Consider the following 139,468-nt stretch of genomic DNA (forward strand, 5'->3'; position numbering starts at 1 on the left):
GGAAGGCCAGCCCTTCTCTCTCGGCTTAGAGAAGTGTATCATTCTTATTCAAAGCCTCTCAACAGATCAACTCAGTGCCATGCTAGCTCGTTTCCATATTCTAAATCTACGTAAGAAAGTAAGCAAGGATTTTTGCCGACAAACTCCAGCGAAAATCCAACTCCTCCTCCCTACACGTCAGTTGACTTCACTAGTCCCACATCGGTAAAATAAGTACTATCCCACAGAACAATGTTAGGATAATAACTTAGGAATAAAAAATAATTGGAATGTTATAGAGAAGATTAACATAATTTCTTTGTCTTTACATTAATATTCTCGTATTCATTCCAATTTTTTAATTTTTTTTTTTTGTCTAGTTTCGATTTGGACAGTAGATAATTAACGTAGTTCCTGTGCACGTATGCTAATGTTTTGATATTATAACAATCGGATACAGCTGGGTAAACACTACAACTCATAAAATCTATATGCCGAGATAAACCAACACATAAATTTGAATAATCTAGAAATATCTATTAAAATATTAATTAAATGATTAAATTTACATATTTCTATCAGCTTAAGCTTTTGCGGATAAATTGTGATTTAACATGATATCAGAGCCAAATGTCATGAGTTTGAACCTTGACTCCGTCATTAACCTCTTATTTCAATTAAATATTTCACTTGTTGGGCATCACCTATTAAAAGAGAGTTTGAGCCCACACGTGAGGGGGCGTATTAAAGTATTAATTAAATGATTAAATTTACCTATTTCTATCGAGTTAAAACTTTTGGGACAAGTAATAATTCAAAAATATCGTCTTAAACAAATTTTTCTCTGCCTATTATCTCATCCCTTACCCACGTCCTGGTTCTCCCAAATGAGAATCTCTGCCACCTAGGTTCTATCCCTCTCTCTCTCTCTCTCTCTCTCAAGTGCACAATTTTCTTTCTTAGGTCCCTGGTGTTTTGTTGCCGAAAATATGAAATACTGCATTTTTTAATGGCTGAACAGGAAAAAAAAAAAAAAAAAATCAAATGGCCGATTGATGGAGGTTGAAGAAAATATTGTTAAGAGGATATTTCTATGCTCATGATTTTCTTAACTCTAATAGCTTAATTTAATTGTTAATTATAATTTTAGCTCCAATTTAAATATTGGGAAGTTTTTGTTGGGATGTACTATTGTGAGTGGCAGCCAATTGAATAAGCCACTGGCGAACAATTATGATTCTATTTAGGGGTATAAAAGCGGGCAATTATTAATGGCCCGGCAACCGCTACCCGCCTATAACTGCTTTTGCAGTCGGTTGGAGAAAAACGCTAACCGCCTAAGGCAATGAGGTTAGCAATTTTAGGATTAGGCGGAGACAGTTAATAATCACTAACCGCCACCCTTCTATATATATATATATCAAAATGACGTCGTTTTGGATTTTGGGTTTATAAGCCTCGTCTTTATTTATCTTCTCATTTCATTTTATACCTTTCATTCTCTCACGTCGCACCGCACACACTCAACCTCTCAGCTTTCATCTCCCAACCACGAACATTTTGTAGCATCTCAATCTCAATAACACGTATTATTGAGTAAAACTTCAAAAACACAAATAATTAATGCAAGTAAGTATAGATTTTTCCCTATTTAGTCATAATATCAACTGAAGTAGTTCTTTGATTATTAACTTGAGTCGCGACAAGCATTATTAAGAACTTCTGCAAGTGATACTTATAACAATTCGGAGAAAACGCTAGCCACACTTGCATTATTATTTCAAAATTAAGTGTCAATTTAAGGCTTCTTTAGAATCACTTATAAAGTCGATTCTCACCTACTAAGTAACCAATGTGAGACTTCGCATCCATAAATACTTTTATAATCCACTCAATATATGTTAGCTACTCAACTTGTCAAATATGTCTTGAACCCTACGTATTTGACAAGAACCATGCCTCTCGAGAAGGAGAAGAAATTGGCTCTTTTTGTGTCAAGACAATTATTCAATGGATTCACGGTGTAAGTAAAACTAGCCTCTTCCCCTTGAAATAATAACACTAAGAAGAGATGAACTAAAAGAGAGCTAGGAGTTGGCTAAAAGGGGATTAAATGTTTCGGTCTTGTGTATAAACATACAAAATATTAAATTTGGCATATAATGGTCCTAGGGCCTTGGCTCATGTGATAAGATCTCAAGAGAAAGGGTGGGACTAGATTAGAATAACTATATAATGGTAGATCTTATGCAATCGACATAAAATTAAAATCTTTGTGGGAAGGGTTGTGTTATTTGTTATATTCCAATTCCAATGGATTGACGTCACAGTGCCCATAAATGTATATTGTCTGCTTGGAACAGTGCAAAGAGGATTATTAATAGATGACTTCTCTGTTGGAAACTGGCTTTGGGCTTGAATGGGAGCTCGGTTGAGGCTGCTCAGATGAATTAAGTGGAGCCAATCTGAGCAAAGAATCCATCATTATTGTATAACTGACAGTAACGATTATATTGGCCACAACATAATTCCATACCTTACAGAATGCATAGTAAAGTGAAATAACATATTTCTCAGATTATATGCACCCATGCATACTCGTCTAAAATATACAGATATAAAAGTAATTGATTCAGATTACACTATACCCGTCTAAAATATGCATTTCAACTCTACTACATCACAATCGCTCACACCCAATTCAACTTCCCCAACACATTAAACCACCCTGATTTCAATTTCCTAACCGTAGTAGACGGCTTCTCTGATCGCAACGTCTCCTCTGAGAACTTTATAGATGTGAGATTGGGTTTCGACAGCAACTGCAAAGCTCCACTCCAGGAATCACCGGCCCTGATGATGGAAACAAAGGAGCGTCATTATGAGATTGCCTGCATCACATATGATGAATACATGTATTTTGCCGAGGCAGTGGCAAAGCATCTGAAGCTTCCAAGCATCATCTTGCGCACTAGCAGTGCTTACATATCCTATAGTTCCTAACTTGTTCCTCTCTTACAACGCATGACATACTATTTTCTACAACGGCATTTAGATGTTGCGATCTACAACAATCAGTTAGATGCAGTTCACTGATAAGAAGTCAACTTTTGTCTGAATCTCCTCCTTCACGACCCATCCAATTGCTCCGCTCTGCAAGAGTGTTTTTACAGGGATGCAGTTGTGGGGCAGCAGATAAACCCTTCTGATTCTCGCTAGAAGGTGGTAGTGAATTCACCGAGTGTCTGGTATCACCCTCAGATGACAGAGGAGATGTCACTGCCGTCACTGGAGCAGCCTCCACATCACTGCCTCCACCATGGCGTGCTCCATCTTTCCCAGCACCTGCAACAAGCAGTGAAATTTTTTCAACTATTTTGGTGTAAAAACTGACAAAAAAAAGTTCAGAGACGATATCCTCCAAGACACGAAAAAAAAAAAAAAAAAAAAAAAAAAAAAAAAAAAAAAAAAAAAAAGAACTATGGATGTAGTAGCATTGCTGTTTTCTCTGGATAAGCACTTGCCTCGATTCACACATCCAGTCCAATTAAAAAGAAAAACTGAAAAATAAGGAAGAAGAATAGCAACCTGTATGAGTAGTGGCGGTACTAGGCATATTTATGGGTGAGGATGAGGTTCCAGCTCCTTTTTTCATCTTTGACTGCAAGACAACCACAATCCCAAAAATAAATTAGTCAACCTGAATTCCTCAACTACCCCAAATCTCAGATTATCCCTTGTATTTTTCTGTGATGAGAATAACATATACTCTTGCAAGTTTTAACAAAAAACCTATAGTATAAAATAGCATTAGATAGAAGAAAATGCATGTTTTACAACAATCAGATCCATGCTTCAACACTAAAGGACTCATGCTCCTCTCAACTTTTTACAAGGAGGAAAACCATGGTCAACTAAATTTTTGGAAGCGGAGTCACTTCATCTTCAAAAACGCTACTATTTACTTGTTTTGGTATGCCAACAAAAAACATCATCAGAACATGTTAGTATTATTATCCATACCTTTGCATTTTCTTCACAATGCTTTACAACAACTGAAATGCTTGCATAACGACCATGCGATAGTGTGTAGGCCCACAAGAGAAGCTTCCTTGGCATGCTCAGATCAAGTATTTCAACCCCATCCATGCTTGGCTGAAATTGTGTTCCTGCTGCTAACCGAGACAAGACCAAATAAAGATTGACGCCAGATGGGAGCATTACACAGGAGCTCTCCCGATAGAAATTGTAAGAAGATCTCAGCAATGCGTTGGCAGTCTCCAAATTTTCATCTGAAGCTTTCTTAATCATTATATTCTTGATTTTAGACAAAATAGGCTGACATTTTGTTTCAAGATTTTTTAATTTAGTTGAGTCTTCAAATGCTGAATTCCATAAATCATTCATTTGCAGATCAACACAAAGTAGATGGCTGTTTTCCAACCATGCATCTGATGGATTGATAATGGATGGAATATCACTTGAAAATTCAGATGGTAATGGAGTGATCAACGCCAAACTTATTATAAGGGATCGACACCAAGCAACAGAAGCATGCCGACAAACTTTTGCACAGCTACTAGTTGATAACTTCGGATTCTTAAAACGCTTTCGAATCTTCTCATTTATTACTTCAAGAGTTTCCAGCTTGCCATTTCTCTCCAATGACATGATATGTTCATGGAGATATCTGCAATAATGGGAGCAAAAAAAAAAAAAAAAAAAGAAAGAAAGAAAGAAAGAAAGGTTCAGTCAGATCCAGAAATCAGAATTGAGAATTTTGATATGATGAACAAATTGTGAAGTGATATACACAGTAAAGCTTCAAGAGAAACTTAACAAAATTCAGCCATTCTTCGTAAAGAAAATCAGAAAATTTGTTCAATAAAAATTACCCATATAAGCTGCTCTCTGATATTTCTTTGCTCTTAATCTCAGGTAAACCACATATTTCTGGCCATAAGTTCCCCTGTTCCATGAATAAAGCAAACAATTTCTCCAGAACATGCTCTGAACTTCTTGCAGCACCAAAGCCAACAGTCTCAGCTTGATGCATGGATAAAATTAAGGCTTTAATGTGCCTCCCAAGTGCAACTGGAACAAGATCTTCGATGCACAATGAAAACTGGGTTTACAATGGAGGTTAGATACCACTAGAATTGCTAGAAAACAAAATCAAGTAACAAACAGTATCAGACAGGTTAGATAAGGGCAACATCGCAACAAGTGATGCCAGGCCACTATTTAAAAAGCAATGCATAAACGAGGCACAAGTGGACTGTTTACAAAAGAAAACAAAAATACAAACATGTCAAATTCTATCAAAAACAGCGCACCTCAACCCCACTCCCCCCAACCCCAAAATAAAAGAAAGAAAAAACCACTCAATGAAATGGATTTTATAATTGGTAAAGCAGCCATTATCTACTTGGTTTTCTGGCAGTCAACTGAAGCATCAATTTTCTTTTGAGTTGCATGAAAGCAGCAGCTCAAGCATAAAGAAATTCATACTGAAAATTCAACTTATAATTGATGTATTTTTTCAGCTGATGCAGTTAGTAAGCTCTTCTTGAAATGTTATGGACTAAGTGAATGCTCTAGGTCAAATTGTACCCTCTTATCTGCCCGAAGAGATATATAAGCTCGATCAAGGGTACATATGTCTCCAGTCTCTTCCAACAATTTCAAATAGAACAGCATGTACTTCCGGATGCAAGTAATAAATTTTCGAGAACTCTCTGGTAAGTTGACTTCAAGGACCTTTTTGCTCCCAGCAAAACCTTGAGTTTTTCGCCTGATAAAAAAGAGAACAATATATGGTTAATTGCTATTTACTCCAGAATTTAGTTCAAAAGCTACTTAACAGCATGGACTCTAAACAAACTAGAAAATGTTTAAAAGGAACTACTAGACACCACATAAAAATGGAATAGTTTCTTTTCTACACAGCAGTTGTGCTTTTTTACCTTTCTTTCACCCATAACATTTGACATGAGATGCCATAAGGATTTCAATAGATCATGTCGTTTCATATTCTTTTTTATTAATCTAGTAAATTTACATCGAATAACAGAATTATAAAATTTTCCATGTACTACAACTCAACTTAGAAAGCCATAGACAAGAACTGTATGAAATCAGCAATAAACACTCTCCACCTAGGATGAAAATACTGTTAAGTAATTTGTGAAAATATTTACCATTAAGTAATTTGTGAAAATATTTATGATGGTTTCATTTCCTCGTATTAAACACCCCATATATATGATTCAAACAATACAAAATGGCAATAAAGGACACAGTTATACCTTCCTTTTTTTACCATGCTATCAATCTCCCACATATTTATTGTAAAGGATGAGCGAGATGATTTGAAGCAGAAAGAGAGTTCATCCTTTGCCCTCTCCAAATCGCCACTCTCACCCCTTTTATACAGCCCTTGAGCTAGCATATATCTGGCCTTGTGAAAATGTTTAAGATCCCCTTCAACACAAGTTTCAAGGGCTGAAAGGCAATCATTGTAAAGCATGCACCATGCCTCCTCCAATTTAAGTGATTTTTCATGCTTAACCTCATCTGCATAGGCTTGTGTGCTGTCCTTCATATGTACCGGCGAGTGTGCTGTTTCAGAACCCATTTTACCAAAGATATTCATGACAGCATCCCTTACCGACTGATTAAAGGAATATTCTGAAAGAACCTGGAATGGGCCAAAAAATTAAGATGTGTATGTAGATGTCTAGTAAGATAGACATGTTATGCGAATCCAAAAGTGAAAGATGGTCAATCATTGAAATAAAAATGGCTTCTAACAAACAATGAACACAAGTCGCATGCACACTCACATGTTGCTAAATAATGCAAAATATCCACTAATGCTAATTATGAAGTTAGAATAAAGATGCAAAGAATTACTGCTTCTAGAGAAGGAAAAGAAGTATGGTTAGTGATAAGAAAGAGTGGTATTTAAATAAAAATAAAAAAAACCTTTAAAGCCTCCAGATTCTGTTTTCCACATGTATAAAGTAACTTCAAGCGCGATGCATGCATCCTGTAGACAGGGTCCACTGCTGATGGATTCAAAGCAATAGCCTTATCATAATATGACAATGATATCTCATGTGAGTATCCAAGCTTTTCACAGAGTTTCCCGATATAGAATGCATGGGACCAATCTTGCCTGTAGCAAAAGAAAGCAAAAAGGAACTTGATCAAGTTTATCCATCATAACTAGAGAGATAAAACAAGAGTACTCTTGCGATGAGAATAAGATACTTGTGTTCAAAGGCTTTCTTAAAATGTGTCATAGAGTTCTCACAGAACATCATCCATGCTGCATCCTTCAAAGGTACAACGGAGCGCTGATCATAAAATGGGACCACATTCTGAAGGCTGTCGTAGTATACCAACGCTAATAATTCATGCATCTCACACTGGAAATAGTTCATCAGAAAGATTAACAACATGCCTAAAAAAATTTAATCAAAGAGAAATGACTTGCATAAATGCCACAGACTGAGATCTTATGTTTTCAAGCAACGATACTGTAGATAGTGGATAAAGGTGAAAACCTGCTGATCTGACGTCTTTGCCAAAGCCAAACTCATTAATAAGCATCGCCTACTCCTCCTTCGGCATGTCTCAACTCTCTGAGGTAAAGTGGCATTCTTCCTCCATCCTACTACATTAATGTGCTTACTGCCATCATTTAGCAACAAGTCTACCTCCTGTATGAATTTAACCAAACAGAATTTCCTAAAGAATTAAACTGTAGCCAGAAAAGATGTTGAAAACCAGACCAAAATAGTTTATAACTTCACAGCATTCACCATTGGAAATGAGAAAATAGCAACATATTTTACCTCATCATAAAAATTTGCAAGACGTTGCCAACTTTCGAAGCGTAGAGGGTTATATAATAAATCATATTTGAAGAGATTTGCATTTTGCTGTACAAATTCCTCCCCTTCCCTTGTTAGTACAAAGCCAGGCCATTTATCAGTTGCACTCATTTCCTCAGACTGAGCCAGGAGATAATACAAATTGCAATAGACTTCCAAATATGGCTCAGAGCTGCAATCAATTAATTAGTCATGGAGATAGCTCATACAAAGAATTAAATAAGAATTCATGGAGACAGAATAATAAATGCATCTATACCTCCCAACTGATGATGCCTTATACTGTTTGAGACTACTTGCATCGGGTAATATTATCTTCTTCATGATTTCAAGAAATCCATCAGATCCCGCCTCCTTTGAGAGTTTATCTTCACATAAATCAGGATCATCCAAGAATTTATCTATAGCATTGCTAGCCAAAACATCTTCTGGTGGATGTGGAAAGTGTTTCCGTATAGCTCTTAGTACCCTACGAAGTTTGACCAATCCAGTTCTCTAACACACACATATATCAAAAGAATAAAGAGAGGTTGGGAAAATTGAAATCGCTCAAATATATTCTCTAAGGAAACAGAACTTATACAAAATCCCAGGGGGGAGAGAGAGAGAGTATGGGTACTCACGGAAGAAGCCTTTGCACACGGTAGAATATACTGAAAAACATCAGCACACTGATCCTTGGTCTGGTAATCTCCACGGCTAGTATTTTTGTGGGTAACTAGATCATCTTCATAGCAAGAATCAGATCTAAGATTTAGACCATATAAGCAGAAGAAACACTGATCCAATGCATTATCAATTTTTAACTCAAGTTCCTCCCTTTCATCTTCAGCAAGTTCATTTCCACATTCAATCAATTCATTGCTTGCATTTTTGCCTTTGTTTAACGGGCCATCAGATCCATCACTGCCTTGATTTCCATATTCTACCCCTGCACTCTCCTTATCTAGGGCATTATGAGATGAAATGTCCTTGGAAGTTATCCCTTCAGATGTATACATGATACTGGTTTCACCACTTCGGGTCTGACCCACTCCCACATCCACCATAGCTGATCTTGATTCATTTAGATAAGTTTTAGCAAGACTACTAGGGGAGACCTGCTCATGACATTGAGTTGCTTCCCTGTTTAAAGTATTGAAGCTGGATTTAAGCTTCACATCTAAGGCCAAGAGATGCTTTATTGCAAATTTAAGAAATGTTCCTTCGTCCCCATCACTTCCTTCACTTGCACAGCAGAGCCCATACTCAGCAAGCAAGTCATGTGTTCTAACAATTAGTTCCACCTAAAATGAGAAGACAAAAAGGCAGGAGAAATGAACAATAAAAATGATGAGGGGTGAAACAGAGGAAAAAACTGTTTCACTGATTTCACCAACTAATATAAGATCAGTTCTTGACTCACTTGAGTTTTAACAGTTAAAGTAGGGTTTAGGTGTTGAAGTTTGCAGAATGCAATTGCTGCATTAACAAAGCAGCATCTTTCAGCTTCTTCGGCAATTACCAGTCCAGAAGAATTTTTACATATTAGCAAGTTTGCAACATTGCCCATGGCTGCCAACAGCAAAGATTGAATATCCCCAATGCAGCTCATTGGGACACTAATGTCATTCTGCAAACATAATCACAAATAGTACTAATAAATGACATTTCAGAATTATGAAAAGCGTGTGAAAGGACAAAAACTGCGTTCACCAAATATCACAACATCTCCTCAGAGAATATGAATTCACTAGCTTGCTTTAAAGTTGAATTTATCTCAGCCATAAACCAAGAATTATCAAACCAATCTGAATGCAGAAGATCCTATCAAATCATAGTTGGGGAAAGACAAAACAAAGACAGAAGCTACACCAGATGCATACAACGGCAAACAAGTAGGTTTCAAGTGCTCCAAAACAGTCAAAGTGCAAATATATACACCTCTCAGAGAGCCCTATTGATTGTAAATGAGAAGAAGAGGAAAAAGGAAAACTCGATATTTGATGTGTCAGTAAAGTTTCAATTACCCCTGATATTTGTCTTATCACAAGAGATTCAACAAGGCATTGATGCTCCAAGAAAGGGAAAAACATGAAGTATTTACCGCTTAATTCTAGAATCTCATAAAATACAAACTTACTAGCAACATTCCCTGCACACACAACCCCCCCCCCCAAAAAAAAAAAAATGACGTTTTCCTTTTGAATTTTAGCATTCAATGAGAGATCCAAAAATAATAAATGTTCTACAAATACAAGCTTCTTAATAATCCAAACTCTTCAAATCTGGTCCATGAGAGTTATTAGTTTCAATTACTGCCCTTCCATACAAGGTCGAAGCTAATAATCTTACCAAAGCATTGTGTGGATTCTGAAATGACAAACTTTGATGTAAACAACTATGTCCATGGAACAAAGTATTCCTAAAACAATCAATGATGACTTACAGAATTTTCAGACTGATCAATGATGCTCTTCACATGTGACACACATTCAGAGATTGCCCTCACTTCCTCTGCAACCACGCAATTCCAGTGCTTGCTTGAACTTTCTTTTAATTCTATATCAGAACCAGAAAGTTCTTTTGACCCTGACTTGTGGAAGCGCTTACATGAAGCCAGGCCTTCACCCATTCCAGTTGCTACCATGAGTATCTGCAGCTTTCGCCTGTGACAACTCAAATACAACTCAACGTCCATTGAGTTTATCTTCTCACAAGCTTTGATTAAAATGTCTAGTGCTGATAGTTCAAGAGAAGTAATACCTTCACCTTTTGTATCCGCAATGGCTGAAGGCAATGCATCAAGGTGAACATCTTTTGTCGAGAACATAAGTGGAGCAAGCAAGGTAGCACATTCCATATACATCTCTTTCTCAATCATGTCACCCAATGTCTTCTCCATTAAGAAATCAACTTTTAAAATATTAATTTCATGAAGAAGCCTATCAACGGTTAACTCTTTAATAACCTTGCAGTGCGGGAGCTTGACTACACATGGACAATCAGTCACATTTTCCGCCTTTGCCAAAAGTGACAAGGAAATGCAAAATTCTTCCTGAGCTTTTTCCTTGTTACCATCTAAAATAGACAATCGGCCGCTTAACCAGAAAAATCGTACCCAGAAGGAACTGTTATTGGTTATGAGTGAACTATCTATAACTGAATCCCTGTTCATGGAGTTATTGGTTGACACTCCAATAATATCTTGAACACTATGAATTGATGAATGATTTTCATTTTCCAAGGCGCAACTCAAGTGAAAAGGATAGTCCAAAGCTACAGATTCAATGATCTTACAAAGATGATAAGATGACTCTGGCATGAATTCCAACAGTTTGGAATCACTGGAAAAGGATGAGCCAAGGTCATAATAAAGCTCAGCAAGAAAAAGACTGCATTCAGGAGTCCTATCCTTACCCCAATGTCTGGTCAACTTCTCCAACTCCAGCAATTTGACAAATGCATCCTGATAGACAAGAGCCCTTTTTGCTGCCTCTTCTAAAAACAAGTGGCCCATATGGTAAGCACCATAATTTTTTGAAGTTTCTGTCACAAATCTAGAAACATCACTATATTCAGTATCCAATGGATTAGAACAAGTAGCAGCACAAACAGTACTTTTAATTCCTGTTCCACCAATAATAAAACATTCTAGATATTGATTTACAACCTTGGCTAAATCCTTACCAGTACCAGGATCTAATTCTTCTTTCCTTGGTTTACGACTCCTAAGCCTTTCAAGACGAGAACTCCGTCTCTCATGTGGTTGTTCTTCTAGAATATTTGCTTCTTTTTCTTTAACTATACTAGCTCTTTCAGAGTCACAATCACCAAGAGACACATTTTCACTCACCGAGTTTAAATCAATCACTTTCCTCTCCACAGTCCTCATAACATTTTCAGAACTAGAAGATAAGTGTATACTTAATCTGAGATCCCCAGATTTATATCCTTTCCCAGCCCCCATCTCAGAACCACTTCCATGCAATGGAAGTAAGATTTCCAAAAGTGCATCAGCAAGAGCCACCCAGGAAGCTTCTGCCAAGTTCAGTTCTATGTTCTGGTTCAACTTTTTCAATGCAACACTTTCATCTAAATTCTCATCGGCTGCTTTTCTCTTGTCAAGGAATTTGAGCCGCACATGTTTAGGTTCCAGCTTATCTATACCTCTCGGAGCAAATGGAACCGGCTCTGACTCTTCAATGGTATTTTTGACATGCAAAGCACGAGAGTGTGATGGCCAATGCCTCAAAATCAATTCTGCCACAGAAAGACATGCCACTTCATCACCAATAGCAATAAGAACTTCCAATAGTTTCTCCATGCAGTTCCCTGTACAAAATTGTCAAAAAAGAAGGCGTAATTTGTCGCATATTCATGAAAGCAGAGAAAGTCACTATAGAGACAATAAAGGAGACAGATGTAGAAAAAAATATATTCTAAACACAAAGCAATTATGCAAAGAGTAGATAATAAAGGGCTAGAATCAGAATAATAAATATGAAGTATTTAAAAGAACTAAACGAATGCTTACAATTATTAGGGCTGCACACAAGCCCTTGCTCAAAACCCCAGCGTGATATACTCAGTAAGCCCATCGAGCATGACAATGTTCCCAGCTGGTTCCATACAACAGAATCTTTGGTATCAATCTCCACAGCTTGAAGATAACATTGTAAAGCACTCTCATAATGTGCAGAACCTTGTTGTAGAAAAACAGTGGCAAGGTTCTTCAGTGACAAAAATCTGCAAAAGACCTGGTAAGTAACTTAGTTGAAGATACTAATACCAATATACCTACATTAGAACGCACTGGAATCATCACAAAAAAAAAAAAAAGAGAGAGAGAACCCAAAACTGATTATTTACTCCACATGAATTAAAATAAATAAATAAATAAATAAGCATTGCAAGAAGAAATTGATGATTTATGGATATTGGCATAGAGCAACACCTCTGAAACTGCCATACAGATGGTTTATATTATGCATATCCAACTTTAAATGTCAGTATTCCTCTAAAATTAAAGATTCAAAATTTCACCAATGATGATAACAGTGGTAATAGTGGACTGAAAAATTAAACATCTGGAAGCTCCTAAAGAACCCCTTGCCACAAGAGGATTTAACTGAACAAAGTATAACATAGAAATAAGCCCGCTCATAGATGCACACCTGAGTTGCAATAGATGACCATCGCTGGCACTGCTATCCACCTGAGCAACAAGGAAAATCATCACTGGCCACCGATTCATACGCAATGAACGCACTAAAATCTAAAATATTAGTTTGCAAAGAAACTGGAAAGTAAATACCTGAGCGCTCGCAATAAGAGGATCTCTTAGGACAGATTCTAAGAGCTCGCGTGCCTTTTCATACTCTTTAGCTTGTAACTTGAGAAGCCCTTCATGATACGTTTGTGAAACATGAAATTCCTGGATGAAGATGACGACAGAAAGAGGATTACACCGACTCTTTGAAAGAATTATCGAAATTAAATTAGGAATTATTACTATTTCTCTCTCAGAAGAACCACAAAACAATAGTAAACGAATCAGTCCAAGAATTGTATAGCTTCAGACTGAAGAGAGAGAGAGAGAGAGAGAGAGAGAGAGAGAGAGAGGGACATGCCTGGGCTTCTTTGGTAGGAGCTAAGGGTTCCCACTGGCCTCTAGAGTCCGTATCATTGATAGCAGCAATTGCGAACTGGGGAAACAAAGAAGAGTGAGAATTAGTTCAGCGAAAGCCATGAATGAATTAAACTGAAGAAAAAAACCTAGAATCAATGTACCATGTTTGAATGTTCTTCTGAACTTCTTCTTCTGTCGACTCCGCTATTATTCAGAGAAAATTGTACAGACCGGTTGGATTTTGGCAAATAATCGTATTACTGATGAGTGGTTTAGGTCGGGGGTAAAACGAAGTCGTTCCAGTCGGAGGGCGGGAAGAGAACGGAGAAAGAGTGAGCCGAACAATACGGCGTCGTTGCAAGGGAAGAAGTAGTACATAAATAACACCTCAAAGCGCCTCGTTTAGACCCGTATAGGATAGGCAACCTCTAATTTAGGTTGGCAATTTGGGTTGTCCGGTCAGATTTGGCTCGACCCGATTGATCCATCAAACCGTTATGGGTCAACTCATTTAATTAATCTAGTCATAAACGTGTTATTAACTGGTCAACCCGTTTATGACCCGAACACATTTAGCCTAAACTCAAATCCTATAATTTTGTATTGTGTTTGTATCGGATTTATGGGTCGTGTCAAAAATTACCAACCCTACCTGTAAACACCCAAGAGCTGCAAAAAACAATTTCGCAATGCTTCTTCAACGGGCAAACCATACGGCGTCGTTAAGAAGGCAAGCACCGGCTATTTTCTATAATTTGGTTTCTTTTCCTTAATCGGCTACCTCTTAGACTGAACTCACAACAACATATAAGCAATGCTTTACCATATTATGCAGCAAATTCGTTACATATTAATTAGCAAGCTTGCCAACAGCAAAGATTGAATATACCCAATAATGCCATTCTGCAAGCATAAACACAAAATAGTACCAATTATCGCAACATCTCCTTGCTTTAAAGTTGAGTTTATGCCAGCCATAAACCAAGAATTATCAAACCAATCTGAATGCTGAAGATCCTATCAAATTCTAGTCGGGGAAAGAAGGAGAAATTAGCCAGATGCATACGACGGCAAACAAGCAGGTGTCAAGTGCTTCAAAACAGTCATTCGGGCACCATATTCTTACTACTAGAATCTCAAAAAAACGTTGGATTTTAATATTCAACAATAGATCCGAAAATAATGAATGTCCTAGTATGCTTGGAAGAAAAGACTGCCCACTAGAACCAACCGTAAAGACTCCCTATGTTCATAAAACAAGTCTATTTGATCACTTCACTTGAAAGCAACCTACGAAACCACAACTATATATATAGCTGCTCCATCTCCACCCTCTCACATTCACTCACTCTATTCTTCTTCCTCTTCTGGACTTGAATTCTTACACAAATGGCTTTCTCTTCATATTCTAAGGTCTCCCTTCTTGCCACCTTTTCTCTGTCTCTCTTCGTCTGCTCCGCTCTTGCTCATGATTTTTCGATTGTCGGCTATTCGCCGGAGCACTTGACTTGCATTGACAAGATCATACAACTGTTCGAATCGTGGATTTCGAAACATGGTAAGACTTACACGAGCATGGAAGAGAAGCTGCATAGGTTTGAAATATTCAAAGAGAACTTGAAGCACATTGATCAGAGAAATAAGGAGATCACTAGCTACTGGCTTGGGTTGAACGAGTTTGCAGACTTGAGCCATGAGGAGTTCAAGAACAAGTACTTGGGATTGAAATCTGAGTTTCCCAGAAGAAGAGAGTCCTCTAGAGACTTCAGTTATGGAGATGTCGTGGACCTGCCCAAGTCTGTGGATTGGAGAAAGAAAGGCGCTGTTACTCCGGTCAAGAACCAAGGCTCATGCGGTATGTATCTCTCACTCTCTATATAATTGCCATACAACTGGATGACAAGAATTTGCTAAATAGAATTACTAACATGTGAAGTAGTGTAGAGTAAAGATTATGACATGATGAGCATATATGCAGGAAGTTGTTGGGCATTTTCAACCGTTGCAGCTGTGGAGGGTATAAACCACATAGTCACTGGAAATTTAACCTCATTGTCCGAGCAAGAGCTGATTGACTGTGACAGAAGTTTCAATAATGGCTGCAATGGAGGTCTCATGGATTATGCATTCGAGTTCATTATCTCCAGCGGTGGACTGCATAAGGAGGAAGACTACCCATATCTAATGGAGGAAGGCACTTGTGAGGAGAAGAGGGTAAAAATTACACTCCAATGGAAACTGTTCAAATCAAATTCAACTGTAAACTAACTTTCATAACAGAAGTTGATTATACATGTTCGTTTGTCTTCAGGAAGAAATGGATCTAGTCACTATAAGTGGTTACCAAGATGTGCCAGAGAATGATGAAGAAAGTCTTTTGAAGGCACTGGCTCAACAACCTCTTAGCGTAGCTATCGAAGCTTCTAGTAAAGACTTCCAATTCTATAGCGGGGTAAGCTGGATGATACCCATTTATCACATCTATTTCACACCAGCTGATATGACGTGTTTTAAGTAACTTCTCATATATATCTGTCATTTTAAACACGCTACGTTAGTTTATGTGAAATAGGTGTGAAGATCAGTAGCATTACTCACGCTGGATATAGCCTCTCTTCAACACAAAAAGTATCCACATGTTTCAACGCCTTCTGCTTGTTTACCCTAATTTTGCATTTGTTTTGATGGGTTTGCAGGGGGTATTCGATGGGCATTGTGGAACTGAGCTAGATCATGGAGTAACAGCCGTTGGATACGGTTCATCAAAGGGGTCAGATTACATCATTGTGAAGAATTCATGGGGACCAAAGTGGGGAGAGAAAGGGTACATAAGGATGAAGAGAAAAACTGGTAAACCTGAAGGGCTTTGCGGAATCAACAAATTGGCATCATATCCTACCAAAAAGAATTGATCTACTTATCTCCTATAATGTCAACCTTTTTTTCTTTCTATATTTTCTCTTTCCAAGATTGATGATTCAATATGTATGAGCTTCTTATATTCTTCCCTCAATAAAAAGGCTGAAAAATTCTCCAGAAAAATAAAATACAAAATCAAAACTAAAACAATCCTCGACCAACTCTGGAGGACGATTGATAGAATATTTTGTGGCAACTGGCAAACACCAATACTAATGGCAAAACATACGAAAGAAAGAAGCGCATGCATGCAAAAGGAAAGTAGTTTGCGCTGCTTGTAAGGAATTCCCCTAGTTATTTATAAAAGTGACAAAACTTTATTCATCCAAAAAAAAAAAAAAATTAAGACTTAAAAAGTTCAAAGAAATCATTCTTCTTTGAATGACACCGAACGCTAGTGTATTGCATGGCTAATTCTGAACAATCAGAAATAGAAGTACAAGAATGGCATTATAATTTATAAACTTAAAACTTCATTGTATTTGAAGACACAATCATAAAGCCGTCCTCCAAGAAACTGGGCGACCTCTGGATGTTTAACCTGTATATGAAGATAAAAGGAAGAAACACAAAAATGACATTAACTACCATCCCACCAAAGGAAGCGAATAACCAGATATACTGGAAAAAGCAGCAATAACATAGGTGAAACCATTAATTACCATCCCAATCTTGAGGGAATCACACTTAAATTGTGCATAAAGATTTGTCTCTATTCCACGACCCTGCCAAAAGCACTCTCAGTTATATTTCGAGAACTAAAGCAATCTCAGATACTTTTAAAGAACTAAAACAAATTCATCGCTTATACAGCTTATCCACAAATGTGTGTGTGTAGCAGTACATTCAATCATGGATTGTTCTCCCAAGCTCTAAATGATTGACCGAATATGTTTTCTGAAGGAAAGGTTGGTAAAATGTATGATGTGACAAACTTCTCTCAAAGCCAATTTTCAGACACTGAAAGTCTGAAACTTGTGCAAGCTACAAAGACAAATAAATAACAGTACTTTGTTTGTTAAAACCTAGCCTCATGCGGCAAAACAAAAGAAAAGAACAAAGAAATGGGTTTGCCATTGACAGGAACACTGGTAGTTTGTGTTTTCCTTTTTCTTGATCAGAACAACTTGAATCCCAAACCTACCACATCATTTCTATCTCTCATATGCTTCCATAAATTTGAACAATACCCTCCCACAATTTCAATGCAGAGAATGAAAAAATGAAAATGAATTCTGCAGCAAGATGTAGTTAGTGATACATGACTAGGCATTTGGATGGTCCAGTTTGGTTATAAATTGTCAAAGGTCATTTGAATAAGAGAAACAGGACTTGTACAAAGAAGCGTCAACCAAAAAAGAGTTCATAACTCCACTAACTTCCTGAATTGGTAAGAACTTACCATCCCTTCCATGATAACCAGGTCTGCATCACTTGCTAGATAGGCAAGTTCTTGTGAAACTCTCGCTAGATCAATAACCTGCAAGCAATTAAAAGGCAGAAGAACTTCATACATCGATAGTGGTGTTCTATTTATCAAAAAGAAAATAAAAATAATATTCTATAGTGGTATCAATCATCCATTAAGTTAAAAAACATTTAATGCAAAACAAAATTGCACTTTCTTACCGGCAAATCATTACCAGAATTGGCAATTAATAGATTTGAAGTATCAACACCCATGAGCTGCCCGTGTTCATCCTTCAGCTGGCAAATTGCCACTTACAAAGTCAGAGTCAACCAAGATTATAAAATCAATACAGATCAGAGAGTTTCTTTCTATCACCTTTGATATAATCTCAACCAGTTCAGGGTAAGTTACATCATTTATAGAAGGCAAGTCATTGGCTGCCAAAACAACCTGCAGAGAGAGTCATCATGTCAAGCAATGCCGACATCCATATGAAGAGTAGGTGATACATGATATATCAAAAATGGTTAAAATTTATTTCACGCAGCAAAACTTTCAAATATAGAATCCCAAATGCAAAAATTGGAATTAAACAAGAGATAATGAGGGAAAAAAAAAAAGGAGTGGGAGGTAATTTTGCTTTTGAAGGAACACAAGATGATAACCTCCATTCAAAACCAGCTAGCTAACCCAAATTAAAAGGAAACTGACTTATCCAAAGGACCATGTGATGTATGCAAACATGGAAAAGAAGCATACTAATTCATGGCAAGTATCTACTGCAAGGTTTATATCCAGGAGAGACACAAATATCAGGAAATACTGTTATGGACTATCCTTACTGACTTTTTTCTTAACAACTTGAGAAGTAAACAAGGGAGCTTCAAAATTTAGATACAACATGCATAATTTTTTTCTTTAATAAAGAAATTCCACACTGGGAAACTCTAGGCCTGTAGATTCAGATGCATAGCTTAGAATTGAAAACTGAAAACAAACCTGCGTGCCACGTCGTAGTAATTCTCTTGCAAATGGCAAAATACCCAAAATGATATCTGCACCGGAATTATCAACAAAAATGATAACCTGTCATGACAACCAAAGGAGCTAGTTAGTAAATAAGCACACATAATAGTATCAACATAGAGATATATGTCAAAGATGTTGGGTAAATTAAATTGCACATAAAACTTGCCTTCTTCGAAGATTTCTTGCTCCATTTCAATTTGAAAGTGTCCAAGTCATCAATAACCCAAGGTCGAGGGACAAGATTTTGACAACTAGCTAAAAAGGACATTCCATCCTTTGAGAAAACCTCTGCAAGCTTCAGGAATTGAGAAAGAAAAATAAATGTTTAGTACTATTGAAAACCATTCAAACATCGACATGTTACAGCATTTTTTAAGTAGTCTCCAAGTTGCAAAAGCCATGAGAAAGGATCTATATCTTGATACCAAACACGACATATTCTTTTATAACTAAAACATGATACAGTTTCAAATTCCTAATTCCATACTATTTTCAAATTTCAGAAATGCAAGACCTGCATTTGTGAGACTTCGCCATTGATTGACCACACCTAAGTAACTTCATAAGAACATCGCATGGTGAAAAACAAAATTATGTCTAATAGGGAGAGGGGTTGATTCTACTTAAAGGTGTTGATCTAATGAGAACATATGATAGGCTATGGTTAAAAGCAGTATGTAGCCCTAAAGATATATTTGTAGCAAATCAAAGTTTTCATGTCACAATAAAAGAAGACCAACCTGTGCAGAACCGAGATCGAATATGTTTCCCGCCAATACTCCTCTCACCAGATTCTCCAGACGCTTGCCTCCATCTTCAATGGCATCATTAAGACGAACTACATCCGCAAATAGGGATATAGCCTTTGCATTCTCTTCATCCTATCAAATTTTCCACGAAAACAAACAGCTTTATGAGTACAAATGGAGAAGAACATGGCATCAGCCAACATACATGGTTAACGTATCACGAACCAAGAAAACCTTAGCTACATCTGTGATATACCCAAAACCAACGTGGGACTTTAACTTTCACAATCAGGGTATCTCGTTAACACTTACCTTCACTCTCTTGAATATATCCTTGAATCCTAATTCTCTAAGGACTTGCTCACGAAGTCTGCACAGAAGCTAAGATGTCCCCCCCAGAAAAAAGAGAAAAAAGAAAAAATTTAGTCATTCCATAGGAAAATGAGAATCAAAAGTTATAGACTCGTACATAATATTTTTTAAGATTGGCTTACAATGCAATCAGGTGGCCCTCCATGAGCCTCAGGATCTTTCTTGAAGTCCTCAAGTAGTTCAGAATACCTTCCATCACAAACCCAAAGTCAGAAAATGAAATCAGAATCCTCATAACGTCAAGATAAGCGAGAGCTTAGAGAAAACCACACCTCCGAGCGAAAATTTCAGCTTTAGTATTAGCATCACGAACTGTAGGATCACTTTCTGCTCGTTTCCTGCAACAGATTAACGTATCAAACAAATACAATTGGTTTTGATTTCGCTCAAAAATTCATTTCAGAGATGAGAAAAATCGAAAGGCGTACTTGAAGGAGGAAATAGAATTGAGGAAAAGGTCGATCCAAGCGAGCTCCGTAGGGGTGGGCTTGCGAGGGTTATCGGAGGGGAACCGGTAGGGAATGGTGCACGCTCTGTAATTCGACTCAATCGGCGTCGTCAGCAGCGGGAACGCCACCAATTCCGACGCGCTCTCCATGCCGATTCTCTCCGACCTTCTTCTTCTTTCTAGAATATGGCAAAGAATCAAGAGAAATGTACACACTTCGAAGTGCAATTCTTTGACGTGGCAGCAAAATCCTCCTCGAATCTAAAATTTAACGATGAATTTAACTGCCACATAATATGAATTATGAATGCGTGTGTATTTCCCACCGACGTGGACACTCTTTCATTAGTTCCTTTTCTTCTTTATTTCTTGTTGTTTATTTATTGATTATGTTGTTAATGTTCTTATACAATGCATTTGATACAAACTTTATATCAAATTAGTGGGTTAAGATTGAGAAATCTAATTCGTTTAATTAAATAGGTTAAGTCTTATACAATTTTCTTGATATGACTAGAATCCAACATGTGATATTCAGAGCTGATAATTATTAACACGACATGTAAATTTGACACAAAATTATTGAGTTAGGGTTGAATTTAATATGCATGATTGTGGTTTATCTATATAATCTTATACTCATGTCTCGATATGACCAAAGCCCTACACACTAACACGAATTAGAACCCTAGCTCATACAACTGTTTTACAATTATTTTATAACTTTTAATGGTATAATAAGAGTAAAAAATTGTAACCTTAAACCTTTTAACACACTCCAATCACATACCCACACATGTTAAAAGTGTCAAAAAGTAGTAGAAAAATAATAAAAAAATAAAAAAGAATAAGAAGAAAAGAAAAAGATAATCAGGAAGCTTTTGAGGAGCAGTGTTATCCGGCCCCCTCCCATCAGACTTTCATTCAACCCATGCATAATTTATTGTCTAAAAAGTTGAAATGTTGCACTTGTACTCATATATATATATATATATTCAAAAGAAATGCCACGTGGGTCGGATTATGGTGTGAGGGGAGGGGGACGGATAGCACTGCTCGTTTAGTAAAGGAAAAACTAGCTAGCTAGAATATCATGCGCAAATGGAAAGCTAGTATTAGGCGGGATTTTTATTTTGGCAAAAAATTCCTGGCATATGCCTAAATGTCACGAATTTTAATTTATAGTCATTACATTATAATATTTTGCCACATATTTAAACGCCAATTTTTTTTTTCAATTTTCCTGACCAATAAAATTAAATGACTACTATTCTGTAAACGCAATTACGACTGGACTACGACTAGGCTGACGTGGCACTACTAAGTCAGCCTGCCACGTCAACTCAATTAAAAAAAAAATTTTAATTTAAATTTAAAATGAAATTTGCCGTATACCCCTTCCCCCTTTCATTTTTTAGAAATGCTATAGGTACTTACAAACTTTTACAAAGGGAAGCTTATAAACTGAGGTTGAATCTGATGTGGCATTTTATTAATTGAAAAACTCATTTAAACCACCATTTGTAAACTGACATCATTCTTCTTCTTTCTAGAAATCTTCCTCAGCCGCACTGTGCGCCTCCAGATCCTCTTCCCCGTCGCCGAATGGCCGGTTCTCCAACTACGTCACTTCGGCGACCAGACCCTGACCACTGGGGAGCTCCTGACACCGTTGAAAACCGACAAGAGAAAGATACGGCGACAAAGAAAGAGAGATCCAACGAGAGAAAGATTCGGCGACAGAGGAAGAGAGATCCGTCCAGCGACAAAGAGTGCCATCTCTCGGATCTCGCTTTGTCTGGAAACCCACTCACACTGGCATGGGTTGGGTGGAAGCCGAAAACTTTCAACCCCGACCACGGGCCGCCTGCACGCACCACACATTCCAGAGCCCCGAGCATCTTCCTCTCCTGGGAGCTCTCCCCTCTCGCCGGTGTGCTGGGTTTCCGACGTGCGTGGGTCTCCAATGCTTCAAGTCAGGCTTCTACCTAAGCTGGTCGTGGTCAGGCGGTGTGCTGGGTTCAATCAAACTCCACCTACGTGCAATCCTACGTGTTTAAGTTTTTTAATTGATAAAACACCAATCCTATGTGGAATCCTACGTGTCTAAGTTTTTAATTGATAAAACGCCACATAGACTCCACCTTCGTTTGTAAGCCTCATTTGTATAAGTTTGTAAGTACTCGTAGCATTTCTCTTCTCATAAAATTATGTGTTAAGAAAGTTGAACATTCCTGATCCATTGCAAAACGCCAAGAATGATTTTTTTTTTTTCCTGACATTTTTCAACGATGTGCCACGGTAAAAAATATGAACCTATTAACCTGACATTTATATAAATGTCAAGAAGGATTTTTTTTTTTTTTTTTTTTTTTTTTTTTTTTAAGTGTGGACATACTTACCGTACTTTTTTGAAGGGTTAAAGACATATTTGGTTACTGTGGTTTAAAAACTTTATTTTTTTTGTACCTTAGTTTCAATTCGCATCACAAATGGTACCTGAATTTTTGAAAAAAGACGAACTTGGTACCTCCGTCTATTCTTTCGTCTAATATTTAACGGTATGCCACGTGTCAACTCCTAAGGGTTGACACATGGCACAATGTAAAAAAAAATAAAAAATAAAAAATAAAATAAAATAAAATCTTTAAAAATTAATTAAAAAAACTTAAACAAAAAAAATAAAAATATTAAAAACTTTAATTTTTTTTGTTTTTATTTTTAAAAGGGGATGGGTTTAGCCACCCCTATGGCTAAAGAGAAAAAATTAAAAAATAAAAATTGGGAGGGTTTTGGCCCTTGGGGGTGGTCGAACTGCCCCCAATGGCCAAAACCCTCCGCCTTTTTCCAAAACTCAGGTACCATATGTGATGTAAATTGAAACTAATGTACTAAAAAATAAAGGTTTTAAACGACAGGTACCAAATATGTTATCAGCCATTTTTTTTAAAAACGACATAAACCTAAAATTTCGAAACTCGCACATAGTTTTCAATTCCCACGATTTCTATATGAGTAATGCTGTATATCACCTTTGTGTCCCTCCAAAATTGATGTGGTTATTAAAATCACCATTAGATCAAAATTCAATAGTAATTTATCCCAAATTCAATGATAATTTTAAGAGCCACATCAACTTTAGGAAGACACAATAAAGATATGGATAAAAACTAGCGCACATAACAGAGGTTTCTTTCTTCATTTATTTCCTCTGGCGATTTTGCGATTTTTCGGCCTCTGAGGGAATCCTCCTTTTGTTGAGCGTGTTTCGGAGGAGGGAAGCCCTACGCTTCCCTCCTCCCCCGTTTGTTTGTTTAGGTTTTGTTTCTCAATAAAACTTTTCTCTCTCTTTGGGTGTCGTCGGCACCCTAGAGGAGAAATGATTTGTTTTTCTTGGCCTTTTCTGGTTTGAGAAGGTTGTTGGGGTTAACGGCGGTCATGGGGGACTTGTTCCGTGGCCACCTGTGCTGATTTTGGGTCTGAGTTTTGAAGCTTTTCTACATTGTCGGCACTAACTGAAGATGACCTGTTGGTCTAATTGGACTCGCCGGTGACGGATTGGTGGTTCGGGGGATGGTTTTCCTTATATGATTTACCGTTTTCTTGCTAAAGGGGCATTTTTTTTTGGGTACAAGGCATTTTCTTCGAGCGTGCTTTGGGGGCTTTGTTAACGAGAAAGGCTTTACATCTTGGATTTCCGGTTTGATTGGTGGACACCGGTGCCGGACCTGGCATTTTTTCCACTCCGGCGATTTTGCCTATTGATGCCCCTGTTTGTTTTTTCGATGGTCTTGCAAGCTTCGAACCGTTGGTTCGGGTGACGGTTATCTTCTTGAGGGAACCGTTCCCCTGCAAGAGGGGCATTTCTTTGGGTACAGGGGTTTCTTTCGGGCGTGCTCGTAGGGGCGAGTTTGCTGGGTGTTGGTTCCAGTTTCTTTTGGTTGGTTTGATGGCGTGGCCCAATTTTGTTCCGGATTTGTCGTTGTTCCCATGTTGTGTTTTTTGTTTTGTCTTGTTGTAATATTGTAAAGTAGTTGCTCTGTATTTTTAGATCAAACCTAGTCTATAAAAGCTAGTGTATAGCACAGAATGCGTGACCTCTCCTCGATCTTGTAGAGGCTTATGCATACTTAGATGCATTTTCTGTTGTCTAGGTTATTTTGTAGCAGCTGTGGTTTGTTATAGTAGTTTAAGTCTAATATTGCCTGGGTGGAGGATCCTTTAACCCTATGCCTCTGACCTAGTTTATTAGGGATACTTTATAACCCTGGACATTAGATTGATTTGGTCTCGTTTTAATTTATTGAAAGTGATCTTTAACTTAAAAAAAAAAAAAAAAAAAAAAAAAAAAAAAAAAAAAAAAGAAAAGAAAAGAAAGATATGGGTGACATGTAACATTAATCTTTCCGCCTAAAAACAATTTGTCGAGGGTCTTTATTCTGAAATTTTCGAAACTCTCACGTACGGCACAAGGGTCCCTCTCTCCCTCTCTTTCTCTCACGGCACAAGGATCTCTCTCCCTCTCTCTCTCTCTCTCTCAGCACAAGGAACGTCTCTCTCTCAGCTTTAGTATAAAACCATCACTCTAAAGGATATATTTTACAGGTAAGATTTTTAGCTGTGGGTTTCTTTGAATGTGTGGGTTTGGGTGGAAACTTCTTTGTCCATAAATTTCATTGGTTTTTGTTTGAATTTGTGTAATGCCCATGTGAAAAAGTTGCTCTATTGTATTCTTAGAACGTGGATATGTACAAAAAATTGGATTAATTTATCAAATTGTCTTGAGAAAACCCCATAGAAAAATTTGCCTATCATATGTTTGATGAAATGTCTAACCGAGAACTCTTTTTTGTTTCATACGAGAGACACAATAAACCGTTTACTCTAGGAACGATTAGGCCATTATGTACAGGATGTGCTCTGTTTTAGGGTGTTTGATTTCTTGTTTTCGTTTCCTTCTCTTTTGGTACTTGTGTTTTTGTTTCTTATAGTTACTGGCCGGATTATTTTGTATTAGAAAACTTGCCGTGAATGAAAAGCAATAGCATATATATATATATGCTTGGTACGGTGTGCTGAAAGTGCTGGTAGTATTAGTATTAGTATTGTTTGCTGATTTGGTGTGAACCTCAAAATATTACTTAATTACAGCAATATAGTTATGTCATTTAGCTACGAGGCTATTGGCGAATGCAGGGGAAATTTCATACAATTTCATGATCATTTCTATTATATTTTCAACCTTCTAAAGCAAGTTCTTTCATGTTTCCTTCAAACTTTTTCAAGACAATGAGCATGAGCTTCTCTGCTTTTTCATGCAAACAAAGCAATGAAGCCCCAAGTTGTCTCAACAAAGTCTAGTTCTTTGAATAATTATTTGGTAATGATTAATAGATCAAGAACAAATTATCCATTTCAAATAGATTAGCACAAAATTGTGTAGTTGATTTTTAAGTGAGCCTTTGACAGATTTTAGATTTTATTGATTGGGCAATTGCTGTTTATGTAGTAAGTGCATCATCACAAGGGATTGGGAAGTAAGCCAGTTTCAAGGACTGGATCTTCTGTTCAACATTTGCAATCCAAATCAGCTAATTAATTTCCATTGTTCTGTTTAATTCTGTTTGTGGTATGCAAGGTTTTAGATTTCGGTTACCTTGTTTTTCTAAACACCCCCCCTTTTTTTAGGAGAAAAAAAAAAGAAGAAAAAAAATTGCTAGGATTTAAGTATTTATTAGAATTTAACGAAATTTACAAAACGACTCTTTGAAAGAATTATCAAAGTTAAATTAGGAATTATTACCATTTCTCTCTCAGAAGAACCACAAAACAATAGTAGATGAATCAATCCAAGAATTGTATAGATTCAGACTGAAGAGAGAGAGAGAGAGAGAGAGAGAGAGAGAGAGAGAGAGAGAGAGAGAGAGAGAGAGAGACATGCCCGGGCTTTTTTGGTAGGAGCTAAGGGTTCCCACTAGCCTCTAGAGTCCGATCATTGATAGTAGTAATTGCGAACTGGGGAAACAAAGAAGAGAGAGAATTAGTTCCGTGAAAGCCATGAATGAATTAAACTGAAGAAAGAAACCTAGAAGCAATGCTTGAAGCAATGCTTTCCAGCTCTTTTTAGTATAGCAAGGAATAAAGACGCGACGGTAGAAGATAATTTGGTGGTACATAAGGGTGCTATTCAGTGGAATGTTCTCTTCACGCGACAAATCCAGGATTGGGAGTTGGATATGGTCCTTTCTTTCTTCGATCGTCTATACTCCAGTTCGGCTTGACATGGGGAGGGTGACAGGTTAGTGTGGAATCCCTCTAAAAACGGTTTATTTGTGGTGAGATCCTTCTACAAAGAACTTATTAGGACAGATGGCCCATTTGTCCCGTATTTCCCTTGGAAGAATATTTGGCGTGTTAAGGCTCCAACAAGGGTGGCCTTCTTCGTTTGGTCAGCTGCTTTGGGCAAAATATTGACGCACAATAACTTGCGTAAGAGGAAGGTGATAGTAATTGAGTGGTGTTGTTTATGTAAGAAGAGTGGGGAGTCTATTGATCACTTGTTGCTTCACTATGAGGTCGCCCAGGCTCTTTGGAGCTACGTCTTTATTTTATTTGGGGTTGAGTGGGTTATGCCACGTACGGTGTTGGAGTTGCTGAATAGTTGGGGGGCGGCGCTTGGGGGTGGTCATGCTATAAAGGCTTGGCGGTTAGCTCCTTTATGCTTGCTGTGATGTATTTGGAGGGAGCAGAATGCTCGACTGTTTGAAGATGTAGAGACATCCATGGTGGAGCTACGGAAGCAGTTGCTCAATACTTTATATTTTTGGATAGCGCCCCATCATAGTTTGAGTGCTTTTACTTATGTAGAATTTTTAAATTTATTCTCTGTTCGTCCCTGTTAGGGGTTCTCTTGTATACTTCCCGTGTATAAGGGTTGCGCCCCTTTGCGCTTTTTCTATATAATTGCAATTACTTATAAAAAAAAAAATATTTGAATGTTCTTCTGAACTTCTTCTTCCGTCGACTATGCTATGATTCAGAGAAAATTGTACAGACTGGTTGGATTTTGGCAAATAATCGTATTACTGATGAGTGGTTCAGGTCCGGGGTAAAACGAAGTCGTTCCAGTCGCAGAGTGGGAAGAGAACAGAGAAAGAGTGAGCCGGACAATAAGGCGTTGTTGCGAGGGAAGAAGTAGTAGATAAATAAAGGGGAAAACTGCAATTTACCCCTCCTGATGTTTACACGAATTTTCAATTTTGGCACCAATGTTTAGATTGCTTCAATTGCACCCAAGAAAGTTGAAAAAAATTTCAATCCACCCCCTTCCGTCCAATTGCTCCGTCTGATGAGACGGAAATGGACCCACATGCGCGACATGTGACTTATATGCAGATAACCGGACGAAAATACCCTCAAAAAATTGAGCCGTTGTTTTCTAAATTAAAAAAGACCGGTCCTGTGTCCGCTTAAAAGATTAAAAACTCATAAACCACTTTCAAATGCAAAGTAAAAACCCGAAAAACATCTCCGGAATCAACAACAAATTTTTGATTTAGGATTCCTTTGCGGATTATCATCACCAATGAATTTCAGCCGAAATCGACTTTGGGCTAAGGGTTGTCGTCATTAAACCGACCGAAGAGGGTGTTCGATCAAGGTATGTTCAAATAAAAAAACCCCTCTTTTAAATTTAGGGTTTTGTGCAAAAGTAGGTTACGTCGTTTTTGTGTTATGATATCTTTTAAATTCATTCGATAATTCCTTTATTTTGTCTTGAATGAAGCGAAAGAACCGAACTAAAATGTGCTTAGGGATCCGTCGTTTTTGGGTTATGAAATCTTTGTTTTATTCAGAAGATGCTTTCAATGATTGGCTTTGTATATTTTTTATTGAAAAGTTGCTTTCTTACTGGGTCCGTGTGTTTTGTTGAATTTCAATTACCTTTGTGGCTTTGTATGATGATGGGACCATGTGCTTTGCTTTTACATGTGCATGATGTGCTGCTTTGTGTTGATTTGGTGTTTAAAAAACTGTAATTTACCCCATCAGGAGAAAATGGTACATGATTATGTCTGTGTGTGTAGTTAGTTGGTGTATTGTCTGTTTAAAAAACAACAGTGGTCAGATGAGAAAAATGGTGCCAGTGTGTGAAGTTAGTTGTTGTATTGTGTGTTCAAAAAAGAGTAGTGGTCCCCAGATGAGAAGTTGTGGTTGTGTATATTGGTTGCTGTGTTGTGGTCCCCATATGTCACTTAATGTGTTGTTGGCCTTTATTTAATTTTACAACATGTCACTTACTATGTTTTATTAAATTTACCTCGTAGGATGGCACACAATAAACTAGTGGTTGAGGTCCATTTTGGGGGTAGGTTTGACCGGAGTTTTGGGTGTGAGTATACGGGTGGTGAAGTTGAACTGCACAAAGATAGTGTTGACCTTGATAAACTATCTTTCTTTGAAATTGAAGATATATGTAAGGAATATGGATATAAGTTAGAAGATTTAATGTATTTTAAAGACCCCGTGAAGAGTCTTGCTGATGGGTTGCATTTAATTACTTCAGACCATGATGTGCTGAACCTGTCTGCTTGCCATAATGGGCATGCCATTTTGCAATTATATATTGTGTCTTTTGGGGATGGAGGAGGTGATGAAGAGGATAGTCAATATGATAATGAATATGGAGGTAGGGCTGATTTGGATGATCCTTGGTGGGATGATAAGCTTAGTGATACTGAAGACGTATTTGATGTTGGTGTTGATGTTGATAGTTCTGGACCCTCTAATGTACAACATGATAATCCTATGGTTGAACAAGGTAATGTAGAGGATAATGAAGGGGGTAATGATGAGAATAGTGAAGAGGGTGGTAATGATGAGAATAGTGAAGAGGGTGAAGAGGGTGATGAGAAGTGTGAAGAGGGTGGTGATGATGAGAATAGTGAAGAGGGTGGTAATGGTGATAATGAAGATGAAGTTGGGCATGATGACGATGACAATAACTCTGATATAGCTAGAAGTGACATACTTGTCTCACCAGTAGCTAGTGATGAAGAAGTTGAAAATTCTGAGTCAAGAGGGTCTGAGTTCCATGCAGTTGACCGAGAGGATCCAAGTTTGGAAGTTAAGATGAGATTCCCAGATATACAGACATTTAGGGAGGTTGTTAGGGTGTTCAATCTGGAGAGGGGCAAGGACATTACCTTTAAAAAAAATGAGAGAAAAAAGTGTATTGTTGTATGTAAAGAACCAAAGTGTAATTATAGAGTGTATGCTAGACAGGTAGATGATGAAGCTACATTCCAGATAATCAGCCTTCAAGGTAGACATGTGTGTGGCAGGCAATTTAGGAACTCAATTGTAAACTCTACATGGATAGCCGATAAACTGATTGATAAGTTTAGAGTTCAGCCCGACATGCCATTACATGTGATACAGAATGAAGTGAAAGAAAGATGGAGGATAGATGTGAATCCGAGCATGATGTATAGGGCAAGAATCAAGGCTAATAAAAAAATATATGGCAACCATGGGGGTCAGTATGCGGCCTTGTGGGACTATTGTGAGACCTTGAGAGCAACCAACCCAGGAAGTTGTGTTGTGATGAAAGTGGATAGGACAGTACCCGAGGTGAATCCAAGGTTTCAAAGACTGTATTGTTCTTTGGCAGCCATGAAGAAGGGCTTTTTGGAAGGTTGCAGGCCTGTGATAGGGGTGGATGGGTGTTTCCTTAAAGGGCCATTTAAGGGGCAACTTCTAGCTGCAGTTGGACGCGATGGCAATGATAACATGAATCCGATTGCATATGCCGTAGTTGAAGCTGAGACTAAGGACAGCTGGATCTGGTTTTTGGAAACCCTAGTGTCTGATCTTGGGAACCATGAGCGGCATGGCAGGCCAACATTTATTTCGAATCGACAGAAGGTAAGTCATGGTTAGTGCCCCGTGTGATCTCATTTTATTTTAAAATGTCTAACATTCTTAATCTAATGTTGTGGTTTTTTGATCGTAGGGTCTAATGCCAGCCTTTGATTATGTCATGCCAATCGTCGATCACAGGATTTGTGTAAGGCATCTTTATGCGAACTATAGGGACATTGGGGGGCATAGAGGAATTGCCCTAAAGGAGAAGTTATGGGCTGCAGCTTCTGCATACACTGAAGGGGATTTTCTAAGGGTAATGGGTGAGCTGAAGAGAATGAAGAGTGATGCCCATGAGTACTTGGCCAAAATTGATCCTAGTACATGGTCAAGAGCATGGTTTGCTACGGATTCAAAGTGTGACCTTCTGCAGAATAATATATGTGAGTGTTTTAACTCATACATTCTAAAGGCTCGCAATAAGCCTATCTTGACCATGCTGGAGCAGATACGAAAAAAGTTGATGAGGAGATACCAGGCTAAAAGGGATGGCATTCAAAGTTTGACAGGGAAGTTAACTCCTAAAATCTAAAATAAGTTGGATGCAATACGGAATGAATCAATGGACTGTGTTGCCCTATATGCTGGTGATGACATGTTTGAAGTGACTGGTCCAGATGGTAGACAATTTGTAGTCAACATGAGGAGAAAAAGTTGTGGTTGTAGAGTGTGGGAAATGTCTGGAATCCCCTGTGTGCATGCATGTGCTGCTATTCGACATAGTTGTAAGAATGCAGAGGATCATGTTGATGAGTACTTCACTGTGGAGATGTACAAGAAAGCATATGAGCCAGTTATATACCCAATGCCTAGTCAAGAGCAGTGGATACCAACCCAGCATGACAAGTTGGAACCCCCAGTATCAAGAGTAGCCCCGGGTAGACCAAAGAAGGTAAGAAAAAGGCAAGTTGATGAACGTAGAGATCCGAAAAATCCAAACAGAATGAGAAAATTTGGTGCTAGGATGAAATGCTCCATGTGTAAGGGCAGAGGGCACAATAAAAGGGCATGTCCAATGAGAAGTACCCAAGCAAGTGTTGTGCTGCCTACCCCACCTCCAGACAGTGTGAGTTTATTAATCTTTATTATCCTTTATTTTTTATTATGTTCTATATGCATACTGATAGTCCCACACCTTATTTGACTCATTTGGAACAGACACAAAGTACCACCTCAAGAACTCCTACACAGGCTACAAGAACAAATCTGGTCTCACCGCCTCCACCAGCATGAACAAATTCAGTCCCACCGCCTCCACTAGCAACAACAAATCCAGTCCCACCACCTCCACTAGCAACAACAAATCCGGTCCCACCTCCTCCAAGGAGACGGAAGACACAAAGGGTCGCGGCTATTTTTGGGAAGTCCAAACCGGGTCCCACCACACCTATTGATCTAACTGAGGGTGATAGTGATGAACGAGGTGGCCCTGCAATTCGAGGTGGCAGTGCGGGAACCAGTGGGACAGCAACTAATCCGGCATCCAAAAGCAAGGGCAAACGTGTGGTGGCCACTGTTGAAAAGGCAATTGAGATTGCTGAAGCGAAGAGGAAGAGAATGAGGCCAGAATGGAAGCGTTAATTAAATATGTGCTTGTATTTAATGCACATGTGCATAATCTGTGTTTGACAATTGGTAGTTATGTGTTTGACAATTGGTAGTTGTGCGTTTGACAGTTGGTAGTTGTATGTTTGACAGTTGGTGGTTGTGTGTTTGATACAGTACTAAAAATGCAGGATTGGTGGTTGTGTTTGATAGACGGTACTAGCAATGCAGAATTGCTTATTTTTTGTGTAATGATTACAATGTGTTTTATGATGTTGGAATGCATTGCAGGTTTTGACATTTGTGTAGTTTTGGAATGCATTGCAGGTTTTGATATTTGTGTGGTTTTGGAATGCATTAACAATATGAACAGGTCAACACTGATTTTGGAGAAATAAATTTTGGGTGTGTCATGCGGTTGATATGGGACAGGGAGAATTATGTAATTACGCTACTTTGAAGAGAATGCTTTAAATTTATCTTTTGGACCCAATTGACAATTGTGTGCTTATATACTTCTGATTATTATATCTAATGTTAATTATGTGTATTGGGATCGGCTTAATTTGCTGACCAAATTGTAGCCAATTTATGAAACTAATGAGAAAGTGTTTCGAATGGGTTGTTTGGACAATGAGACTCCATTGAAATTAATCCTTCTTCATTAGCTGCCCAAATCGATTGCAATTCGGTTAGCTAAATTGCAATCATTAGCATTGAATATAATTTTACCTTTTGGGTCCAAATTGTGTGCTTATATACTTGTATTGTTATATCTAATCTGAATTATACGTATCCGGATTGATTACAATTAGTTAAAAATTGAAGACAGTTTAGGCAACTAACAAGAAAGGGACTCGGGGTTCATCGGCCCAAACAAATCAACCCCGTATTTTAAGATGCTCAAGCACATGAACTCCATCAATGATAGTGTGAAAAATATAATGGGATAAATTTCTGTTACTTTATAAATACAAGCAGCTCCAACTACAAACAATCTCACTTAAATACATGCAATAAGGCAACCAAAATACCACAACACAACTTAGTGCACAAAAAATGGTTCACTTCTAGCTTCTATGGCCCCATAGAAGTGCACAAAAAATGTCTAACAATACAACTCAAGGCAACCTCAAATAACCAACCCTATTGTCCTCCTGGTTTTTGGCTGCATGTCCGAAGAAGAAACACAATGCAAATAAAATCCACGAACACACAAGCATTGTGTGGTAATTCTTCTTCACTGCTTCAAATTTGATCCCCCAAATCTCAATTTCTTTACGGTATTGTGCAATTTCTGCGTTCCTCTCATTGTCAACTTCGGCCTTCACCTTCTCAATCTCTTTCTCCATTTCGGCCTTCACTTTCCCAACTTCTACTTCAACCATGGTTTCACATCGTTTAGTTTCTGCCACCAAACTTTCGTGCCACTCAACCAATCGACCAACAACCCTCTGACCATGTGCACACATTTTGGGATCAACCCACTCAAAGAAACCACAATCTCTGTGGATCTGCAAAATACAACAAATAATGAAAAAATTGCAACTTGTCCAACTTGTCTGGAATGCATTCCAGATTTTGCCACTTTTTAGCACCAACAATCCAACATTGAATGGTATATATGCAGAAAAGCCAGATTTCAAAAGCCGACTATAAAATTGCAAATTTGAACTCCCAAATACAAAATGAAACCCTAAAATCGATCAGAATAAGTACTACTTGCCTTCCAATTTTCACACCCCATAAACCTTCTTCCGAAATTTTTGCTCGTGTGCGCCGTTTTCACATTCATCGGCCGCTCGCAGTAGCATACTCGTTGCCATGAAAAAGTAGCAACACTCTGTGGGGACTCCGACCTTGCTTCCATCCTCTCCTTTGAGTGCCCAATCGATTGCCCAGAACAGACGGGTATCTGGTCAGGGGTCGAGTCCTATGTCGAGGCGTCCATCGTCTCCGTTAGCCTTCAAATTCGAAACCCTTGTTTTTCCTGAAACAATATTTGAAACAATACGGGTGACTTAGAAAACAACGGCTCAATTTTTTGAGGGTATTTTCGTCCGGTTATCTGCATATAAGTCACATGCCGCGCACGTGGGTCCATTTCCGTCTCATCAGACGGAGCAATTGGACGGAAGGGGGTGGATTGAAATTTTTTTCAACTTTCTTGGGTGCAATTGAAGCAATCTAAACATTGGTGCCAAAATTGAAAATTCGTGTAAACATTAGGGGGTAAATTGCAGTTTTCCCTAAATAAAGAAATGACACCTCAAAACGCAACGTTTAGACCCGTATAGTATAGGCAACCTGTAAACGCCCAAGAGTTGAAAAAAGAATTTCGCGGTGCCTCTTCAATGGGCGAACCATACGGCGTCGTTACAAAGGCAAGCACCCACTATTTTCTGTTGTTTGGTTTCTTTTCCTTAATCGGCTACCTCTTGACTGAACTCACAGCAACGCCTTTGCAATCAGCGGCTTCAAGAAGTGCAAGCTCACAAGATTTAAGGAACAAGCTCTTCTAGTTTCAGCTAGCCTAGGACTAAGGTAAAGACTCTAACCTTCAATTTCCAGCTTTGTTCCAAATTAATGTTGCTTGAAGTGGAGTTTATTCTTGATTTTATTCGAATAATTTGGAGTTTATGGAGTTTTTCTCTTCAGATTCGTCATGCGGGATGGGTTATGTTCTTGGGAATAGTTCATGTTTTGAAGGTTTTGTTCCAGTTTGATTGGGTGTTGTTTCAAGTAGCCATTTTGATGTCTAGAGATCCTTTACATATTGTTTGAACAGAATTTGGTTATGGTTATGTATGTATATGGGTTGAGGTATTGAGTGAGTTGAGTTTCTTTGTATATATGTGTCTCCCTCATTGCTTGGGCGTTCGAAAATATGGGTGGAGAAAGGAATTAAAATCAGCTTAGATTTTCTGATATGTGGGTTTTAGTAAGCCGAATTTCATTCGCAAGAGCTTGATACAGTTCTTGTATTTAAATTATTATTTTTTTCAATCGCTTAGTGAGAGAAAATGGATGAGTGGCATGGAAATTTATGTTGTGAGCAGAAATTTCCATGGCCAAAATGTTCTTTGTGGAAATTACTGGTTATGATTTTTGGAATTAGGTATAAGCGAGAAAGAACCCATAATGCATTGGAGTAATCAAAGCCTCCTCAAGGTTGTTTGTGTTGAGACTCTAAGGTTCTTAAAAAGATCCGTTCCACACTAGTTCAAGTTGTTTATAACTAAATGTGGCTGCTGAGTTTAAGCACGAAACTTGGTGGGCTGGAAGCCATGTGACAGGACTTATTTCCTTTAAACATTTATAATTGTTGGTCACCACTAAGGGTACAAAAGGACTAAGTTAATCCGGGCTGACCTGCTGCAGAATTTACTGCACACTGTACTGAATTGAGCTTTTATAAATTGACATAGGAGTCAAGTTTCGACACAAAAGTTGAGATACTTTCAGGCTAATACTTTGCCTTTAAATCTGGAGAAAATAAGACTCATTGTGTTGGTTTATGTTGTTTAAATTTAGTTTATTTGAATAAATATTAGTTTGCAGGAGTTGATGAAATGTTATGAATTGTTAAGGAGCTGAATGAGTGGTTGTTGCAACTTTCGGGGGAGAACTTTGGTTTGTTAGCGAGCAAGTAGCTTAGTTTATGGATGTTTTGGAAAATTATTTATACTTTCATTACATATCATTTTGAGAACCTTGTGCATGAATTTAATTTCTTTTTGAATTGTCGGATAATGTGAAGATAATGTGAGTAGGAGAATTATCTAATAGTTACCCAATGTTTAGTTTTTCATTATTAGAGCTGCAGTTCTTTCTTTATTGTGTTGGCTTTAGTTGATTAACTAATTTAACATCTATTTAAAAGCCATTTTTTATGAATTTCTTTTGTAAATTCATCTCGTGCTATGGGTTTATCATTTTTTATTTCAATTTCCATGCCTCTCTTGATCTGCATTTTACTTTAGAGCTAGCACAATATAACATGGACTTCGTTTACTGGATAAACAGGGTCCGGTTTGTTGAAATGCACAATCGTGGTATGATAGTCTCAACAAGTTGAAGCAAATTGGACATTCCATTAATTAACCATGTGTTTCATATATGTGCGTAATATGCTCATTCTGCTCTACGTTCTTTGTATTATTATCAACAGCCCTACTTCCAGCCAGAGTGATATGTGAGTATATCCAGAAACAGAAGCAGAAACACTGACTTAATCATCTCATAGCTTTTAGCTTAATCCTGTTGGTTCAGTCATTTTTACTTTTGCAAGTGAAATAAGTCTACTGCTCTGTAATATCTCTCAGGTTCCATAGCAAACCTCTAAATGCCGGGGAAGAACTGCATAAGGAAACTCTTCCACTACAATTGGGTTCGCGGCTGTACAAGCTACAAGGACTCAAACCTTATACGTGGTATGAAGTGAAGATATCATATCCAACGTCTGTATGTATTTCATGATATCTTTTAGTTGTTGCTTTCTCAGCACTCGCTTCATGGAAATTTTCTCATTAATCTTGTTCTATTACAGATACCAGCTAGCTTTTCCATACAACTCAAGAGAGGCAATTCCAACTTGGCACTGACACTGAATCACAACAGAAGATTACTCAATACTGAAAAGCTTATTTTCAAGACTCAAAGTCTTTACTCACATAGCGATCAGGTCACATAATTTTACTGTGCTGTTGAATGCCTTTTTTCCATATGTTATGAGATATATAGTTGAAAAGTTTGCACTTGTGCTCAGGGTGGTATCTATGTGTTGGTGACTGTGGAGCCTGAGGGGACTGTTGCCATACCACATGTTCAGGAGAGGCAGTTCATCATCTTTAACATAGGTAACTTAGGTTTATGCATTTACAATTAACTGCAAGGGTCACTGATGTTATTGCGTCAGTTTGTAATATAAATAAATATCAAGGCATGCTGTCTTTATTTAGGTAGTTGCCGTTTCACTCTTCTCTCCCATGGTGATACAGTGGCCTGGCCTATCTTGAACGTAAACTGACATATATAACAGAAGAGAAATGCTGTTTCTCCAATTCATGTCTAACTCCAATAACTTTTTTTAAAAATCAACCATTAGATATGTAGGACCCACGTATAAGAAAACAAATTCAATGGTTGATTTGAAAAAAATGTTGGATGAGAGTTGGAGAAGTAGCCGGTCTCGTGATAGAATAGGCAAATTAAAGAGCAATTGGACTTTCATAATTCATTGTGTCCAAAGCGTGTGCTATTTCTTTTATCAGCAGGGCAAGATGAGCTATCATATGTGATCTGACAGCATTTGGTATTTCATTGAAATTTGTTCAATTTTTTACTACCAGATGAATATTTCTTTTCCAGAGTGTCATATTGTGTCCAAAATAGGATAGGACATGAATATGTCATAACATTATCTTTTACGTTGTAATAAATTCCATCTTCATTGCAGTTTGTGATGAACTACTCTTGGGCATCCCGCACAAAGCTTGGTGGGTTGGACTCTTGGTGTTACTTTGCCTTGGATTCGCATTCATCATCCCGTCATTTCTTCCATCATATCTGCTACAGAAGAGCCAAAGCCCAAATTCAGTTCGTCAGAATGTTTCCAAGGCTTTCTGAAAATCGGCTCAAGAAAACTTTTTGCTGGAATTCTTGTCTTAAATGTTGTTGATGTCCAAATTGGTATTACCGTCTTTTTTAACTTTTCCCCTTTATCTGATGTTTTATGGCTTCTAATGTCAATGGATTGTCTGAATTATGCAATTCCCATTCTTTTTACTTCTCCTGAGAGGATGCTAGAGCAGGTAGAGTATAAAATGCAGTGCTTTACCATATCATGCAGCAAATTCGTTACACATTAGCAAGCTTGCCAACAGCACAGATTGAATATTACCCAATAATGCCATTCTGCAAGCATAATCACAAAATAGTACCAATTATCGCAACATCTCCTTGCTTTAAAGATGAATTTATGCCAACCATAAACTAAGAATTATCAGACCAATCTGAATGCAGAAGATCCTATCAAATCCTAGTCGGGGAAAGAAAGAGAGAAATTAGCCAGAAGCTACACCATATGCATACAACAGCAAACCAGTAGATGTCAAGTGCTCCAAAACAGTCAAAGTGCACCATATATATACACTACTCTCAGAGAGCTCTATTGATTCTAAATGAGGAGTGTCGATATTTGATGTGTCAGTGAAGTTTCAATTACCCCTGATATTGGTCTTATCACAAGATATTCAACAAGGCATTGATGCCCCATGAAAGGAAAAAAAAAAAAAAAAAAAAATGAAGTATTTAACTCTTACTTCTAGAACCTCAGAAAATACAAACTTATTCAACGACAGATCCAAAAATAACGAATGTTCTACAAATCCAATGCTCCAAACTCTTCAAATCTGGTCCACGAGAATTCCTAGTTTCAATCACTGTCCTGCCATACAAGGTCGTAGCTAATAAATGTCACTCCTTGTTCAAGACTTTGGGAACTCTAATGTATGGTTCCTCAAAGCTTGGAACAGCAGCAATCATGGCCTCCCTGCATTGAAAAAAAATTTAAATATTAAATCGCATCACAAATTCACCCATGAAATTCTCAATTGAAGGATAGAGAAGAAACAATCTCACCTATTCTCAAATGTTTCAGGGATATCATCACGTAAATTGTTGCCTTCAGTATCTGTAGATAGTTTGAATAAATTAAAATCATATTGTATGGTATACAGCTTCTGCTCATACCTCACCCCACTTCTCCACACCCTAAAATTTTGGATAAAAATTTGTCAGCAAGATATTATTAGGTGATAATCTTATATGGGTTTTCGGGATATCATGTACAACATAACCAGGAAGATGAATTAGCAGGATCACCATAAAAGAGAGCAGGAATTGGGCTAATCTGCTATGAAAAAGTAGAGAGGAAAGTCCTAGGCTACTACAGCCACCATCACTGTAGGCCAGACATCATCTTCTTCACCATCTTACCAGTGTAATCTTATATATGGAAATGGCTCAACCTTAGACAAAGAACGGGATAGACGTGTACCAACTGCGTGATTGAGTGAGCAGAAATGCTTAGCTTTTGGGCTTTCTTGAATAAGTAATTAATGATAGACGGTTACTTGCTCATCATATGCAATGGAGATTCTTTTTATTGCACTACCTTATCAACAGCAACTTTCCATTGCTCGAACAAGCTAATTGAGCAAGAAATGGCAGTAAAGAAATCAAGGGTATTTTGTGATATGGACTCACTGACAAACTCCTAATGTCGATCCTAAATTTAGAAAGCTCATAGAAAGAATTATATATATCACAAGGCTAATTAAAAATTGACTGACTGTAAAGGCTGTCTGCTGATTACATTGGGAAGCAAACAAAATGTGCAAAGGGTTCAATCCCATTATCCCATGACCAATGTAACCATGCTCTACTTTTGCTACCAAGATATATGAGTTTTAAATGAAAGGGTTTCATGCACCTGCTCTGATGGCAGGCTCAATGCTATCAAGATCAACATCTTGAAGTTGTCCAAACCTGCCACGTCCAACAATTAGAAATGAGGTAAACCAAAAGGACAGTAGAACCAGAAAAAAGAAATGAAAACAGCAATAATAAACTGCTTTGCAGTATAGAAGGTAGGGGTGAGTCACAATACCAAAGTTGTTGCATAAGTATGGTTTTCAATTAAGCAAAATTAAAATTTAGGAAAACCTCATTTTAACCTCCCTGAACTTTCATCACATTTGTAATTCTCAATTTAGTGTATTAATCTTTCAATTTCACCCCTCCACTAGGATTTTCCATTAATTCCTAACAGAGGGATGTCAAAGTTTTCAACATGCCCCCATTTTTTTAGGAAAAAAAAGAAAAAAAAATTGCAAAGATTTTAGTGTTGGTCAGAATTTAACGAAATTTGTAAAAAATACCCACGCTTGAATCTTTGATATATATATATATATATATATATATATATATATATATATATATATATATATATATATTTTTTTTTTTAAAAAAAAGATAAGGATATTTTGAGAATTTTGACAGGATTAATGAAAAATTCTAGCGGAACAGTGAAATTGAAAAAACATTGAAAGATGAATACACTAAATTAAGAGTTTTTTAAGTTTAGGGAATAATTGCAAAAGCGGCGCGGGTTAAGTGAAGTTCCCTCTAAAATTTATTAAAATGAGGATGCTTTGAAGTTGAACTCATCATTCCTTAAAGACAAGTCATGAACAATTATATTAGTGATTCTGCTTAAAAGGAAGAACCAAATGCTTAACCCTTCCAGATGCTGCGGTACCTTCACCCAATCTTTTTCACTGAATCACACACATTTTATTCATATACGACCATCAACAAATGCTATGCACAGATGACAAGCAGTGAAAACATATATATTTCTACACACACACACACCCATATCAAAATTTGATAATTTTGATGATATTAGTGAGAAACTAGTCGAAATTTACAAGAAAACTTAAGAAAATGTGTGTGTAGCAAGAGAAAGAGAATGAGAGAGCAAAGCAAGCATACCAATCTATGACTCGTCCGATTTTGGGAGCAAATTCTTCAACCTGCAATAAAACCAACAAATAAAAATATCGAAATTATCTGTAACATAGAAAAATAAACAATTGTATGTTATACCTCAGTTGGCGTGAGAGAGATTCGAGCAGTTTCAGCCAAACGGTGCACATCTGGAGGTCCAAGGGAGGAGCGTGTTGTGGTCGTCGAGCAGCTTCGGAGCTCACTCTTGTTGTTGCCAACAACAACTACTTTTGAGAAGCCGAAGCTGATGCCTTTTCTGTTCCATACACATACACATGATGATAAACTTGTAAACAGTGCTCTGCTTCCCATCCTTTCAAACTCTTAAGAATTTCTTCGCTGGGTTGCCTTTTGAGTTTCGATTGCCCCTGCTCGTCTTTTCCTTTAAGGATTTACGAGTACAGAGATGATTACCGTGGCCCTGCACAAGTATGACACATGTACGTCGATGATTGGCCCATTTTATTTTCTACTTTTCTAGTAAAATGAAATAAAAAAATAAAAATAAAAAACAAAACCTCTACTCCCTGAGTACAAAAATTTCAAAAGGTACGTGTTTTTTTAACGGCACTTGCTTCTTAAAATGCTTTTTTAACGTAAATTTTTTACAAATCAATTTTTAGAAAAATTTTGACGACCTCTGTATAAGAGTGAAATGTATCCATTAAGCATGTGACAAGCAGACCGGCTCTTCCACTAAGCGTGTGAAATGTATCTATTAAGCATGTGAGAAGCAGGTCCCGCTCTTCCACTAAACGGCTCAAGCAACCACCTAAGACCCCCCATAAGATAGGTTTATAAGAAAATATATATATATATATGCCTTTGCAATTATCTTCACAAAAAGAAAGAATAAGGCCGATAAATAAGTTTGTAGAAAGAAAAAATTAAGGCCTCTACAACAATTTTAACAAAAGAAATGTAGATTGTCTCCACTTTTTCTTTTTGAAATGATTCATTATCTCTACTTGGAGACACTTAAAATTCTATAAAAAAATCAATAGTTAAGGGCTCAAGAACACAACATTAATACCCAAAAAAAAAAAAAAAAAAAACCATTCATTATCTCTCTCTCACAAAAAATCAATTGCCTAGGAACACAACAATTCCCCCAAAAAAAAAAAGAAAAAAAAGTCCATTATCACACCGGGAAGCAGTGGTGAAGCCAGGATTTTAGTTGAAGGGGGCAAGATTTTTTTTTTTTGATAAATGAAAAAAAAAAATCTAAAGTTCATAAAAAATTAATTAAAATTATTAAAAAAAAATATAGCTAATTTTTAAACCCTAACAAATGAGTCTCTTTTTGCTTGATGTTCAATGTTTGGTCTGAAAAGATAACAAATTAACAATATAGGCATTACACGACATCTTCTAAAATGTTGTATTCCAATCAATCAGCATATTCTGCGAATCCATATTATGTTTTTGGAAAATTATGATCAATTGGTTGACAATGTCTTTTTTGTAGATATGTTTTTCGGATTTGATCTCTATCACTAAAATGATAATCAAATTTTTTTATCGTAAGTAAGGAATTTACTAGATCTACCTCAGCAAGAGTTCGTTTAGAATTTAATTGAAGACTTGGAGTTCAATAGAATCATTGTTGTTCTCTATAATCGCAGGCAACTATAATTATATATTTCATTCAATTAAAATATGAAACAAAATTAGATATATTTATAAATAATTAATTTTTAAAAAGTAGGTGTACCTGCGTGGACTAACCTGGATGTTCAAAAAAAAAAAAAAATACTTGACGTTCAGTTTTTTTTTTTTTTTTCAAAAAAATTGTCATCCCACAAACAAGGAGACTCACCCTTCAATAATCAATTTATTTTTTTAGTCCGACCCTTCACTACAAACCCTTCCACACACTTAAACACTGCGTTTTACAATTAAATGCATTGTTTATCTTCAACCTTGAGATATTCTGATTTCTGAACGTATACCTGAGCGACCTAATTTAATAAAATGCTATAAATCGTTGGCTAAGCTTCAATGGCTTGAGTTATAAACCTAAGTACTTTTGAAAATAATTTGCCCCTTAATGAGTGGTTGAGGGGGGGGGGGGGGGGGGGGAGGGGGGCAAAAGGATATTCAAAAAAAAAAAAAAATTACAGGGAGTAAGAAAAACATGGGAGGTGAGGGGGGGGCACTTGCCCCCTCTCGACCCCCCCGGCTTCGCCCTTGCCGGTAAGCATATAAAAAAAATAAACAACACATACACAAATCTTATTTTCTAAATAATCTCTCTGCAGAAAATACCAAAATCACTTACCGAAATGCCTTACAATCCTCCGGCAGTCAAGAGGTAAGAGGCCGAAGACCATTGCTAGACCTCACAACTTAACCATCAGCCTACCAGATCGTGACCGGCTTCTTCCTCTCCCTCCGCTAAATCTCTCACAGCCTACCAAAATTTCCGGATAATTTTGCTACGCTCAAGTATTACCCAAATGTTTTTTTTTTTTTGTTTTTTGTTTTTTATTTTTTATTTTTATTTAAGTACTGTAGACTGTACGCTTTCTTTAAAGGCAGCACCGCACCAAGACCCAAGAAATAAGACAAGATGTACGTGAGACAAAATAATAATAATAATAATTATTATTATTATTATTTTGTCTTTGCTTTTATAAGTCTAAGAAATTAGATGATCTTAACATAAAATGAAGTTAAAAAATATCTTTGATAAATCAGGTTTTAGTCCTTTTTTATTTTAATTTTATATCACAGATAATGTTTCTTTTATTCACAAATAATTTTTTAATATAAATGTTTGCTAAAAATATGCATTTGAATATATAAAAAACTGTAAAAAAAAAAAAAAGAATAAACAAATTAACTAAAACTCAAAATAAATTATATAGATTTGATACTAACAATATAATATTAAATTTCAAAAGCTATAAAAATATAATATAATTATATTTATATTTATATAAAAAATGTCTCATTTAAAATTATTGTCTTAGGCCCCAAAATATATAGAGTTGGCCCTGGTGAGAAGCACATATTTTATTATTAATGCTATTAAAAAAAAAAAGAGAAACAAATGTTATTAAAACATGTGTTTCTCACATGCCAAGGTACACATGTCAATATTAGATATAGTTTATATTAAATTTTTGTCCTTTTTTTCTAATAACATTAATAAAAAAGAAAAAGAAAAGTGATTCTCATTTGCTCAAGAGACACATGACACTTTTAAATATTAGGTTGAAGAATGCATACAATCTAGTTCGTAGAAAATTCATATATTGACTTCGTTTGTTTCGGCGTAAAAATATTTTCGGGAAAATCATTTTTCAAGAATGTTTTTCCGCTGAAAATATTTTTTAATGTTTGGCGTATACAGAAAATAACAAGTATTTTTTATATTTTTATTTAATCATGTTAACCTATCCTTCGCTAGTGGTCCAAGGTGGCTTGGTGGTAGTTTGGTATGGCTAGTGGTAGTTTGACAGTGGCTTGATGGTTGTCCAGGGGTGGTCCGAGGTGGCTCGATGGTAGTTTGGTGATAACCTGGTGCCGGCTTGGTGGTGGTTCAGCGATTTGAGAATGAGAAACTCAAACTCAAAAAAATAATTTACGAAATTTAAAACAACAATCATTTTCTGAAACTAAAAAAGCTTTTTTTGGTTAAACTGAAAATATTTTCAGTTTAACTATTATTTTTAGCTGCACCGAACACCAAAAAAATACCGAAAACATTTTCCATAATAAGGCCGTCAGTAACCACGTTTAATTTTCTTATAAAGTAAGGGTTCGTTTGGGTTTGCGATTTCAAAAAGTGCGATTTAAAAAAGTGATTTTTAAAAACGCAGTTAAACGTTTTGGCAAAATAGCAGTTTGGTCTTCAAAATCGTAGGTTAGCATTTTAAAATACTGCGTTTTCAAAAAAGTACCCCATTGCCTACGATTTGAATAAGCACTTTTCTACGTTTTCAAATCGCAATTTTTTAAAAACGCAGTTTCCAACCGGTTCATTTTCTGCGATTTGATTTAAAATCGTACTTAGTCTCTACAAAATCGCAATCTCGAACGCACCCTAAAGGAAATTCTTTCTCGGCCTTATTTTAACAATTCACGAAATAAAAAGGCCATTGGTCCATCTTGTTTAATTGGTCTCAAATGGATGGACAAACTGAGCTGAAGAAGATGAACAGAGTCAGTATATTGAAGCATATATATTACAAGAGCTCTGTGAAAAAATATTAAATATCAATTTGCTTTCCGGCCATGATGCGTTTTATCGAATGCATTCATAATCGATGTGAGCCCGATCAGGATGCTTAGTTTGAAAACGAGAGGATTGCTTCGTTCAGACAAGCACGCGAGAAAACATCTTGCCTTTCACCTGTCGTCGTGAATATTTCAAGGTTCCTGTCTCTGCTTAAGCAATTAATTAAGCAAATGATCGAGTATGCTTAGAAGAAAAGCCTGCCCGCTAGCTAGAACCAACCGTAAAGACTCCATATGATTATAAAACAAGTCTATTTGATCACTTCACTTGAAAGCAACCTACGAAACCCACAACTATATATATAGCTGCTCCATCTCCACCCTCTCACATTCACTCAGTCTATTCTTCTTCCTCTTCTGGACTTGGATTCTTACACATATGGCTTCCTCTTCATATTCTAAGATCTCCCTTCTTGCCGCCTTTTTTCTGTCTCTCTTCGTCTGCTCCACTCTTGCCCATGATTTTTCGATTGTCGGCTATTCGCCGGAGCACCTGACTTGCATTGACAAAATCATACAACTGTTCGAATCGTGGATTTCAAAACACGACAAGATTTACAGGAGCATGGAAGAGAAGCTGCATAGGTTTGAGATATTCAAAGAGAACTTGAAGCACATTGATCAGAGAAATAAGGAGATCACTGGCTACTGGCTTAGGTTGAACGAGTTTGCAGACTTGAGCCACGAGGAGTTCAAGAACAAGTACTTGGGATTGAAATCTGAGTTTCCCAGAAGAAGAGAGTCCTCTAGAGACTTCAGTTATGGAGATATCGTGGATCTGCCCAAGTCCGTGGATTGGAGAAAGAAAGGTGCCGTTACTCCGGTCAAGAACCAAGGCTCATGTGGTATGTATTTCTCACTCTCCTTATAACTGCTATACAACTGGATGAAGTAAAAGTAGACGTGACAATAGTATTGTCATGTGATCCAGTTGTATGGCAGTTGAACAGGAATCTGCTAAATAGAATTACTAACATGTGAAGTAGTGTAGAGTAAAGATTATGACATGATGAGCATGCAGGAAGTTGTTGGGCATTTTCAACCGTTGCAGCTGTGGAGGGTATAAACCACATAGTCACTGGAAATTTAACCTCATTGTCCGAGCAAGAGCTGATTGACTGTGACAGAAGTTTCAATAATGGCTGCAATGGAGGTCTTATGGATTATGCATTTGAGTTCATTATCTCCAGCGGTGGACTGCATAAGGAGGAAGACTACCCATATCTAATGGAGGAAGGCACTTGTGAGGAGAAGAGGGTAAAAATTACGCTCCAATGGAAACTGTTCAAATCATATTCAACTGTAAACTAACTTTCATAACAGAAGTTGATTATTCATGTTTGTTTGTCTTCAGGAAGAAAAGGAGCTAGTAACTATAAGTGGTTACCAAGATGTGCCGGAGAATGATGAAGAAAGTCTTTTGAAGGCACTGGCTCAACAACCTCTTAGCGTAGCTATCGAGGCTTCTAATAAAGACTTCCAATTCTATAGCGGGGTAAGCTAGATGACACCTATTTATCACATTCATTTCACACCTGCTGATATGATGTGTTTTAAGTGACTTCTCATATCAGCTACTCTAAACACGTTACGTCAGCCGAAGTAAAATGGGCGTGAACATCATTAGCATTATTCAAGCTGTATATAGCCTCTCTTCAACACAAGTATCCACACATTTCAACGCCTTTACCCTAATTTTACATTTGTTTTGATGGGCTTGCAGGGGGTATTCGATGGCCATTGTGGAACTGAGCTAGATCATGGAGTAACAGCCGTTGGATACGGTTCATCAAGGGGGTCAGATTACATCATTGTGAAGAATTCATGGGGACCAAAGTGGGGAGAGAAAGGGTACATAAGGATGAAGAGAAAAACTGGAAAACCTGAAGGGCTATGCGGAATCAACAAATTGGCATCATATCCTACCAAAAAGAATTGATCTACTTGTCTCATCTAATGTCAACCTTTTTTTTCCTTTCCCTGTTTTCCCTTTCCAAGATTGATGAATCAATATGTATGAGCTGAGCTTCTTATGTTCCTACCTCAATAAAATGGTTGAAAAATTCTTCAGAAAAAAATACAAAATCGAAACTGATACAATCCGAACCAACTCTGGAAGACGCTTGATAAATATTTTAAGGCCTACACACGTTTCCTGGTACATCAGAAACGTGCGTGACAACTCCTTTCAATACAATGAATCCATCATCCAAAACGCACCGTTTAGATTAGCCTAACGGCCTAACCGCTGTCTTGCATTATTTCTCCTGGAATGCCACGTGACCTTCGAGAGTCTTCCACGCTTCTCACTTCTATGCTTTGTTTATTCTTCTCTTCCTTTCTTTTCATTTCTTCTCAAGCATAACACATTCACAGAAATCATGTCCAGGAAAGAAGTTTGTGCTGCTTGAAAAGAATTCCCCTAGTTATTTATAAAAATGACAGACTTTATTCATCCAAAATAAAATATGACAGACTTTAAAAGTTCAAAGAAATCATTCTTCTAGGCAGTGACAACGAACGCTAGTGTACTGCAAGGCTAATTCTGAGCAATCAGAAATAGCAGTACAAGAATGACATTATAATTTATAAACTTATAAAACTTCATTGTATTTGAAGACACAATCATAAAGTCGTCCTCCAAGAAACTCGGCGACCTCTGGATGTTTCACCTGTATATGAAGATAAGAAGAAGAAACATAACAATGACATTAACTAATGTATCCACCAAAGGAAGCGAATAACCAGATATATTGGAAAAAGCAGCAATAACATAGGTGAAACCATTACCATCCCAATCTTGAGGGAATCACACTTAAATTGAGCATAAAGATTTGTCTCTATTCCACGACCCTGCCAGAAGCACTCTCAGTTATATTTCAAGAACTAAAACAAATTCGTCACTGATACAGCTTATCTAAAAATGTGTGTGTGTAGCAGTACATTCAATAATGGATTGTTCTCCCAAGCTCTAAACGATTGACCGAATATGTTTTCTAAAGGAAAGGTAGGTAAAATGTATGATTTGACAAACTTCTCTCAAAGCCAATTTTCAGACAATGAAACTTGTGCAAGCCACAAAGACAAATAACAGTACTTCAATTGGTAAAACCTAACCTCATGCGGCCAAACAAAAGAAAAGAAATAGGTTTGTAATTGATAGGAGATTATACTTTCCATGTATTTGTCTCATCAATTCTTTTTCCTTCTAATTCATTTTTATTTAGGAAAAACTTCACTTATAACCCCTAATCTTTCAACACTTTGCAAAAAGGTACCTAAACTTTAAAAAGTGTCAATTTAGGGTATTCATCTTTTAATTTTTTCAATTTCAACCCTTCGTTAAAATTTTCCTTCAAATCTTGTCTAAATTTCCAAAATAACCATGTTTTTTTTTTTAAAAAAAAAAAGATTTAAAATTTTTTCAAAGATTCAGACATGGTTGTTTTTGTAAATTTTGTTAAATTATGACCAAAACTTAATCCTAGCAATTTTTTTTTTTCCTAAAAAAAAGAAGGGGTGTTTTGGGAATTTAGACAATATTTAAAGAAAAATTTTAACAGATGATTGAAATTAAAAAAAAAAATAAAAAAATAAAAAAATTGAAAGATTGATACCTTTAATTGACACTTTTTAAATTTGAGTACCTTTTTGCAAAAGTGATAAACAATTAGAAGTTATAAGTAAAGTTCTCCCTCTTATCTATTTTCACTTCAACAATTTTTTCTTTTTCAAAAGATAATAATAAAATAGGACAAACCATTAAGCTTGAATGGAGCTATGGTAATCTAAATGGGGTACCATACTTTCATATATTAAATTATGCAAGAAGTCTTTACTGCCTTTTTTGGTTTTTTTTTTTTTGGAAAATTCTAATGTTAAGTTTTCTCTCAAGAAACACTTTAATAATGAAAGCGAACACTAGTAGTTTGTGTTTTTCCTTTTTCTTGATCAGAACAACTTGAATCCCAAACCTACCACACCATTTCTATCTCTCATATGTTTCTATAAATTTGAACAATACCCTCCCACAATTTCAATGCAGAGAATGAAAAAATTAAAATGAAATCTACAGTTAGATGAAGTTAGTGATGCATGAATAGGCATTTGGATGGTCCAGTTTGGTTATAAATGGTCAAAGATCATTTGAATAAGAGAAACAGAAATTGTACAAAGAAGCGTCAACCAAAAAAGAGTTTATAACTCTACTAACTTCCTAATTTTGGTAAGAACCTACCATCCCTTCCATGATAACCAGGTCTGCATCACTTGCTAGATGGGCGAACTTTGGTGAAACTCTTGTAAGATCAATAACCTGCAAAGAATTAAAAGGCAGAAGAAGAACTTCAAACATTTATAGTGGTGTTCTATTTATAAAAAAGAAAATAAAAATTATATCTATAGTGGTATCAATCATCCATTAACTTAAAGAACATTTAATGCAAAACAAAATTGCACTTTCTTACCGGCAAATCATTACCAGAATTGGCAATTAACAGATTTGAAGTATCAACACCCATGAGCTGCCCATGTTCATCCTTCAGCTGGCAAATTGCCACTTACAAAGTCAGAGTCAACCAAGATTCTAAAATTAATACAGATCAGAGAGTTTCTTTCTATCACCTTTGATATAATCTCAACCAGTTCAGGGTAAGTTACATCATTTACAGAAGGCAAGTCATTGGCTGCCAAAACAACCTGCAGAGAGAGACGTCATCTCCAGCAATGCTGACAACCATATGAAGAGTAGGTGATGCATGACATATTAAAAATGGTAAAAAATTATATCACCCAGCAAAACTTTCAGATATAGAATTCCAAATGCAAAAATTGGAATTAAACAACAAGAGTTAATGAGGAAAAAAAAGAAAGTAGTGGGAGGTAATTTTGCTTTTGAAGAAAGACAAGATGATAACCTCCATTCAAAACCAGCTAGCTAACCCAAATTAAAAGGAAACTGACTTATCCAATGTATGCAAAAATCGAAAAGAAGCATACTAATTCATGTCAAGTATCTACTATCGGGGTTCATATCGAGGAGGGACACGAATATCAGGAAATACTGTTATGGACTATCCTTATTGACTTCTTTCTTAACAAATTGAGAAGTAAACAATGGAGGTTCAAAATTTTAGATACAACATCCATAATTTGTTCTTTAATAAAGAAACTCCACACTGGGAAACTCTAGGCTTGTAGATTCAGATGCATAGTTTAGAAGAATTGAAAACTGAAAACAAACCTGCATGCCAAGTCGTAGTAATTCTCTTGCAAATGGCAAAATACCCAAAATGATATCTGCACCGGAATTATCAACAAAAATGATAACCTGTCATGACAACCAAAGGAGCTAGTTAGTAAATAAGCACACATAATAGTATCAACATGGAGATATATGTCAAAGATGATGGGTAAATTAAATTGCACATAAAACTTGCCTTCTTCGAAGATTTCTTGTTCCATTTCAATTTGAAAGTGTCCAAGTCATCAATAACCCAAGGTCGAGGGACAAGATTTTGACAAGTAGCTAAAAAGGACATTCCGTCATTTGAGAAAACCTCTTCAAGCTTCAGGAATTGAGAAAGAAAAATAAATGTTTAGTACTATTGAAAACCATTCAAACATCGACATGTTACAACATTTTTTAAGTAGTTTCCATGTTGCAAAAGCCATGAGAACGGATCTATATCTTGATACCAAACATGACATATTCGTTTATAAATAAAACATGATGCAGTTTAAAATTGCTAAATTGTTCCATACTATTTTCAAATTTCAGAGATGCAAGAGCTGAATTTGTGAGACTTTGCCATTGATTGACCACACCTAAGTAACTTCATAAGAACATCGCATGGTGAAAAACAAAATGATGTCTAATAGGGGCAGAGTGGTTGATTCTACTTAAAGGTGTTGATTTAAGGAGAACATATATAATATGCTATGGTTAAAAGTAGTATGTGGCCCTAAAGAGATCGATATTTGTAGCAAATCAAAGTTTTCATGTCACAATAAAAGAAGACCAACCTGTGCAGAACCGAGATCGAATATGTTTCCCGCCAATACTCCTCTCAACAGATTCTCCAGACGCTTACCTCCATCTTCAATGGCATCATTAAGACGAACTACATCCGCAAATAGGGATATAGCCTTTGCATTCTCTTCATCCTATCAAATTTTCCACGAAGACAAACAGCTTTGTGAGTACAAATGGAGAAAAACATGGCATCAGCCAACATACATGATTAACGTATCACGAATCAAGAAAACCTTAGCTACATCTGGGACTTTAACTTTCACAATCAGGGTATCTCGTTAACACTTACCTTCACTCTCTTAAATATATCCTTGAATCCTAATTCTCTAAGGACTTGCTCACGAAGTCTGCACAGAAGCTAAGATGTCCCCCCCAGAAAAAAGAGAAAAAGTAAAAATTTCAGTCATTCCATAGGAAAATGAGAATCAAAAGTGACAGAAACTTGTAGATAATATTCTTTAAGATTGGATTACAGTGCAATCAGGTGGCCCTCCATGAGCCTCAGGATCTTTCTTGAAGTCCTCAAGTATTTCAGAATACCTTCCATCACAAACCCAAAATCAGAAAATGAAACCAGAATCCTCATAACGTCAAGATAAGCGAGAGCTTAGAGAAAACCACACCTTCGAGCGAACATTTCAGCTTTAGTATTAGCATCGCGAACTGTAGGATCACTCTCTGCTCGTTTCCTGCAACAGATTAACGTATCAAACAAATACAATTGGCTTTGATTTCGCTCAAAAATTCATTTCAGAGATGAGAAAAATCGAAAGGCGTACTTGAAGGAAGAAATGGAATTGCGGAAAAGGTCGATCCAAGCGAGCTCCGCAGGGGTGGGCTTGCGAGGGTTATCGGAGGGGAACCGGTAGGGAATGGTGCACGCTCTATAGTTCGACTCAATCGGCGTCGTCAGGAGCGGGAATGCCACCAATTCTGACGCGCCCTCCATGCCGACTCTCTCTGACCGCCTTTTTTCTTTCTAGAATATGGCCAAAAATTAAGAGAAATGTTACCATCAGTTCTTTGACGTGGCAGCACAATCCTCGTTGATCTAAAATATATTGTTATTCATCTAAAATTTAACGATGAATTTAACTGCCACATAATATGAATTATCATATATAATCTTATGCTTGAGCTTCGACCGAGAATCAAATTCGACATGTAATATTTAGAGTTGTTAATAAAAGATGTAATTCGATATGAAATTAGCGAGTTTAAATTGAAGGGTTTGATCAGTTTAATTAAATGGATCGGATTATGATTAATCTATATAATCTTTTACTCATGCATCGATATGACTCAAACTCTATCCTCTAACATGAATTACATCTCTAACTCAAACAATTATTTTACAATTATTTTGGTGTTTACGGGGGGTATTTTCATAAATGGAGGGTTGGGTTTAAAATATATATATATAAATATATAAAATAGCGAGGCTAGAAGGAGGAATGAAAAATATATTAAAATTGATTTTTTTTTTTTTTAAAAAAAAAAAATTGGTGTGGGGCTTCCTCTTCTTAATAAGTAAATATATATAATTTTGTTAGGGCACATAGTATAATATATAGTTCATTCTACAAATAATTAAATATAATTTTCATAATATTGATACTATAAATTGAGCGACGAAAAATATTTGGGATACTACAACTTTTATTAACTCACATGTTAGTTCACATTTTATGAAAATAATTGTCACGTAAATTAACACATAACAAACTACATTTTAGTGACTTACATAATAAGTGCTACATAGATTGGTACGTCAGTTTGTAATGAATTTGTAATTAAAGTTATTATGTCATTTTTCGTTTATACTAAAAGTTGTAATATCGTTAATTAACAACGCTCTAAATTGACGCCGAATAATGTTATATGTAGTTAAAATAAATGGAAAAAATATTAAATATTTATAATATTATATATATAATAGAAACTTTAATAGTTTTAGGAACGATTCCATTGCTGTATCTAAATAAACAAATAAAAGTAAAAAAATATATTATAAGAATACTGATTTTAGAAATAGCAATTCTTATTCATGTTGTATAAGACATGGGCCTCCAAAATGAATGTTATGGGCTTATGGGCTTCGCTCTGCCGCTTTATGATCAATGGTTTGTGTGTGCTCTGCTTATTTCTCTTTGCCAAGAAGAGAGAGAAAAACCAAATCTTGCAAATAAAATTTCCAAGAGAAGGGGGAATGGGCCGAACAGCCACAGCCTATACCGGCCCTCTCCTTCCTATATATATAAATAAAAATAAAAATAAAAAACTTTACTTACCATTCATAATTTTTAATCACTTTTATAATCATATTTTCAAACTTTAAAAAGTATCAATTTAATATTTTTTTTTTCATTTTTTTTTTCAATTTCACCAAACCGTTAGGATTTTCAGTAAAATATTGTCAAAATTTTCAAAATACATTTTTTTTTTAAATATATATATATATATTAGTTAAATCTTGACCAACGCCTAAAACCTTGCAATTTTTTTCTTTTTTTTTCCTAAAAAAAAAGAAATGGTATTTTATGAATTTTAACACCTCTCTGTTAGGATTTAACGAAAAATTCTTAACAAATGAGTGAAATTAAAAAAAAATATATATATATTAAAAGATGGACACATTGAATTGACATTTTTTAAAGTTTTTGGGTATGATTGCAAAAGTAATGAAAGATCAGGAATAGTAACTGATAAGTGAAGTTTTTCCAAGTAATTATTTTTAAAAAAATAATAGTTTAGAATTATGACAAGTGGTAATTTAAAATAATGACATGCGTCAAAACTTGAGTTTTGCTTCAAAAAAACTAAAGTGCACATTTAAAGAGTCGTGGAGTTTAAGAGAGGATAAAATGGAATAGGAATCTAGGATCCTCTACATTTCACTTGAAATGGAAAGGATCCATTTCCGGATAAAACAAAGCGTATACGTCCTTTCATTAACTCTCTCTTTAACGGAAAAGTATTCTCTTTATTTCATTTGAAATGGAAAACGGCTGGTTCTTTATAAAATAAGGGACAAAGTTATCAAACATAATAATAATAATAATTTTATCCCTTATTTTATAAGTAATCGGCTCCTCTCCGTTTCATATTTCATTCTTAGCCTTCTGTTCGCCCTTTCCTCAAATCTCTCTTCTCATACTCTGTGCTTGTTGTTATAGTTTAACAAATTAAAAAGATAAAATTTTGGAAGGTTTTGACAAATAGTTGCTTGAGTTTTAAAAAATGATTAATCACTTTCTAAAGTAAGCCAAAAAAATGAATTAATACATAAAAACTAATGGAATTCATTAACCTGGCAATATCAATACCAATTAAATAGCGACATGTGTTCGATTTGCTTAGTCACTGGAAAAATAAAGATCAACGATAAAAAAAAATGTGTTGGAGTTCACGTTAGTTTCCTCTCTCCACGTCAGTAAAAAAAATTAAAAGAACAAAAAAGTAAAGTAAAAATCGTAGCCGTCACCCAAGTCGTTGCTTTTGGTCAGCATATGTGTTTTTTATGGGTGACAACTTCTCTTGTCTACCATGTTATTTTTGAAGTGAGTACTAAACAAACTAGATATGTGTCGATATTTAATTGGTGCTGACATGTCATATTAATCACTTCTTAAAACTCAATGAGTTATTTGTTAAAACCTTAAACCACATGATCAGTATATAGATATGAATTAAATGAAGGTTTTGTAGTGCTTTGATAAGAATATCACAAACTTGTGCAAAAATACTTACAACGAGATAGACGCTTCGACACACGAAACTTGCATTTTGACCTAAAGCCTCACAATATTCTTTTGGACGAGAAGTTCTGCCAAAAAATTTCTGATTTTGACCTTTTGGAACATCTATAAATGTTGGAATTGGTTTCTTTGCAAAAGAGTTGGCATTTGTATAACCAGGCAAGCGAATAGCCATTGTGGCCAGAAAGCTTGAGAAGATCACAGAAGAAAAGGGTGAAGAAAGTAAAGGATTTGAGTCTGGAAACAACTTGCCTTAATATTGACTACTATGTGTATATGTCTATATATAGATGATTAATTGATTATATTAGTGTGTCAAATCCTGTGAAATGGCAAGTGAGTGGTGCAGAGACATTCACATGAAGGATCACATGGAGGGATGACAGGTGTCCTCCAACTCATAGTTAAGAAATACTAGTGGTCACTAGTGATTGAGACTTCCCACATGAGGGAAGGGTCATCTGGGGATCTTCCCACATTATTGGATATCAATGATACTTAAATGATGGAGACTTTTTCTTTTTTTCTTTTTTTCTTTTTTTTTTTTTGTTTTTTCACTTCTTTTCTCTTCCCTTCTTTTCTCTTAAAGAGAGACAATAAAAATTAGTTGTAACTATTCCATCTCGGTATGATTATAGTAATAGCTGTCCGTTAGCAATTGCATAAGAGGTGCTTAGACGATGAGAACTGCAAACCCTTTCTCAAATTCGATTGAGTCATAATTTGATCTAATCTCATCAAAACATCAGTGAAACTTAAGACGGCTAATACTAATAAGATTAAGGATTAAGAATTCCCATTTAAAAAGTCGAATTCTCACTTTGGTACATACCTAATCACTGATGACAAATGATTAAGACTTCATTAGTTGGGCCGCCAGGATAATTGACTCGATCATTATTAAAGTATCCCATTGGCCTAATTAATGAAGCTCTCAAGCAAGCAGGATCAAACAAAACACCCAAGAGTGTTCGAGATCAACTTGTTTAATAAAAAAGGAAAATGATTCTCCTACTACAAATATAATTAAATGACACCCATTAAAAAATAAATAAATGTCATCATTTGAAATTTGAATCTGATGGAATTGGCTCATTATTGTCAAAAGAATTGTTAAAATGTCTTTTTCCTAGTTGTCAAGGCCTTTTAATTGTGTTTTCTTTTCTTTTTTTTTTGGGGGGGGGGGGGGGGGGGGGGGCAATGATAGACCTCAAAACGTGGGCAAGATTAGAAATCTGGGAGTAACATGTTCTTCAATCTTCACTACACTTCTGTACACATATATTGTCCACAAAATCGACATCTTCTGGTCGAAGATTTCTGTAATTAATTTTAATTTTTTATTTTTGGAAGGTGGCGGCTTGACAATTAATCAATTGCCACGAAGCCACCAATCAGAAAGCTATCAACATCACCAACAGGATTTCGTACGTCATGAAAACGACATCAATCGGGTGGGCCATTCATTATTGGGGTGGTGATACAATGAAACCTAACACCTTTTGTTTTGGGTTATGATTCTCTTTATTTTATTGTTTAAGATCTTGTTTTTGTTATATTTAATTCAATTTAAAAATTTTAAATAACATGTGCATTAAAAATTTAAAAATTTTACATGTATATTAAGTGTCTATAAAAAAAAATAAGGTGACTTTTAAAATTACTGTTGAGCGTGTGATTGATCAAATAATGATTTTAATCAAATGATAATTTTAAAAGTTATCTCATTTTTTTTATGGATACTTAATGTACTTGTAGAATTACCCAATAACCGATGGCGGAGCCAACAAATCAGTATGAACACAAATTTCCTACAAACTAGTTCGTAGAAAACTCATACAAACCAGCCTTAAAAAATGGTGTGTGTCATTTAAGCTATAAAAAAGCATGTGAGAAGTAGAAAATATAATAACCATATTTTAAAACATAAATAGAGTAATTTATCATACAATATTGTATCACAAAAAATATATATAAGTTTATAAATATTTGCCAAAATTGATATACTTGCAACTTTGCATCTCGGTATTAGTACGAAAAGACAAAAATACAAAAAAAACATGTAAAGCTGTAAGTTTTTTTTTTTTTTTTTTAGAGAAATAAAAGCAGTAAGTATCAAATCTGAATTAAAGTGGTCAATAATTTCATTTTTAATATAAACAGCTAAACTCTTTGTGGGTGTAAATGTTGGCACCGATATCTCCATGGGCGGAACCAGAATTTTTGGTGTGGGTGACGGTTTATTTTTTTGGGGGGGGGAAATAGACTTACATAAATACAAAAGCATGGAGATGCATAAAATCTCTCTCTCTCTCTCTCTCTATCTCTATATATGTATATATGTGTGTGTGTGTTTGTGCATGTTTATATGAAATAAAAACATAGAAGTCTTACATTTAATCTAAGGCATCACAAACACACAATAGTATAAACAACTAGAAAAAAAGCTTAGAAAAAAAAAAAAAACACGATCTATAGGGTCCAATAAAAACAATATCTTTAAGCGTGGATTATTTCTCCTAACAATTTCCTGAAACCCCAAACAACAACAATGCTAAGAGTTGAGCTAAACAATGGTGTAATCATAAATGATTAAACCATTTAACTTGTGATGCCAAAACAAATATTGTGAACCCAAATGACTGCAGAGTAAACAACTAAAAAAACCAAACTATTTAACTTTTCCTTTCACATCTTCGATCAGAGTTCCAAACCAAATTGAGTTTCTGAAACTACATGAATGTGGTATTTTAGGTTTTTTGTGATCGAACAGAGAGAAAAACTAAAAAAAATAAATTAAAAGAGAATACAAATATTACTTTGGGGTACAAAAGTATCACTTTGGAGAGACATTTATAAAATAAGTATACTTTAAGAAATAAGGATATTTTTAATTTGTAAACATTTTGTCCCACCACCCCAAGGCGTGGGTCCGCCCCTGGACTTGTCTCCAACTTAAAAATGGTGAGTCCGTGAGATTCTCTCTTGAAATCCAAAAGTGAAAGCAAGAGGTGTTTAGGGCCGTACATCAATTAGTTTAAATTTTTTCTCAAGTAAAAATTTTTTAAAACAAATTGCAAAGTCCATGATCCCCTCTGGCCTTAACGTAACTCTGTCATTAGTGGTACTTGGATACATACATTCAATCAACAGAGATGGTTCTTCTTTCCGTCCATGTTTTATCTATAAAATTAACTGCAATCTACAGTACTAGTGCCCTTCAAAATGCGACCCTATCCCTAAACCACATCATATAGCCTATTCAGCGATTTTTCTACGTCATTGACACGTATGAAATTTCAAGCACGTTAGCTGCCACATAGTTTGAAAAATTACCTAAACAAAATTACCATTCTCCATTTATAGAAAAGTTCCTTGTGTTCTATTATTTATGGGTCTTAGGTAGATACATGTTGTTGTGTTGAACATGTTTGTCAGTTGCGCGCATGTAGATTTATTTATTTATTTATTATTATTTGAATTATTTGTAGGGTCCCTAATTCGCATTATTGGTTGGTTGGTGGGATGGTCAATTGGTAGTTTAGGATTTCAGATTAATTTTGTTATAGAAAAAGGATATATAATAAATATAGATTTTTGTTGTATACATGCATGTGTGTGTTGCTCACTTATTGGCATTGTGACTTGTGAGTGCATGTGTCGTTGTCATTGTCCCCTTCTCTTTGGAGAAAATATGTTAGCATCGACAATGAACTCTTTTAGTGCATGTATAAATAAATATGAGTGCATTTACTTTTCTCATGTGACTGCATGTTTTTTAGGCCAATTATATATATATATATATATATATTAGAGCTTCTTCTAATGTCTTTCTGAGGTCCTTCTATGTTGACATGACACCATATTTTTAATAAAGAAAAACTATATGTACAGTTTGATTTCTCTTTCCTATTTTTATTAAAAAATACAGGTGTTGTCAGCATAGAAAGATCCCAAAAGAACACTAAAATGAGCTCTAGAATTCCTTATATATATATATATATTGGTTTTATTTTCTTACGTATATTTTGTCTATATATGTATAAGACTATTTATATACAATTCGTCAATGGCATAGAGAAATGCTCCCTTATATTATTTTATTTTTCTTTTATATTTTTATTTTGAAAATCAATCATTAGATCTGTGAGACTCATATACATAAATCTTATAATTAATTCTAAAAATAAAAGAATAGAAAAAGAATTCAAATGTACTTAAATTAAATAGCATGTCTTCGTGTTCACATTCCATGTCCGTCGATCTGGACCGTGTGGTACCATTTTCCTACCTTTTGTCTTTCTCTCTCTCTCTCTCTCCCTCTCATGTTTCCATTATTGGAATGAGACAAAAAGACAAGTGGAAATAGCCGTCCTTTAGTGCCCTCTCTCGATCTCTCTCAGCCTCTCTTGTCTATTTCCACTTGCCACCCAAACGAAACAATCAAACTTTGTTTTTGGAGGAGCAAAACAATCGGCCACCTTCAATTCCTTTCTTTTTGCAATATCTCAATTTCCTCCTCTCTTCTCTGTTACTCTTTTCTGGTCTCGCATCTTCCTTATATTTTCATAACATGTGTTGGATTTGTATTTTGTAGTGTAGTATTGCATAAAACATTGTAGATCAAATATATAAATATATATATCATAGGTGATGCATGTATACATTATCCAATAAACGGAGATGATCCTTCCGTCTATAAAATTAACAGCAATCCACGGCAACGCCCTTCAAAACGCGACTCTGTTCCAAACGCTACATCATATAGCCTATTCGGTGGTTTCTATTCCGCATCACATCTTTTATACGTATGAAATTTTAAACACGTTAGCTGCCCCTGGCCTGTACATACTTTGAAAAATTACCTAAACAAAATTATTATTCTTGATTTATCTTGCATTGTCTCCCCTTTGCAAAGTCATGCCATTTGGGTCCTCTCAGCACACTAGTACTTCACTGGAATTCTGGCTCATGAGAAAGAAGAAAAAGAGATATATATATATATATATATCCTTTGTTTGGTGCAGAAAACAAAAAAAGAAATAAAGTCTTGGTCAACAAATCAAACGAATAAGAAAAAAAAAAAAAAAAAAAAAAAAAAAAAAAAAAAGGAAAAGAAAAATGTCATTTGATTGAAAGAAGTAGTAGTAGGAGGATTGGAATAAGCCGACTCCGACTCTTATCTATATCATGAGAAGAGTATAACGATAGTATTAGAGTGAAATTCTCAAGAGTACGTAGCAAATATTGTAATCTAGCTGTTCAAGTGATAAGATGTTATCTAGTTGTTTTTAGATATCTCTTTACTTTTTGGTACTTCTTCATGTTAATTGTATTATTTAAAGATGTTTGCCGATAAATAAAATATGTTGAATATTATTAAGTCAAATACAATCTTTGTGTTTTGTGCCCGTTGGTTTCCATGACACATTTTCTCGAACTCAAAGGAATCTATGGCCAGTAGGGTCCTAATTAATTCGCATTATTGGTTGGTTAGTTGGATGGTTAATCGATGGAAAAAGGACGTAGATATAATATATGTAGGTCACATATTGGCACTTGGCAGTGTGTGAGTGCATGTGTCATTGTCCCCTTCTCTTCGGAGAAATTAGAAAAAGATGTTGCATATATTGACAATGAACTTTCTTAATTACTGCACGTGTAAATAAATACGAGTGCATTTACTTTTCTCATGTGAGTGCATGTGTTTATTTAATTGACTTTTAAATATGTGAGTAATTTTTTTTTAACTGCACTTTTGAATTTGATGCAGAAATGGCAACCTCGGTAGTGGATCTATTAAATTACTATGGCGTACGTACGTGTCTATGGTTGGAAAAAATTTGGAACATGTAGGAGGAGATCGATATCTTGACTATGCTGGAGGTAAATGTAAACCGTATGTCTTTGTTACATGGAATGTGCTTCTGAAAGGGCAGAAAATGAATTGGTTTCATTCTCTTGTATATTTTGTCTATATCCGTACTTATAAGACTTCATATACAATTCGTTAGTGGCATAGAGAATTAATGCTCCCTCGCCTTGTCTTTTTTTTTTTTGTATCTTTCTCATTTTCTCTTATTTTGAAAAGCAACTATTAGATTTGTAGGACTCGCACACATTAGTCTTATAGTTAATTTTAAAAATAGAATGATGAAAAAATGATTCGAGTGTATTAAATAGCATGTTTCTGTAGCATATTCAAGTGTTTTTTTTTTTTTTTTTTCCAAAATTTCATTTCCAAATGATGTGTCAATCGTGGATGAGATTTACTATTTTAAAAAATGTGTCACAATTTCATAAAATTGTTACACATGATCACTTTTTATGAACCATTTTTTAGAAAAAAAAAAAAATAATAAAATAAAATTTGAAACTATAGCATTTTTCTTCCATATACTTGGTGTAGCCGTCCTTTAGTAGTCCCCTCTCTCTCATATTTCCATTGTAGTCCTTTTTGTCCCACATATATATATACAGCTTGCAAATTTTAAACAAAGTCAATGCCAAAACTTGCTTGCCTTGCTAAGTAACATTTCCTTCATTTTGCACTCAAATTTCATCATGAGACATCATCATATATCAATTAAGAATTGTGTCGGTGGTTAATTAAGTTAATTATCAAGCTAGCTACTCCCCCTCCTTCCAAACAAGGAGGCTTCAATAATCAATCCGGAGGTCCCAATCAAGTACTAAATTTTCAATATAGTTGATCAGTAAGTTCAAATAATAATCATTATATTATTATTATGATGATCACAAGTTTGAAGACCTTGAGCACACAACCACACACTTGTATCTTATGGGGTTAATTCAGAAAGAGTCAATTTGCCTATCATATATAGCTAGGTGGGTATGAGGATATTAAATATGTCTAAACATTTGTTCAGGGAACTAGCTAGTTGTCGAATGACTACTTTTAGCTGTAGATAAGAGGTAAGTAGATCTCATGTCCGTTCTAGTTATTTCATGCCATACGATTCCGTCCATTGTTCTCAACGCTTTATATACGTATATGAGAATATTTGTTTCATCTATGTATTATGAATGAATTTGCTTGCGTGAAAGGTTTTTAAAGAGTTTTTGAAATGAAAAGTTGTTTACGGCAAGTTATCGATCTCTTTGAGAACAAATGTTTATTTTGGAAAGTCCTAACTAGGAAATACTTTTTAAATACAGTAAATTATTATTCTTGGAAAGTTCTCAAATTGGAAAGCACTATTTTTAGAAGGTAATAAATATGAAGATGAAAAACCCTCCTACACGTTTCCCTAAGATGCAATAACAGAAGTAATATGAATGAGAAAATTCGTATAAGGTAAGGGCATGTGTGTGGAGTAGATAGTTTTGGCCCCAAGAAAATTCAAATAAAACATAGCTCAGTACCAACGCTGGGATGGTAGTACAACCACTGAAAGAGACTCTCTGCTAGAAGGTAATATTCCCTCGATAGTTACACTGAGTACACCTTGGTTAATTAGCGGATGGACATGGCTGCGGCCATAGTCATTGTTATGGTCACAAGGATCGCACAACCCAGGTACGTACACGAGATGTAGCAATGTACATAGGCCATATTATGATATTATTAGTTATTATAAGCAAACATATATGTTCTATGGAAGAAGAATGAACTATAACCTAATTTACTAAAAAAATTAATTTCTAGAAAATAAAATTATATATTTTTAGTGATATGTGATGACCATGCTTTAAAGTGATTTTAAAGAAAAAAGTGTTTTAAGTAAAAGGTTTTTAAAGAAAATAAATTTAACCAGCTCTTTTATGGTTGGAAATTTATTTACTCAACCTTTTCACTCATTTTGTTTTTAGATTATGATTATGTTGAATTAGGAGATTGGAATGGGGATGAGGTTAATTACTAAAGTCCTTCGTAATTACATATTACCTTTTAATATGTGCTTTGGCACACAAAGGCTTCATGATTATTATTTATCAATAATGATTATAGTTGATTTCTTTTAAGACCTGACATTTTCACATTAATTTAAATTTTGGGTAAAAATATTATAAATTCATGAATCAAATGCACGATTTGAAATTAATCCCACTTTTTAAAAATAAACTTTCGCTCTTTAACTTTTTTGCGAATCTGAAAGAAGTTCCTCCGTCAAATTTCTGTCCAATTTTTCGAGATCCGTTAATGCCACATCACCTTAAAAAATATTTTTTTTATTATATTATAAAGGATAGAAATTTTCTACAAATCGGTTTGTAGGAAATTTCCTACAATTCACATATAAGATTGATATGTATTCCTTGGTATGTGAGAAGCACATATTATTTAAATAGCAAGTGTTTTTTACATGATTTTTTAATACATGTTTTTTTAATGAATAATGATTCAATGCCACCTAAATATACAACTTTTCACCACCTTGCCTATGTGGCAAGGTGGTCCCCCACAACTTTTTGAGTTTTTTTATTTTTTTTAAAATAAATTAAAGTGGGGGGACCACCTTGCCACATAGACAAGGTGGTGAAAAGTTGTATATTTAGGTGGTAGTGAATCACTACTCTTTTTTAATAGCAATAATAAAAAAGAGTAATGATTCACTACCACCTAAATATACAACTTTCCACCACCTTGTCTATGTGGCAAGATGGTCCCCCACTTTAATTTATTTTTAAAAAATAAAAAAACTCAAAAAGTAGTGGGGGACCACCTTGCCAATGTGGCAAGGTGGTAAAAAGTTGTATATTTAGGTGGCATTGAATCATTATTCAATAAAAAAACATATGATTCTCACATTTTTAAAGGACACATGTCCTTCTTATATGTGAGTTGTAGAAAATTTCTGTCCTATTATAAATTAAAATATCAAAAATAAATTTTAAAACGAAAAAATTAAAAAAGAAAAATCCTTAAAAAAAAAGGGCCTTGCGCCGCTTCCACCGCCTCCTATGTCTTTCGATGTCAACTGGTTTGAACCAGCAACAAACTCCACATAAGACATTGAAGCAGCTCAAAGAGCTCAAGATTTCCAGCTTCAGGTTTCTGTCTTCCAGGCAGAGGTCTCGCTTCTGCCTTCCAGGCCGGTTTCGATCTTCTTGAGCATCTTTGTGAACAATTTCAAGCAACACACAAATACCTCAATGACACCACGTACAATATACTCAGAAACTTAACCCCAAGGGGTTGGCTCGGTGGTCAAAAGCTCAAGGCTTCTAGGGTCCGATACCCATGTGTTGCAAGTTCGAGACCCACAAGGTGCAAACTGCCTCTTGGGGTTAGCCACCTCACGTAAAAAGTTTGTAACTCAACGCCATGTACTCTGAGTGGCCGGGGTACTGGGTTGGGAATTAGTCTTGGAGTATTTATGGACCTCTGCACACGGACAGTCTACTACTGTGTGCAAATTGCCTATTGGGGCTAGCCAACTCAAGTAATATGGGCTAGCCAACTCAGGTAAAAAGCCTGTGACTCAACGCCATGTACTCTGAGTGGTAGGGGATTAGTCTGGGAGTGTTTATGGACATCTGCATACAGACAGTCTACTACTATGTGTAGGACAGCTGAACCCGTAGTATCATCCACAAATGAGCATTTGGGATACCCTGATAAAAAAAAATATATACTCATAAACTTCCATAGAAATATAAGATCCACATAAAACAAAATACCTCTCAGATCCTGATCATCTAATAGAAACTGCTATATATAAGGAATTCAAAAAATCAAAAAGACGTGAACCTGATGATGTTGCCTTACATCGTCTTGGTCGATGCATTGCAGACTGCGTACGCTTGTATGGCCACAACCATACGATGTACAGGCAACAAGTGCACCCACCCAGTCTGGGCAAGGATCCAACCCTGCACACGAAAGCCCATCTTAGCCCGAGGCGGCTTCAAGCGCCCACGCAACAAGGCCTACACACTCCACCTTCCTGCCCTCTGGTCCAACCGCCTCAAGGGCCGCCACAGTTGCGCCTAAGACGCCGCCGGACGCGGCTGTTGCGCCTCTAGAGACTGCGGTGGCTAACTCTTCTGCAACGGCATCGGCGGCACCCCACGACCCCGCCACCCTCATTGAGATCGCACTCGGTAACGGCTACAACCTCGCCATCTCCATCACCCCGTTCAAAGGCTCCGGAAAATGCAGCTACGCTAGGTGCAGTGGAGGCGGCGCAAAGCCCTTTCTTTTTTCTAGTTTTTATTTTTAAAATTTATTTTTGGGAAAATTATATTTTAGCCCCAAATTACCACCCGTTTTGTAATTAGTCTCACAAACTGTTAACACTCCGACTCCGGCCTCCCAAACTACCAAAACCTTTGAAAAATGTCCCATTTGATGAAATATTTTCATATTACTCTTGCCACGTGTCATTTTTCCATTAAAAATATTTTTATTTTTTAAAGAAAACTTAAAAAATTTAAACTAAAAAAAACTTATTTTTTTTTTTTATAAAAAATATATAAGGAAAATCAAGTGGCCTGTAATTTTTTTTTTTTTTTAGTTTTTTTTTTTATTTTTTAATTGAAAAATGACACGTGACAGGGGTAATATGAGGATATTTCGCCAAATGAGACATTTTTCAAAGGTTTTGGTAGTTTGGGGGGCAGGAGTCGGAGTGTTGACAGTTTGTGGAGCTAGTTGAAAAATGGGTGATAATTTGAGGGGCTAAAATGTAATTTTTTCCTTTATTTTTTGTATTTTAATTTATAATATAATATTATTTTAAGGTGATATAGCAAAAGTGATAATGTGACACTTACAAATGTCGGAAAATTGGATGGAAATCTGACGGAGGGACCTCTTTCAAATTCACGAAAAAGTTAAGGAACGAAAATTTATTTTTAAAAAATGAGAAATTTATTTCAAATCGCACATTGACTCATAAATTTATGATACATTTACTCTTAAATTTTTATTTGACAATTTTTTTTTAGTCGTGCATTATCATCACACATAATAATTACTCTGGTAGCCTTATAACTCTTTGTACATCTAAGGGTCCGTTTGGATTTACTATTTCAAAAAGTGCAATTTAAAATAACGATTTTAAAATGTGTGATTTGAAAAAGTAATTTTTAAAAACGAAGTTAAGCGTTTGGCAAAATCGTAATTTAGCCTTTAAAATTCAATATTTTCAAAAAAGCATCATCTTACCTGCGATTTGAAAAAGCATATTCTGCGTTTTCAAATCGCAATTTTTAAAAACGCAATTCTCAAACGATTTATATTTTGCGATTTTGTTTAGAATCGTACTTATTTTCTACGAAATCGTAATCTCAAACGCATCCTAAGAAAATAAGTTAACAAAATTAACCCTAATGGGTTGGGGGCGTTGCAGTTACATGGGACATAAATCAACAATTCTATGAATTTAACGAATTTCTCTATGACCTTTTTTTTTTTTTTCTTTATTACTATTATTATTATTTATACTTTTAGCTATTCTTTTCTAAGACTTTTCTACAAAATTATTTTTAAAATTAAATTATAATGAAAATTCCACGCCCTTTTTGCTAAATTTGTGACAATTAGTAGCATTGGACAACTTCTTCTTCTTTCTTTCTGTTTTTTTGTTTTTATTGTTAATGAATTCCTCTGCGACTTTTCTTTCTCTCTTCTTTCCCTCCCTTTTTTTTTTTTTATTATTATTATTTGTACTTTTTGCTATTCTTTTCTAAGACATTTTTGAAAAAGTACTTTTGAAATTAAATAATAATATAGTTATTGAAAAGAGATGTGATAATTGGAAGATTAATAGTTAAGCTGGTGTTTTAAAGAAACATTCTTAATTCCAAATATTTCAATAACAATAATAAATGTCAGTACTAAAGAAAAAAATTTGTTAAATAGTGCATTAAAATTAATAGTTAAATACCATTTTAGTACCGGAGTTTCAATTCGTATCGCAGATGATACTTAGATTTTGAAAAAAGACGGACTTGGTACCTCCGTCTATTTTTCCGTTCAATATTTAACGGTCTGCCTGAGGGTTAACACGTGACATAATATAAAAAAATAATAATAATAATAAAAATTAAAACAAAAATCTGTAAAAATTAATAAAACTTTTTTTGAAAAATAAAAATATTAAAAACTTTAAAAAACAATTAAAAAAAAAAAAAAAAAAAGGACCCACCACCCCTTGGCCAACATGGGGTGGTTCGGCCACCCCATGGCAGGAAAAAAAAAAATTGATGGGTTTTGGCCATTGGGGGTGGTTCGGCCTCCCCCAAGGGCAAACCCTCAATTTTTGTTTTTATGGGTTTTGGCCCTTAGGGGTGGTTCAAGGGCCATGGGTTGGTTCGGCCATTCCCAAGAGCCAAAATCCATCTTTTTTTTTTTTTTTTGGGGAAAAGTACACATAACTCCCTCAAACTACCACATCATTGTCAATGTACCCCCCAAACTACCAATTGTGTCAATTTCCCCCCTTAAACTATTAGAAAATGTCAATGTCCCCCTAATGACAAAAATGCCCTTCATAAAATTATTAAAATAAAATAAAAACTAAAAAAAATTATTAAAAAAATATAAAATAACAAAAATTTATTCCAAAAAAAAAATTAAAACTGTTTTTTATTTTTTTTTTAAATAATAATTTTCAGTTTTTTTTTTCTTTTTAAAAAAATCGTTTTTTTAAATTTAATAAAAACAGTTTTTTTTTTCATTTGTTTTATTTTAAAAAAATAAATAAATAAATTTAAGTTGTTTTTTGTTTTTTGTTTTCTTTTAAAAAAAATGTTCTTTTTCGTTTTTTAATTTAATAAAAACTGGTTTTTTTTTTCATTTGTTTTATTTTTTAAAAAAAATAAATAAATTTCAGTTATTTTTTGTTTTTTCGTTTTTTTTTTCTTTAAAAAAAAATTGTTCTTTTTCATTTTTTTAATTTAATAAAAACTGGTTTTTCTTTTATCTTTTTTTTTTTCATTTGTTTTATTTTTTATTTTAAAAAAAAAATTAGTTATTTTTTGTTTACTTTTTTTAAAAAAAAATTAAAAAAATTTGTTCTTTTTTTTTTTTTTTTTTTTAATTTTTTTTCGTTTTTTATTTAATTTTTTTTAAATATTTCTTTTTTAGTTTTTTAGTTTTTGATTTTTGATTTTTTTTTTAAGTTTTTTAGTTTTAGTTTTAATTTTTTGAATTTATGAGGACATTTTTGTCTTATTCAAAAAAAAAATTATGGTCATTTTTGTCTTTTTGTTGGTCTTAGGAGGGATATTGACATTTTTTAGTAGTTTACGGAAGGACATTGATACAATTGGTAGTTTATGGGGTACATTGACAATTGAGTGATAGTTTGAGGAGGTTATGTGTACTTTTTTCTTTTTTTTTTTGCCATGGGGTGGTCAAACCATCCCCATGAACCACCCCAGACCGGCCAAGGAGCCACCCCCTTGGCCAAAATGGGGGTGGCTTTTTTTTTTTTTTTTTTTTTTTTCAATTTTTATTATTTTAAATTAGTTTTTAAAGATTTTTTTTTTTTTTTTTTATATAGTACCACGTGTCAACCTCAGTGGTTGACATGTGGCGGACCATTAAATATTGGACAGAAAAATATATGGAGGTACCAAGTCCGTCTTTTCCTAAAACCCAAGTACCATTTGCGATACGAATTAGAACTCAAGTACTAAAAAATAAAGTTGTCAAAACTCAGATACTAAAAAAGTATTTAACCCTAAAATTAATAATATTATCTCTCCAATAACCAAAACTTAACATTTTAAATAGTTTCAGAGTGGCTAAAATTGTTAAATAGGCCAAACTTTTTTGCAGTTTCTTACTTGGGTGCAATATAGCCATACAAACATTTCACTAACAATGGCTAATAAAAAGTACCTTGCAAAAAGAACAAAATTCTAACATAGAGAATTGTTTTAGGGTGGCTAAATTGTTACATAGCATTTTATGACTTTTTTTGTTGTTTAATGTTGGTCTAATTCGATCTACTCAAATGTCACCATAGGGCAAAAATCAATAGTACTTTGAATTTAATAAATGTCTCTATAACTTTTCTTTTCTTCCTTTTCATTATTATTATTTTTACTTTTTGCTATTCTTTTATAAGATTTTTTTTTTTTTTGATGAATAATAAAATAAGAAGTCGTTTTAATGGAGAAATTATTTTATAAGATGTTTTCGCAAACAAAAATTTAAAATTAAATTATAACGAAAAACCCAATTTTGCGGGTTATAGGCTAGTCATATATCATATATCATATATATATATAAAAGCCGAGTTTTTCCTTAGAATGGCATAGAATAGTGACACGTGGCATGAACCCATACTTTTTAGTGACTGAACTGGTCATTTAAATACTGAACCGGTCTTTTAAATAAAATTGAACCGGTCTATTTAATCTCTCTCTCTCTATTAATGATACAAATAGTCTCTCTCTCAATTAATGATATAAGTATGACCTTTTGGTATTTTTATATTTTTGGTTGAAATCTAAATATAACCGGTCTATTTAATCTCTATTTCTCTCTATTAATGATACAAGTAGCATCTCTCTCTCAATTAATTATATAAGTATGACTCTTTGGTATTTTTATATTTTTGGTTGAAATCTAAATATGTTTCCATTTTGTTTGTGAATGTTTATGAGATTTTTTTTTTGTTCATTTGTTTTTTCGAATGTTCAGAATTATATAGGATTGAAATATATTAGGTATCACACCAACATTAAAAAAAATTCCTACTAATTTTCTATTTTATATTTTGATAATCAAAATCGTGGTTTTCTTCTTGCTATTTTTCTTCTTCATACTTATTTTCATTCTAAACTACACCTATGAGAACAAATATTTTAACATATTTTAATTTATATGAATTAAACTAAAAATAAGGATCTTATGTATTAATTCATTTAAATGTTTTATATACCATATCATATATCATATATATATATAAAAGCCGAGTTTTTCCTTAGAATGGCATAAAATAGTGACACGTGGCATAAACCCATACTTTTTAGTGACTGAACCGGTCTTTTAAATAAAATTGAACCGGTCTATTTAATCTCTCTCTCTCTATTAATGATACAAATAGTCTCTCTCTCAATTAATGATATAAGTATGACCTTTTGGTATTTTTATATTTTTGGTTGAAATCTAAATATAACCGGTCTATTTAATCTCTATTCTCTCTATTAATGATACAAGTAGCATCTCTCTCTCAATTAATGATATAAGTATGACTCTTTGGTATTTTTATATTTTTGGTTGAAATCTAAATATTTTTCCATTTTGTTTGTGAATGTTTATGAGATTTTTTTTTTGTTCATTTGTTTTTTCGAATGTTCAGAATTATATAGGATTGAAATATAATAGGAATCACACCAACATTAAAAAAAATTCATACTAATTTTCTATTTTATATTTTGATAATCAAAATCGTGGTTTTCTTCTTGCTATTTTTCTTCTTCATACTTATTTTCATTCTAAACTACACCTATGAGAACAAATATTTTAACATATTTTAATTTATATGAATTAAACTAAAAATAAGGATCTTATGTATTAATTCATTTAAATGTTTTATATACCATATCATATATATATATATAAAAGCCGAGTTCCAACTTATAGTTGGCCTAGAATTAGGACACGTGACATGAATCCACTTTTTAACTATTGAACCGGCCATTTGAGTAAAAAAATGGTAATTTAAGTAAAATTAAACTGATCTGTGTATTTCAAGTAAAATAAATTGTGCATTTAATATCACTAATTAACTATCTTATATTGAATAAAAAATGAATAGAAACGTCAATTTTTTTTGTCATTAAATCCTCACTAATTTCTACCTATTTATCTTCCTTTAAGTAAAATCTTTTACTCTAACACCGCTTCCCCTCCCACTAAATGTCCGTTACAAACTAAACCTCAAAGAGTCAAATGTCAGTTTTTTTTTTTCCTTTGGAAAATGTCAAAAGTCACTCTAATATCTCTCACTTTCTCAAATAAATATATGGAGAAGTAATGGTTTGTGGCTATGCAAAACTGCAATGTTGTTTACATTACCGGATAGTAATGCTCAAAGCAAAGAGAGCGAAGTTTTTGCTATTGTTGGAACCTTTTTGTTTGTAATATTGCTATAGCTTCTTTTTTTTTTTTTTTTTTTAATTTGCCTTTCAAGTTTGTCAAGATTGTGTTCAATTGAATTGTAAATAATATGTTTGTATTTATTTTATGTGCTTCTGTTTTTTTGATTTGATTTTCTATCCTTATTTTTGCATTGATAATTTATATTTTATATTTTTTTTTTTTTTTTGAGTACGCGGTATGATTATTTTTTAATTTACGTTGTTCACTGATTTTTTTTTTTCCTGTATAATACACATTGTTAACGTGCTTAATTGATAGACAATATTGATTTTCAAGGTTTCATATGAACCAGAAAAGTATATGGAAAAGAAAACTCTGATTTATTCTTTATTTTCTATGTAATTAATATATTATTTTTCATTCAAATTGCTTATTTTATCTTTTGTAAATTTTACACTAAATTCAAGAAAATGATGGTGAGAGAGAGTTTCCTATGGTTTTTTTTGTACAGGGTATGATGATTTTTTAGCGTATTATGTTTATTGAGTAGTTTTTTATTACTTTGTGTAATACAAAAAAGATAATACTATTATATGGACAGAAATTTCCTATAAACCGGTTTGTAGGAAATTTCTTACAATCCACATATAAGATTGACATGTGTCATTTAACATATGAGAATCATATGTTATTTAAATAGCATGTACGAACATAACATTAATAAAAAAATATGTGTTTCTCACATGTTTAAAGGATACATGTCTTTTTTAATTGTGAGTCGTAGAAAATTTCCTATAAACCAGCTTATAAGAAATTTTTGTCCCTATTATATTATATTTGTGTTTTTCAATTTTCAATTTTTATCTATATTTTCTATGCTTCTCTTCTTCCATTTATTATTATTATTATTATTATGAAACTAAATTATAAGGAAGAATCCCGCGCACAGCACGGGTTACAAGCTAGTTTTCTTTAATAACCGAACCTTTTTTATTATTTCATATAGGATGAACCATTCTTTTCCCTTGTCCCTTTCTAGTATGTGTATATATAAATACTACACCACTTATCAACATTCCTTCAAACAAAAAATGATAAGAGCAACTTTACGAGGGTTCATGTAAATTGCCTTCACAATATTAAATAATATAAATAAATAAATTGGACTTTGTAAATAACTTGAGATTGAAAGGATAAAACAAAATCCACTGGTCTTGGTAGGCATTAGAGAGAGAGAGAGAGAGAGAGATGATAATAATAATGTTCAAAAATATTCACCAAAGGAATGTATGTTTGTTAATATATTTTGCGATTATTTTTTCTCTATGAAAAAATATTTTTGATGTGATATAAAGGTGAAAACAATTTTAAGTATTTTGTGTTTTGGATTGTTGTTTTGAAAACGGAAAGCAAAAGAAGCACAAAATTTTCTGCAATATCCCAAAAACAGGAATACATCCCAACATATTCACTTGAAAGTGTGAGATCCTATACAGATCATACAGCATCGGAGAAAGCTATAGCATGAATCCCACATCGAAACTAAGAACATGGTGGTGGGATTTGGGTGCCAATGTATTTAGCTCTAACATTTTTGCAAGTGGAAGTGGCATGTTTCTCCCCTGATGACAGGTCCAGGTGAACATCTTCAAGGTAAATATTCTGGCACGGCATCCCTTTGCTGCATTCCAATGCCACTGCTACCTTCGATGATGATGTCCCTCTAATGTTCTTAAAATATATGTCACTAATCTTCACTCGAGACGGTGCCTACACTTTGTTACCAAGGAGATTTTCATCAGTACCAAAGAAACCAAAACAATGGCTGCAAAAATGGCCTCTGCTTTAAAACATACCATGGAAGTGCAAGACGAGAATGGACAATATGCTTGATCGATTATAATGGGATTGGTCACGTTGTTCATGACAATGTTCTCAAATGTCATGTTGGTGGCTGCACTGCTTCCTGGAGAGTTGGCCCAGGTCTTGATCCTAATGCCATTTGAGGTACCTGTCATGGTACAATCTCTGACCACAAGTCCGCTTACATCTCCCTCATTCCGATATCTTCCCAAACTTCCGACGCTATGTAGTACGCCACCATATAACCAATACATTAAATTAAGTAGCCCCGCATAAAAGATGAAGAGAAATGTTATTTAGTGGATGGGTATACGACTGCCATACAACTGGAATTATATGACGGTGAAAATCAGACCTTGAAAAAGTCTAATAAATAGCATTCTTCAAAGATGAATATCTCCAAGTAAACATAGAGTTAAAAACAATGGAGATTTCAGGGTACCTGATACCATGACCGGGTCCACAGGTAATGCTTGAGATAGTGACTTGAGAATTTCCTTGCCCAACTGAGATGCAGTCATCACCAGTACCAATGTGTGATCCAGAAAAATAGACACTAGAGCTTCGCTCAATGTGGATGCCATCAGTGTTAGGACTGTTTGCTGGGGCTGAAATCTTGATGTTGTTACCTTTGAAGTTCTTGCACTCCACAAGAGCTATGTGAAAGAACTTGCTATTCAGCGAAGTTACGCCTCTGACAACTGTCTTATTCATGGCTATGAATTTCACATTCTGCAAGGAGATAATGTTTTGCTAATTAACTTTCTTGTTTCTCTATCTCAGTTACCTATCCACTGAAGTGCCAGGACAATCATTACATCTTAGACCTGCATGCTCTTTTAAAGTCTTACAACTAATGTGACCCAAAGCAACAGATTTAACAGAAAATTTCAGTCAAATATTCTAGGAATAAAGCTATGGCTGCATACTTTATATCTCAAAAAACCTCACTATTTTTTTTATGTGAAGCCTACATGGAAGGATTTTGTTGAACGCTCTATAACTGTAAGCAAAAGTAATGCTATTTAGTAGACTATTATACGACTGCCCAACAACTTGATGATGTGGCAATGAACATCAGCTCTTAGATCAGCAATTGTAAAAAAAAAAAAAAAACTTAGGGTTGATTTTCAATGCCATATCATCCCAATTGTATACCAATCTACTAAATAACATTGCTCCTATATGCAATATGTTAACTACTGGGATAAAATGAGCAAGATATAAGTTTTGAAACCTACAGTTGGAAGAAGTATGCATTTGGAATGAGTGGGGCAGTTATTGTAAGGCCAGGCTTTAGCACCTTGGCCATCAAAGGTCCCACCTCCGGTCAAGGTTAGCCCCTCCACCAATCTGAATTCAATCCAACCAGCACTGAATCCATACTTTGACAAGTCTGTTGTAGCCTTCAAATAACCCTGTGAATTCCTCAAATTTAATCATAGATATATGACTTGATCAAACTTGATGCTAAGGTATACAGATGGTAATAGAACAAAAAAAATGTTCGGAAAATATTTAGTCAGAATCTTGCCTTCAGATGAAAAGTCAGAGACGATACATTATTGCATGGGCCTGCAAACTTGATGGGGCCAATCAAGTATGTCCCTTTTGGTATCAGAAGATTTACTGAACCTGAGGACTTACATGCCTCCTTCCATGCTGCTCTGAAGGCCTGGAATGACAAGTATCAGTTGTATCTTCCTTGTTAACTCGAACAGGCTAACTATGTACATTATACACATGCTTAGGCGCTTAGCCTATCCATCTATTTCATGCCATTGTTTGTAAACGAGCTACAGTCATTCCAGATGACCATTTGTCAAAGATGAGGTGATTTTCGCTCCGAAAATGTATACAAACCAGAAAGTATAAACTCTAAAAATAGGAGGAACCCCTTATAAGTTCCTAATATCAGAGGGAAGAGTGAAAGCCAAGTCAGGAGGAAGCTTTTTTCATAGAGTTTCAGATGTAATGAGCGAGCAACATACAACTGATTTTTCTAGAAAAACTCTGCAGTAAATAATCGAACAGGGTAGATGATCTACAAATTTCTGATTGGACAATGGTATGAGAAAGGCCAAGGAAAACTGAAAAATGAACAATTTGTAGGAAAAAAAAAGTTTCAAACCGAAACCAAAATATCATGTCTTGGTGAAACTCTTAAGCGATTTGGGATAAGAAATTGGTGGCCTCATCCAATTTAGAACATTTTGAAAGTTGCAACCATTAATTAAAGGATGAAATTTGATTCAAAGCACAAACAAAATCTGTAATATATAAAATTCTCAGAAGCTGAAGCTTGTATTCAATTCATAAGGAGCACAAAATTACTGAATTCTGCCTAGTGTAACTTGAATATATAAAAATTTAGAAAGTGTACTTTTAGGAAACTTAAACTCAGCATGCCAAAATGAATCCAAAGAAGACAAGTAGTAGTTGTAGCTTCATTTGCTCCCACTCTTGTGGACAGTAGTAGTTGTTTTGAACTCCACTAACTTTCCCAAGTTATTCTAGCACAAAGGTAAAATGATTTAAAGACTTCTAGATGGAGGGAATGGAGTTTGGTATTATTCTACCTTTGATCATAAAGCAAAAACAAAAAGGAAAACAATGTTCACAAAGAATAAACTAATTAACTTGTCAATTTTATTGGGTAATTCCAAGAATTTTGAACTAGCAAGCTAATTCTTTGTTTCAGAGAGAGAGGAAAACAAACCCTAGTATCGTCAGTCTGGCCATCTGCTCGAGCCCCAAAGCTCATGACATCAAAAAAACCAGATCTCCTTCCTTTGTGATGTAAAAGGCTACTTTTTTGAGATTCAATGCCTTGCAAACCTGAAATTGCTGCTACTTTTGTCCCTCTTCCGCTGCCAAAAACACCATTGAAACAAAAGATAGACACAACCAAGAGCAATTTGCTACCATAGTCAGGGCTCATGTTACTGTTTTACAAATGTTTTTTTCCAGATTGTTAGTTCTGACAGTGGGAATGTTTTCTATAGATTCATTGAGGGTCTGCGACGTTCAGCAATATCAGTGCATGGGGTAGGGTTATTTTGAACATTTTTTTTTGAAGAAGTCGAAAAGGGCGGGCTTTTGGAGTCAACAGTAACTGTCGTTAACTCCCATCTCCACCACTTCTATAGTAGAAAACGTCGTGGGCATTCTTTTCATCTTGGGTGGCCGTGGCATCTCCTTATTGGGTTTCTTGTACTCCATCTTCGGATGTCACTTCAGAATATCTCAATAGCTCTCCCTCTTTTTCCCGAGAAAATGGAAAGCAACAGGGAGAACTCGCCACTTGCGGTTTTTCACCATTGGCCACCTTTTCTGGTACACGTTTTTCATGAGCCCACCCATCTCAAAGATGTTCAGGTGCTCCATGGATCAGGCATACGTGATCCCCATGGACAGCGGATCGTGGGGCAATTCTACAGGAAGTGGGTTGTGTCGAGCCCTCAAAACATGGCAAACCTTTCTGGTCCCAGAATAATCTCCGGGCTCCCAATTTTGGAGTCTCAACACATTTTTTTTTTTATTTTTTTAAACGTGAAACCTCACCAAGGTAGGCCCTTCGACCCACCCCTGGGAAGTAAACCCTGATACACAACCCTATTGACCAGAACTGCATATCAAGTAATCCAGAAAAACTCATAGTGTGAAATGGATGTCCGGCTCATCCCAAGCCCGCCCTTTGACCACTAGGCTGCACCCTGACCAGTGCATCTATCAAAAACATTAAAGTGTGAAAGTAATTCTATATTTGTCACCAGAAAGAGGGAGTTTAGCCATATCCCAGTTCAAGATCATCAAATCATACTAGTTTCTCAGTCATGCTGATCAATTCTGTCATCTTATCGCAGTAGGGATAATCATATAAAAGTCACGAAACCTATCTTCTACATTGAATTGAATAATAGGCCCATAGGCATGGCCAATCCACATTATACTGAGATAACTACATGTACATATTTGAAGCATCTAAAAGGAATAAAGTTTCTTGACTATAAAATTGGCTTCAAAGCAAGTTCAGAAGAAAACAAAAAGTACCACCCAACCATGGATTTGTATCTTTAAATCCTTTCATGTAAAGCCTCATTTCTTTGCCTTTGAAAACCTTAGGCATCGATACTTTTCACCGCTTACAGTGATTTCAAGCGCTCCATCTTGATTGTCTTGATTTGATGCAGTTCCCATTAGGACACTTTTCTCCTTCTCAAGATTTTCTTTCTCCATCTTAAGCCTTGCTTCTTGTCGGGCAACCTCTGCCTGGAAGATAAAATAATGTCTGAGACTCTAGACCATAAAACAGTCATACGCTTCACTCTTTTCACATATTAAACCATGTTGACAGATGGGAAGACATGTAAACCTACAACATAAATTTTCCTGCAAAGTTCCAAGCTTATTTCAAGTTTTAACATGCAACGACTTTTTAACTCTAGAACAAGCACGCCATTTTGTAAAAACACAAGTGATTAATGGGCTGGTCGTCACCACATGTATTGAGGAAGTTACATTTCAGGCCTTTCCGCCTTTACAGGTATGTAGAAAATCAAAAGTATCATTGAATTTACAAACACATGTAAACCAGCAGCCTGAGGTGGTGTTATGTTAGCAAGGACAGCCAGTTAAGAAACATAATGCTGATAACACATAACACAAACAAAAACCTTGGGCAGCTGACAACAAAGTAATAAATTTTACGGTCACATAAACACCACTCAGGGTCCATTTGGGTTTGCGAATTAAAAATAACAAATTTAAAACATGTGATTTGAAAATGGCATTTGGTAAAATCGTAATTTAACCTTTGAAATCTTATATTTTCTAAAACGCATCCCTTGCGACAGATTTTTTTACGTTTTCAAATCGCAAAATGCACTCTTAAACGATGTATCAGTTTCTCATCATGGTTTTTCAGAACAACAATATATTTCTTTTTCCGCCTTCCATCAAGTTTATATATTTTTCTTAATAAATGATTCGCTACAATAGGATTTTTTTTTTAGTGAGCATGTCACAGTTAATTGCTCCTTTTTTCTTTTCTTTTCTTTTTTTTTTTTTTCTTTTTTTGTAAAGACGGAGAAACAAATTCTGTTTTCTCTTCCATTCGATTTATTTCTTTCTCTCCCCATGAATTGTATGTTTGTAACAAAATGGAGACATTGATGAGAAACTTATACTCAACATTTATGAAGACAATTAATGTGAAAGCCTCCCCCCCCCCCCCCCCCCCCCCCCCTCTCTCTCTCTCTCTCTCTCTCTCTCTCGCTCAATATATATATATATAAGAACAGTGCCAATCCTAGCGTGAAGGGGGACATTACAAGTAAGCTTCTGATGATTCACTTTTCAAGCCAGAACTAAATATCAAAGGCATTTTATATGATGGTCTTCTTTCTTTTAGTTTAGAGAAATTTAACTGAAACGATTTTTGCGGAAAAACCCATTATCGATTCCACCAAAAATAGACCTTAAGTAAGTTGAAAAGTCCACACCCAATATGAATACCAGTCTCGACCCAATACAATTGGGAAGGACATCTAACCATAGCATACCAATTTTGGGGCTCTCAATGAATGGGAAAATGGTAGAATTACCTCGCGACGAGAGAGCTCGGCCTTCCAAGCGGCTTCGCGCTCGGCGACTTCGCGTTCGCGCTCCTGGATGTAGCTCTGCATCTCCCTCTCCTTCATGATCCTGTCCTGAATATCCGCGTCCAGAGCTTCCTTCAGCTCCTGTACGAATCTATCCACCACCGCCTTTATTCTCAAAGACATATCCCTCTCTCGTATTTCCCCCTCCTAAGCTATGGAATTAGCTGACCCGGCTAGCTTTGCTCTTCAATTCAATGGCAAAAAAAGCTGTTTTTGGATATTGTCAGCCATAATAGCTAGGTTTTGTTAGAAAGTGTGTAATCTGAGAGAGCCGAAAGACACACACACAGAGAGAGAGAGAGAGAGAGAGCAAAGTAGCGAAAGGGGTGGCTTGGCTTCCTCTCCTCTTCTTTCGTCAAGGCATCAATTTTCACAAAGCGACTGGGAAGGAAGGAGAAGGAAGCAATGCCGGCAGTCGGATTGGAGGGAGTGAATGTGGACCTTTTGTTTCGTTCATTGGACTTGGGCCTTCGCCCCGCCCCACCCACACATCTCAGCCCACGTCACTTTTCTCTACAATTTGTGTGCGCTCAAATATTAAGTTTGAATTGTGTCGAGACTTATAAAAAAATATTAGTGGTTGTATGTTGGATTCGGATGGATAGATCCTTTAATCTTAACTTGCGAATTTTATATTGAATTCTTGTCAGATTTGTAGGTCATAAAAAATTATCAGTCCTAAATTTTGCATATCGAAACATGAATATAACATTATATATGTCAACTGTAACCCAATCTATTTAATTAATCTAATAAGACCTTAAATTCGAACTCATTAAATTCGTGTCGAGTTCACGGGTGATGTAAAAAATTGTCAGCTCTCTCTCACAATTAACTTTTCTATTAAGTAATTTTTTTTACATTTTGATAATTAATTTTATTTTATTTTAAATTAAATAATTACGATTTTATCATTTACATATTTATCTTATTTATCAGTCTAATATTTATCATTTCAATATTTATTATATTTACTTATATTTTAAAATTAATGAATACTAATGTGAGATAATCTTAATTAACAAATTTGAACTAATAATTGAGATTTAATCAATTATAAATAATAGATCAAGAATCATCCTAATCCTCTCTAATTTGGTCACACAATACGTTGCGTTTTACATGTACCATCATTCATCAGCGACGGTGCAAAATCTGCGAGCGTATTTTCTTCGATCCGTAGTTTCAATGTGCTTGATAGTTTGAAGCCATGAAAGCAATTTCGAAGCTCAAGAGCATAAAATCGTCGCCTACGCTTTCACCATCACATCTTCACTCTCTCGCACCCATTGGGTCGCGGAATGTGCCAGCCTCCTCGTCGTCTCTGCTTGAAGAGTTCACTAACTTGTGCTATCGGAGAGACCTCCCGAGAGCGATGAAGGCCATGAACGCTATGCAAAGACACGGCATCTGGGCCGACTCTATCACCTACTCGGAGCTCATCAAGTGCTGCTTGGCTCGTGGGGCTGTCGAAGAAGGTAAGCTCGTTCACAACCACGTTTTTTCACATGGGCACGAGCCCAAAACCTTTTTGATCAATATTCTCCTCAACATGTACGTCAAATTTAACCTCTTGGATGAGGCACAGGCATTGTTCGACCAAATGCCTGAAAGGAACGTTGTTTCGTGGACGACCATGATTTCAGCTTACACTAATGCTAAGCTCAATGACAAGGCCCTGGAGTTCTTGATAATGATGCTTAGACAAGGCGTCATGCCTAATATGTTCACTTACTCCTCGGTTTTGAGAGCCTGCGATGGGCTATCGAATCTCAGACAGCTGCATTCTAGGATAATTAAAGGTGGGTTAGAATCTGATGTCTTTGTTCGGAGCGCTCTTATAGATATTTACTCGAAATTGGGTGAGTTGCAAGAGGCACTAGGCGTTTTCAATGAGATGGCGAGTGGAGATTCAGTTGTTTGGAATTCTATTATAGGGGGACTTGCTCAAAACAGTGATGGTGATGAAGCTTTGAATATATATAAGAGCATGAAAAAAGCTGGTTTTCCACCTGATCAATCGACACTAACCAGTGTGTTAAGAGCCTGCACTGGGTTGGCGCTTCTAGAATTGGGCAGACAGGTCCATGTTCATATACTGAAGTTTGATCGAGATCTAATCCTTAATAATGCACTTCTGGATATGTATTGCAAGTGCGGCAGTATGGAAGACGCAAACTTTGTTTTTACTAGGATGTTGGAGAAGGACGTAATCTCTTGGAGCACCATGATTGCAGGGTTAGCCCAAAACGGTTTCAGCCGAGAGGCACTAAAATTGTTTCAATCCATGAAAGATTCTGGGGTAAAACCGAATTACATTACGATTCTTGGGGTTCTCTTTGCCTGTAGCCATGCCGGGCTAGTAGAAGATGGCTGGTACTACTTTCAATCGATGAAGAAACTCTTTGGGATCAATCCAGGAAGAGAGCATTATGGTTGCATTATTGATTTGCTTGGAAGGGCTGGGAAGCTTGATCAGGCAATTAAGTTGATTCATCAAATGGAATGTGAACCAGATGCTGTGACATGGAGAACTTTGCTTGGTGCATGCAGGGTTCATCAGAACGTGGATCTAGCTATACATGCTGCCAAACAAATTGTAAAACTGGATCCTGAAGATGCAGGAACCTATATACTGTTATCTAACATATATGCGAATTCTCAAATGTGGGATGATGTTACAGAAGTTAGGAGGACCATGAAAGCTAGAGGAATCAGGAAAGAACCAGGGTGTAGCTGGATTGAAGTGAGCAAGAAGATACATGCTTTTATTTTAGGAGATAACTCGCATCCGCAAATAGATGAGATCAACAGGCAGCTAAACCAGTTGATTCATAGATTGATGGGAGTGGGTTATGTCCCAGACACGAATTTTGTCTTGCAAGATCTTGAGGGTGAACAGAGGGAAGACTCACTTCGATACCACAGTGAGAAACTAGCAATTGTCTTTGGTATGATGAGCTTGTCAAGGGAGAAGACGATCAGGATCAGGAAAAACATCAGGATTTGCGGTGACTGTCATATTTTTGCAAAACTCGTAACGAAGATCGAACAGCAGACTATAGTGATTAGAGATCCCATTAGATACCATCATTTTCAGGATGGGGTTTGCTCTTGTGGGGATTATTGGTAGAAGAAAGACACAGTGCGTAAACTCATGCTGCTTGCATTTGCTGAGCATCAATATATAGAAGCAGTGGAAATAAACCAGAAAAATGCTGAACTCTCAGGCCAACTGCAGAACCAGGCAGTTAATGACCTTAGATCTCAAATGTTAGCGGCAGTAAGCAGCACAAAGATCCGATCACTAGTCCAAATCCTATGAACGGATGTGAGCCAGGAAAGATGTAACTTAAGATAACTGTGATAACAAGCAATCAGATGTACAACAATTAATTTGGTTAATTCAGTGTAGAATGATTTGTTTCAAGGTGCATATGTTGTTCAATCAATGGAAAGGATGCTAAATGCGATTTGGAAAGAAAATACAATAGGGATGATATTTTGCACCAAAACTAGCTCCATTTATTAAACATTCATCGAGTAATGCTATCAATCAGTCTTTTGGAGCATACATAATGGTCAAACGTCCTGCTGCCCTACTTATCGATACATCAGTGCGATATCTTAACTCCCATTACAATATATACCACACCACTGTCCTACTATTTTTTTTCGTCCTATTGCCAATCCACCATTGATTTTTTCTTTTTTTCTTTTTTCTTTTTTCTTTTTTCTTTTTTCTTTTAACAAGGGTTAATCCAAAAGAGGATTGCTAATGCTAAAAAAGCATAGTGGGATAGTGGTGTATATATATATAGCATTACTCGTACAATAATGACACAGGAACTGATATCAGGCACGTTTGACTTGAGATGGAGAGTATTCCCCGCTGCTCCCTTATAACTCATCTCTGAAGCCCTCCTTTCTTGTATGTTCAACATAAGATGCATAAGCTTTGATTATTGACACATAGACATCAATTCCTTTCAAGTACTCATCTTGGTTTAGAAACTGCAACAGGATGGAAAATATGATAGTCATCAGTAGCATATTGAAAGATTAAGGAACCAAGCTTAAATAAGTAATCTAGGTCAGAGATAAGCATGAGCTTCGCTTTGCTTCTGTTTTGTTAAAAACTCGAACATTCAGAAATTGTGATGCAGCAAGCTTTACAATTGTTGCTGGAACTACGAAATCAGTCCTTGGCAGGTCAAAAGTCATTCAGAAAGGAATTAAATAAAATCAATGTCTGATGTCCAAGTAATAAATGGGTCAAAGAGAGAAAATCCAGGGAAATCATATTGGTCTTCCTTGATAGAGAGTGTCACTAATGTGTCTGTTATCTTTTGAGTATCTAAAAATAGGAGTCTGATCTCCATAGTTGTTCTTAAGTCTAGGGATCTCAAGAGGCTGTTCTAGAGTATTAAGTCAGCTTTGAGTTTCTGTATAAAAAGGCTGACACCTCATTCGTTATAGGGTCTCTATTGAGTAAGAACCTGGCTGTATCATTCGACAGCAAGCTATTATATCAAGAGTTGGAACCTCTTTTCATTGTTCTCTCAATTTTTTGCCAATACATTAGATTTCTTTTCGTCACTGGTGTTGAGTTCGTTGGGTTTTCTGCTAAAACATTAAATCTGCAGCCTGGGGCCTGCATCAACTTGGATTAGTTCAGATTCTGCAGGCTCACATGTGGAATGCTCACACACACAAAACAATATTCATACGATCACACAATGGATTTTAACTCATGGCCCATGTAAACATGCGGTAAACAGCATGTATTCATTACAAACAAGCACGTTGAATAAGACAGTCACCTCGTTATGATCATGGAGGAGAATAGGAGTGTTCGCCATAGGAGAGAAGCCTATTGCTGGCAAGCCATGTAAGCGATAGTATCGAGCATCTGTTGCGGCAGGAAAGATTTCAGGCTTACCAAGTTTGCCATTAGCTTTTCTGACAGCTTCTTCTAGTAAGGTCCACCAGGGGTTAGAACTGTCAGTGGCAGTGAGCATTGGCTTCCCAAACTTATCACGCACAGAAGCCTTCTGCTTAAACTGCCCAAGCTACAAACAATTAGAGAAAGTGACACCAGGGAGAAATAATCATAGCACAGCAACAACAACAATAAAGGAACATTTTTTGTCCCCCAAGAGAACCCAGATTCCTAAAGTATTGACCCTCTGTTATCATGTTGATCTCAATAAGACCATGATTCTTCTCTGAACAAATTGAGTAAAAGAACTTCCACAATCATGATAGTCCGTACTTCCAGACACAATGCTTTCAACAAATGTAGAAATAGGACTTCCCATGTTAAAGTGGACCTGATGGAGCTATCCCTAAACTTATTTTATTCTGTACTGCACACATATATCAAGCAGTACAAATATACAAAAGAAAACCAGCAACTAAATGCAGTTCAACATCTACAGAATATCCAATAAAAAGCACCAGTGACAATGTCAAATTCAAGGCAACAGCTGCAATTGTTCCACCACATTCCATGGTGTTAGTTTTTATTTTTCAGATGGGTAACTAAAGTGGCTTTCTCCTTGTTTGATTGAAGCATCCACCATGGTCTGAAGATTATCCTCTTTCACAATTCACACCATTTTTGTCTTAAGTAGGTTCTACCCCATATTGCATGGTAACTATCCCTAATCTTAATTTTACAGAGTACATATCCTCCTTTCGCAGTACTTAAGCACAATCTTAAAAACTAATTGGTTTCCCACAATCTTATACGGAAATTTTTGAAGCTTGACAGCAATAACCAAGAAAATGTCTCTTCCTTGTTATGCTAATACAGTAAAAAAAAAAAAAAAAAAGTTTAGTCATTACCTCGAATGTCATATTACGTGAAGCAGGTGCCCATTCTTCAGCGATCCGTCTCTCCAGGGATTCTGGATTGGCAGTTGGGGGCACTCGAATATCAAAACCTGCTTGTGCTTCAGATGGCTGCACATTCATGACGAAACCCTAATACACAAGAAGGGAGAAACTTGCATGTTTTAAATTGTCAAGAACATATATCATTGTGACGATGACAAGAGTAAGAGGTAACAAATAGGTTCACTCACTATTCTTTAATTGGTAACTTACACATGCATTCAATGAGTCTCAATTCCTTACCTTTCATCCCTTCAAAAAAAAAAATACCTTACCCTTCATTCGTTCTTATGAGAGGGAGAAATTGCTATTTGAGCTAGAGTTCATGGCCACTATTCTAAACCTTTTACATAAAAGATAATTCCATGAATAAATTTTTTGGATGTGTTATTCCTACATCACATTATCCTACATTAATTTTACACCAATACACATTAGGTGTGGGACCCACATATATGAGACCCACATGCATGGATCACACACCCTATACGTCTTAGTATAGGATTGATGTAGGGTAATGTGATGTAGAAAAATTATTTTCCCTTTATAAATTTGTTAGATTTAGGTGCTTGTCAAATGAGGATTAAGCTTTTTGACTCGAGGCCTATGGCCCTACACCTCACGGGCATGTCTCCCAAGTCACCAATTGTACTGGTCTGTTGTAGTTTAGACCTCTAATGATTGGTGTAACTTCACAGTCACCGGAGCCCCCAACAAATATGTTGTCCAAATTGCTAGCAATTTAGAAGAGCTTCTATGGAATTTACATGTCCCAACAAGATGGCGGACAGCCCAAAACCTGTTCGGGTAGATGGCCCCATAAAGAAGCTCTTACATTTGCTGCCTCGATTGTTAGCAATTCGGATAACAAAATTGCTCGTATCTATGTACTAAACTTCAACAAATAAGCTCCAAAATTAAGTCTAACTTACAGTTGGAGTCGGCGTGCCCGCCTTCAAGAACACCATATTAACCGAAACAACCTCGCCCTCGGCCTTTAAACCTGCCTTCACCAAATCCAACTGCGAAGCTCGGAACCTCCTCACAATCTCAATGCTTTTCAGCAGATTCTCCATAGCCGTATTGTCATACAACCTCGACCCATGGCCTGGCTGCCCAGTAGACTTAATCACCAGCCACCACGGACCCCTTTCCGCATAAAACGCCCTGTAGTTCTCATTCGTTGAAGCCAACCCTGTTCCCAAAATTACACTAATACTTAAAACAGAGTACAAAAAAACAACCATCTTGGACAGTAAACCTTAAACAACACTAAATAGTACAAAAAACCAGTTACCTTCGTCGAGTAAAATGCCCACATTCAAACTGTTGAAAACATCGGAATCCACGAACTTCTCGGTACCATCGTGGCCACCAATCTCCTCGTCCGGCACAAAGGACAGGTAGACAGAGCGAAGGGGCTGGAACCCAGAAGCCTTCAACTTGCGAATGGCCTCGAGGTACTGCATGCCAACGCACTTCATGTCCTGGGACCCTCTGGCGTAGATGTTGCCTTCCCGGTCGAGGTGGGCACTGAAGGGAGGGTGCGACCACTTGTCGTGCTCGGCCGCAACAACGTCGGTGTGAGAGTTGAGAAGGATTGAGGGGAGGCTGGGATCGGAGCCAGGCCACTTGAGGAGAATCAGAGGCTTGCCTACCACAAACTCCAGGGTCTGGCCCTCGAGCGAGAGGGACTTGGCTTGGGAGAGGATGAAATCGGCAGATTCAGCGTACTGGGGGATCGGCTGGGCCGTGTTGATTCGGAGGTACTGTTGGAATCTTGATATAATTGACGACGACGACGATGTTGATGATGGGTTTGATTCTGCTGTTGCTGCTGATGATGATAATGAGAGGAACAATAATAGTAGAGAAATGAAGTACAGCATAGTTCTGCAACTGAGCTCCATTGTTTCTTTTACTCTGTTTTGCTCTGTTTTAGGAAGGAGGATGAGACTTCTGACTTTTATGGGAGATGCATAACCGTATCCAAGAATAAAAGCAAAAGAATGAACCCAAAAATTTTATATATATATAAAAAAAAAAAATTATGCTTTACTCAATCTCAAAAGATGTCTTGAGAGAAAAATTATGTCCATAACTTATAAAGTCATCAGGTTATATATCTATTGACGATGTAGAATACTTTAACAAGCTCTCTCACGTGTAGTAATTTTGGTCAAACGCGTGTTTAACATTGAGAGAGAAATGACCATCATCGTCCAAAGAACCTGCTTTGATACTATGTAAAATCACCACTTGTCCTAAAAACGTAAACTGATAGGTCATATATCGAACCACGTAAAATCTCATCTCCATTTTATTATTTCTACTATTGTCTTTATTTTTCCATTCATTTATCTTTTTTTTTTCATGGTATCAGAGCAATAGGCTAACGCCAGTATTCGATCCAATGGTCCTGTGAATTTTTCGTTTTCTTTTATCTCTATGTTTTCGATCCAAAATTGTCTTATGCAATTTTATTTTTATTTTTGTTCTATTATTTTCTCTGTCTTTTCACGCTTCTATATTCATCTCTATCCTAAACCCTTTGTTTTTTGTTTTTCACGATTACTGTTTTCTTTATTTCCTTATGCTTCTCTTTTTCTCTCATTGGTTTTTCTAATATTTTTCCTATTATATTATACGACAAGGTAATATGCTTTATTTTCTATTTCTTTTTCTTTTATTTCATGGTTTTGTCTATGATTTTACCCATTATATCATATGGCAAGGCAATATGAAAGAGTCTGTTCTCTTCTTTTCTTTTGAGAATCTTTGATAATACCGTAAGATTCTTTTGTTGTAAACAAACATCTAGAATTTGCAATTGCAAATAGTTCACTTTCTCTTATTCTCAGTTTTGTTTACCTGAATTTCCGGATTCTTGTGAAATACTTCTACCTTGTATTCCCAATTATGATAAAAAAAAAAAAAAAAAAAAAAAAGAGGAAGAAGAAGAATGTTAGGGATAAAATCAACCCTAGAGACACGTGGATCCAATGACATCTCGGAGTTATGTCTCGGCTACTTGTTCCGCATGGTTCTATCCAGTGAAGGGAAGGTCGTTTAGGTCCGAAGACATCTCGGAGATATGACGATGTCTCGGTCTTAACATTCCAGGTTACGGTATGTAAAATATCCCGAGATCTCCCAGCCAAGATGGAGTGAACATATCTCGGATATTTGTGCCTCGGAGTAATAACACCTCGGTATGATATCGAGTCGGTGCGGTATCTTCTCGGGGTGATATCCATTGGATGAGTCAACATCTCAGAGTATAAACATCTCGGACTTACACAACCCCGTTATGGTGCGGATATATCCCGAGATCTCCAGGTAAAAGCGGAAACGTCTCGGATATCATCACCTCGGAGGTCAGCTGAAATGTGCTACAGTCTCCTAAGAAGGTGCCATGCGCCACACCCGTCTCAGAATTCGATAAGGATAGAATCCCAGGAGATCAGGGATAAACTACAGATCCATGATTTATGGGATAAGATGGTTATTGACATGGAATCGAATTTAAAGAAGTACAAACGCGATCAACTGCGGATTCAACACTCCTATTCAAATTCCCAGAAGATATGATTAAAACTCAAACCAGGCTAGGACTCAAACTCCTAATCCAACTCAATGTCAAGAGGGTCCGGCCTATAAATAAAGACCGTCACACCAGGTATAAAGACACGAATTCTCTAAGCTCTTGAGATTAAGATTAAGAAGTTCTCTACAGAAAACTTTTTAGACTGACTTAGGCATCGGAGTGGGCGTGGTCGGCACCCCCGACGAGTTGTTTGTTCCTTTTTGTAGGGTCAAAGTGTTCGGTAGCAGCGAATCCTTAGGCGACACGTCACCATACCGGAAACTGTACCAACAGTTTGGCGCCGTCTGTGGGAACGATCAATTGTTCTTACAAAAAAACAAATCCGCAATGGTGACGACGAGACGTTCCAAATCGATCTTAAACGAAGTGCCGCCAACCAGCCGAGACGATGCTCGTGGAGAAGCAGAATCTGCGGATCCAGAGGCCCGGATAACCCAACTGAGTCAACAGTTAGCCCAGGCGCAGAAGAATGTGGAGGATTTGTTGGCTCAGAACGCTGTGCTCCTAGCCGCACGAACTCCGCCGCCCAATCATGATGTAGCCGATGGAACAAACCACGAAGGTTCAGGAGAGAGAAACGGGCGGAACGAGAATCATGACGGGCGGAACGAGAACCATGAAGAGAGAGCCGGGCGGAACGAGAACCATGAAGAGAGAGCCGGGCGGAACGAGAACCATGGAGAGAGAGCCGGGCGGAACGAGAATCGTGGAGAGCCCATCAATCCGGTTCCACCCACGGAGGCAGAAAGGAGGTTGCAGAAGATGGTCCAGGATCTGGGCGCGAAATATGATATGCTGTCAAAGACGATTGACCAGAGGCGTGATGGGAAGGAGTCCCTTGTTGACAACCTCTTCCAGCACAAGGAATCCATATTCACCGAAGAAGTGTCCAACTGCGACTTACCTGGAAGATTCAAGGTACCTGACATTCCTGTCTTCTCAGGCAGCGAAGATCCAGTGGAGCATCTGGACAATTTCAGGTCCCATGTCTCCCTGCACAAGACACCAGATGCTGTGGCATGCCGAGCTTTTCCTCTCACCCTGTCAGGAAAAGCCCGAGACTGGCTCAGGAATCTCGCACCAAGGTCGATTGATTGCTTCGACACCCTTGGACGAAAATTCCTGGCCCAGTTCGTATCCGGGAGAGCTAGAAGGAAACCCCGAGGGTACTTACTCTCTGTGCAGCAGGGACCAAATGAGTCTCTAAAAGACTATCTGTGGAGGTTCAACCAGGAGAAGCTGAACACAGAGAGTGCACCAGACGACTTCATTTACGGTGCAATTTTTCAAGGCTTGAAAAAAGATGGACCTCTGATGGCGGAATTGGCATTGAAACCGCCGAAAGATCTTCAAACCTTTATGGTGAAGATGGACAGGTACATCAACCAGGAAGAAACGCTCCGAGCCCTCCTCAGTAATTCCCAGCAACAACAGCAGCCGTCCACCGAGAAGCCTAAGAAAAAGAAGAATCCTGAGCCCGTACAGGATGCTGGTCCCGCAGAATATAAGAAGGTGAAGAAAAATTTCGGAGATTATAAGTGGACACCGTTGAACACCTCCATCACCGAGGTGCTCATGGAACTCAAGAAAGATCCGAATTACCAGAAACCGAGACCCATTCAAGGAAATCCCCCTCCGTACTTGGCTCACAAGTACTGCGCCTTCCACGATTCACACGGTCATCTGACCGAGCAGTGTGTTTCATTGAGGCAGTTGATCGAGAAATTCATTGAGAATGGGAAGCTAGTCCGATTCCTCGCCAATGAGAGGAATCAACAGGAGCGAGATCACTATCCGAGGCCTAGGAGGGAAGAAGATCGGGATAATAGAAGAAACTATCAACCGAGACAAGATGAAAGAAGAGAAAGAAGCCGAGAGCCAGCACCTCGGCCTCGGAGGGATGAAAGAAGGGAGAGAAGTAGAAGCAGGCCTCGGGGGGCACAGCAAGGCAATATCCCTATCATCCACACCATCTCGGGAGGATTCGGAGGAGGAGGCGAGTCCAACTCGGCTCGGAAAGCATACGCCAGGCAGCTCGATGATTTCGAAGTTTACTCGGTCCAGAGGCCCCCAAAGTCTCGGAAGTATAACCCTCTGGTTATAGGGTTTTCTGATGATGATTATGCTGGAGTCTCGCTTCCGCACACAGACGCCCTTGTGGTCACCTTGACCATAGCAAACTATCAGACCCGGCGGATCCTCATTGACACTGGGAGCTCGGCTGATATTCTGTTTAAATCAGCTTTCGATCACATGGGTGTTCCAGTAGAGAAGTTGGTTCCGGTCTCGTGCCAGCTACAGGGTTTTGCCGGAGAGAAGGTGTTGCCTCTCGGTTCTATCGATTTACCTGTGACAGTCGGGACTTATCCAAGGCAAAAAGTCATTATGGTGAAATTCCTAATAGTTGATAAGGTCTCGGCCTACAATGCAATTATAGGACGTACGGCTCTCAACGACTTCAAAGCGGTGACTTCAACACCACATCTCAGCATGAAGTTTCCAACAGAAGAAGGAGTTGGAGAGGTAAAAGGAGGCTAGGAGATGCTACAATCTGTCCTTGAAAGATACCCCGAGGCAGCACGGTCGGGGGGAGAAAACTAAGGAGGATGGAAAATAGCAATCACCGTTGGGGGAGCCTGTGGAAGCCTTGGAGGAGTTCGAGATAGGCGACTCGGGAAACAAAATTCATATAGGCTCACAACTCCCTCAACCCCTGAAGGAAGATTTGGTGGCGTTCTTGAGGCGCAACAAAGATGTATTTTCCTGGAGCCATGAAGACATGCCGGGGATTGATCCCTCGGTTATAGTCCATAAGCTGAATGTGGACCCAAACTATCGCCCTGTGAAGCAGAGAAGAAGAGCTTTTGCTGCCGAACGAAACATGGCAGTTGCTGAAGAAGTAGAGAAGTTGCTGAAAGCTGGATTCATCCGAGAGGTGGATTATCCCGAGTGGCTGGCCAATGTAGTGCTGGTAAAGAAGTCTAACGGGAAGTGGAGGATGTGCGTAGATTTCACCGACCTGAATAAAGCATGTCCGAAGGATAGCTTTCCCCTGCCTCGGATTGATTTATTGGTGGATTCGACGGCCGGGCATGAGCTCTTGAGCTTCATGGATGCCTTCTCGGGGTACAATCAGATCTGCATGGAAGAAACAGACCAGGAGAAAACTGCTTTCATCACAGACCGAGGACTTTACTGCTATAAGATGATGCCCTTCGGATTGAAGAATGCTGGAGCCACATATCAACGACTGGTGAACCGGATGTTTCAAAGTCAAATTGGCCGAAACGTTGAGGCATACGTAGATGACCTACTGGTTAAGAGTGTTCGGGCAAACAAACACATAGAAGACCTCCGAGAAACTTTTCGGACTCTAAGAAAATACAACATGAAGCTCAACCCTGCAAAGTGCGCTTTCGGAGTTTCTTCGGGCAAGTTCCTGGGGTTTATGGTGTCACAAAGGGGCATTGAAGCTAATCCAGAGAAGGTCAGAGCTGTCCTCGAGATGGAGGCCCCGAGAACAACAAAACAACTTCAACGACTGACAGGGAGAATTGCGGCCTTGAACCGTTTCATATCACGGTCGACAGATAAGTGCCTTCCCTTCTTTAAAATTTTACGAAAAGCATTTATATGGAGTGAGGAGTGTGAGGAAGCTTTCGGAAAATTGAAGGAATATCTGGCCAACCCACCACTGTTGAGCTGCCCAACCGAAGGGGAGATTCTCTATCTCTATCTGGCAGTCTCTCCCTCAGCAGTAAGCTCGGTGCTAGTCCGAGAAGATTCAGGGGTTCAGAAACCGGTCTACTTTACAAGCAAAGCACTTCATGGTGCGGAGGGGAGGTACCCTCGGATCGAGAAGTTGGCGTTCGCTTTAATCATTTCAGCCAGAAGATTGAGGCCATACTTTCAAGCTCACGCTATCCGAGTTTTAACCGAGTATCCAATGAAGAAGGTGTTGCAAAAGCCTGACCTCTCGGGAAGATTAGTCAACTGGGCGGTGGAACTCGGACAATTTGATATCGAGTTTCATCCTCGGACGGCTATCAAAGGACAGGCTCTAGCAGATTTCCTGGTAGAATTCTGTAACATTCCTGAAGCAGAAGAACTTCCTAAGGAGTCAACCTGGGTTGTGTTTGTAGATGGCTCCTCTACACAGAGCAGAAGCGGAGTAGGAGTCCTCCTCAGGAATCCCGAAGGGCAAGAGTTCGGTTTTGCTGTGAAACTGGACTTCGTTACAACAAACAATGAAGCTGAGTACGAAGCGGTGATAGCGGGATTGGCATTATCCCGAGAGATGGGGGCAATCAATGTCGAAATCCGGAGTGACTCTCAGGTCGTCGTAGGCCAAGTCCAAGGGCAATTCGAAGCACAAGAAGATAGAATGGCCAGGTATTTGGAAGAAGTACGGAGATTCCAGTCCTATTTTGAAAGGTTTGTCATCACAAAAATACCTCGGGAGGAAAACATTCGAGCTGATGAATTCTCAAAGATCGCGTCGGGAACAGAGGAAGAGATGGAAGCATCAAGAAGGCAAATTATTGTTCTGACCGAGCCTTCAATAGGTCCGAGGACCAAGGTTATGGAAGTAGACTCAGCACCGGAGGAGCCAGAGTGGGCTAGGGACATTATCCAGTTCCTTAGACATGGGCTGTTGCCCGAAGATAAGGTTGCAGCTCGGAGGGTGAAGATACAAGTAGCACGGTTTTGCCTTCTCGGGGAGACACTGTACAAAAGGGGATATTCCGAACCCCTTCTCAAATGCCTCTCCAAGGCCGAGTCGAATTATGTCCTCAGGGAAATTCATGAAGGAGTGTGCGGAGACCACTCAGGAGGAAGGATGCTGGCGCAAAAAACCATCCGAGCGGGTTACTATTGGCCCACGATCAAAAAAGACTCCGCTCTTCTTGTCAAAGCCTGTGATAAATGCCAGAGATTCGCAAGAATCATGAAAGCAAGTCCCGAGAAGCTCATCCCCCTCACTTCTCCATGGCCATTTGCAAAATGGGGGGTGGATATAGTTGGTCTGATGCCGGTAGGAAAAGGCGGACGGAAGTTCTTGATTGTAGCTGTAGACTACTTTACTAAATGGGCGGAAGCAGAGGCATTAGCAGCTATAACCACTGCGAATGCCATAACCTTCCTCTGGAAGTCAGTGGTGTGCCGGTTCGGGATTCCCCATGCTTTCGTCACAGATAATGGGAAGCAGTTTGACTGTGAACCGTTTCGGAAGTGGTGTTCGGAGCTCCGTATCCGAAACCATTATGCTTCGGTACAATACCCAAAGGCGAATGGTCAAGTAGAGGCGACAAACAAGACCTTGGTAAAGATCCTGAAGAAAAAGCTTGATAAGAAGAAAGGAGCATGGGTTGATTACGTTCCAGAGGTGCTGTGGTCGTACCGAACCACCAGAAGAACTCCAACGGGCGAGACACCATTCTCACTTACATATGGAACCGAGGCGGTGATTCCTGTGGAAGTAGGATCTCCAAGCTTCCGGGTGGCTCACTACAATCCAGGACTCAACGACGAGAATGCTAAGGTACACCTGGACCTGTTGCAGGAGAAAAGAGACGACGCTCATGTCACATGGGCGGCATATCAGAATCGAACGGCTCGGTACTTTAACAAACAGGTGGTGCCCAGAAAGTTCCAAATCGGAGATTGGGTACTCAGGAAGGTGAGCTTGATGACGAAAGATCCAACGGAAGGCAAAATGGGACCCGGATGGGAAGGCCCCTACAAGGTAATAGGATGCCATCAGAAGGGAGCTTATCGCTTGATGACCGAGACCGGAAAGATACTTCCAAGATCATGGAATGCCGAGCACCTAAAAAAATATTTCATGTAGTTCATTGTTCTCTCTTTTCAGTTTTTTACAAACAATTTCATATTCAATAAAGAATGTCTATTTCCAGTATCTACTGACAATCACAGAAATCCAAGAATCAATCCGATCTATATACTTAGAAAAAGTCTCTCGGTTTGTCCAAAATCGAGAGCAAGAAAAGTCTCTCGGTTTGTTCAACACCAAGAGCAGGAAAAGTCTCTCGGTCACTCAGTACCGAGAGCAGGAAAAGTCTCTCGGTTTGTCCAAAATCGAGAGCAAGAAAAGTCTCTTGGTCATTCAACACCAAGAGCAGGAAAAGTCTCTCGGTCACTCAGCACCGAGATCAGGAAAAGTCTCTCGGTCACTCAGCACCGAGAGCAGGAAAAGTCTCTCGGTTTGTCCAAAACCGAGAGCAAGAAAAGTCTCTTGGTCATTCAACACCAAGAGCAGGAAAAGTCTCTCGGTCACTCAGCACCGAGAGCAGGAAAAGTCTCTCGGTCACTCAGCACCGAGAGCAGGAAAAGTCTCTCGGTTTGTCCAAAACCGAGAGCAGGAAAAGTCTCTCGGTCACTCAGCACCGAGAGCAGGAAAAGTCTCTCGGTTTGTCCAAAACCGAGAGCAGGAAAAGCCTCTCGGTTTGTCCAAAATTGAGAGCAAGAAAAGTCTCTTGGTCATTCAACACCAAGAGCAGGACAAGTCTCTTGGTCATTCGACACCGAGAGCAGGAAAAGTCTCTCGGTTTGTTCAACACCAAGAGCAGGAAAAGTCTCTCGGTCTTTCCAAAACCGAGAGCAAGGAAAACCTAAAGGTCAGTCCAATAAAGGCTATCAATGCAGGATTGCAGGTTTTCGGAAGGACAAGAGCATCCAGGAAAGAATCTGCCCACGTCCTTTCCTTAGACAACCCGAAGTGGTCATGAAAAGAACACTAAGACAAGAAAACCTCTCGGTTGGAGGTCTCCAAATGTTGAAAGATTGAAGCCTTCAAAGATAAAGAAATTAGAAGAAAGGTAAAGCTCAACAACCTGACTACCCACCTCGAACGACTTAGCCTGCGGTCGCAGACTAAGGTTATGGGGGGTAACTCATTAAGGTAAGCAGGAAAGTCTCTCGGTCTGTCAAACACCGAGAGCAGAAAAGGTTTTTCGGTTTGTCCGACACCGAAAACAGAAAAGAAAATGCCTAAGCAAAAGGTAGAAATTTCATTCAAAAGATATCATATTCTAAGTTTTATACAAAGAAAAATGTACAGGTAAAGAAAAGAGAAGATAAAAATTCAAGAAAACAGCTTCTAGCTGGCAGGATCGTCAAGAGGGTCTTCTTCGGGAACTGGCGCGTCAAGACCCCAATTCGGAACGTCGGGCATGAAGTCCTTACCAAACTCCTCCATCTCATCAATGGCTTCTTCGGGAAAACCCACCAACGTCGGATCAACCGTCTCGGGATCAAATTTATATTGAGGATTTGTCACCAAAGTTCGAAAATTTTCGAAACCCCAATGACAACCCCGACCCCAACTCTGATCCCGAAGATAAGGCGCATAGCTCAACTGCTTCTGATAACGTTTGAGCTTTGCCCGATCGGCGTCATATCTGGCCCTGAGACGAATCAAGAGACTCTCCGAGTGATCCTGCGCCTTGAGAGCTTTATCCCTCTCGGCTGTAAGTCTTTCAACCTCATCTTTGAGTTTGTCCTTTTCAGCCTCGGCACTCAACGCATTCTTGCACGCCTCGGAGCATTCATTCTGCACAGCCGACAAACGGATAGACAATTGATCCGCACGATCCAGCTCGGAAGAAAGACTTTCAATAGAGCGAGCGTACCGACCGTTGGCCTCCGCCACTTCGTTACTCAAACGAGCGTTAGCAGAACGCATCTCGGATATAATTGAGTCCCGGGACGCGAGTTCCTCGTCCTTGGACTGAAGAAGAGACTTTAGCGCCGCAACTTCATCCTCTAAACCCGAGATGCGGGCTTGAACTTCGGGGGAAGGAGTGGGCGGAGACGCAGGACGATTTTCGCACTTCTGCCAGAGGGCAGTCATCTTCACAAGAAGCTGTCAAGAAAAAAGTAAGCAAAGTCAGAATCGGGATGCAAACAGAATAAAAAGTCCTAGCTCCAGAAACTTACCTGATAATGAGAGATGAGAATGCCTTGGGCGATCTTCTTGGGAGAAGACGCCCCTGCATTCCCCAGATATCCCTCGGGGATTAAGTTCTTTATGGCCTCCATCGGATGACCCAGAAGACCCCTGCCCAAAATCTCGAAGCCGGCCGAGACCCTGGAGGAAGAGCTAGGACCCACTTGAGGTACAGCCCCGGTGCTTGGGCTGGCCTCAGCACGAAACTTGCTCCTAGTAGAAGTCTCGGGGAGCACGCCAGCTTCAGGAGTAACGTTCTCGGAATCGATCCGAGACTCCTCAGCCACTCCAACATGGGGAGTTGTTTCGGGTTGACCGGGACTTTGAGTTTCAGGAGCAGATCCCGGCACCTCCTGATCAATCACTTCCCGAGAGGGGCAAGGCTCTTCAACGTCCTCAGCCTCGGACATTCCGGTAGGAGTCTCGGTTTGTATAGGCGCAGAACATGAAACTTGGGGGGTGGAGCACCCCGTTTCACGATTTTCTTCAGGGGGTGGTGGTGTTTCTGGACGTTCCGAAGAAGGAGTTCGGGGAGTACCTTCTACTTCAGACTCTTCAGCCAAAGGCTCGTCTCGGGGGGTGCCGACTTCTTCATCCATCTCTTCGAGAAAGTCACCACTTGAAGCGACAGGCTCTTGACGCACTTCCTCTTTGTCGGAAGGTATTATAACCGCTTTACCCCACAATCGCCCAGCGTCCGCGAGTCTTTGAGCCATTCGGTCCTGGCCTGTAAGCTTCCGTTTCCTGGCCGGATGCTTTACCCTACGCGCAACTGGGACATCTCGGGCCTCAGGTACATTTCCTTCTCCTTCTCTAGACCTCTCAGGTACCGCACATTGTTCACCATGGAACGAAGCCTCGGAGCCAGACTCATCCCGTGGAACAAAGGAAGGAGCAGGACTAGCCTCGGGAATGAAACCCCGAAAGCTGGCAGACCCCTCTTCAACGCTTACCCTAGGTGATGGAGCCGAAGGAGGAGTTCTCCTCGCACCCGAAGCGGCCAAAGGAATCTTCTGTTTCTTTTGTGCAGGAACATCCCCGAGAACTTCCTCAGGTGACCTCTTCTTAGTCGTAGGTCTCGGGGATGGAGGGGCTTCATTCCTCTTCTTGACAGCTCCCCTCTTGGTGATTAACTGTTTGTCTCTCGGAATGTCATATCCGAGAAACTGCCTCATATTCTCCTCGGTGACGAGATTGTCAAAATCGACTTCTTCAAACTTGTCGGCCTTGACTCTGGCAGCGGACCACCCACTTATCTCCTTAACATCCTCCAGTTCGGATACAGTGAGCGAAGGGGGGTCACTTCGGTCAGGTCGCAACAACTGCCAAGTCCGAGGCATCATACGATCTTCAGGAAGGAGAGTACCTTCGGGGCATTCCCACTCCCCGGAAACTCTGAAAAACTGCATCTCCCAGAACTTGTTGTTCGTCAGCCCACTCTTGAGCTTGATGAAAACAGGCGGGTGACGGCTGCAGAGTTCAATCATTCCCTCTGCAGTCTGCCTCGGCCTATAGATGTTGAAGAATTGCAGGATGTTCATCTCCTTCTTCAACACAAGCCTCCATAGGATGTAAGAGGCGAACAGGTACCGCCAAGCATTTGGCATTATCTGACTGGGCGCGATCATCAGAAAAAGAACGAAGTCTCGAGCAATCTCCGGAAACGGTAATCGGAACCCAGCGAGAAACATCCTCTCATAAAGGGTAATATTGCCGCCATTAATGGACCGAGCTCCAGGCGCCTGATAGAACATCTTCACAGTTGGAGAAATTTCATAGTTCGAGCGAAGGACACCCTCATGCTTCGCGAAGATGATGGAATCGACCCTGCTCTCCAAAGGAGAAAGATCCACAGAGCCGTCGGGTCTCTTTGTCCGAGCCCGAGACGAGGCTGAGACAGCTTTCTTGGGAGCCATGGAAGAAAGAAGAAAGGCAGAAACAGAAAAATACAGAGAAAGGAAAAGTTTGGGGAGGAAGACGACAATGGAGTATCGAGAAAAAGAAGTATCAGTGAGTGAACAGTACAAAATCCCAACTTTAAACGCCTCCACTACCACGTGTCCGAAATGCCAAAGGGCGCTGTCGATTCAAAATTTCCGAAGGTGAAAAGGCGCGCCTTCCGTAAATTCAGCATTAAATACGCTGCCTCGACGATACCATTTAATGATGACAAAAAGGCGGCTGTGCAGAGATGACGTCGACGTTGGGAAAAGAAGCGGTCAAATTCAAAATTTGAACTGTTGAAAAGACGCGCCCTGCGCAAACATCAGATACAGACTGGCAGCCGGAAAGTAATTCTCTTATTTCCGTTTATTTCTGAAATTAGAGAATTAGGGGGGTAACTGTTAGGGATAAAATCAACCCTAGAGACACGTGGATCCAATGACATCTCGGAGTTATGTCTCGGCTACTTGTTCCGCATGGTTCTATCCAGTGAAGGGAAGGTCGTTTAGGTCCGAAGACATCTCGGAGATATGACGATGTCTCGGTCTTAACATTCCAGGTTACGGTATGTAAAATATCCCGAGATCTCCCAGCCAAGATGGAGTGAACATATCTCGGATATTTGTGCCTCGGAGTAATAACACCTCGGTATGATATCGAGTCGGTGCGGTATCTTCTCGGGGTGATATCCATTGGATGAGTCAACATCTCAGAGTATAAACATCTCGGACTTACACAACCCCGTTATGGTGCGGATATATCCCGAGATCTCCAGGTAAAAGCGGAAACGTCTCGGATATCATCACCTCGGAGGTCAGCTGAAATGTGCTACAGTCTCCTAAGAAGGTGCCATGCGCCACACCCGTCTCAGAATTCGATAAGGATAGAATCCCAGGAGATCAGGGATAAACTACAGATCCATGATTTATGGGATAAGATGGTTATTGACATGGAATCGAATTTAAAGAAGTACAAACGCGATCAACTGCGGATTCAACACTCCTATTCAAATTCCCAGAAGATATGATTAAAACTCAAACCAGGCTAGGACTCAAACTCCTAATCCAACTCAATGTCAAGAGGGTCCGGCCTATAAATAAAGACCGTCACACCAGGTATAAAGACACGAATTCTCTAAGCTCTTGAGATTAAGATTAAGAAGTTCTCTACAGAAAACTTTTTAGACTGACTTAGGCATCGGAGTGGGCGTGGTCGGCACCCCCGACGAGTTGTTTGTTCCTTTTTGTAGGGTCAAAGTGTTCGGTAGCAGCGAATCCTTAAGCGACACGTCACCATACCGGAAACTGTACCAACAAAGAAGAATAAGAGTTTATTCGTTTTGGGTTATACCCGACCCAACAAAAAAAGAAGAAGAAAGGAAGAAGAAGTAGAAAAAGAAAAAGAAAATATATATATTAAAAGAGGCCAAGTTGACCATTTTTTGACATTTAAGGTATTACTTAAAATCCATGCTTATTTCAGCTCACAGTTGGCTCTTTTTTTTTTGCCCATTATGTGTTTGGCGTTGGAGGTATTACCTAAAACCTCGTTACTCAGGCTCCTTCAGCCTACAGTTGGCTCTCTTTTTAGCCCATCGTTAGCCATATTTTGAAGATTCTTAGCCTATTGTTGTTAAAGGCCTAACTCTAGTCACCGCCATCTCCAACAAGTTTCCATTCTTCATCGCTTCCAGCCATCTTCAAAGAGAAAAGAAAAATCAAACTCAATATTTCAGATTCTTCCACCTTGCGTTTGCGGGGGATGTTAAAGAATATATTTCCAAGAGTATATTTCCAGGATATTAGAGAATATATTTCCTATATATTGAAATATCGGAAATATATTATATTGATATTGTACGTTACTTCCCTTTTTAAGGTTGATTGTAATTAGATTTGATATAATTAAATCAATCAAATTTGATTATCATTCTTACCTATCTCAATTCTCCTATAAATAGAAGTATTATGTTTGTAAAATAATCAAGCAATAAGCAACAATGTAGCCCTTTGGGCTTTACCTGATGGATATAGGTCATAAAGCGAACCACGTAAAATCTCTTATCTCGATCTCTTTCCTCCATTTTATTATTTTTGCTATTGCTTTTATTTTTTTCATTCATTTTTCTTTTCTTGCAATATATACATTTAGAGAATATTCAAAGGTTTAATTCGAGTATTCCAAATTTAAAATGTTACAATCAAGAGTCGGAAAGTTCTTCCCTAATAATCATTTTACTCATTATTATTATTATTATTTTCCTTATTTTGCTTTTTAATACTTGTACCATACAAGGCTTAATGAATCTAGGCAATTTACAGTATTTACTGTTCAAACCGATCATTTTCAATAAACTATCTAAATTCAATTTAAAAAAGAAAAACTATAAATTGAAGGAATTAGGTTTAACTTACTAACAAAAACCAATTATATACACAAACATTTGGCTCTTCATGTGAGTATATATATATATATTAAAAAAAAAAGTAATATGTACTCAAACATTTGGCCCTTCAAGTGAGTATTAGTCACATGGTGGCTTTTCTTATCCATCTAGGCACATGTGACACATATTACCTACGACTCATATATGTCACTATTTTTTACTATTATAAAAACTTTTACCTCTGGCTCCTCATGAGCCAGGGTGGTTTTTGTTACCCCCTGGTTGTTCCAGTGGGGTTAGTTTTCTCCCAACCACTAGGGTTGTGGAGCTTTTGTTCCCCCCGGACTGTTCCGGTGGTGGCGGTGATTCTCCTAGCCTTAGAGCTATGGAGTTTGTTTTTCTTGCTTTGCTTTCGTTTTTTCTTTCTCTTTTTAGCAGATCGGAAGGCTAGAGCTGTTTTGCATGTGTTTCCGGTTTCTACCAAGATAGATCTACTACGTTTCGCCGAAGACCTTGCGTCACGACCTGCTCTGTTGTGTTCGCCGTCCGCTTATGAAGCCGCCTCCTCAACCACCGGCGGTGTTTGAGCCTCCACGCGCGGAACGTGGTCCTCACGCGCCATGGGTGACCTGCGGGTGTGAGAGCCACACTCCTTTTTTCCGACTGGTTTTTGGGGGGGGTTTCGTGTTGGTGGGGTGTCCAACGGCAGCAGGGGAGGTTCGGGGTGGCGCGTGTGCTACACGGGCCGGTGACCCGACGATTTCTTCCTCCGGCAGCTTCTGGGCTTATGTGATTTGTGCTTTTTTTCATTGAGTATATTCTTGTCTTTTCACAGTTTACCTTTGTAATGGGCTGTAAATTACTTGGGCATTTTAGGTGGCTTGTTAGCTAGACCAGGCTCTCTCTTTTTAGTTGGTTTGTGCTTTAGTGTATAGAGAGGACCCAATTGTATGTTCATGTAATTTTAGTTCGTTGCTTAGGTAGCTGCTTTAAGCTAGGATTTGTTCATAGTTTAGTGGTTAGGGATTCTGTATCTCTAGTCACTACCTCAGGCCTACGGCCGTTATTTGTAACTTTTGGACTGGATGTTTGCCTTCGGGCTTGGTTTTAAATTATTAATGAAAGTTCCAGTTCTGTTCAAAAAAAAAAAAAAAAGCATTTAAGTATTATTTAAACATTATCTTAACATATGAGAATGTTATTTCATTATATAGATTAAAATGCTTTTACTACAATGTTAAAAAATAAATAAAATATCAAACTCCATGAATTAGTAGAGTAGTTTTGTCCTAGAAAAGAAAAAGTTTCGCCTATAGTTTTATTTATATTAGGGAGAACTTTACAGAAATATACCGAATTATCGGCCGTTTTGAAAGAAATGTATCGAACTATCATTTCTCTCGGACCGGAGTATTAAACTATCAAAAATCCTCATATAAGAGTATTCCGTCATGATTCGATGTTAAATCCTAACGAAAGTCAAGTCACGTGCTATGCACATAAATTTTATAAGCAAAACTTTCCATTATGTCCCTCTAAAAAATTAAAAACAAAAACAATGCCACATTTGGTATTCTCACAGAACGACACGTGCATGGCTAACTGGAACTGTTCCGTCTAAAACGTGGTCTGGGTCTCCTCCTTGACATAGTCGTCGTTGGATTTCCATCAAACAGTTCATCAATCAAAGTCTCAATATCATCTGGCTAGTATTTGATTTACTTCTCCGATTGTCTACCCGGAGCCAAGTATTGCTGGAACCTCCCTAAGAAAGGCCAATAAGCCAGAATCATCTTCACCGAGATCGAAACCTGGAGCTCCGACTGAAGCTGCTCGTCGCTGACCACCTACTGATCTGGGTCTTGTGAATCTCGTTGAACATGGCGTTGAAGTTCTTGAACCGCTCCTTCAACACTGGCTTCGATACCGTAGCCGTTAGAAAATATATTGATACAGTATATTACGGTACTCTCCATATATTAGAGGATTTGATATAATCCTCATTAATTATAATTAATTATACATTCAATTCTGATTTAATTATATTCTCTCTACATACCATTTTATGTTTCTCTATATTTCTATAAATAGGGATCATTTGTATTGTAAATTAATCAAGTAATAAGAGCAACAATGTAGTCTTTTAAGCTTTATTCTATGGACGTAAGTCATAGACCGAACCACATAAAATCTCTTGTCTCTCTTATTTTATTATTCCGCATGTTATTTCTTTTAGGTTTTAGATTTCTTTCGGTAGCTTCCCATGGCCACACGCCTGAAGACCCTCGTGGTTCAGACACTGCAACACCTTACTCCATGACCCAAAGCAGCATTTTTATTCTGAATTAGTTACGCACGAACGCCAGTGTTCTGTCTAGTATGAAGGGAAAGAAACCAAAAAGGAAAAAAAATAAAAAAAATCATGAATTCCAGAATTTCTGCACCAAGAAACTAAAAACAATATTCAAAGTCTCATTTCCCTTTGTGTTCGTCAATTATCTTGGAAACCAAAATAGCGAGTGAAAAAAAAAAATACATACGGGGTGAATGTACACGAAGAAAACACAGTACGGTTAAATCATTCCAAATCACAAATTGAAAAATAAATAAAGAATTTTTTTTTTTTTTTTATTGGCATATAAGTTAATGGAAAACCTAAAAGAAACAGGCAAAAAGAAGCTTACATTGAAATGGGTCTTCGTGTTCGTTAGGCTCGACATCAATATCTTCCTGTTCTTCGGAGGAGGAGGATCTACTAAATCAATATCTTCCTGTTTTTCGTGTTCGTTAATGGCCATGAGAGCAGAGAGCACATAAAGCTACAACAAAGAAGTTGATTAAATGGCTCATGAGAGCAGAGATCCAAATCCTCTGTTTTAGAACTTAAAAACAGAGTTGAACAGAGACAAATTGTGTTGGAACATGCCTGGGTGCCTCAAGTTTTCTGGTCCCTGGATTTGGTGCAGTCTGGTGCTTTTATTTTTCTGGTGGTGCGGCGACGGTGGTAAGGTCATTCTGCAATGCTACTCCAAAGTATATTTCATTTGGAGGCGCTTGTGGTTTCTACTAGATCATAGTCTTCAAAACACGAAAGGGGGTACAGTTTGGTATAGTTTTCCAAATATCAGCTACCTGAATGATTCACAAATCACAATAGGCAAAAGGACAATGTCAATAGTGGAATCCTTCCGGACACCATAACTTACTAAATCACGGTAGTCTTCAAGCCTTTTTCCATTGAATAAAATGTCTGTTGGGAAATAATCCCGACTCGCCAAATGGTCCGAGATTTTGGCCCATCAAAACCAGCGACAAACTACCGAAGCTGGATCTATTGGGCCCATCAGTAGAAAGGCCCAAGCAGGCCATGATGATGCCTTACCGAAACCGTCTTACCCAGGGTTGGTAAAATGCCGACTCTGTGTGTGCGTTAAGGTCGGTTTTTTAACTGACCTTGATAGGATCATGAAGGATATCTGGATATCCCATGATCCGTACAATAGCAATTATCGTGGAAGGTGCTTCCCACGATTTAAAGTCGATTGAAGACCAACTCCGCAATGATCGTACAACATGTACCACAATCCCACGATCTAGAGCCAGTTGAAGATGGACTCCGCAATAATCGTGAAACATGTACCACAATCCCACGATCTGGATAGTCGACAAGTGCTCTAGACCCGACACGTGATTCAATGAAAAACTGGACTACTTTTAATACTCTATTTATAAATACCTCACAACTACATAGGTATGGATTCGATTGCTCTCGGTGATGATATAAGAAAAAAAACGCTTGAGATAACATTAACTTCAGCATCGGAATGGAATTGTCGGGCTTTCCCCAACGCAGTTTTTCTCTTTTGCAGGTCAGTTAAAGGCGGGCTTCCAGTTCAGCAAGTAACCAAACCAGAATCTGTTCTAACAATGTCCAGCCATCAAAGAGGAAAACCCACTCTTAAAGAAAACTCGTTCTTGAAATCACAGATGCTTTTACATTGTTGTACAAAAAACCTAAAGGTCTCCCCAATCCATAGACTAACAAATATCGGGAACGAGGCACTAGACATCTCTAATAGGGCTTCTTCCTTTATCCTCAAGTTGCTTTCCAGCAAAGATCAGATACCAGTCGTTGTCCAGGACACCCGTCTGTTCGTGAAAAATGTTGTCCTTGACATCATTCATGGTGTGATTATGCTCCAGTGCTCGACTGCCACACCTGCCACATTGCCGTGAAGTTTGCTGAGCTGGTGACCAAGATTGACATGCGATCTGGTAAGAGGGGCATAACGGGTATTAATTGCAAAGAATAAACTGGTTGGGTCTGCAACTCGAGTGGTTTCTTGAGGGGCATAATGGGAAGTTCTGCTTATAAAAATCACGTGCATAGCATGTGACTCAACTTCCGTCCGGATTTAACTCCAAATCCTGACGGAATACCCTTATGTGATGGTTTTTGATAGTTTAATAACCCGTTTGAGAGAAATGATAGTTCGATACCCTTCCGTCAAAACGGCCTATAGTTCGGTATCCTACTGTGAAGTTTTCTCTTTATATTACTACACTTGCAAGTCATTACAAATTGTATGTTCAACATAAGATGGAGAGTATCCCCCCGCTCCGTTATAACTCATCTCTGGAGCCCTCCTTTCTTGTATGTTCAACATAAGATGCATAAGCTTTGATTATTGACACATAGACATCAATTCCTTTCAAGTACTCATCTTGGTTTAGAAACTGCAACAGGATGGAAAATATGATAGTCATCAGTAGCAGATTGAAAGATTAAGGAACCAAGCTTAAATATGTAATCTAGGTCAGAGATAAGCATAAGCTTCGCTTCGCTTCTGTTTTGTTAAAAACTAAACAAGCAAATCTTGAACATTAAGAAATTGTGATGCAGCAAGCTTAACAATTGTTGCTGGAACTACGAAATCAGTCCTTGGCAGGTCAAAAGTCATTCAGAAAGGAATTAAATAAAATCAATGTCTGCTGTCCAAGTAATAAATGGGTCAAAGAGAGAAATCCAGGGAAATCATATTGGTCTTCCTTGAGAGTGTAATTAATGTGTCTGTTATCTTTTGAGTATCTAAAAATAGGAGTCTGATCTCCATAGTCGTTCTTAAGTCTAGGGATCTCAAGAGGCTGTTCCTAGAGTATTAACTAAGCTTTGAGTTTCTGTATAAAAAGGCTGACACCTCATTCCTTATAGGGTGTCTATTGACTAAGAACCTGGCTGTATCATTGGACAGCAAGCTATTATATCAAGAGTTGGAACCTCTTTTCATTGTTCTCTCAATCTTTTTCCCAATACATTAGATTTCTTTTTGTCACTGGTGTTGAGTTCGTTGGGTTTTCTGCTAAAACATTATATCTGCAGCCTGGGGCCTGCATCAACTTGGATTAGTTCAGATTATGCAGGCTCACATGTGGAATGCTCACACACACAAAACAATGTTCATACGATCACACAACGGATTTTAACTCACGGCCCATGTAAACATGCGGTAAACAGCATGTATTCATTCCACACAAGGACGTTGAATAAGACAGTCACCTCGTTATGATCATGGAGGAGAATAGGAGTGTTTGCCATAGGAGAGAAGCCTATTGCTGGCAAGCCATGTAAGCGATAGTAGTGAGCATCTGTTGCGGCAGGAAAGATTTCTGGCTTACCAAGTTTGCCATTAGCTTTTCTGACAGCTTCTTCTAGTAAGGTCCACCAGGGGTTAGAACTGTCAGTGGCGGTGAGCATTGGCTTCCCAAACTTATCACGCACAGAAACCTTCTGCTTAAACTGCCCAAGCTACAAACAATTAGAGAAAGTGACACCGGGAGAAATAATCATAGCACAGCAACAACAACAATAACAATAAAGGAACATTTTTGTCCCCCAAGAGAACCCAGATTCCTAAAGTATTGACCCTCTGTTATCATGTTGATCTCAATAAGACTATGATTCTGCTCTGAACAAATTAAGTAAAAGAAGTTCCACAATCATGATAGTCCGTACTTCCAGACACAATGCTTTCAACAAATGTAGAAATAGGACTTCCCATGTTAAAGTGGACCTGATGGAGCCATCCCTAAACTTATTTTATTCTATACTGCACACGTATATCAAGCAGTACAAACATACAAAAGAAAGCCAGCAACTAAATGCAGTTTAACATCTACAGAATACCCAACAAAAAGCACCAGTGACAACGTCACAAGGCAACAGCTGCAAGTGTTCCACCACATTCCATGGGTAACTAAAGTGGCTTTGTCCTTGTTTGATTGAAGCATCCACCATGGTCTGAAGATTATCCTCCTTCACAATTCACACCATTTTTGTCTTAAGTAGGTTCTACCCCATATTGCATGGTAAGTATCCCTAATCTTAATCTTACAGAGTACATATCCTCCTTTTGCAGTGTTTAAGCACACTCTTAAAAACTAATTGGTTTCCCACAATCTTATACAGAAATTTTTTAAGCTTACAGCAATAACCTAGAAAATGTCTCTTCCTTGTTATGCTAATACAGTTAAGAAAAAGTTGGTCATTACCTCGAATGTCATATTACGTGAAGCAGGTGCCCATTCTTCAGCGATTCGTCTCTCCAGAGGTTCTGGATTGGCAGTTGGTGGCACTCGAATATCAAAACCTGCTTGTGCTTCAGATGGCTGCACATTCATGACGAAACCCTGATACACAAGGGAGAAACTTGCATGTTTTAAATTGTCAAGAACATATATCATTGTGATGATGACAAGAGTAAGAGGTAACAAATAGGTTCACTCACTATTCTTTAATTGGTAACTTACACATGCATTCAGTGAGTCTCAATACCTTACCCTTCATTCGTTCTTATGAGAGGGAGAAATTGCTATTTGAGCTAGAGTTCATTGGCCACTATTCTAAACCTTTTACATAAAATATAATTCCAACAAGAAATTTTGTAAATTTGTGAGAATTAGGTGCTTGTCAAATGAGGATTAAGCCTTATGACTTGAGGCCTACGGCCCTACACCTCATCATGGGCATGTCTTCTCCAAAGCCTCACACTTGCTTTAGGGTTTTCTTGTAACACCTCCCATCAATAATTGGCTATGTTTGGTGACCCCTTTCCCCACCCTCCTACTTTTCTCAAAAAAATAGTCAATTTTAAAACATTCCAACTTTTTCACTTCTTTTATATCACATTAATAACTTTCTAAATAAAAAAACCCACTACAAAATAAAATTTTTTCACTTTTCCTTACAAAAAATTCATAATTTCTTTTTACTTTATATCACATCAATCACTTTTTACAACTATTTAAAAAAAAAATCACTTCAACAATTTTTACCAAACACACCCAAGTCACCAATTGTACTAGTCTGTTGTAGGTTAGACCTCTAATGATTGGTGTAACTTCCCAGTCACCGGGTCTCCAACAAATATGTTGTCCAAATTGCTAGCAATTTGAAAGAGCTTTTATGGAATTTACATGTCCCAACAAGATGGCGCCCAAAACCTGTTCTGGTAGATGGCCCCATAAAGAGGCTCTCACATTTGCTCCCTCAATTGTTAGCAATTCGGGTATCAAATAGCTCGTATTTATGTACATTACTTAAAATGACACTCAATTCATCAACAAATAAGCTCCAAAATTGAGTCTAACTTACAGTTGGAGTCGGCGTGCCCGCCTTCAAGAACGCCAAATTAACCGAAACAACCTCCCCCTCGGCCTTTAAACCTGCCTTCACCAAATCCAACTGCGAAGCTCGGAACCTCCTCACACTCTCAATGCTTTTCAGCAGATTCTCCATAGCCGTATTGTCATACAACCTCGACCCATGGCCTGGCTGCCCAGTAGCCTTAATCACCAGCCACCACGGACCCCTTTCCGCATAAAACGCCCTGTAGTTCTCATTCGTTGAAGCCAACCCTGTTCCCAAAATTACACTAATACTTAAAACAGAGTACAACAAAACAACCATCTTGGACGGTAAACCTTAAACAACACTAAATAGTACTAAAAACCAGTTACCTTCGTCGAGTAAAATGCCCACATTCAAACTGTTGAAAACATCGGAATCCACGAACTTCTCGGTACCATCGTGGCCACCAATCTCCTCGTCCGGCACAAAGGACAGGTAGACAGAGCGAAGGGGCTGGAACCCAGAAGCCTTCAACTTGCGAATGGCCTCGAGGTACTGCATGCCAACGCACTTCATGTCCTGGGACCCTCTGGCGTAGATGTTGCCGTCCCGGTCGAGGTGGGCACTGAAGGGAGGGTGCGACCACTTGTCGTGCTCGGCCGCAACAACGTCGGTGTGAGAGTTGAGAAGGATTGAGCGGAGGCTGGGATCGGAGCCGGGCCACTTGAGGAGAATCAGAGGCTTGCCCTCCACGAACTCCAGCGTCTGGGCCTCGAGCGAGAGGGACTTGGCTTGGGAGAGGATGAAATCGGCAGATTCAGCGTACTGGGGGCTCGGCTGGGCCGTGTTGATTCGGAGGTACTGTTGGAATCTTGATATAATTGACGACGACGATGATGATGGGTCTGATTCTGCTGTTGCTGTTGATGATGATAATGAGAGGAACAATAATAGCGTAGAAATGAGGTACAGCATAGTTCTGCAACTGAGCTCCATTGTTTCTTTTGCTCTGTTTTGCTCTGTTTTAGGAAGGAGGATGAGACTTGTGACTTTTATGGGAGATGCTTTGATAAAAGCCAAAAAAAACTATATATATATATATATATATATATATATTAAAAAAAAGAAAAAGAAAAAAAAAAAAAAAAAAAAAAAAAAAAAAAAAAAGGTTATAATTACTTGAACATTTGGCTCTTAAAGTGAGTATTAGTCATTCTTATCCATCTAGGCACATGTGACACATCACCTACTACTCATATATGTCACTATTTTTTACTATGATAAACATTTAAGTATTATTTAAACATTATATTAACATATGAGGATGTTATTTCACTATATAGGTTAAAATGGTTTTACTACAATGTTAAAAAATTAATAAAAATAAAAAATAAAAAAATAGATAAATCACAGTCAACCGCTCATGGCCGCATAGATCTCAATAATTTAAAAATGAAAGAAAAAGAAATGGACAACCAAAGAAATAGTGATCTAAACTTATTTATAGACTTTATTATTTTTTCGTAGGATAATAAAGTGAAAACCAAAATAAATAAAATAAAAAAATAAAAAAAATCATCATCATCTTTATTAAAGTTTTTGGCAACACCGTTCTGGCCAAGGATACTTCATCATCTACCATGAAAATTGTCACCTTAACAACTTTGAGACTACAACTTTCTATTTGTCTGTTAATCATTTTGGAGTAATTTTTGTTTTTTATTTGAAAAAAATGTACCAACCAAGAGAAATGACTCTAATTCCAAGATTATTAAGGCAATATTGTTGCTCTTGAAATAACCAGATTTAGTTGATGACGTGGCATTTTGTGGTATGACTTTTTGTAGTGACGTGTCATTAACATAACATCCACCTTGGGATGTATATACTTGGTGAGGCTGACTGTACAATGTATACACGCATTGCAAAACTATTAGATATGGCACGGCATTTCCTTGGGGAAAATAATGAAAGTAAAACGGAATGAGTGATTTGATAACGAATTAAACTTTTAAGGATCGATTTGATCAGTTTTGAACCATATAGAGGTTTTTTTTGTAAAAAAAAAAAAAAAATTCAATCAGGAAATTTCATTCAAAAAATTCAAACAAACATATTGTTCTACTCGTACATTCTTGCGAATTTAATTAAGGAAAAAAAATTCTTCATCCAAACTTGATCAATCAATTGTTGCACGGGCTGATTTGCTAGGTTGTGAGTTGGATACTTTCCCTCTCTTTTAATGTGCATTTTTGCACACCATCTACAAAAGACCCTTGTATCTTCAATAGTTCAATCAATTGATCCCATTTACTCTTTCATCCTTTGGCATTCAAAGCTTGAACTATGTATAGCATATTAGCATCTCCTTAGAGAATAATATGTTGCAACCCCAAATTCATAATAAAAGGCTTAGATGAACACATGATTGCTAATACTAAACCTTCAAAGTCTCTAACTATTATGTAAACACTCATTTGTTTGTTAACTTTGCCTACTCTTGCATTCCAATTTACTTTTACAACTCCATGAGAGGGAGCTCTCCACACTTGTAGCAATGAACCCATCACAAGGAATGATTTGATAAAACATCAAACTCCATGAATTAGTAGAGTAGTTTTTTTCCTAGAAAATAAAAAGTTTTCGCCTATAGTTTTATTTATATTACTACACTTGCATGTCATTACTAATTGTCTTTTATAAAACCACAGTTAGGGATCACTAGGGCAACCCTAAGGTTACGTTTGGAATGCGGAATGATTAAATTATTTTATTGAAAATTAAAAAATATGGAATGAAATAGCCTTTGAATAATCGTTTTCATAGTTCATGAGAAAATTACTACAAGTAATAGGAATGATTATCATATATTCTAATATCAAGGTTATTTCATTCCACATTCTTCAATTTTCAATAAAAGTTATTTATTTTTCTAATTGAATAGTCACTCCGCTTACGTTAATTTAGTGATCCGTGACCACTTGCCTATAAAATAAAAATAATAATAATAACTCATTATGTTATGAAAGTAGTATGGGGATAAGTTAGTAGTCATATTATAGTATAATTATGTTAAATAATGATAGTTATCTATTTGAGTTAGTCTTTTAATTACTTGTAGCACTATGGTGCATAAGTCATTAGTAGTAGGTTTCTATTGTTCTTTATAGGAGTTTATCTCAAAGTTAGAGTAAGAGTTATTTTCGAGTAGTTTATTTGTATTAGAGATTTATCTTAGAGTAAAGGTCAGAGTTCATCTCTTGTTCTATGTTTTTTGTAATTCTCTTATTTATGGGCGTGAGTGATTAATAAATAAAAAATAAAAAAAACAGAATTAATCACAAAATCCTATGTTTGAAAAAGTCTAGGCTCCCTCATATTCGAAGGTTTAGGTTTTCTCAACAGGACCTAAAATCTATCTTATTCCGTCTTTGACAAATCATTCATGTAACACATGACCACTCAAAAAATGTTGAAGACGTGCTTTTTTGAAAACACCCAATTTTAAAAGGCTAAATTATGAATTTAAAGGTCAAATTGCAATTTTACCAAACGTTTAACTGAGTTTTTAAACATCATATTTTCAAATCGCACATTTTAAAATCGTATTTTTTGAAATCGTAGATTCAAACAGACATTAAGTTCATTTTTTTAGATTAAGTGAAAAAAGAAAAAGAAAATTTACCGTAACTTTTAAATTTTAATGATTAATTAAAACTCCTTATGGATGTCCAAAAAGAAAAAAGAAAAAAAAAAAAAGAAAAAAAAAAAAAAAAAAAAAAAAAAAAAAAAAAACTCCATAAGTGTTTTCCTAATCACATTATTTGGGTGACTCCTCTTTGCTCTTCTTGACTATAAATGTAAAATACTTACTCCATTTTATTATATTTCCGAAATAATAAATAGCAAATAGAGAATTGGTTGTAGAAGACCTGTCTCAGCCTTTACTAATAACTATGTGAATTTAATAACTTTAAAACTGTATGATTCTTTTTCTTTTTCTTTTTTCTTTTTTAGTATAGTAAGATATACATTAAAATTAGGGGCAAGTACATTTACTTCCCTCTAATTATTAAATAATTTGTAATATTCTTCACAAACTTTCAATCTGTGCAATGTTCCTTTCAAATTATTAATGGAGTTGCAATGTTCCCTTTTACACAAAAAAATACCAAATTAATTTTGATGTAAATTGAAAAAAAAAAATAGAAAAAAAATCAGAAAGTTCATTAAAAATTTTACCAGGGGATTTTTTTATTTTTTATTTTTTTTATTTTTTTTTTCATAACACAATGCTTAGAGGAGTGAAGCAATAGTGTCACTTGGCAAACATTGTTCAACCTAAATTTTAATAATACATTGTTTCATTGCTTAATCTATAATAGCATTATTTTTTAATACAAACTCCAACAGATTATCTATTTCAATATCTGCTTTTTTAAAAAACTTCAAATGAACTTAATAATATTTTACTGTCGAAATAGAGTAATACTATATACATTATACCATATTTTTATCACAGTATATTAATGTGGCATTACCAATTTACCATTAAATAAGTTATTTTTAAAAGAAAAAGAACAAATAAATAATAAATTAGCAATGCCATATCAGTATTTAGCATTACTGGTCGAAATATGAGAATAAAATATAAAGAAATATGGAGATAACACCATATCACACAATGTGGAAACTTTCAGTTCCATTATATATTTCACCAATAGTTTAGTAACACCTTTTAGAACAATATTTTTGTTATTTAGATAAAAAAAAAAATTAATAAAAAACAATCAAAAACATTGCAAACTATTTTTTGTCTTTTAAGTCAAATCACAACCTTATGAAGTTGAAAGGATCCTATTCCGGATAACTTTTGGATTAAGATCATGAAATAAAAAGAAGAATTTAATGTTGCATACATTATTATCATATAATTTAAAAATATAAAATAATCTAATTTAATACTCAATTTTAATGCATAAAGATTGTTTAAAAAATTGAAAGATATTACTTTAAAATAATGTTTCAAATTTGAAGAAGATAGAGTAGAATATATCGTTTTTAAGTGATTAAAAACCATAAGAATGGCCTATTATGGAACAAAAATCTCCCAAAAAATTCAAATCTTAATTAAGGGAATGGGAGACCTTGGTTTCCCTGATCCAACCACTGCCTGACACGTACACGAGAAGGCACCGCTTGAAACAAGTAGGCCCAAATTTGCTTTGCCAGATTGCTCTGGTGTTTGTTTCCTTTCTGAGTCCTACTCCTCCTCCTATACGCACCAGAAATCTCCTTCTTCTTCTTCTTCTGGTTCTCGTTGTCGTAAGGTATTCTATTCTAGCAAACATGGAGGAAGTTGGATGTGCAATGGAGGGAAGCCGGATCAAAATGGAGAACTACTTGAGTCACCTGTCAAAGAAGCTTGCGCTGTGGTTCACCAGAACGTTCAAGCCCATCATGACCCACGACGAGCTGGAGCCCATCATGGCCACCCTTGGGTTCGTCGGCCTTCCGCCCTCCACCAGCAACGCCGCTCTTCCCTGGAAGGAGTACGCCTACACCGCCGGAGGTTGGGAGAGCAACTCCGACCCGCCGCCGCCAAGGCCCAGGCTGCCCTACCCGAGGATCGATGGCCTCCACGTCTGCACCTACCGGGCCTTCCTTGAATCCCTCAACTTCTACCTCCACTTGCCGGACATCTCCGATCTCTTCCATATCAGGTACTCTCATTTCAATATCTAATACAGTAGTCGTACTGCTATTATGTTTTCTCATTATTGTGTACCCTTTTTTTCAAAATCGGAATTTAAAATATAATATATTTAAGGACATGTTTGGCTATCACTTTTTATATATATATATATATTATTATTTTTTGAAATATATGTTTAAGTTGTTTTGCTAAATTTAAATTCTATTTAATTTTGTCACAAATTTTTTAAACTATCTACATAATTTTTTTTAAAAAAATAATATAAAAAAATTACAAACTCAAATGTGACCGTTATCTTTTGCCCATGTACTTATATAGCATCAAACACTTCTTCAAAAGTGTTTGGAAACCAAACAATAAACTCTTAATTTTGCCGAAAATGTTATTTACACTACATGGTACAATGAGGGCACAAACAACACCCCCTCACATGAGGGTAGACCCCTCACCCCATGTGAGGGAGTGTTGTGTCCCTGTTGTGCACATGGAGTGTAAATAACAAGCCCCTAATTTTGCTACTTTTGTTGATACTCTAATAAAATTTAGTATTACTAATAATGGGTTCTCCGAGAAGATAAGGGAGCTATTTCCACAAATGGCGGTAGAGGAGGAGGATTGGTTTGAATGAACATATTGTGGAAACTTTTTTATTTTTATTTTTTATTTTTATTTTTTTTGTAGTGATTAATTTGAAATGTAACAAATTTAATGGTAGGCCTGTATATCGTCCTATACAGGCGGAGAACTGTGGTTTTTCCGTCTCAGCATCCGCTCTCAATAGAGGATGGATTTGAGTAGAGTATAACTTCAATCAGGTCAAGGCAGAAATTAGGCTTATTTTGCCTTCCAATGATAAGTTGACACGTAAGCTTAGAGGAAAAAAATCAAATAGAATCAAAACATCTGATTTCTTCAACATTTGCTTAAAAAAAAAACCTCTGTCACTCTCCTCATGTTCTCTCCTCCGATGAGACGAACGCTGGCACCGACCAAGACGAAAACCGAACAAAGCCCAATCTGAACCTTCCACCCTCAACTTCTTGTCATCCAAAACCTGTATCACCCCCTTGCCATCGCTAATCCGTAAATCAAGAATTGCGGAAAACTGAATTCCTTTAGGATTGTCATTTTCATTCGCTGTAGGTGGGATCCTTTTTCCAGAACACTTCCTTCCATTCTTATCTGATTTTTTCCATTTACTTGTGAAGTATGATGTAACTTGCAGTCTAAAAACACTGTAAATGACAGAGACCCTACAACTAATCAAGGTGAACACAAGCAAAAATGACAGAGGCCGCCGGCAGAGATGGTAGAGGAGGAGGTGGTGGTCGTGGCAGTGGGAGGTAGGGGTAAGGGGAAGCGTGGGCGGCAGACGGAGAGTTCAGGAATGGGGAGGCGCTGTTCTCGAACCACTACCATGGATTCAAGTACAAAAAAGATGTGAGACAAAAAAGAATGGACTGTTCAAGTACAAAACTAAAACAGATGGGTTTCTTCTTCAAAAAAAAAAAAAAAGGATGGGTTTCACTCTTGCCCTGTTTGGTTGCTGAGAAAAGGGTAGAAAACCAATTGACACATATAGGCCCTTACAACAGCCAAAATAACCCCCAACCCATCATAGAAGTCTCCAAATTTCAAATTATTCCTTCAGTTTCTCATAAACCAAACGGACAAACAACGCCAAAAAAAAAAAGTGAAAAACTTTTAAGGCAGAATGACGGAGATAACTTTCCAATGAAGAAATATGAACCGGAGAACTTTCTACTTCTGGATAGGGATGACGGAGATAACTTTCTACAGAGAGATGGCGCCGTTGAGTGGTCAGATTTGCTCCGATGGTTTTGAGGAGTTTTTCTTTAGCCTAAAGACACGAGTTTTGATTTGGTACTTTAGGCTCTACAGCAACATTTCAGTTTTTTCATTTCTAGCTGATGTGTCGATTGCTTATTAGTGGGCATAAAGTGCTTGTTTTCTGCCATGACCGGACAGAAGTTGCACTCATTTGAGTAACTGTCTGTAAACGCCCACATGCGGACGGTTTATTTTTTTTAAAAAAAAAACTAATTGCCACTAACATCAACTTCATGTCGTGGAAAGCGGCAACGACGGTTACCCAGATGGCGGTGATAGGCGACACGAAGGCCGAAGGGGTCCTCGGAGTGACAGAGAAAGGGGGAGAAATAAAATTTTGGATGGCGGAGGGTAAAGGTTGTTCTTCGAAAATGAGGAAGAAAGGGAAACGATTTTAATAAGGTCGTCTTAATATATATATATAGGCAGAGGTGGATAAGGTCCGGTACTACCTACCCAAAATCCGCTATCCACCCATATGACATATGGATGGATAGTGGATACTGTATATGCCCCGATTGGGGTTACGAACCGGACATCTGCTCGTAAGTCGTAACCCATGCGGGTGGATGGCGGAGGTAGGCCTAATTAATAGTGCAAATAAGGCTTCATATACAATCTAAATAGTGCTTCTTTTGTTCTTATTGAGTCATTACTTTTGACTTTCTGCCCTAAAAGTATGTGCATTTCAACTCTTTTCACCGTAATTTTTGTGTTATACTTCAACATTATTTGATGTACTTTGTCCACAATTCAAAGCAAATTTTGGAGGATGGATTTTACGTTTGTTGTTAACATTCGGCTTAACAAATTTTTTCTCAAACTAAAAAATTACATTTTTTTTTTCTCTTTCTATTTTATCTATCAACTTCTCCAAAAGCTCCAAAAGGCACTTACATTTTATTCTCTATTTTAATAATATTTTTTTTCAAAGAATTTCTTTATTGAGAGGTCAGATAATTAAAGGAATAAAGAAATGTTTTATTATTATTATTATTATTATTATTATTAGTAATAGTAGTAGTAGTAGTAGTAGTAGTAGTAGTGAGTGTAGCAGCTCACCAATTTTTTTTTTTTGGTTAAAGTATTCACCTGATTTTGCTTCTCAATTAGCTAAAGATGAGTGATTGGTGTACAACAGTTATACAGTTACTGATTTTGCTTCTCAATTCGCTAAAGATGAGTGATTGGTGTACAACAATTATACAGTTATTGTACACCTTTCTAGAGACATAGGATGAGACCCGCCCCATGTTGTGTACGGGCCTTTTTCCTTGGCTAAAATAACCTTTAACCATCCGGGTTAAGATGATGTAACACTTGTTTCACCTATTCATTTCTGTTTGTCTTTTTTTAAAGGGTATTAAATGTTTTGTATTAGTCATAATTTTATTTATTTATTTTTTGTATAACATGAATTTACTCTTAATTTGTTATTTTATTTTTAAAATTAGTAGATATGTTCGTTAATATGTTTTGGGATGCATTTTTTCATTTTGATTAAAAATCTTTTATTAAGAGATGTATTCCAAATTGATGTGGAGCTGATTCATAAGAACCTGTAACATTTCTTTTGATTAATTTTTTTAATTCTCTCCAATTTATCAGCTTCACGTCAATTTGATAGACACCCATCTTTTGATAAAAGATTTAATACCCGCTATATTTCTCTTTTATTAAACTACATAGGGACCAATAGAGTTCTTTATTTACCTTAACAATTTTCATGTTATTTATTTATTTAAAAAAAAAAATAGGGGAATGCCATTACATCAAATACATGATCGACGGAGGAAGTGGCGTGAAATAGTAGATGCTTTCTACATCTTCGTTTACAGAGAAGGAACACTGGATCAGGCCACATACAATTTATATCACTCTGATGAGAGCAGCAATAACAGCGGCGGCAGCACCTCCATCGTCATCCGAAATAAGGGCAACAATTCCCCAGCCTCCTGCATTGTCTCTTTAAAAGATATAGTATGATTTGATTGTTATGTTATCAAAAGGTTGAAGAAATACAAACAAAAATATCATACCCAATTTTGTATCTTATAAACCCTTTTTCGGCTTCTTCTCTATTGGAGATATTTGGGGAAATTGTCCCAAAATTTCCTTAATTTTGTTCTCGTTGAGTTTTTAATTTTGACAATTAAGTTTTGGCCTCCGTTTAAAACAAAGAAAAAGAGATTATAAAGCTGTAGAGGTGGGCGTTGTGGTGGCACCAGCACCGTCCCACTTGTGGGAGTGAAGCCACCCTCACCCTCACCCTCACCCGACCCTCTTCTACTTCTTCTTCTTCTTCTTCTTTTTTTTTTTATTTTTTTTTATTTTTTTTATTTTATTGCTTACGGGGCTTGGTAACACATATTAATACACGTGCCACATTTTTATTAGTGTAACATGAAGAATATATCGGTTAGCAAGGCTTTGGTTAAAACCTAAATGGAAAATATGATGGGAGGACTTATTTGTTATAAGACCAAAACTCAAACTTTTAATTATCAAAATAACAAACTCAAGCTTTTTTATTTATTTTAGAGAGACAAAATTCAAGAAATGTTGGGATAATTTGTTTAGATTTTGAGTAATGCTAGAAGTTTCTTTGAGTCGTGTCACTCTTGTATCCTTCCAAAAATGAGGTGGCTTTTAAAATTACTATTACTTGTGATTGATCACGAGTAATCCTAAAAATCCCTCATATGTCACTCTTGTGTCCTTCTAAAAATGATGTGGCTTTTAAAATAATCATTTAATCAAAATTCAATAGTGATTAATTACAAGTCCAATGGTAATTTTAAAAGTCACCTCATTTTTGGAGAAATACAAGAGTGACACATGAAAAACTTCTAAAATTATTCGGAGATTTGTGAGGAGCGCAAGTAATTCTAGTACCCATGCCTTTTTTTTGTATCCCTCTAATAATGATGTGGCTTTTAAAATTACCATTTGATCAAAATTTAATAACGAACGATCACAAGTTTAATTGTAATTTTAAAAGTTACATTATTTGGTAAAAAAAAAAAAAAAAAAAAAAAAGAAGAAGAAGAAGAAAGCACATCTCATTTTAGGGAAACGGCAAGAAAGAAAGATTCATTATTGATGTCAATGGATGTGGCCCCCTTTTCGAAGGCTTCTTTTTTCTGGCCAAACAGTCCTGAGGAGCTGACTGACATTTAAGACATGGACCGGCGCTAGTGGACCGAATCCTTAAAAGACCATTAAATATACTCGGATAAATCAATTAGGGTTTAGGGTTTTAGAGCTTTTGGCTCATTGGACTTTTGGGGCTATCCTCCCATCTGGGCTACCAAGCTGATTAATAAGAGTATTTATATTAGTGCTAAGTAAATATTTAGTTAAAATTTAATTAAAGAATATATTCATTTTTTTTTTTATTTTAGTTATTGATATTTTTAAAGTACTTACATTTGACTTAACATTTAATTATACATTTTTACTAATTCATTTAAAATATTTTATTTTTATTTTTATCTCTTTTCACTATTTTCCAAAAAAGAAGAGAATATGATTTATTATTATTATTATTATTATTATTATTATTATTTGTTATTAATATAAATTATTCATTGTTAAGGTAGCAGCTTAATAAATTCTTAGCTATTTTGACTAGCGATGTGAATGTTCTAAAATCATGTTTGAGATTGTGTTGAGAAATAAAATCTTTGTTTAAAATAAAAAATAAAAAAAAATGTAAAATTAGTCTATATGGTTGGTATAATTTATAAATCGCTTTTTATAGTATAAAAAATAATTCAGAGGTTCTTATGGGAGGTAAAAATGACAGTTTACTCCATTGAGTCAATTTCCGTTCACAACTTAACAGAGTTTATTTAATTGTCACTTCATACCAAATAAAAACTAAAAAGTGGCAAATGTCACTCTTTAATAAAAAAATAAATATATAAAACTAAAAGATATATTTAAATTTTTTTTTTTTTTTAAAAAAAAAAAAAAAAAAGGTGGCTGCCGACCACCCCTTTGGGGGTGGCATGTGAGCCTAAAGGTGGTGAAAGATGGCTTGTTGCCATTTTTAACCACCTTTGAGTGACGTTAAATTAAGCTAAATCACAATGACTAATTTCCCGGAGGTCAAAGTTGACCCCATAATAACTCGTGTTTACTGATTTCTATCCAAGAAAAGTAACAGGTCCAAAGGACTTTTTGGAGACCCAAGAGTTAAGAGTTAGAAGCTCCGTTAACTAAGCAAAAAGGCAACAACATATCCGAATTTTGTGCTCCCCCGGGTCCCCCCCCCCTTTGGCTTTCCTCTAAAAAGAAGAGCCCCAAGCCAATACCACATTGATTGCATAGAAATGGATCCAAACCCGAGGAGCCAAAAAAATTAAAAAAAAAGTAATTTGAATTTTCAATTACTACTTATTTTAAAGGCTTTCTGCTATCACACTGTCTGGTGTCTGCCACCAAGTCTTTCTCTCTCCATCCCTCGAACATAGCCAAATGCTGGCTCCAGCCTCCAACATGCCTTTTTTGAGTCTCCATTCGCCGCTGAAAAGAGCAAAAGAAACAAAGGAAGCAAAGAAACCAAACAAATCCCTCTTTTGTTTTGTATTCACCAACTCCAAGCCCTTCACAGTTTCTACACAATGTGAAAGGGCTCCATTGTTGCCTCTTTGTCAAACTTCCATTTTTTTTCTTCTTCAAGGTTTTTGATCCGCCCAAAAAAAAAAGGTGTGAGCTTTCTTCACCCTTCATCAGTCCCCCCCCTACAAGCCCCAAAAGAAAAAGGAGTGCTTAAATGGGTGCTCTTCAAGCCACATTTCTCTTCTTGATTCTACTGAAAGCATGCGAGATAACTGATGCTGAGGATGGAGAATGGAAGACAGCTACTGCAACATACACCAAAGAAACTGATGGATCAATCATTACAGGTAGTTTTTCAAGTTACTGTCTTTACTACATAATTTTACAAGAAAGTGATGATAAAGTTTTTAGAGTTAATTATGTTGCAGAAGGAGCTTGTGGGTATGGAGACCTCCACAGGACTAGCTATGGGAAGCACAGTGCTGGACTAAGCACCATTTTGTTCAACAGGGGGAGTTCTTGTGGGGCTTGCTATGAGGTGAGATGTGTTGATCACATATTGTGGTGCCTACAGGGGAGCCCCTCTGTTATTCTCACTGCCACAGATTTCTGTCCTCCAAATTATGGACTCGCGGCCGATTATGGTGGTTGGTGCAACTTCCCCAAAGAACACTTCGAGATGTCAGAGGCTGCATTTGCTGAAATTGCAGAGAGAAGTGGTGATATCGTGCCAGTGCAGTACAGGAGGTAACAAATCAAACACATGGAAGAGTAAATTGTTGTTTTATACTCATCTTGCAACTAAGGGAAACATTTTGTTTGTGCCTAATTCTGTGTAGGGTGAAGTGTGAAAGAAGTGGTGGGCTGAGATTCACTGTGAGTGGAAACTCACGCTTCTTTCAAGTTCTAATCACCAATGTAGGTCTGGATGGTGAAGTGGTTGGTGTGAAAGTGAAGGGATCAAGAACAGGGTGGATAGCTATGGCAAGAAATTGGGGACAGAACTGGCAATGCAGCATTAATCTTACAGGACAGCCTATATCTTTTGAGGTGACTGCCAGCAGCGGAAGAACACTAGCATCTTATAATGTTGCTCCAGCAAACTGGCAATTCACTCAGACATTTGAAGGGAAACAATTCTAGTTATAGAAGCTTGCTTTTGAACTAAAATGTGAAAGCTTGCTTCATAAATTTCTCGAATATGAAAACTTTTGAAGTCTTAATCATGAGTTCATCAGTGTTGAGGATGTAAGTTGTAACCACATGTTTAGTTGTTTACAGATGGTCACAAACATCTCTAGTCACTCTAAATTTCCTGCTAGCTCACAAAGTTGAGGTTATAGTCAAAAATTGGGGAGGAAAAGTTGCAGAAGAAAGTTGAAAAAATAGGTATACGAGGTCCCAGTTTTGTCTCTTCATGATATCTTGGCTTTACTTTTGTTGATGGAACGTGTAATAGTTAAAAGTAGCAGTGTATATACCCTGAGTTCTTTCTCTTTGTTGTCCTGGCGCTTGACGAATTAGAGCACTAGCAGCAGCTTCCCAACCGTTTTCCTTATATTTAGGGAACAAAACTACTTTTTGTTTTCCTAAAAAAAAACACCCCCACAATAGATTTCCTTAATTTTTCCTATACTAATTAAATATTATTTTTTTACTCTTATTTTATTATTTTTTCTCTTTCCTACTTTTATTTTTTTTTATCAATTTCTTTTCTTCTCCCACTCGTCTTCTCTCTCCTGCTCACCCGTCTTCTCCGGCTGTTCAACCGAAAATCACCCTCTGCTTCGTCGGAAATCGCCTCACTTGGGTTCACCGGTGGCGACCCATCAACGATCGGCTTCTCTGGGTTCGCGGGTTCCGGTGATCTCCCTCTCCGTCTGCATCTCTCCCTCCTGGGTTCATTTTCTCAAAACTCCCGATCTCTCTCTCTCTCATCTCTTGGATTTTCTCACGGTCTCTCTCTTTCGTCTAAACCTCTGTTCTTCTTGAAGAAAATAATGAGTAAAAGAAAGGAAACACAAAAGAAGAGAAGGAGATGAAGGAGACGAAGGGATGCGACGAAGTGATGAAGTCAGCCGTGAAGTAGAGAGAGAGTCAGATAATTTTTTTTCAATAAAAAAAGTGATTGGGAAGCTACAGTCCTACCCAATACATTGGGTAGCACTGTAGCTACCCAACCAAAACATGTAAATATGGGGTGTCTATTGTGGGGCAGTTTTTGTGAGTTTTGGTGAAATTTTCCCTATATTTAAGGAAGGGAACCAATATAGGGAGACTGCTACTAGTGATTAGGCTGCCTTTGAAGATGATTCCCTCAGTATTTGCTTCTGTAAGAAATGTGACCATTCAAGAAAAGAAAAAGATAGATATGGTTTAGGTGCTGTAATTTTTTTTACAGCACCTATGCTGAAGTTAATCTAAGGGTTTAGATTTGAGGTTAAACCTGGGTTTGGATTTGATTTCATGGGTTTAAAATCAAATTCAAACCCTTAGATTAACTACAGCACCTAAGGGTTCGTTTGGGTTTGCGATTTAAAATAACGATTTCAAAATATACAATTTGAAAAAAGTGATTTTTAAAAACGCAATTAAGTGTTTGACAAAATCGTAATTTAGCCTTCAAAATCGCAAATTAGCCATTAAAATTCTGCGTTTTTAAAAAAACATCATCTTATTTGCGATTTGAAAAAATAGATTTTCTGCGTTTTCAAATCGTAATTTTTAAAAACGCAATTCCCAAACGATTTATATTATGCGATTTGGTTTAAAATTACACTTATTGTCTATGAAATCGCAATCTCAAACGCACCTAAGCCTAATATGAAAAAGACAATCAAACAAAATTATAAAACTCAATGACAAGAAAAAGTTCTCACCCCGGAAAGAGAGTGCACAAACATGATATTATGTTACTAATTATTGTACTACACCCACAAATGAAAGCTGCAAATGCTATTTCATTTCCAAATTTTGCAGTTGTGAAATGTTCATGGATTTAATTCAAGTATAATACAAAAGGTAGGGGTGGATTGGCGAAACCAGAATTTCTTATTGGGAGGGACGAAGTTTAATTTTGATACGGGTCAAAATTAATTTAAAGGGTAAACTTTACTTATAACCCCTGATCTTTTATCTTTTTTGAAAGAAGGTACTCAAACTTTAAAAAGTGTCAATTTAAGGTATCAATTTTTCATTTTTTTTTTTTCAATTTCAACCTTCCGTTTGAATTTTTTGTTAAATCCTATAAAAAAAAATGTCAAAAATACCCATGTGTTTATTTTTTTAAAAAAAAGTTAAATTTTTTTTAAAAGATTCAGGCATTGGTATTTTTATAAATTTTGTTAAATTCTGACCAATACCTAAATCCTAACAATTTTTTTCCTTAAAAAAAAAAAAAAGAAGGGGTATTTTGAAAATTTTAACAGGATTTAACGGAAAATTCTAACGGATAATTGTAATTGAAAAAAATTAAAAGATGGATACCCTAAATTGACACTTTTTAAACTTTGGGTACCTTTTTTTCAAAAGTGATGAAAGATCAGGTGTTATAAGTGAAATTTTTCTTATTTATTTATTTTTTTTTAAAAAAAACACTTATTTATAAGTTTCAAATTCATATTTTTTGTTGGAACAAAGGAATACCAAATTACTAATGCGATGAAGAAACCATTTTCATCTCACACTAAGAAGACTCAAACAAGTAGTTTATTCAAAATAGAAGTTTAAGATAATACATAGCGAAGAAAATATTGTAGACACCAGGGCATACCCAAGAACATACTACAACCAAGAGCATTTCCAAATTGATTAGGGAATTTTCAGGTTCCAACACCAGCTCAGATAACCACCACCGCCCCCGGTGCAATAGGATCCTCACCAGTTGAGTTTCAACTGGAGAGAAGTCAGTTAGTTATAAGTAAGGGTATTTTGATAATTTCACACAATAAGTAACTGGCTCATCTCCGGATGAAACTCAACTGGAGAGGATCCAGGTCCCCCACCCCCCCCCAAAAAAAATAAAAAATTTATGATGTCTACACTTGAACATTTGGAAGGTGAATGTTCCGCCTCGTATTGATTTCTTCACATAGATGGCAATTTTGGGTAAAATCCTTACGATGGACAAACTAAGAAGACGATGACTTAAGGCCCCGTTTAATAATTCCCTCCCCTCCCCCTTTCTCTTATTTTTACCTTTCTCAAAAAACATCAACTCAAAACATTCTTAACCTTTTTTACTTTTTATATTACATCAACAATTTTTTATTATTATTTAAATAAAAAAATTCACTATAAAATAAAAAATTTATACTTTATATCACATCAATCACTTTTTACTCACATTCAAAAAAAAATTCTCCCATAAGGAAAGAGGAGGGGAGGGGAGGGGAGGGGGGGATTACTAAACGGGGGGATCACTTGTCAATTTATGTTGTCTTTGTAAGAAGACCTAGGAGACGGCAAGCAATCTTCTCATCAATTGTGAATTTACTAGCAAGATATAACATTTGGTTCTCATTTTATTTGGAGTGTTGTGGGTCATGTTGGTCAATATTCTAGAACTACTTTAAGCCTTTAATGTTGGAAGTCACAAGGGTGGGAACATCCCAAAGAAGCTATATGGAAAGTCATCCCTTCTTTACTTACGTGGAATATTTGGAGAGAAAGAAATAGATATCTTTTTGAAAGACCACAAGTTTAATGTGCTGCAATTAATAGCCTCATTCTTGAGCTCTATTTTAGATTGGACTGTTTTTTTTTTGTTCCTCATTTCTCCGATTCTGATCTTGTAGATTTTGTTAACTTTTTATATTCTCGACCTCAACAGGGTAGTTGCTTCTCTTGTACTGTTTTCGTGTACACGATCTTTTCTTTTTCTTCAATAAATTATTATTCATAACAAAAAAAAAATAAAAATAAAAAATAAATCATCTGAAATATCATTCTTGAAATGTAGTAAAGCTATAAAGGGTATTACATCTAGATGTTCTAACCCAAAACATTATGCTGTCAAAACCATAAGCGGCAGGACACTGGAATAGAAAAGCTAGCATTCTCAATTGATAAGTACTAAAAAAGGATAGGGGCAGGGCCATGGCCCTCTCTAGGTCGTCAGTCAAGTATCAACAGATTTTCGCTCCAAGCTTCCACAGCAATGCAATTCACATGTATACACACCCTTTTATTTATTTTTTTTAATTTTTTTTTTCTAATTTAATTCGGGAAAAGCATTACAAAGGAGGATCATTTCCATTCTTGATCTGAAAAGAAGAGAGAATGGAGAATCCTAAAGAAAAACAAACAAAAACCGAAAAAATGGGTGGACTCTCAACAATAGACCCAAAACGAAAATAACAGTGCGGACATACAAACAAACGGTAAGAAATGGGACAAACAAGTGACTTTATCCTCTCACACCCTAAATAGGCAACTTAAGCTACCAGCTAGAAACTTTTGGAACGAGTAGTGATTGGTGCACAACTGTTGTGCAAGAATATTTTTCCATGGCAAACAATCTAAGGAAATTCTCATCTCTCTCATTTGTCATGAAACCTGAAAGACTACATGATGCTGTACAGGGGTACCCATAAATCAAACATGTAAAATTGCTAGAAACATCAGCAAAATGGGTACTAAAATCTATCTATATATATAAAAACATCCAATTTGTTTTGTTTCAATGGAGGTAAGATAACAGCCACTCATTCTATCATATAATTGTTAAGCATGTAAACTGAGTAATTAGTTCAATCATTTGCTCACCATCATCTCTTCCTCCTCAAGAAACTCTAGATCTTCACCATAATACATTTGAGCATCCTGCCTTATGATAGCTGAATCCCCTGTTTCTCCATTTGATTCCAAGGCAGTTATAAGTATCTTAAAGGATGACTTGTCTGGCTCACATTCAACTTGTTTCATCAGGTAGTAACATTCCATTGCAAGTTTAGTATGGTTAAAACTCACCAAAGCTCTCAAGACAGCATTAAAGCCCTCGATTTCGGGCCCTAAACTGCCAGCTTCTGTTTTCAAATAGCTGTGAAGTAGTTCAACATGCTCAAACAATCCATTGCCACCCAATACTTTGATCATATCAGCATAGAGTGAGACTTGAGGCCTATACCAGTATTCCTTCCGAATATCTTCAAAAACCTAGGTAAGAGCAATGGCATTAAGACAACAAATACAGATTATTGAAGATATTAATTTCGCTAAATTTTGTTGCTATTTGCATTCCCATAGCTCCCCCTCTTCCTCCATCTTTTCCCATTTGTAGTTGCAAAGATCCCCCTTCCTTTCTCTGTTCCTTAATTTCTTTTTCTTTGTTGGTATCTTAAAAAAAATAAAGGTGGAATCTTTAGTTGAAATAAAAGGTGAATGATGGAGATAAGGTTCGAACTCAAAACTTTTGCTTTGATACTATGTTAAACTACAACTTATTACAATTTAAACTTTTGAGATAAGTGATAATTGAACATAGTATCAGAGCAGAGATAATGAGTTCGAACCCTGAATCCGTTAATTTACATTTTCATTTCAGTTAAATATTTCACCTGTTGGGTTTTACTTGACGATGAGGAATTTGAGCCCACACATAAGAGATATTAGAATATTAATTTAAATGATTATATCTATTCATTCTTATCATCTTAAGCTTTTGAAATATGCAGTAATTTAAAACTATCAATTATAATATCAAATTTTGCCTCGTCGATTCTTTCATGAGACCATAATATAACACGTATAGAACACCATTCAATTCAAAAGTTTAACCTAATGAATTTGAGCCCAATTATGTTATATTAGAAGCCTATATTTATATATCTTCACAAAACTAACTCTTTTTCACTCACCTGCCTATATTCAACAATTCATAATTCGAATAACACAAATGGGTGGAGCTCAAAGCATAGCAATCAGGATTAGAAATTTAAAAAATTGGGGTTGAAATAGTTGTACAGATGATTAAAAAAAAGGGGGGGGAAGGAAAAGTGGGGGACCTTGAGGGCCAAGAAGCACTGGTTCTGGCGGAGGAGTTCGCGAAGGACGGCAATCATATCGAGCTTGAGGAGGCGCTTGAAATTGGAGTGGAACAGTTGGTCCAATGAAGGTTGGTCTTTCTGGGCTCGCTTCAACGCCTGAACCGTTTGTATTGCTTCGATGCTGAGGCTCCTCCCCTTCTGCAACGGCTTCCGATTCTTGCTTCTGTTGCTTATTCCCACCGTCACGAACCGCGTTTTCCTGTTCCTTAACTCCATGGCTTTGGATGGAGAGCTCCTCAGAGTAAACCAAGGAGCACGAGTTGAACACGAGCTCATCTCTCTCTCTCTCTCTCGCTCTCTGTTTTTTCCAGAGTGAAAACGGCAGTCGTGTTGTTGTCTCACGTGCCTTTGTTTTTCTATTTTTTTTAGATATAAATGGATAGTTTGTGAGAAGCATATTATTTTATTTTAAAAATTGGAGGAGATGGAAATTTTTTACTTGTAGTCTTAGTTTTAGAGAATGAGTTTTAGAAAATTTCTTTATCCCCATTTGAGGTTAGGTTTGTTTCAATATAAAATATATTTTGAAAAACATTTTTTAATTTTAATTTTTTGTTTTACTAAAATAATCTTCTTTAATTTCTATTAAATGATTTTTTTTTAAAAAAAAGAACTGTAAATTATTTTTCGAGTTTTTTTTTAATTTATTTATTTTTTTTATTTTTTATATGTCTACACAAGCGGAGGAGAGCGAATTCAAACTAATGCCATCCGCTATATTAGGTGTGGTTCTACAGCCGATTGAGCTATCCCTTGAAGACAATTATTTTTCGAATTTAAGCTTATAGGAGCTCGCCAAACCAAGCTAATGAAATTTATCAGGCCACCGTAGGAGTTAGTTGGAACCTGTTGTCAACTGCCACCATTGAAGGTTGTCGGAATCTGCCGTCAAAGGTGACTAGAATCCGCCGTGGTGCTCGCCAAATGTTGTGTAAAGTTGGGACCATTTTCGCGGTTGCTTATTATTTTGTATGAGTCGAAAGTAGATTTTTTTTTTGTTTTTTTTTAATTTTTTAATTTAATTTTTTCCCTGATTTCGTTGAAAACGAAAAACATTAATTTTCGAAAATATAATTCCGACATCTTCTGTTCCCTGCGGGGCGCGTGAGTGTGAAACATAAGGATAAAGGGCGAAGCCGTTGGGTGAAGGCTTGAAGCCAACGGCTAAGAGGCGAACCGTGGAAGGTAGGAATAGATAGTACAGGATCACACTAGGATAGGAGTACGAGGCAGAGAAATGGCGGCGACATTGGCAGCCTTGGGAACGCCGTTGCCGTGGATGACGATGAGGATGAGGGCAATTTCAGAGGCTGCTCCTCACATGATGATTTTCCGTCGATCCTCTTGGCGGAGGAGTTTCTCAATATCCGCCACTGCGAACAAGGAAGGACAAGTCCGCGTGCGCTTCGCTCCTTCGCCCACCGGAAACCTTCACGTTGGCGGAGCCAGAACCGCCCTCTTCAACTACCTGTACGCCAGGTCCAAAGGTGGGAAATTTGTTTTGAGAATTGAAGACACTGACTTGGAGAGGTCCACTAGAGAGTCCGAGGATGCCGTGTTGCGAGATCTCTCTTGGCTTGGCCTTGATTGGGATGAAGGTACGCACACTGCTTCCCTTTTTATTATCACCCAATTTCTTCGATTTGTCTTTCTGGTGCTAGCTCAGATGTGGCTAGCATGATTGCTGGGCTTTGATAATTAGGGTTTGATTGAGAAAGTTAATGGCATTTTATAATAATTTTATGTTTTATAAACCTTATTAGGTCCTGGTGTTGGTGGAGACTATGGTCCATATCGGCAATCCGAAAGAAACTCTTTGTACAAGCAATATGCTGAGAAACTTTTGGAATCTGGTCATGTTTATCGCTGCTTTTGTTCTAACGAGGTGATCCTCATTGAACTTTTTAAAGCTTAGTAGTTTTGGTATTTTACTTATGACCTTGGAATAACAAAAAATTATCCCAGATGAAACAAATGAAACTTGTAATTATATCATTAAGTAAAACTTCCTATGTGTTTAAAGACTTCTCTAATTTGCTATTGTAATGCATAGCATGTGTTAGAGCTTTCATTTTCGTTCTAAGATCTCTCGCTATTTGATTGAAAGTTGAAATCTTTTTGGCCTTTCCAGTGCTTTTATAAGTATAAATAGTATCTTTGGGTTCTAATTGTCTGATTGTCATTTATTGTGGCCACAAGCCTTGTTCCTTTTAGCACGATCGTTTTTTTTATGCTTTTTTGGTTTATGGTAGTTGCAGATCCTAGCACATTATGAGTTTTTTTGTTATCTTTATGTTAGTGGGTTTGTGGAAATGTATGTTCTACTTATAGATTCTTATCATTACTGTCTTCAGGAACTGGAAAAGATGAAGGAGATTGCAAAATTACAACAGTTGCCTCCAGTATACACTGGAAAGTGGGCGACTGCAACCGATGAACAAGTACAAGAAGAGCTGACGAAGGGAACCCCTTATACATATCGATTTCGAGTGCCAAAGGAAGGAAGTTTGAAAATCAATGACCTTATTCGAGGCGAAGTTAGTTCCTCTCCTTATTATTTTTCATTTTTGTTGCCATTGTAGTCTTCTTATATACGTATTGCAATCTTTTTTGTTTACTTGGGAATTTTCAAATTGTCAGAGGCTCTTTTTCCCTAATGGTTGTTCTTCCATTAATATAGTCGCAATAGGTCTAATCAAAGACTAATTTTTAAGTGACTTGTGATTACTCTATGTGTTCCTGCTAAATCAACAGGTATTTTTTAGTGACAAAGGGTTATAATTTTTTTCTCCCTCCTTGGGGGGTGGGGGCATATGGAAGGACCCGTAGGGAATCAGGTTTAAGTGATTTGGCTGTTTGCTATGTGACCTATGTCCATGGGGGGAGGTGAGACTGATTTAGTGGTCCCAGATAGTCGCCAACTTTAAGTAAATAATCTGCAAATGCAGCTAATAACATCATATCACATCTAACCACAATTGAGCTGTATAGGATGTTAACTTTGTTTGATAGTGTTATGAAGGTTAGTTGGAATTTGGACACGCTTGGAGATTTTGTAGTTATGAGGAGCAATGGACAACCTGTTTATAATTTTTGCGTCACAGTTGATGATGCTACCATGGCTATATCACATGTTATAAGGTAATAAATCCAACCTCCTTACAATTAGAGGAATACGCCATGTGCCGTGCCCGTAAACATAGAAAATTGACAACTTTTTTCCCCGATTGTGGTGCATGACTGCATGTTGTGTTTATTCATCTTATTCTTTCAACACTTGCATTTTCAGGGCAGAGGAACATTTACCAAACACTTTAAGGCAAGCACTGATATATAAGGTAATGTTGAAAACCTGAATCCTCTTTGTTTCTTTTTCTTTTTTTTTTCTTTTCCTGGTTTTGCTTGCTTTAGGACTTTGTTATCTTTCAGCAATAGAGAGAAGCTGACTTTTGTATCCATACGTGATTTCTCTCGCAGGCTCTGGGATTCTCCATGCCTTACTTTGCACATGTTTCCTTAATTCTTGCACCTGATCGAAGTAAACTGTCAAAACGCCATGGTGCAACTTCCGTGGGTCAGGTAATTTTTAATCATTATTACTTATCTTCACACACACACACAAACAAAATATATATAGAGAAGTTGGGTATGAGGTCTTCCTGTGCCTTTTTTGTGCTTATTAGCCTTTTCTTGTTAGCCTTTCTTTTAATAAGGAGAACTATTTCCGACTTTACTACCATCTATCAGTTCAAGGAGATGGGGTATCTACCCCAGGCAATGGTGAACTATTTGGCACTTCTAGGTTGGGGAGATGGCACTGAAAATGAATTTTTCACCCTTGAGCAACTTGGTTAGTGATTTGCCTTGTATACTCTCTTTCTCTCTCTTCCTATGCAGTCATGCTGATTGGCTGGCTTCTGTGGATTATTGTCTAAACTCTAGATATATTTTCTTTTCATTTGAGCATTTCTTACTTGAATATTTTCATGGAATTCACAGTTGAAAAATTCTCGATTGGTCGTGTTAACAAAGGTGGTGCTATCTTTGATTCTACTAAGTTAAGGTAACAGCTTTCAGCTACTATATGTTGAGAAAACCCATTCGTTTGTTACTTTTGACAAGCATTCCCTAAAAACTTTGGGATGTTGATTGAAAAAATGTTCTGCAATGGCATGATTGTTTACATGTTCTGGTGGTTGCATATATTGTGTAATACTCCAAAGTTTGATTTTTGATTTCTGTGGTTTGCTTTTGATAGTTTCATGAGAATTTAGGCTGCTTGTCATTAAAAGAAAGATGGTTTGTTATATTCTTGAATGCTGAGACTATTGCTTTATTGTGGAGGTACTGGAAGTTAGCTGTTTAATAGTATGCAAGGTATTGTTATAATATTATGTATAGTAGCTTTCTAATCGTTTTGCCTGTAACATATATCTTCAAACTAAAGGTGGATGAATGGTCAGCATTTAAGAGCACTTCCATCAGAGGAGTCGACCAAGCTTATTGGTGAGCGCTGGAAAAGCACCGGTGTTCTCACAGAGTCAGAGGGGCCATTTATCCAAGTACGACTCTTTAGATTGAAATCTTTTAATTGCATTGAAATATAATTATAAGTTTCCAGTTATAGCATCTGTTTTGTCTTTATTAGAAGCAAGGGGATCGATCTTGTAATCATCCTCGGCATTGTTCTGGATTATACTGTTCTTTAAATTATGGGATTATGTGGTTATGCTCTAGAGAGAGAGTTTGGTTACTGTCCAACATTAATTTTGTTTTGATTTTGTGATGTTCTAATATCCTATAATCAATCAAAGCAAGCATGTTATAATACTCTTGCAATGTGATTTTGTACGACAGGAGGCGATTCAGCTGCTCAAGGATGGGATTGATCTGATAACGGATTCAGACAAAGCACTCTCAAACTTGCTATCTTATCCTCTACTTGCTACTTTAAAGAGGTTATATACCTTGCAGTTAAATCCGTTGTTTTATGTTCTCATCTGGCATCATTTTTGGCATGATAGGCTTTTTTGTTATCGCCATTGCCGGATACACGTTCTGTCATCTGTGGTCTATTCATTTTTGCCAGATTTTATGTCAGTTAATTTTTCCTGTAAGCATTGATTAAGAGATTGTTAACTTCAATGAAAAAAAAAAGCTTCAAAATATTAGGTTTAGTCCCCCAGATATGAATTATATATAACTATAGCTTCTTTTGCTCTCTGCAGTACTGAAGCTAAACCTGTCTTAGAAGATAAGCTTTCTGAATTTTCATCCCATCTCTTAGCTGCGTATGACAGTGGTGAACTCCTCGGTGCTCTTGAGGAAGGCCATGCTGGCTGGCAGAAGTGGGTGAAGAACTTCGGCAAATCGCTGAAGCGCAAGGTGGTCTCGAAATACATCGGGTGATATGATTATTTCTTCACAGTATTGGTCTATGAACTGAAAATTTGTGTACTTCATCCTTATTGCAGGGGAAATCACTCTTCATGCCTCTCCGAGTGTTGCTAACCGGAAAACTCCACGGTCCGGACATGGGGTCTAGCGTGCTGTTACTGCATATGGCTGAAGCCTGTGGTGTTGTTGCTCCTGAAGCTGGGTTTGTGACATTGAATGAGAGGTTCCAAATGCTGAGGCAACTTGACTGGGAAGCATTGATCAATGATCAGCCTCTTTTGGAGTCCGCTGCTACTATATCCAACTGAGAATTCACAGTTTTTGACGTGCTATTAAGCAAATTAGCTCTATATATCATACAAATGCTTAAGAATTTTTGGCACCTTTTCAAGAGCAGTTGATTTGATAATGAAAGTTCGATCTTTAGCATTTACCATTTTTTGAATGCTATACACATCCGTATGAATGCCAGAAGTGAATTTCCATGTTTTTTTTATTGGTATTTCAGTTATTTGAAAGCATAGAATAAAAGATGTGGAATTTGTTTATTATTAATTTTTTTAATAGAGTGCATTGGGTTTTTCAAATACACTTTTTCAAATATCAAATTCTACTAAGATTTTATTCAACTTTTTCTAATTTTGTCTCATGTTTTTTAAACCATCTAAACATAATTTCAAAGAACAAATTTTTTTGGGTATTCGCAATTTTTCAAAAAATCACATTTTTTAAACAAAGTCATAGAAAGGGTCCTGTACAGTAGGTAAGATGATGTGTTTTTCTTTTTCTTTTTTTTTTTAAATGTACGATTTTAAAAGTTAAATTATGATTTTACTAATCATTTAATTACGTTTTTATTAATTATTTTTGAAATCGCTATTTTTTCAAGCAAAATATTTTGGAAGAGAAGTGTTATATTTACCAAATTTTTTTCATCAAAATTCATTTTCAAATGATGTGTCAATTATGGATGAGATTTGCTATTTTGAAAAATGTGTCACATTCTCATAGGATAGTGACACATTGGGAGCTCACTTTTGGGAAAACAAATTTGGAAGTAGAGTATTTTTCATTTTGGAATCGTTAAACCAAACATATGGTTAATAGTAATATCCAACCTCAAAGATGGCTAGCTACATTTTTGTATTGATGTGGTGTGGATAAGAATTTGAATTAAAATAAATGAGTAATGTTATTTCGTAGACTGCTATACAATTTGATGATGTGACTGTAAAAACTAATCTTAAAATCAATGCTTGTAAAAAAAAGTAAAAAAAAGAAAATGAAAATTGCACCATTGGCCTCTGTGGTTTACCTAAATTACAAATTGTTCTTTCTGGTCTGGTATTAAAATTAATTAAGAAATTTATGTGGTTGACTTAATTTACAAATCACTCATTGAAGTCAAATTCCGTTAAGCGCCACGTCAGCATCAATAAAATGGCGACACATGTCGATCATAATAATAAAAAATATAAATAAATAAAACTTTAAAAAAGTTCAAATAAAAAGTTTTGAAAAGAGAAGGGGTGGCTGCCGGTTGGGCAGCCGCCCATTTTCTATTTTCTATTTTTTAAAAGTTTTATTTATTTATATTTTTTTTATTATGATGGACACTTGTCGCCATTTTATTGGCGCTGATGTGACGCTTAACGAAATCTGTCAAAATTTTAACGGAATTTGACTTTAGGGAACGATTTGTAAATTAAACTAATCACAAAGATATCCGAATTAATTTTGATACCAAAAAGAGCGATTTGTAATTTAAGCCAATCACATAAACCAATGACGTAATTTTTTTTTTTTAATTTTTTAAATAGAGATTATTTTTCACTAATCTCATCTATATAGCATTCGTATAACAATCTACTAAATAGCATTAGTCAAACAAATAATTTGTCACATGTTTGGTTTGGTACATAGGAAGATTTGTTGGAGAGTCATCTTTTCTTGGAGATCAAGTGTTACTATCAACCTACCTACCAAGTGCTAATATATTAATATGGACATATGCTTTCTTTTTCCTAAGAACTTGTTGATATAAACTAAAAAATTGGTACTTTCCGGCACTTGCTGTCCTCTCTCAATTTCGGTTCGGATCCTTGTGATTACGATGGAAGAACAAATAAAAAATGATTTCTCTTTTCTCTTGTTGTTAGTGTTTATTATGTCATTAAGGACTTATAAAACAATTAGTATTCTGTGAGTCGTTTTGTAACGCTCCCAATCACGTGTTAAAAAGATGATTAATCTACATAAAGTGAGTAGATTATAAAGAAGTTCACGATGTTAAGTCCTACATTGGTTTCTTACTAAAGGTCTGTTTGGGTTTACGATTTTAAAGTGCGATTTGAAAACATGATTTTTAAAAACTCAGTTAAATATTTGGCAAAAACGCAGTTTAGCCTTTAAAATTGTGCGTTTAAAAAAAAAAAAAAATACAACCTTACCTACGATTTGAAAAAGTAGATTTACGTTTTCAAATCGCAAATTTTTTAGGAAAGGTTTCACTTTTAATCCCTGATCTTTCATTATTTAAGAAAAATGGTACCCAAACTTTAAAAAGTGTCAATTTATATTATCAATATTTCAATTTTTTTCAATTTCAACCATCCGTTAGAATTTTTTATTAAATCCTATCAAAATTCTTAAAATACCATAATGTTTATTTTTTATTTTTTTTTTAAAAAAAAAATATAAAAATTTTCAAAGATTTAGGCATGAGTATTTTTGTAAATTCTGACCAATACCTAAATCCTAGCAATTTTTTTTTTTTTTTTTTTTTTTTTTTTAATTTTAGAAATTTTGACAGGATTTAACGGAAATTCTAACATATTGTTGAAATTGAAAGATAAATACCCTAAATTGATTTTTTTAAAGTCTGAGTACATTTTTTCAAAAGTGATGAAAGATCAATGATTGTAAGTAAAATTCTTACAATTTTTTAATTCCCAACAATTATTTTTTATGATTTGGTTTAAAATCATATTTTTTTATTTACAAAACTGCAATGCCAGATACACCCTAAATGAGACTCTACTTTAAAAGTGATTAGCGCTTTTCCAGATCATTATACGTTTCTTATTAAAAAAAGTTAGAACTAATAATGTAGAATTTTTTCTTCCCACCATTTGTGGTGTGATCTAATATATGTCATTAAGACATTAACCTTCCCAACCGCTAGTGGGGCAGATGCCATCATTTCAATGCCATTCTTCAGAAAACAATGCAACATTAGGAGATGATTTCCTGCCCATGCTGAGGAGACAGTCCACCTGTCCCATATAGAGTACGCTACAAATAAATGCGGGAAATGATTTTTCTACATCATATTATTGTACATCAATCATATATTAAGACACATAGCATGTGTAACCCATACATGTGGATTCCATATATGTGAGTCTCATATACATGGGTTTCCCGTTTCACATCTAATGTGTCTTAGTGTATGATTAATGTAGGTTAATGTGATGTAAGAATTACACATCTCGGATTAGTTTTTCTTTGAGTAAAAGTCCACGAGTTGTGTTACTTATACACACATTGTGTGTGCTTACGTTATAGACACTCATATTTGGTGTGGAACTCATACATGTGAGATAGATCTTACATGCATGGGTCTCACACTATTGTGAGTGTGTATACAATGTATGTCCCACTCCTGCCCCATCAATGATCAAATAACCACTCAATTGACAATGTCTTTTCAAACCTTAACTTTGGACAATATCTCCCCAAACTACAAAAAAAATTGTCAATGTTTCCCAACGATGAAAATACCGTTAATAAAAAAAAAAAATTAAAACTAAAAAAAGAAAAGAAAAAGAAATACATAAAAACCAATGGTGACCAAATTTAAAAATTAAATAAAAAATTAAAAAATAAATTATATTTTTAAAAATCTTTTTTTTTTTGTGTTTTCGATTTATAGAGGTATTTTTGTTTTATTGAAAAAAATTGTAAGGTCATTTTTGTATTTTTGTTGGCCTTGAAGAACATTGACAAATTTTTTGTAGTTTGAAAAAATTTGTCTCAATTGAAAGTTAAAAAAAGATATTATCAATTATGCAGTAATTTGAGGGTGGTAGACATTTCTCTTTTTTTTTTTTTCCTGGAAATTTTAATATTTTGAAAGGTATTTGTTATCATTTTTACTCTCGTCCAAGGATTATAACCTTTAATAGTAAACCAGTAAAATATATTAACCAAATTAAAAATTATCACAAATTAAATAATAAATTGAGGAGGATAAGTGGATAAGTATAATTACCACCAGTAAATAGTAATATATATATTGTAATCTGATCTAATTATAGTGATAGTTTGACAGAAAATTTCCGAACTCTGAATATTGGAAGAAGTTGGCAAGTCGGTGTCCAATTGGAAGGGAGCGTTTTCGGTCACGTGACAAACACACGAGACGGGAGCAGACAATGAGCGAGATAGATAGGGAGAAAAGAAAATGACGATCAAAATGGATGAACCAATTGAACAGAGAGTAAATGTAATTGAAATCTAGAAGACGAAGACGACGACGAAGAAGAAGAGGAAGAAGAAGAAATGTCAGCTTCGCAAACCCTAGGCGGCCCATCACGTAGCGGGCGAGTGATTGGGCCGTCCCTCGATAAGATCATCAAGAACGCGGCGTGGAGGAAGCATTCCAGCCTCGTCTCCGCCTGCAAATCCACGCTCGACAAGCTCGAATCCCTCTCCGACTCCCCCAATCCGGACCTCGCCTCCCCTCTCTCCGGCCTCTCCGATGCCGACGCCGAGTCCGTCCTCCAACCCCTCGTTCTCGCCCTCGACTCCGCCTACGTCAAGGTCGTCGAGCCCGCCCTCGACTGCGCCTTCAAACTCTTCTCCCTCAACCTCGTCCGCGCCGAGATCGAACGCCCCGATCCCACCCACGCCGACGACAGGAGCGCATCCGTTGTTTACAGGATGGTCGAGGCCGTGTGCAAGTCGGCGGGTCTTGGAGAGGACGCGATCGAGCTGGGGGTGCTACGGGTTCTGCTCTCCGCGGTTCGATCTCCGAGCGTGTTGATTCGCGGGGATTGCTTGGTGCATATCGTGAGGACCTGCTACAATGTGTATCTGGGTGGGTTGAATGGTACCAATCAGATCTGTGCCAAGTCGGTTCTTGCTCAGATTATGGTGATTGTGTTCGCACGGCTGGAGCAGGACTCCGTGGATCTGGGTGTTAGCATTCCGAGGGTCTCCGTTGCGGACTTGTTGGAATTCACGGATAAGAATTTGAACGAAGGGAGTTCCATTCAATTTTGTCAGAATTTCATCAACGAGGTGATGGATGCTAGTGGGGAAGCAGATGGGGTTGCTGAGGAAAACAAGCAATTACCCAACAGCCCATTATCTGAGCCAAATGGGAATGCTCAGGTTCAGGGGCAGGCTTCAAAGAATGGGGACGAGAAGGGTGAATTAGGTCCTACCAGTAAGATTAGAGAGGATGGGTTTTTGCTTTTCAAGAATCTGTGTAAATTGTCTATGAAGTTTTCGTCACAGGATCAATCTGATGATCAAATTCTCTTGAGGGGTAAAGTTTTGTCTTTGGAGCTGCTCAAGGTTGTCATGGAGAATGCGGGTCCACTCTGGCGCACCGATGAGAGGCAAGTCATTTTCTGTTTTGATCCAATTTTATGAATATAATCCCAACTGGCTCCCCGGAAGAAGATTTTGTTGTGGTACTGTCCATTCTAGCATGATGATGATATACTACCATCCTCATTGTCATTTCGCTCTTCCTCTATATTCATAAAAATAAAAAATCACTCTTCCTCTATATATAGGGGCGGTAATCTTTTCTGAGAATCAGGATCATATGATATTAATTAATGAAAAGACGTTTTATCTAGGAAAGCTTTGAATTTACATTGGAATAGCTATTATGTATAATGATTAGCCATGAGGAAACTATCAACTTGATTTTTATGTTTTGATATATATTATGGCGGTTAAGATTCATAGACAGACACCATATATTTGCAGTACAATAATCAGACCATCACTGCGTACAATTATGTGATACATTTGTGATTTATAGTATGTACCTTTCCTTTTTTTGGCAATATAATTTAATCTTTACTTTTTTTGCAGTTTATGTTATAATCTTTCTGAGATTTCGTTTTGGAACTTAAGTTTTCTTAATGATGTGGTATTTAAAATGTTCTCCTGTCCTGTTATGATAAACAATTTGTGAAGGATCCAATATTTTCTTTTACTTGGTGCAGGTTCCTTCATGCAATCAAGCAGTATCTTTGTTTGTCATTATTAAAGAACAGTGCATTATCAGCTATGGCTATTTTCCAGCTTCAGTGCTCTATTTTTATGAGCTTGTTATCAAAATTTAGATCAGGATTGAAAGCAGAAATTGGTATCTTTTTTCCCATGCTTGTCCTTCGTGTGCTTGAGAATGTGCTCCAGCCAAGTTTCTTGCAGAAAATGACTGTCCTTAACTTGTTGGAGAAGATCTCTCAAGATCCGCAGATTATGATAGACATATTTGTCAACTATGACTGTGATGTGGATGCTCCAAACATTTTTGAAAGGTATTACACATCTTTATTACATCTCTACATTTGGTGTCACTACTGCCCTTAGATCAGGCACTTTGGGAGATTCGCAGTAGTCTATTCTTTATAATTTCGAAATACAAAGATTTTTAGTTTGTGTAGGGAGTGGTATATAAACATCCTGCCTTCATTGTCATGGCCTCTATTTGGATTCTCTTGAAGGAAGTCCTTAATACTTTTTTTTTTGTTGTTGAGTAAATCAATTTTATTAGAAGCGCAGGGGCGCAACCCTAGTACAAAGGAAGTATATAAGAGAAACCCCCTATTAGTGAGAAAAAGAAGAACAAAAGTCCAAAAGTTCAGAAAAACTAGAAAAATGTGGACTACTATAAGCCGCTATCCATGTGTAAAGAAACTTGAACGTAATATCCTTTAGCTCTACCACCAAATTCTCGCGATTTTCAAAGCACCTTGCATTCCGCTCCTTCCATATACACCACATTAAACACAAAGGTGCCATCAGCAAACTTGTTTTTTGATAAGTACAAAGGTGCCATCTGCTAAACTTGTAAGCTGTTATGGCTTCCCAACTTATTTCTTCAACATGCCAACAACTCTATAACCCTTCTAAGCATGACCCTTTCTACACCAAAAGTTAGAAAATCGAAGCGCAGAAATCTTTTCCCACTTCACAATGAAGAAGAAGACATACAAACTCCCCATTCCTCTTGCACATACAACACCAATCTACCACTATGACATTCCTCTTCCTCAGGTTATCCAATGTCAAAATCTTCTCTAGTGTCGTTGTCCACACAAAGAATGCCACTTGCGAAGTAGCCTTTACTCCCCAAATACTCTTCCAAAGAAATGGGGAAC

General features: G+C 36.8%; 18 protein-coding genes across 22 annotated transcripts in view; 9 read left to right on the forward strand and 9 right to left on the reverse strand.

The window, feature by feature from the left end:
* Window positions 1-2,531: 2,531 nt before the first annotated feature.
* LOC133881511 (calcineurin-binding protein 1) lies at window positions 2,532-13,790 on the reverse strand. Its single transcript, XM_062320447.1, has 19 exons — window positions 13,653-13,790; window positions 13,493-13,567; window positions 13,177-13,296; window positions 13,037-13,077; window positions 12,397-12,608; window positions 10,309-12,194; window positions 9,286-9,492; window positions 8,504-9,166; window positions 8,140-8,375; window positions 7,842-8,052; window positions 7,551-7,706; window positions 7,255-7,412; window positions 6,967-7,159; window positions 6,288-6,679; window positions 5,593-5,773; window positions 4,875-5,104; window positions 4,003-4,669; window positions 3,568-3,640; window positions 2,532-3,324 (listed from the first exon to the last, which is right to left on the reverse strand). Exons 1-19 carry the CDS (start codon window positions 13,653-13,655, stop codon window positions 3,083-3,085), a joined length of 5,946 nt encoding a protein of 1,981 aa, XP_062176431.1. The 5' UTR covers window positions 13,656-13,790; the 3' UTR covers window positions 2,532-3,082.
* Window positions 13,791-14,836: 1,046 nt separating this feature from the next.
* Window positions 14,837-16,492, forward strand: LOC133881698 (cysteine protease XCP1-like). Its single transcript, XM_062320702.1, has 4 exons — window positions 14,837-15,346; window positions 15,470-15,705; window positions 15,803-15,943; window positions 16,188-16,492. Exons 1-4 carry the CDS (start codon window positions 14,881-14,883, stop codon window positions 16,401-16,403), a joined length of 1,059 nt encoding a protein of 352 aa, XP_062176686.1. The 5' UTR covers window positions 14,837-14,880; the 3' UTR covers window positions 16,404-16,492.
* Window positions 16,493-16,704: 212 nt separating this feature from the next.
* On the reverse strand, window positions 16,705-20,674 carry LOC133881697 (damage-control phosphatase At2g17340-like). Its single transcript, XM_062320701.1, has 12 exons — window positions 20,400-20,674; window positions 20,244-20,309; window positions 20,094-20,160; window positions 19,912-19,980; window positions 19,591-19,731; window positions 19,017-19,145; window positions 18,821-18,907; window positions 18,197-18,271; window positions 18,040-18,117; window positions 17,813-17,890; window positions 17,073-17,135; window positions 16,705-16,951 (listed from the first exon to the last, which is right to left on the reverse strand). Exons 1-12 carry the CDS (start codon window positions 20,567-20,569, stop codon window positions 16,868-16,870), a joined length of 1,107 nt encoding a protein of 368 aa, XP_062176685.1. The 5' UTR covers window positions 20,570-20,674; the 3' UTR covers window positions 16,705-16,867.
* An 8,073-nt stretch (window positions 20,675-28,747) lies between these two features.
* On the forward strand, window positions 28,748-30,875 carry LOC133881043 (uncharacterized). The gene is made up of 2 exons (XM_062320006.1): window positions 28,748-30,346; window positions 30,435-30,875. The coding sequence occupies exons 1-2, from the start codon at window positions 28,748-28,750 to the stop codon at window positions 30,873-30,875; spliced, it is 2,040 nt and encodes a 679-aa protein (XP_062175990.1).
* A 3,344-nt stretch (window positions 30,876-34,219) lies between these two features.
* On the forward strand, window positions 34,220-37,682 carry LOC133882638 (uncharacterized; the record flags this gene model as incomplete). Its single annotated transcript, XM_062321845.1, has 6 exons — window positions 34,220-34,272; window positions 34,361-34,432; window positions 36,214-36,352; window positions 36,438-36,572; window positions 36,657-36,747; window positions 37,347-37,682. Coding segments are annotated over 6 exons (660 nt in total), but the record flags the coding sequence as incomplete, so codon positions are not given.
* Window positions 37,683-37,953: 271 nt separating this feature from the next.
* On the reverse strand, window positions 37,954-42,869 carry LOC133882637 (glutamyl-tRNA(Gln) amidotransferase subunit C, chloroplastic/mitochondrial). The gene is made up of 6 exons (XM_062321843.1): window positions 42,744-42,869; window positions 40,562-40,883; window positions 40,448-40,488; window positions 39,384-39,439; window positions 38,531-38,582; window positions 37,954-38,441 (listed from the first exon to the last, which is right to left on the reverse strand). The coding sequence occupies exons 2-6, from the start codon at window positions 40,772-40,774 to the stop codon at window positions 38,366-38,368; spliced, it is 438 nt and encodes a 145-aa protein (XP_062177827.1). The 5' UTR covers window positions 40,775-40,883; window positions 42,744-42,869; the 3' UTR covers window positions 37,954-38,365.
* A 2,166-nt stretch (window positions 42,870-45,035) lies between these two features.
* On the forward strand, window positions 45,036-46,740 carry LOC133881579 (cysteine protease XCP1-like). The gene is made up of 4 exons (XM_062320532.1): window positions 45,036-45,552; window positions 45,729-45,964; window positions 46,062-46,202; window positions 46,431-46,740. The coding sequence occupies exons 1-4, from the start codon at window positions 45,087-45,089 to the stop codon at window positions 46,644-46,646; spliced, it is 1,059 nt and encodes a 352-aa protein (XP_062176516.1). The 5' UTR covers window positions 45,036-45,086; the 3' UTR covers window positions 46,647-46,740.
* Window positions 46,723-54,755, reverse strand: LOC133881578 (damage-control phosphatase At2g17340-like). The gene is made up of 13 exons (XM_062320531.1): window positions 54,492-54,755; window positions 51,521-51,720; window positions 51,365-51,430; window positions 51,215-51,281; window positions 51,031-51,099; window positions 50,732-50,872; window positions 50,146-50,274; window positions 49,950-50,036; window positions 49,331-49,405; window positions 49,174-49,251; window positions 48,945-49,022; window positions 47,498-47,560; window positions 46,723-47,379 (listed from the first exon to the last, which is right to left on the reverse strand). Exons 1-13 carry the CDS (start codon window positions 54,672-54,674, stop codon window positions 47,302-47,304), a joined length of 1,314 nt encoding a protein of 437 aa, XP_062176515.1. The 5' UTR covers window positions 54,675-54,755; the 3' UTR covers window positions 46,723-47,301.
* Window positions 54,756-71,961: 17,206 nt separating this feature from the next.
* Window positions 71,962-76,123, reverse strand: LOC133882794 (exopolygalacturonase-like). 2 transcript variants are annotated; one of them, XM_062322013.1, is made up of 6 exons: window positions 75,109-76,123; window positions 73,924-74,064; window positions 73,631-73,807; window positions 72,832-73,121; window positions 72,383-72,611; window positions 71,962-72,296 (listed from the first exon to the last, which is right to left on the reverse strand). In XM_062322013.1, the coding sequence occupies exons 1-6, from the start codon at window positions 75,328-75,330 to the stop codon at window positions 72,069-72,071; spliced, it is 1,287 nt and encodes a 428-aa protein (XP_062177997.1). In that variant the 5' UTR covers window positions 75,331-76,123; the 3' UTR covers window positions 71,962-72,068. The 2 variants fall into 2 exon arrangements, with proteins under 2 accessions (XP_062177997.1, XP_062177998.1); XM_062322014.1 differs by having other exon boundaries at window positions 72,149-72,301.
* A 146-nt stretch (window positions 76,124-76,269) lies between these two features.
* On the reverse strand, window positions 76,270-78,471 carry LOC133882795 (uncharacterized). Its single transcript, XM_062322016.1, has 2 exons — window positions 77,996-78,471; window positions 76,270-76,661 (listed from the first exon to the last, which is right to left on the reverse strand). Exons 1-2 carry the CDS (start codon window positions 78,173-78,175, stop codon window positions 76,488-76,490), a joined length of 354 nt encoding a protein of 117 aa, XP_062178000.1. The 5' UTR covers window positions 78,176-78,471; the 3' UTR covers window positions 76,270-76,487.
* Window positions 78,472-79,158: 687 nt separating this feature from the next.
* Window positions 79,159-81,482, forward strand: LOC133881676 (pentatricopeptide repeat-containing protein At2g03880, mitochondrial). Its single transcript, XM_062320669.1, has one exon. The coding sequence runs from the start codon at window positions 79,263-79,265 to the stop codon at window positions 81,183-81,185; it is 1,923 nt and encodes a 640-aa protein (XP_062176653.1). The 5' UTR covers window positions 79,159-79,262; the 3' UTR covers window positions 81,186-81,482.
* A 72-nt stretch (window positions 81,483-81,554) lies between these two features.
* On the reverse strand, window positions 81,555-85,955 carry LOC133881677 (uncharacterized). 2 transcript variants are annotated; one of them, XM_062320670.1, is made up of 5 exons: window positions 85,248-85,955; window positions 84,883-85,145; window positions 83,903-84,040; window positions 82,876-83,124; window positions 81,555-82,066 (listed from the first exon to the last, which is right to left on the reverse strand). In XM_062320670.1, the coding sequence occupies exons 1-5, from the start codon at window positions 85,858-85,860 to the stop codon at window positions 81,953-81,955; spliced, it is 1,377 nt and encodes a 458-aa protein (XP_062176654.1). In that variant the 5' UTR covers window positions 85,861-85,955; the 3' UTR covers window positions 81,555-81,952. The 2 variants fall into 2 exon arrangements, with proteins under 2 accessions (XP_062176654.1, XP_062176656.1); XM_062320672.1 differs by having other exon boundaries at window positions 82,876-83,115; window positions 85,248-85,953.
* Window positions 85,956-103,814: 17,859 nt separating this feature from the next.
* On the reverse strand, window positions 103,815-108,550 carry LOC133881814 (uncharacterized). 2 transcript variants are annotated; one of them, XM_062320855.1, is made up of 5 exons: window positions 107,873-108,550; window positions 107,508-107,770; window positions 106,406-106,543; window positions 105,414-105,653; window positions 103,815-104,593 (listed from the first exon to the last, which is right to left on the reverse strand). In XM_062320855.1, the coding sequence occupies exons 1-5, from the start codon at window positions 108,477-108,479 to the stop codon at window positions 104,480-104,482; spliced, it is 1,362 nt and encodes a 453-aa protein (XP_062176839.1). In that variant the 5' UTR covers window positions 108,480-108,550; the 3' UTR covers window positions 103,815-104,479. The 2 variants fall into 2 exon arrangements, with proteins under 2 accessions (XP_062176839.1, XP_062176838.1); XM_062320854.1 differs by having other exon boundaries at window positions 105,414-105,662.
* A 4,031-nt stretch (window positions 108,551-112,581) lies between these two features.
* LOC133882574 (uncharacterized) lies at window positions 112,582-117,217 on the forward strand. Its single transcript, XM_062321777.1, has 2 exons — window positions 112,582-113,206; window positions 116,808-117,217. The coding sequence occupies exons 1-2, from the start codon at window positions 112,833-112,835 to the stop codon at window positions 117,034-117,036; spliced, it is 603 nt and encodes a 200-aa protein (XP_062177761.1). The 5' UTR covers window positions 112,582-112,832; the 3' UTR covers window positions 117,037-117,217.
* A 2,308-nt stretch (window positions 117,218-119,525) lies between these two features.
* On the forward strand, window positions 119,526-121,110 carry LOC133881994 (expansin-A20). Its single transcript, XM_062321075.1, has 3 exons — window positions 119,526-119,963; window positions 120,045-120,363; window positions 120,456-121,110. The coding sequence occupies exons 1-3, from the start codon at window positions 119,831-119,833 to the stop codon at window positions 120,757-120,759; spliced, it is 756 nt and encodes a 251-aa protein (XP_062177059.1). The 5' UTR covers window positions 119,526-119,830; the 3' UTR covers window positions 120,760-121,110.
* Window positions 121,111-125,136: 4,026 nt separating this feature from the next.
* Window positions 125,137-126,992, reverse strand: LOC133882324 (pentatricopeptide repeat-containing protein At1g62350-like). The gene is made up of 2 exons (XM_062321465.1): window positions 126,621-126,992; window positions 125,137-125,772 (listed from the first exon to the last, which is right to left on the reverse strand). The coding sequence occupies exons 1-2, from the start codon at window positions 126,936-126,938 to the stop codon at window positions 125,371-125,373; spliced, it is 720 nt and encodes a 239-aa protein (XP_062177449.1). The 5' UTR covers window positions 126,939-126,992; the 3' UTR covers window positions 125,137-125,370.
* Window positions 126,993-127,688: 696 nt separating this feature from the next.
* On the forward strand, window positions 127,689-132,509 carry LOC133882747 (glutamate--tRNA ligase, chloroplastic/mitochondrial). The gene is made up of 12 exons (XM_062321964.1): window positions 127,689-128,260; window positions 128,426-128,547; window positions 129,017-129,199; window positions 129,685-129,803; window positions 129,952-130,000; window positions 130,140-130,241; window positions 130,410-130,512; window positions 130,662-130,725; window positions 131,110-131,224; window positions 131,520-131,620; window positions 131,891-132,047; window positions 132,137-132,509. Exons 1-12 carry the CDS (start codon window positions 127,900-127,902, stop codon window positions 132,365-132,367), a joined length of 1,707 nt encoding a protein of 568 aa, XP_062177948.1. The 5' UTR covers window positions 127,689-127,899; the 3' UTR covers window positions 132,368-132,509.
* A 3,945-nt stretch (window positions 132,510-136,454) lies between these two features.
* Window positions 136,455-139,468, forward strand: part of LOC133880992 (brefeldin A-inhibited guanine nucleotide-exchange protein 1) — an 11,474-nt gene continuing 8,460 nt past the window's right edge. The window contains exons 1-2 of one of the 2 annotated variants that reach the window (XM_062319961.1): window positions 136,455-137,686; window positions 138,308-138,625. In XM_062319961.1, the coding sequence (XP_062175945.1) occupies window positions 136,623-137,686; window positions 138,308-138,625 (1,382 nt within the window). In that variant the 5' untranslated portion in view covers window positions 136,455-136,622. Of the gene's footprint in view, window positions 137,687-138,307; window positions 138,626-139,468 lie in introns of those variants that run through there. The other variant, XM_062319963.1, reaches the window with a different exon arrangement.

Source organism: Alnus glutinosa, chromosome 11 (genome assembly GCF_958979055.1).
Source record: "Alnus glutinosa chromosome 11, dhAlnGlut1.1, whole genome shotgun sequence".
Taxonomy (NCBI): Eukaryota; Viridiplantae; Streptophyta; class Magnoliopsida; order Fagales; family Betulaceae; genus Alnus; species Alnus glutinosa.

Coding starts and splice junctions, on each gene's coding strand:
- LOC133881511 (XM_062320447.1), bottom strand. Junction 12,195..12,396: donor TGTGTGCAGCCCTAATAATT/GTAAGCATTCGT, acceptor AATTTTGTACAG/GGAACTGCATGGAGAAACTA. Junction 5,105..5,592: donor CTCTTCGGGCAGATAAGAGG/GTACAATTTGAC, acceptor TTGTAAACCCAG/TTTTCATTGTGCATCGAAGA.
- LOC133882794 (XM_062322013.1), bottom strand. CDS start 75,330: ATGAGCCCTGACTATGGTAGCAAATTGCTCTTGGTTGTGTCTATCTTT. Junction 72,612..72,831: donor GGACCCGGTCATGGTATCAG/GTACCCTGAAAT, acceptor CGTACTACATAG/CGTCGGAAGTTTGGGAAGAT. Junction 72,297..72,382: donor TCTCGTCTTGCACTTCCATG/GTATGTTTTAAA, acceptor AACAAAGTGTAG/GCACCGTCTCGAGTGAAGAT.
- LOC133882574 (XM_062321777.1), top strand. CDS start 112,833: ATGGAGGAAGTTGGATGTGCAATGGAGGGAAGCCGGATCAAAATGGAG. Junction 113,207..116,807: donor TCCGATCTCTTCCATATCAG/GTACTCTCATTT, acceptor AAAAAAAAATAG/GGGAATGCCATTACATCAAA.
- LOC133881578 (XM_062320531.1), bottom strand. CDS start 54,674: ATGGCTATTCGCTTGCCTGGTTATACAAATGCCAACTCTTTTGCAAAG. Junction 51,721..54,491: donor GTCGAAGCGTCTATCTCGTT/GTAAGTATTTTT, acceptor GCCATATTCTAG/AAAGAAAAAAGGCGGTCAGA. Junction 49,406..49,949: donor TACTACGACTTGGCATGCAG/GTTTGTTTTCAG, acceptor CTCTCTCTGCAG/GTTGTTTTGGCAGCCAATGA.
- LOC133881814 (XM_062320854.1), bottom strand. CDS start 108,479: ATGGAGCTCAGTTGCAGAACTATGCTGTACCTCATTTCTACGCTATTA. Junction 106,544..107,507: donor CGGGCACGCCGACTCCAACT/GTAAGTTAGACT, acceptor CTTGTGTATCAG/GGTTTCGTCATGAATGTGCA. Junction 105,663..106,405: donor CACGTAATATGACATTCGAG/GTAATGACCAAC, acceptor AATTGTTTGTAG/CTTGGGCAGTTTAAGCAGAA.
- LOC133881698 (XM_062320702.1), top strand. CDS start 14,881: ATGGCTTTCTCTTCATATTCTAAGGTCTCCCTTCTTGCCACCTTTTCT. Junction 15,706..15,802: donor GCACTTGTGAGGAGAAGAGG/GTAAAAATTACA, acceptor GTTTGTCTTCAG/GAAGAAATGGATCTAGTCAC. Junction 15,944..16,187: donor ACTTCCAATTCTATAGCGGG/GTAAGCTGGATG, acceptor ATGGGTTTGCAG/GGGGTATTCGATGGGCATTG.
- LOC133881043 (XM_062320006.1), top strand. CDS start 28,748: ATGGCACACAATAAACTAGTGGTTGAGGTCCATTTTGGGGGTAGGTTT. Junction 30,347..30,434: donor TTATTTCGAATCGACAGAAG/GTAAGTCATGGT, acceptor TTTTGATCGTAG/GGTCTAATGCCAGCCTTTGA.
- LOC133882324 (XM_062321465.1), bottom strand. CDS start 126,938: ATGAGCTCGTGTTCAACTCGTGCTCCTTGGTTTACTCTGAGGAGCTCT. Junction 125,773..126,620: donor AGTGCTTCTTGGCCCTCAAG/GTCCCCCACTTT, acceptor GCTCTTACCTAG/GTTTTTGAAGATATTCGGAA.
- LOC133882747 (XM_062321964.1), top strand. CDS start 127,900: ATGGCGGCGACATTGGCAGCCTTGGGAACGCCGTTGCCGTGGATGACG. Junction 130,242..130,409: donor GTGCAACTTCCGTGGGTCAG/GTAATTTTTAAT, acceptor ACCATCTATCAG/TTCAAGGAGATGGGGTATCT. Junction 130,726..131,109: donor TTTGATTCTACTAAGTTAAG/GTAACAGCTTTC, acceptor TTCAAACTAAAG/GTGGATGAATGGTCAGCATT.
- LOC133882637 (XM_062321843.1), bottom strand. CDS start 40,774: ATGGGAAGCAGAGCACTGTTTACAAGTTTATCATCATGTGTATGTGTA. Junction 40,489..40,561: donor TCTCTCTCACGCCAACTGAG/GTATAACATACA, acceptor GTTTTATTGCAG/GTTGAAGAATTTGCTCCCAA. Junction 38,442..38,530: donor CCTGAAACATTTGAGAATAG/GTGAGATTGTTT, acceptor TTTTCAATGCAG/GGAGGCCATGATTGCTGCTG.
- LOC133881697 (XM_062320701.1), bottom strand. CDS start 20,569: ATGGAGAGCGCGTCGGAATTGGTGGCGTTCCCGCTGCTGACGACGCCG. Junction 19,146..19,590: donor TCGATCTCGGTTCTGCACAG/GTTGGTCTTCTT, acceptor CAATTCCTGAAG/CTTGCAGAGGTTTTCTCAAA. Junction 16,952..17,072: donor ATTCCCTCAAGATTGGGATG/GTAATTAATGGT, acceptor CTTCATATACAG/GTTAAACATCCAGAGGTCGC.
- LOC133881579 (XM_062320532.1), top strand. CDS start 45,087: ATGGCTTCCTCTTCATATTCTAAGATCTCCCTTCTTGCCGCCTTTTTT. Junction 45,553..45,728: donor CAAGAACCAAGGCTCATGTG/GTATGTATTTCT, acceptor ATGAGCATGCAG/GAAGTTGTTGGGCATTTTCA. Junction 46,203..46,430: donor ACTTCCAATTCTATAGCGGG/GTAAGCTAGATG, acceptor ATGGGCTTGCAG/GGGGTATTCGATGGCCATTG.
- LOC133882795 (XM_062322016.1), bottom strand. CDS start 78,175: ATGTCTTTGAGAATAAAGGCGGTGGTGGATAGATTCGTACAGGAGCTG. Junction 76,662..77,995: donor CCGAGCTCTCTCGTCGCGAG/GTAATTCTACCA, acceptor TTTATCTTCCAG/GCAGAGGTTGCCCGACAAGA.
- LOC133881677 (XM_062320670.1), bottom strand. CDS start 85,860: ATGGAGCTCAGTTGCAGAACTATGCTGTACTTCATTTCTCTACTATTA. Junction 85,146..85,247: donor GGGCATTTTACTCGACGAAG/GTAACTGGTTTT, acceptor TTTTGGGAACAG/GGTTGGCTTCAACGAATGAG. Junction 83,125..83,902: donor CACGTAATATGACATTCGAG/GTAATGACTAAA, acceptor AATTGTTTGTAG/CTTGGGCAGTTTAAGCAGAA.
- LOC133881676 (XM_062320669.1), top strand. CDS start 79,263: ATGAAAGCAATTTCGAAGCTCAAGAGCATAAAATCGTCGCCTACGCTT.
- LOC133881994 (XM_062321075.1), top strand. CDS start 119,831: ATGGGTGCTCTTCAAGCCACATTTCTCTTCTTGATTCTACTGAAAGCA. Junction 119,964..120,044: donor TGATGGATCAATCATTACAG/GTAGTTTTTCAA, acceptor ATTATGTTGCAG/AAGGAGCTTGTGGGTATGGA. Junction 120,364..120,455: donor GTGCCAGTGCAGTACAGGAG/GTAACAAATCAA, acceptor AATTCTGTGTAG/GGTGAAGTGTGAAAGAAGTG.